This window comes from Oncorhynchus tshawytscha, unplaced genomic scaffold (genome assembly GCF_018296145.1).
Source record: "Oncorhynchus tshawytscha isolate Ot180627B unplaced genomic scaffold, Otsh_v2.0 Un_scaffold_3790_pilon_pilon, whole genome shotgun sequence".
NCBI lineage: Eukaryota > Metazoa > Chordata > Actinopteri > Salmoniformes > Salmonidae > Oncorhynchus > Oncorhynchus tshawytscha.
Window position 1 is genome coordinate 17,519 of NW_024609404.1, and position 144,179 is coordinate 161,697.

General features: G+C 45.6%; 2 protein-coding genes and 1 long non-coding RNA gene across 23 annotated transcripts; 1 reads left to right on the forward strand and 2 right to left on the reverse strand.

Moving 5' to 3' along the window:
• Positions 1–2,293: 2,293 nt before the first annotated feature.
• LOC121844742 (nucleoside diphosphate-linked moiety X motif 19-like) lies at positions 2,294–9,769 on the reverse strand. The gene is given in 4 exon segments (XM_042315186.1): positions 2,294–2,862; positions 7,818–8,011; positions 8,013–8,023; positions 8,853–9,769. Coding segments are annotated over 4 exon segments (1,218 nt in total). The 5' UTR covers positions 9,645–9,769; the 3' UTR covers positions 2,294–2,641.
• A 36,875-nt stretch (positions 9,770–46,644) lies between these two features.
• Positions 46,645–114,884, forward strand: slc7a9 (solute carrier family 7 member 9). Its single transcript, XM_042315185.1, has 14 exons — positions 46,645–46,751; positions 56,773–56,869; positions 67,943–68,083; positions 80,675–80,822; positions 90,600–90,842; positions 96,309–96,434; positions 101,304–101,403; positions 101,672–101,716; positions 105,896–106,019; positions 106,193–106,296; positions 106,459–106,555; positions 112,807–112,956; positions 113,267–113,441; positions 113,921–114,884. Exons 3-14 carry the CDS (start codon positions 67,949–67,951, stop codon positions 113,980–113,982), a joined length of 1,509 nt encoding a protein of 502 aa, XP_042171119.1. The 5' UTR covers positions 46,645–46,751; positions 56,773–56,869; positions 67,943–67,948; the 3' UTR covers positions 113,983–114,884.
• Positions 114,885–126,979: 12,095 nt separating this feature from the next.
• LOC121844743 lies at positions 126,980–131,668 on the reverse strand. 21 transcript variants are annotated; one of them, XR_006082139.1, is made up of 6 exons: positions 128,786–131,668; positions 128,445–128,736; positions 128,130–128,411; positions 128,019–128,081; positions 127,098–127,297; positions 126,980–127,047 (listed from the first exon to the last, which is right to left on the reverse strand). It is a non-coding gene; the product is annotated as an uncharacterized LOC121844743 (long non-coding RNA). The 21 variants fall into 21 exon arrangements; XR_006082142.1 differs by having other exon boundaries at positions 126,980–127,297; positions 128,786–129,220; positions 129,271–130,182; XR_006082151.1 differs by having other exon boundaries at positions 126,980–127,297; positions 128,786–129,109; positions 129,521–130,181.
• Between the last annotated feature and the right edge of the window lie 12,511 nt (positions 131,669–144,179).

Here is a 144,179-nt window from a genome sequence, read left to right on the forward strand (position 1 = left end):
AGGTGTCTGTTAAACAGCCCACTCTGACATCTAACCCACTCTGACATCCAACCCACTCTGATGCTGAGGTGTCTGTTAAACAGCCCACTCTGAAATCTAACCCACCCTGATGCTGAGGTGTCTGTATGTTAAACAGCCCAGTCTGATGCTTGAGATGTGTCTCTTGTTGTCATGACTTACCTGGACCACCTATTGAGATGTTTCTCTTGTTGTCATGACTTACCTGGAACACCTATTGAGAGGTGTCTCTTGTTGTCATGACTTACCTGGAACACCTATTGAGAGGTGTCTCTTGTTGTCATGACTTACCTGGAACACCTATTGAGAGGTGTCTCTTGTTGTCATGACTTACCTGGAACACCTATTGAGAGGTGTCTCTTGTTGTCATGACTTACCTGGAACACCTATTGAGATGTGTCTCTTGTTGTCATGACTTAGCTGGTGGTCGTGCAGCTTGTGTCTCCTGTTGTCATGACTTACCTGGTGGTCGTGCAGCTTGTGTCTCCTGTTGTCATGACTTACCTGGAACACCTATTGAGAGGTGTCTCTTGTTGTCATGACTTACCTGGAACACCTATTGAGATGTGTCTCTTGTTGTCATGACTTACCTGGAACACCTATTGAGAGGTGTCTCTTGTTGTCATGACTTACCTGGAACACCTATTGAGATGTGTCTCTTGTTGTCATGACTTACCTGGAACACCTATTGAGAGGTGTCTCTTGTTGTCATGACTTACCTGGAACACCTATTGAGATGTTTCATGTCATGACTTACCTGGAACACCTATTGAGATGTGTCTCTTGTTGTCATGACTTAGCTGGTGGTCGTGCAGCTTGTGTCTCCTGTTGTCATGACTTACCTGGTGGTCGTGCAGCTTGTGTCTCCTGTTGTCATGACTTACCTGGTGGTTGTGCAGCTTGTGTCTCCTGTTGTCATGACTTACCTGGTGGTCGTGCAGCTTGTGTCTCCTGTTGTCATGACTTACCTGGTGGTCGTGCAGCTTGTGTCTCTTGTTGTCATTACTTACCTGGAACACCTATTGAGATGTTTCTCTTGTTGTCATGACTTACCTGGAACACCTATTGAGATGTGCCTCTTGTTGTCATTACTTACCCGGAACACCTATTGAGATGTGTCTCTTGTTGTCATGACTTACCTGGAACACCTATTGAGATGTTTCTCTTGTTGTCATGACTTACCTGGAACACCTATTGAGATTTATCTCTTGTTGTCATTACTTACCCGGAACACCTATTGAGATGTGTCTCTTGTTGTCATGACTTACCTGGAACACCTATTGAGATGTGTCTCTTGTTGTCATGACTTACCTGGTGGTCGTGCAGCTTGTGTCTCCTGTTGTCATGACTTACCTGGTGGTCGTGCAGCTTGTGTCTCCTGTTGTCATGACTTACCTGGTGGTCGTGCAGCTTGTGTCTCCTGTTGTCATGACTTACCTGGTGGTCGTGCAGCTTGTGTCTCCTGTTGTCATGACTTACCTGGTGGTCGTGCAGCTTGTGTCTCCTGTTGTCATGACTTACCTGGTGGTCGTGCAGCTTGTGTCTCCTGTTGTCATGACTTACCTGGTGGTCGTGCAGCTTGTGTCTCCTGTTGTCATAACTTACCTGGTGGTCGTGCAGCTTGTGTCTCCTGTTGTCATGACTTACCTGGTGGTCGTGCAGCTTGTGTCTCTTGTTGTCATTACTTACCTGGAACACCTATTGAGATGTGTCTCTTGTTGTCATGACTTACCTGGAACACCTCCAGTGCTCCAGTGCTTCCCACAGTTGTCAAGTCGGCTGGATGTCCTTTGGGTGGTGGGCAATTCTTGATACACACAGGAAACTGTTGAGCATGAAAAACCCAGCAGCTTTGCAGTTCTTGACACACTCAAACCGGTGCGCCCGGCATACTACCCTGTTCAAAGGCATTAAATATTTTGTCTTGCCCATTAACCCTCTGAATGGCACACACACACACACACACACACACACACACACACACACACACACACACACACACACACACACACACACGTCTCAATTGTCAAGGCTTGAAAATCCTTCTTTAACCCGTCTCCTCCCCTTCCTCTACACTGATTAAAGTGGATTTAACAGGTGACATTAAATGACTCACCTGGACTCACCTGGTCAGTCTGGCATGGAAAGGGCAGGTGTTCTTAATGTTTTGTAGACTCAGTGGTTAATGGTGTGATAGTTCTAATGAATGTTTCATACAAAACACACTGATTAAATAAATCTGTACAATCATGGACAGAAATAATACATTGAGAGGTATTTGAAAACTAGATCCATTTCTAGAATTTAATACATTTTTTAGTTAACCTTTGTTTAACTAGGTAAGTCAGTTAAGAACAAATTCTTATTTACAATGACGGCCTAAACCGTCCAAAACCAGCAGCAAGACCTTAGCAGCAGGCCTGTACAGCACAAAACATGGGTCACATCACAAACTTTAGACCAGAGCCCTATGGCACCCTATTCCCTACATAGTGCACTACTTTAGACCAGAGCCCTATAGGACCCTATTCACTTTATAGTGCACTACTTTAGACCAGTAGTTTGTGTATCTCTGCTGAAAGGTAATTGGGAATAGGGTGCCATTTGAGTGTCAACCCGTCTCTCAGAGCTGACTGCTGGTGCCGGTTCTCAGGCTGGACCGTGTGAAGGGCAGCAGCTGGTTGTATTTGGGTGTGATGGTGATGACAGCAGCAGCGGTGTAGGGGTCCAAGGCTACGATACGGTGCAGTGCCGAACAGCCCTGATGAAGCTCATTAAGGCTCTGGTCTGTCTTCAGGGTCACATCCATCTGACATGACCCCTCCTCTGGGTACATCTCGTCACCTGGTAAGAGAAGGACACACACACACACACACACACACACACACACACACACACACACACACACACACACACACACACACACACACACACACACACACACACACACACACACACACACACACACACACACACGTTAAACAGTAAAACGATCATCTGCCAGTAACCATATCAAATCAGATTGACAGTTTTGACTTCAACATGAGAAGAAAAACCCCTAAATTCACCGGGAGAATAATATAACAAAAAAAAAACAATTAAGACCTAAAGATCTCCTTTTCTCTGAAGAAGTAGAGCCCACATCTCTCTCCATGAAGACCTAAAGATCTCCTTTTCTCTGAAGAAGTAGAGCCCACCTCTCTCTCCATGAAGACCTAAAGATCTCCTTTTCTCTGAAGAAGTAGAGCCCACATCTCTCTCCATGAAGACCTAAAGATCTCCCTTTCTCTGAAGAAGTAGAGCCCACATCTCTCTCCATGAAGACCTAAAGATCTCCTTTTCTCTGAAGAAGTAGAGCCCACATCTCTCTCCATGAAGACCTAAAGATCTCCCTTTCTCTGAAGAAGTAGAGCCCACATCTCTCTCCATGAAGACCTAAAGATCTCCTTTTCTCTGAAGAAGTAGAGCCCACCTCTCTCTCCATGAAGACCTAAAGATCTCCTTTTCTCTGAAGAAGTAGAGCCCACATCTCTCTCCATGAAGACCTAAAGATCTCCTTTTCTCTGAAGTAGAGCCCACATCTCTCTCCATGAAGACCTAAAGATCTCCTTTTCTCTGAAGAAGTAGAGCCCACATCTCTCTCCATGAAAACCTAAAGATCTCCTTTTCTCTGAAGAAGTAGAGCCCACATCTCTCTCCATGAAGACCTAAAGATCTCCTTTTCTCTGAAGAAGTAGAGCCCACATCTCTCTCCATGAAGACCTAAAGATCTCCTTTTCTCTGAAGAAGTAGAGCCCACATCTCTCTCCATGAAAACCTAAAGATCTCCTTTTCTCTGAAGTAGAGCCCACATCTCTCTCCATGAAGACATAAAGATCTCCTTTTCTCTGAAGAAGTAGAGCCCACATCTCTCTCCATGAAGACCTAAAGATCTCCTTTTCTCTGAAGAAGTAGAGCCCACATCTCTCTCCATGAAAACCTAAAGATCTCCTTTTCTCTGAAGAAGTAGAGCCCACATGCCCATGAAGATGACGTGGATAAAGGGCACTAGATGACGTGGATAAAGGGCACTAGATGACTGATAAAGGGCACTAGATGACTGATAAAGGACACTAGATGACTGATAAAGGACACTAGATGACTGATAAAGGGCACTAGATGACTGATAAAGGGCACTAGATGACTGATAAAGGGCACTAGATGACTGATAAAGAGCACTAGATGACGTTGATAAAGAGCACTAGATGACGTGGATAAAGGGCACTAGATGACGTGGATAAAGGGCACTAGATGACGTGGATAAAGGGCACTAGATGACGTGGATAAAGGGCACTAGATGACGTGGATAAAGGGCACTAGATGACGTGGATAAAGGGCACTAGATGACGTGGATAAAGGGCACTAGATAACTGATAAAGGGCACTAGATGACTGATAAAGGGCACTAGATGACGTGGATAAAGGGCACTAGATGACGTGGATAAAGGGCACTAGATGACTGATAAAGGACACTAGATGACTGATAAAGGACACTAGATGACTGATAAAGGGCACTAGATGACTGATAAATGGCACTAGATGACTGATAAAGAGCACTAGATGACGTGGATAAAGGGCACTAGATGACTGATAAAGGGCACTAGATGACGCGTGGATAAAGGGCACTAGATGACGTGGATAAAGGGCACTAGATGACGTGGATAAAGGGCACTAGATGACGTGGATAAAGGGCACTAGATGACGTGGATAAAGGGCACTAGATGACGTGGATAAAGGGCACTAGATAACTGATAAAGGGCACTAGATGACTGATAAAGGGCACTAGATGACGTGGATAAAGGGCACTAGATGACGTGGATAAAGGGCACTAGATGACTGATAAAGGACACTAGATGACTGATAAAGGGCACTAGATGACGTGGATAAAGGGCACTAGATGACGTGGATAAAGGGCACTAGATGACGTGGATAAAGGGCACTAGATGACATGGATAAAGGGCACTAGATGACTGATAAAGGGCACTAGATGACGTGGATAAAGGGCACTAGATGACTGATAAAGGGCACTAGATGACTGATAAAGGACACTTGATGACTGATAAAGGGCACTAGATGACTGATAAAGGGCACTAGATGACTGATAAAGGGCACTAGATGACGTGGATAAAGGGCACTAGATGACGTGGATAAAGGGCACTAGATGACTGATAAAGGGCACTAGATGACGTGGATAAAGGGCACTAGATGACGTGGATAAAGGGCACTAGATGACATGGATAAAGGGCACTAGATGACTGATAAAGGACACTAGATGACTGATAAAGGGCACTAGATGACGTGGATAAAGGGCACTAGATGACTGAAAGGACACTTGATGACTGATAAAGGGCACTAGATGACGTGGATAAAGGGCACTAGATGACTGATAAAGGACACTTGATGACTGATAAAGGGCACTAGATGACTGATAAAGGGCACTAGATGACGTGGATAAAGGGCACTAGATGACGTGGATAAAGGGCACTAGATGACTGATAAAGGACACTAGATGACTGATAAAGGGCACTAGATGACGTGGATAAAGGGCACTAGATGACGTGGATAAAGGGCACTAGATGACGTGGATAAAGGGCACTAGATGACATGGATAAAGGGCACTAGATGACTGATAAAGGGCACTAGATGCGTGGATAAAGGGCACTAGATGACGTGGATAAAGGGCACTAGATGACTGATAAAGGACACTTGATGACTGATAAAGGGCACTAGATGACTGATAAAGGGCACTAGATGACTGATAAAGGGCACTAGATGACGTGGATAAAGGGCACTAGATGACGTGGATAAAGGGCACTAGATGACGTGGATAAAGGGCACTAGATGACGTGGATAAAGGGCACTAGATGACGTGGATAAAGGGCACTAGATGACGTGGATAAAGGGCACTAGATAACTGATAAAGGGCACTAGATGACTGATAAAGGGCACTAGATGACGTGGATAAAGGGCACTAGATGACGTGGATAAAGGGCACTAGATGACGTGGATAAAGGGCACTAGATGACGTGGATAAAGGGCACTAGATGACGTGGATAAAGGGCACTAGATGACATGGATAAAGGGCACTAGATGACTGATAAAGGACACTAGATGACTGATAAAGGGCACTAGATGACGTGGATAAAGGGCACTAGATGACTGATAAAGGACACTTGATGACTGATAAAGGGCACTAGATGACGTGGATAAAGGGCACTAGATGACTGATAAAGGGCACTAGATGACTGATAAAGGGCACTAGATGACGTGGATAAAGGGCACTAGATGACATGGATAAAGGGCACTAGATGACTGATAAAGGGCACTAGATGACTGATAAAGGGCACTAGATGACTGATAAAGGGCACTAGATGACTGATAAAGGGCACTAGATGACTGATAAAGGGCACTAGATGACTGATAAAGGGCACTAGATGACGTGGATAAAGGGCACTAGATGACTGATAAAGGGCAGTAGATGACTGATAAAGGGCACTAGATGACTGATAAAGGACACTAGATGACTGATAAAGGACACTAGATGACTGATAAAGGACACTAGATGACTGATAAAGGACACTAGATGACTGATAAAGGACACTAGATGACTGATAAAGGGCACTAGATGACTGATAAAGGACACTAGATGACTGATAAAGTGCACTAGATGACTGATAAAGGGCACTAGATGACTGATAAAGGGCACTAGATGACTGATAAAGGACACTAGATGACTGATAAAGGACACTAGATGACTGATAAAGGACACTAGATGACTGATAAAGGGCACTAGATGACTGATAAAGGGCACGTTAGAAAGACAATCGTAATGAATTTGTTGCCAGCAGCACAGTTGCAGTCACCAACGCTCTGGATAACATGAAAACTGCCTGACCAGCTCTGCCAGGGCCAGTAGAATGGTCAGAGTGAGCTGTTCTCTCATTTGTGTCTGGGAGATGCTAGCAAGCCAAAGATAGCCAGTTAGCTTGGGGGCTTGACTGCTGTTAGGTCAGGACGCTTGGTTCAACCCTACTCCTCGGCCAGAGCGTCCAGTGTGCGCTCTGAACTCTCTGAGAGCGGAAGGCCCTGAATTCACGAATGGACAATCTGACAATGCTCTGAATTAAGTAAATGTTTACTCTAACCTGGGAGGAGTGATATGTAGTAATCAGACCCTTCATATAAATATAAACTCTAACCTGGGAGGAGTGATATGTAGTAACCAGGTCCTTCATATAAACTCTAACCTGGGAGGAGTGATATGTAGTAATCAGACCCTTCATGTAAATATAAACTCTAACCTGGGAGGAGTGATATGTAGTAACCAGACCCTTCATGTAAATATAAACTCTAACCTGGGAGGAGTGATATGTAGTAATCAGACCCTTCATATAAACTCTAACCTGGGAGGAGTGATATGTAGTAATCAGACCCTTCATGTAAATATAAACTCTAACCTGGGAGGAGTGATATGTAGTAACCAGACCCTTCATGTAAATATAAACTCTAACCTGGAGGAGTGATATGTAGTAATCAGACCCTTCATGTAAATATAAACTCTAACCTGGGAGGAGTGATATGTAGTAATCAGACCCTTCATGTAAATATAAACTCTAACCTGGGAGGAGTGATATGTAGTAATCAGACCCTTCATATAAACTCTAACCTGGAGGAGTGATATGTAGTAATCAGACCCTTCATGTAAACTCTAACCTGGGAGGAGTGATATGGAGTAATCAGGCCCTTCATATAAACTCTAACCTGGGAGGAGTGATATGTAGTAGCTGTCTGACACCATGCGGACAGGGAGCCACTGTTCACAGCCCTCTGAAGCTCTCTGTCTGGAGAAGCTGTGGAGGTTCTGAAGGGAGGGGAACCGGCACATACGGCTGAGATCATAGAACTGTGGAGGGGCAATCCACATCTCTCTGGCCTGGTAACTGTGGAGGATCTCTGGGGGTGGACCACTGAGAGAGGGGAGACGGGAGGGTGAGGGGAGAGAGGGAGAGGGAAGAGGGGAGAAGAGAGAGAGGGAGAGGGGAGGGGAGAGAGAGAGAGGGAGAGGGGAGGAGAGAGAGAGGGAGAGGGGGGGAGAGAGAGAGGGAGAGGGGAGGAGAGAGAGAGAGGGAAGGGGAGAGAGAGAGAGAGGGAAGGGGAGGAGAGGGGGGAGAGAGAGGGGAGGAGAGAGAAAGGGAAGGAGAGAGAGGGAGAATGGAGGAGAGAGAGGGGAGGAGAGAGAGAGGGAGGAGAGAGAGAGGGGAGGAGAGAGGGAGAGGGGGAGGAGAGAGAGAGGAGGAGAGAGAGAGGGAGAGGGGAGGAGAGAGAGAGGAGGAGAGAGAGAGGGAGAGGGGAGGAGAGAGAGAGGGAGAGGGGAGGAGAGAGAGAGGAGGAGAGAGAGAGGGAGAGGGGAGGAGAGAGAGAGGAGGAGAGAGAGAGGGAGAGGGGAGGAGAGAGAGAGGGAGAGGGAGGGAGAGAGAGAGGGAGAGAGAGAGGGAGAGGGGAGGAGAGAGAGAGGGAAGGAGAGAGAGAGGGAGAGGGGAGGAGAGAGAGAGGGGAGGAGAGAGAGGGAGAGGGGAGGAGAGAGGGAGAGGGAGAGGGGAGGGGAGAAGAGAGGGAGAGAGGAGGAGAGAGAGAGAAGGGAGGAGAGAGAGAGGGGTTTAGGTTGGACTAAGATCAAATGAACAGTTTACAACAATATTATGAACTGATAAAGACATCATGAATGAATAATGAGTCACTTAAACCTTTGAACACAACAATACAATACACTTCCACCCTACTAAGCAATGGTATCACCTTAAAGTGCACAATTTCCTTCTCGTCTTGTAGGGTGTGAGGTGGTGTTTCTTGCAAGCAGCACATGTAGAAGGCCGTGTCGTACCTCCTCTGTTTCCCGTACACACCAGTAGGGGTCAGCCAGTTACCCCATTCATGCAGAGCCCAGATGTTAGGTAGACACTCCAGCTCCCTACACATTCTGATGAAGTTAGAAGGCTTCTCGTTTACCAGTACTCTCCATTTAGCCAATTCACTCTTGTCACAGAGATCAGTTATTCTGGTTAATTCGGGTTGACTGTATCGGTTGTTCTCGATGCTGTTAAATAAAGTACTCTCTTCCTCTTTTGACACGACTAGAAGTACACCGGACTCCTCGAACGTTTCCCGCACTGCACAGATTCTAAATGCGACGTCACCTGGAACGAGAGAACCCAGTTTCTTCCTGTCAGTGGCGAAGATGGGAGGTCTCGTCTCCGGCGCCTGTTTCACAAATCCCAGTCCAAAATTCGGTGAGCGCCGAAAAGATTGAAAAAGATCAAACCATTCACTTGAGAAATCTGACGGATCCAGCAGACCGCCGGGAAAGACATAAGCATTCGGCATGAAACCACTCGTACCGCTTCGTTTCAACAACAACACTTCATAGTCGAAGACTGACCTGTCAGGCAAGTTGGAGTGCTCACTGATCACAGGTGCAGAGGTGCCTTTATCGACACACCTTGTCAAACTATCGACAGGGAGTTTATGTCTCGTACCAGCAGCTAGTATGACCGTCGCGGCCTCCTTCCAGTGTCTCAGAGCCGTATTCATCTTTAGCTCGTTTTATTCTCTCATTTCCAATAGTGTTATTCTGAAGCAAAGTCCACAACACCAACGTCAAATGTTATTGTGTTGATGTGTCGTCATACGAGCAGGAAGGTCAGGGGCGGAGAAGAAGAACCGTGTTTCCGGTGTCTTCTGTTACTACGCCGCCTACTGTTGTGGATGTCTGATCTTACCATAGCCTCTATCAATGCAGGTCATGATGCTGATTAAAGTGGGTGAAGGTTCGAGTTCAGGAAAGTGATTGATGTTTGTGGTGAGTATTTTTTTGGCAAAGAGATACTTTAAACTTTTCATAAGATGACAAATGAATTGATTTTTGGGATTAAATTACAATTGAAGGGTAAACTGTTTTATTCACAAACACAACAACTCCCTATCTACTTTTCAACTCTGAGAAGAGAAGAGGTTTTGAAACTGTTGAATTCAATAGTATAAAATCTACATTCAGTTTAGAGTGACACGAATACATCACACAGTAGGCAGTATAAGATGAACCGTGTCCCCAGGTTCAACTGGCAGCTGGTGGATGAGATAGAAGAAAACAAGGGACAAATATGTCTTTTAACTTGTCAAATACAATTTAAACCTTAGACATAGATTATATACAAGTGCTTGAACAGCGCAAACATGAGGGATTTTTAACAATGTCGAGGACAAATAAAAAGCAAAAAAATATGACATCATTTTGGTCTCTTAAATTCTCTCTAGTCATGTACAAGAACAGCATATTGCCAGCGTCTCCAATGGTGCCCCGTTCCCTAGGGCATAGGGTGTGATTTGAGATGCAGACCAATGGCTCCCCGTTCCCTAGGGCATAGGGTGTGATTTGAGATGCAGACCAATGGCTCCCCGTTCCCTAAGGCATAGGGTGTGATTTGAGATGCAGACCAATGGCTCCCCGTTCCCTAGGGCATAGGGTGTGATTTGAGATGCAGACCAATGGCTCCCCGTTCCCTAGGGCATAGGGTGTGATTTGAGATGCAGACCAATGGCTCCCCGTTCCCTAAGGCATAGGGTGTGATTTGAGATGCAGACCAATGGCGCCCGTTCCCTAGGGCATAGGGTGTGATTTGAGATGCAGACCAATGGCTCCCCGTTCCCTAAGGCATAGGGTGTGATTTGAGATGGTGCCCCGTTCCCTAGGGCATAGGGTGTGATTTGAGATGGCGCCCGTTCCCTAGGGCATAGGGTGTGATTTGAGATGGTGCCCCGTTCCCTAGGGCATAGGGTGTGATTTGAGATGGCGCCCGTTCCCTAGGGCATAGGGTGTGATTTGAGATGGTGCCCCGTTCCCTAGGGCATAGGGTGTGATTTGAGATGGCGCCCGTTCCCTAGGGCATAGGGTGTGATTTGAGATGCAGACCAATGGCTCCCCGTTCCCTAAGGCATAGGGTGTGATTTGAGATGGTGCCCCGTTCCCTAGGGCATAGGGTGTGATTTGAGATGGCGCCCCGTTCCCTAGGGCATAGGGTGTGATTTGAGATGGTGCCCCGTTCCCTAGGGCATAGGGTGTGATTTGAGATGGCGCCCCGTTCCCTAGGGCATAGGGTGTGATTTGAGATGCAGACCAATGGCGCCCGTTCCCTAGGGCATAGGGTGTGATTTGAGATGCAGGCCAATGGCGCCCCGTTCCCTAGGGCATAGGGGTGATTTGAGATGCAGGCCAATGGCGCCCCGTTCCCTAGGGCATAGGGTGTGATTTGAGATGGCGCCCGTTCCCTAGGGCATGGGGTGTGATTTGAGATGCAGACCAATGGCGCCCGTTCCCTAGGGCATAGGGTGTGATTTGAGATGCAGGCCAATGGCGCCCCGTTCCCTAGGGCATAGGGTGTGATTTGAGATGGCGCCCGTTCCCTAGGGCATAGGGTGTGATTTGAGATGCAGACCAATGGCGCCCGTTCCCTAGGGCATAGGGTGTGATTTGAGATGCAGACCAATGGCGCCCGTTCCCTAGGGCATAGGGTGTGATTTGAGATGCAGGCCAATGGCGCCCGTTCCCTAAGGCATAGGGTGTGATTTGAGATGGCGCCCCGTTCCCTAGGGCATAGGGTGTGATTTGAGATGGCACCCCGTTCCCTAGGGCATAGGGTGTGATTTGAGATGGCGCCCCGTTCCCTAGGGCACAGGGTGTGATTTGAGATGGTGCCCCGTTCCCTAGGGCATAGGGTGTGATTTGAGATGGGGCCCCGTTCCCTAGGGCATGGGGTGTGATTTGAGATGGAGCCCCGTTCCCTAGGGCATAGGGTGTGATTTGAGATGGCGCCCTGTTCCCTAGGGCATAGAGTGTGATTTGAGACACAGACAAATGGCGCCCCGTTCCCTAGGGTATAGGGTTGATTTGAGATGCATCCATTGACCTCCTATATCCAGTCAATTAGTTTGGGATCCAGACCATGTATACGGCTGCTGCCAACCTGGTAAGCAGAGCCTATATGTCTTCAATATACATTGGCAGTATCCTAAAAGCAAATATGTCCTCCTAAGCAGAGTTTAAACACAGAGGGGCATTATATAGACCATCTCCATTGGCGATAGTCTCAAGGGAGAGAAACAGACAGGATTCCAGCATTTCCACCATTATGACACAGTACCTTCATTATGAGACAGTACAGTACCTTCATTATGAGACAGGACAGTACCTTCATTATGAGACAGGACCTTCATTATGAGACAGGCCAGTACCTTCATTATGAGACAGGACAGTACCTTCGTTATGAGACAGGACAGTACCTTCGTTATGAGACAGGACAGTACCTTCATTATGAGACAGGACAGTACCTTCATTATGAGACAGGACCTTCATTATGAGACAGGACCTTCATTATGAGACAGGCCAGTACCTTCATTATGAGACAGGACAGTACCTTCATTATGAGACAGGACAGTACCTTCATCGTGAGACAGTACCTTCATTATGAGACAGGCCAGTACCTTCGTTATGAGACAGGCCAGTACCTTCATTATGAGACAGTACAGTACCTTCCTTATGAGACAGTACCTTCGTTATGAGACAGTACCTTCATTATGAGACAGGACAGTACCTTCATTATGACACAATGGGTGGGTGGGTGGGTGGGTGGGTGGGTGGGTGTGTCTGTCTGTCTGTCTGTCTGTCTGTCTGTCTGTCTGTCTCCCTCCCTCCCTCCCTCCCTCCCTCCTCACCCAGTGTAGCCTGTGTGTGTCTGCCTCACCCAGTGTAGCTAGCAACCCGCAGGCGGCCCAGACACACAGACAAGGTCCTACGGCTCCCGTTTCCAGCAGCACTGCCTTAGGGGAGATGAAGATGCCGGAGCCGATCATGGTTCCTACGATCAGACAGATCCCACTCAAAAGGCCCACCTGCAGAGAGAGACAGGATGTGGGTATGACAACTTCCTGTGAGGGTGATACAGGCGGTAGAACCAGCGATTAAACCTCTGTCTCCTGTTGGGAAGCTTTGTATATGTGAATGTTTTACCATTCAACCACGTGTATTAATGTGTACATTGTTTTTACATGAAAGGAAAAGGGGGATACCCACACAGTTGGGGAAAGGGAAAGGGGGATACCTAGTCAGTTGGGGAAGGGGGATACCTACTCAGTTGGGGAAGGGGGATACCTAGTCAGTTGGGGAAAGGGGATACCTACTCAGTTGGGGAAAGGGGGATACCTAGTCAGTTGGGGAAGGGGGGATACCTAGTCAGTTGGGGAAAGGGGGATACCTACTCAGTTGGGGAAAGGGGGATACCTAGTCAGTTGGGGAAGGGGGATACCTACTCAGTTGGGGAAGGGGGATACCTAGTCAGTTGGGGAAAGGGGGATACCTACTCAGTTGGGGAAGGGGGATACCTACTCAGTTGGGGAAAGGAAAAGGGGGATACCTACTCAGTTGGGGAAAGGGGGGTACCTACTCAGTTGGGGAAAGGGGATACCTACTCAGTTGGGGAAAGGGGATACCTACTCAGTTGGGGAAAGGGGATACCTACTCAGTTGGGGAAAGGGGGATACCTACTCAGTTGGGGAAGGGGGATACCTACTCAGTTGGGGAAAGGGGGATACCTAGTCAGTTGGGGAAAGGGGGATACCTAGTCAGTTGGGGAAAGGGGATACCTAGTCAGTTGGGGAAAGGGGGTACCTAGTCAGTTGGGGAAAGGGGGGTACCTACTCAGTTGGGGAAAGGGGGATACCTACTCAGTTGGGGAAAGGGGGTACCTACTCATTTGGGGAAAGGGGGATACCTACTCAGTTGGGGAAAGGGGGTACCTACTCAGTTGGGGAAAGGAAAAGGGGGATACCTACTCAGTTGGGGAAAGGGGTCCCTACTCAGTTGGGGAAAGGGGGTACCTACTCAGTTGGGGAAAGGGGGTACCTACTCAGTTGGGGAAAGGGGGTACCTACTCAGTTGGGGAAAGGGGGTACCTACTCATTTGGGGAAAGGGGATATCTACTCAGTTGGGGAAAGGGGGTACCTACTCAGTTGGGGAAAGGGAAAGGGGGACACCTACTCAGTTGGGGAAAGGGGGATACCTACTCAGTTGGGGAAAGGGGATACCTACTCAGTTGGGGAAAGGGGGATATCTAGTCAGTTGCGGAAAGGGAAAGGGGGACACCTACTCAGTTGGGGAAAGGGAAAGGGGGATACCTACTCAGTTGGGGAAAGGAAAGGGGGATACCTAGTCAGTTGGGGAAAGGGGGTACCTACTCAGTTGGGGAAAGGGGATACCTACTCAGTTGGGGAAAGGGGGTACCTACTCAGTTGGGGAAAGGGGATACCTAGTCAGTTGGGGAAAGGGAAAGGGGGACACCTACTCAGTTGGGGAAAGGGAAAGGGGGACACCTACTCAGTTGGGGAAAGGGGAATACCTACTCAGTTGGGGAAAGGGAGATACCTACTCAGTTGGGGAAAGGGAAAGGGGGACACCTACTCAGTTGGGGAAAGGGGGATACCTAGTCAGTTGGGGAAAGGGGGTACCTACTCAGTTGGGGAAAGGGAAAGGGGGATACCTAGTCAGTTGGGGAAAGGGAAAGGGGGATACCTACTCAGTTGGGGAAAGGGGATACCTAGTCAGTTGGGGAAAGGGGGATACCTACTCAGTTGGGGAAAGGGAAAGGGGGACACCTACTCAGTTGGGGAAAGGGGGATACCTACTCAGTTGGGGAAAGGGGGACACCTACTCAGTTGGGGAAAGGAAAGGGGATACCTACTCAGTTGGGGAAAGGGGAATACCTACTCAGTTGGGGAAAGGGGGATACCTACTCAGTTGGGGAAAGGGGGATACCTAGTCAGTTGGGGAAAGGGAAAGGGGGACACCTACTCAGTTGGGGAAAGGGGATACCTGCTCAGTTGGGGAAAGGGAAAGGGGACACCTACTCAGTTGGGGAAAGGGGATACCTACTCAGTTGGGGAAAGGGGGATACCTACTCAGTTGTACAACTGAACACCTTCAACTGAAATGTGTCTACCACATTCAACCCAACCCCTCTGAATCAGAGAGGTGCGGGGGGGCTGACTTAATCGACATCCACGTCAAAGGTAACTGCCTTGTTCAGGGGCACAGTGGGTTAACTGCCTTGTTCAGGGGAACAGTGGGTTAACTGCCTTGTTCAGGGGCACAGTGGGTTAACTGCCTTGTTCGGGGTAACAGTGGGTTAACTGCCTTGTTCAGGGGCACAGTGGGTTAACTGCCTTGTTCAGGGGAACAGTGAGTTAACTGCCTTGCTCAGGGGGCAGAACAACAGTTTTTTACCTTGTCAGCTCAGGGATTTGATCCAGCAACCTTTCATCTAATATCCCTGTCTACGTTAAGTTTATGTACGCTTGTCTGTTTATTTCCATTATTGTATTTTGTGTTATTGTTCAATATATTGTGAGGGATCAGCTGGATCAAGTGATCAACTCCTCTCCTTGAGGTGGGCCGCAGTACAGCCACTACTGATGAGCTCACCTGAGGTCAATTGCCTAATTGTTGCTGGTGCTCTCTTAAAACCTCTTAGTGCAGAAATCCCGTTACCAGGATCAAATTCGAAAAACATCCGGTGAAATCGGAGCGCGCCAAATTCAAAATACAAAATCGTAGTATTAAACATTCATGACAATACAAGTATCCCACATAATTTAAAATCTTAACTTCTTGTTAATCAGCTGCTTTGTCAGATTTCAAAAAGGCTTTACGGTGAAAGCAGACCATGCGATTATCTGAGGACAGCGCTACGCTTACAAAAGCATTACAAACATTTTCCAAACAAGCGATAACATAAATAATTTACCTTTGAAGATCTACCTCTGGTTGCAATCCCAAGCGTCCCAGCTACACATCAAATGGTTGTTTTGTTCGATAAAGTCCTTCTTTATAAAAAAAAAAGTCAGTTTAGTTGGCGCGCTTGAATCAGTAATCCACCTGTTTCCCTCGTTCAAAATGCATACAAAGGAATCCCAAAAGTTGTAAACTTCGTCCAAACAAGTCAAACAATGTTTCTAATCAATCCTCAGGTACCCTAATATGTAAATAAATTATCAAATTTAATAAGGGGAATAGTATGTTCATTACTACAGTCAAAATGGGAGCCACCTAGAAAACTAACAAATTCTAGCTAATTTTTCCAAAAACAAGCCTGAAACAAGCTTGAAACTCTTTCCAAAGACTGTTGACATCTACTGGAAGCCCTATGAAATCTGCGATGTGTTCCTTTGATTTTCCCATTAACAAGGATTAGAGCAGACACCTAAAAAAAAACAACTCTGGATGGATTCTGGGTTCTCGGTTTTCACCTGCCATCAGTTCTGTCATACTCACATACTGTCATACTTCCTGAGAGCCTCACGGTGTAAACTACAGAATGAAGCAGTAGTTCTATTGAGAGGTACTGACTCTGGGTTCCTGAGAGCCTCCCTGTGTAATCTACAGAATGAAGCAGTAGTTCTATTGAGAGGTACTGACTCTGGGTTCCTGAGAGCCTCCCTGTGTAAACTACAGAATGAAGCAGTAGTTCTATTGAGAGGTACTGACCAGTAAACAGCTTCCTAACATTCCTCAGTCAGTCAGATACTGTTGTCAGAGTCACTCAGTAACCCTGTACACTGTAACAGGACTATACATTGACAGCTACCATACAAAGGCCTTGTACACAAGCCAGGAGGATTGATGTTGGTCACTCAAGTAGGTTATGTACTTGTAGCAAGCGAGAACACGAATGGAACCAGAATGCAATGTCATACTTGGTCAGTTATCACACAAATGGATCCAGAATGCAATGTCATACTTGGTGAGTTATCACATGAGTGGAACCAGAATGCAATGTCATACTTGGTCAGTTTTCACATGAGTGGATCCAGAATGCAATGTCATACTTGGTCAGTTTTCACATGAGTGGAACCAGAATGCAATGTCATACTTGGTCAGTTTTCACATGAGTGGAACCAGAATGCAATGTCATACTTGGTCAGTAATTACATGAATAATGCTACAAGTTGCATGTATCTGTCTGTTTGAAACATCATTTGTAGTATTTTTATATTTGAAGAGCAACACAATGGTTCTCCTTCACGTCCAAAGATCAAACAGACGATTTGGATACATGTTTTTGGTAAAGGTCCCAGATTGATCTAGTCTGGTTTATTATTATCTGATGTGGTAAAGGTCCCAGATTGATCTAGTCTGGTTTATTATTATCTGATGTGGTAAAGGTCCCAGATTGATCTAGTCTGGTTTATTATTATCTGATGTGGTAAAGGTCCCAGATTGATCTAGTCTGGTTTATTATTATCTGATGTGGTAAAGGTCCCAGGTTGATCTAGTCTGGTTTATTATTATCTGAGGTGGTAAAGGTCCCAGATTGATCTAGTCTGGTTTATTATTATCTGATGTGGTAAAGGTCCCAGATTGATCTAGTCTGGTTTATTATTATCTGATGTGGTAAAAGTCCCAGATTGATCTAGTCTGGTTTATTATTATCTGATGTGGTAAAGGTCCCAGATTGATCTAGTCTGGTTTATTATTATCTGATGTGGTAAAGGTCCCTGATTGATCTAGTCTGGTTTATTATTATCTGATGTGGTAAAGGTCCCTGATTGATCTAGTCTGGTTTATTATTATCTGATGTGGTAAAAGTCCCAGATTGATCTAGTCTGGTTTATTATTATCTGATGTGGTAAAGGTCCCTGATTGATCTAGTCTGGTTTATTATTATCTGATGTGGTAAAGGTCCCTGATTGATCTAGTCTGGTTTATTATTATCTGATGTGGTAAAGGTCCCAGATTGATCTAGTCTGGTTTATTATTATCTGATGTCCCAGATTGATCTAGTCTGGTTTATTATTATCTGAGGTGGTAAAGGTCCCAGATTGATCTAGTCTGGTTTATTATTATCTGATTTGGTAAATGTCCCAGATTGATCTAGTCTGGTTTATTATCTGATGTGGTAAAGGTCCCAGGTTGATCTAGTCTGGTTTATTATTATCTGATGTGGTAAAGGTCCCAGATTGATCTAGTCTTGTTTATTATTATCTGATGTGGTAAAAGGTCCCAGATTGATCTAGTCTGGTTTATTATTATCTGATGTGGTAAAGGTCCCAGATTGATCTAGTCTGGTTTATTATTATCTGAGGTGGTAAAGGTCCCAGATTGATCTAGTCTGGTTTATTATTATCTGAGGTGGTAAAGGTCCCAGATTGATCTAGTCTGGTTTATTATTATCTGAGGTGGTAAAGGTCCCAGATTGATCTAGTCTGGTTTATTATTATCTGATGTGGTAAAGGTCCCAGATACATTGATTGTATTGTAATGTATGTCTATAGGGAGGATAGGTCCTGTGGAGATGTTCATATTGTAACATACAGTGGTTGTATTGTAATGTAGGTCTAAAGGGAAGATAGGTCCATTTGAGATGTTCATATTGTATGTTCATACAGTGGTTGTATTGTAATGTAGGTCTATAGGGAAGATGGGTCCTGTTGAGATTGAGTTTTTTTGTCCCTTATTTTTTGTCTTATCTTGTTTGATGAGATTAGTACAGATTCTCCCAGGGGACCCCATCTGGGGCATAACCCCACCTTTGGGAACCACTGCACTAACTAACTCTCTGCTTCCGCTCTCTTTGTCTCCTCTACTTCCTCCTGCATGCATTACAGTCAGCCTCACCATCACAGCCTCAGCCCACCATCACTGTTGTCAAGCCCTGACCTCAGCCTCACCACATCACTGTTGTCAAGCCCTGACCTCAGCCTCACCACATCACTGTTGTCAGTCCTGACCTTAGTTATCTTTGTCTCAACGAGGGTCCCCAGCCCGGGGCCTATGGTGAGGATCCGCAGTCCTGACGCCCTGACCTTAGTTGTCTTTGTTTCCTTTATTATTTGGTTAGGTCAGGGTGTGACGAGGGGTGGTTTGTTGTGTTTAACTAGTCTAGGGGTTTTATATGTCTATGAGTGTTTAACTAGTCTAGGTGTTTTGTATGTCTATGGTTGCCTAGATTGGTTCTCGATTAGAGGCAGCTGTTTATCGTTGTCTCTGATTGGGAACCATATTTAGGCAGCCATATTCCTTTGGTAAATCGTGGGTGATTGTCTATGTCTAGTTGCCTGTGTCTGCACATTTATATTATAGCGTCACGTTTGTTTAGTGGCCGTCTTCATTAATAAATAGCAACATGTATTCATATCTAGCTGCGCCTTGGTCTCCTCCATTCAACGAACGTGACAACTGTCTGTCTCAGTAGCTTTACTTTCTGTAAAGTCAGTGGTGTGAAGAACTTCAGTAATACTTCAAAGTTCTACTTAAGTAGTTTTGGGGGTATTTGTAATGTAACTTTATACTCCATACAGTTTCCCTGACACCCAAAAGTACTCGTTATGTTTTGAATGTACAGTATAGCAGGACAGTAAAATGGTCTAATTTACACACTTATCTAGAGAACATCCCAAATCAAATCAAATCAAATGTTATTTGTCACATACACATGGTTAGCAGATGTTAATGCGAGTGTAGCGAAATGCTTGTGCTTCTAGTTCCGACAATGCAGTAATAACAAACAAGTAATCTAACTAACAATTCCAAAAACTACTGTCTTATACACAGTGTAAGGGGATAAAGAATATGTACATAAGGATATATGAATGAGTGATGGTACAGAGCAGCATAGGCAAGATACAGTAGATGATATCGAGTACAGTATATACATATGAGATAAGTATGTAAACCAAGTGGCATAGTTAAAGTGGCTAGTGATACATGTATTACATAAGGATGCAGTCGATGATATAGAGTACAGTATCTACGTATGCATATGAGATGAATAATGTAGGGTAAGTAAACATTATATAAGGTAGCATTGTTTAAAGTGGCTAGTGATATATTTACATCATTTCCCATCAATTCCCATTATTAAAGTGGCTGGAGTAGAGTCAGTGTCATTGTCAGTGTGTTGGCAGCAGCCACTCAATGTTAGTGGTGGCTGTTTAACAGTCTGATGGCCTTGAGATAGAAGCTGTTTTTCAGTCTCTCGGTCCCAGCTTTGATGCACCTGTACTGACCTCGCCTTCTGGATGACAGCGGGGTGAACAGGCAGTGGCTCGGGTGGTTGATGTCCTTGATGATCTTTATGGCCTTCCTGTAGCATCGGGTGGTGTAGGTGTCCTGGAGGGCAGGTAGTTACCATATACCAGCTCAAAGGGTGAAAACCCCAGCTAGGCTTGGGGAACCTCTCTAATGGCAAACATCAGATAAGCAATCCCAGTTTTTCCCCACCCTTATCAATTACCTTCCTGAGCATTGACTTCAGGGTGAGGTTGAACCTCTCAACCAGCCCGTCCGTCTGTGGATGGTAAACCGATGACCCCAGCTGTTTCACCTGCCACATCTTACAAAGGTCCGCCATAAAGCGGGACATAAAGGGGTCCCCTGGTCAGTAAGGATCTCCTTTGGAATCCCTACCCTGGTGAACAGGAGCACAAATTTGGGGCACACAATTTGGGGGGGGTGGCCCTCAAACCTTATCCTGTCCTCTGGTTTGCTAACTCTCTTCCCTCCCAATGCTGGAACAGTCTTATCCTGTCCTCTGGTTCGCTAAATCTCTTCCCTCCCAATGCTGGAACAGTCTTATCCTGTCCTCTGGTTCGCTAAATCTCTTCCCTCCCAATGCTGGAACAGTCTTATCCTGTCCTCTGGTTCGCTAAATCTCTTCCCTCCCAATGCTGGAACAGTCTTATCCTGTCCTCTGGTTCGCTAAATCTCTTCCCTCCCAATGCTGGAACAGTCTTATCCTGTCCTCTGGTTCGCTAAATCTCTTCCCTCCCAATGCTGGAACAGTCTTATCCTGTCCTCTGGTTCGCTAAATCTCTTCCCTCCCAATGCTGGAACAGTCTTATCCTGTCCTCTGGTTCGCTAACTCTCTTCCCTCCCAATGCTGGAACAGTCTTATCCTGTCCTCTGGTTCGCTAACTCTCTTCCCTCCCAATGCTGGAACAGTCTTATCCTGTCCTCTGGTTCGCTAACTCTCTTCCCTCCCAATGCTGGAACAGTCTTATCCTGTCCTCTGGTTCGCTAACTCTCTTCCCTCCCAATGCTGGAACAGTCTTATCCTGTCCTCTGGGCTAACTCTCTTCCCTCCCAATGCTGGAACAGTCTTATCCTGTCCTCTGGTTCGCTAACTCTCTTCCCTCCCAATGCTGGAACAGTCTTATCCTGTCCTCTGGTTCGCTAAACTCTCTTCCCTCCCAATGCTGGAACAGTCTTATCCTGTCCTCTGGTTCGCTAAATCTCTTCCCTCCCAATGCTGGAACAGTCTTCGCTAACTCTCTTCCCTCCCAATGCTGGAACAGTCTTATCCTGTCCTCTGGTTCGCTAACTCTCTTCCCTCCCAATGCTGGAACAGTCTTATCCTGTCCTCTGGTTCGCTAAATCTCTTCCCTCCCAATGCTGGAACAGTCTTATCCTGTCCTCTGGTTCGCTAACTCTCTTCCCTCCCAATGCTGGAACAGTCTTATCCTGTCCTCTGGTTCGCTAAATCTCTTCCCTCCCAATGCTGGAACAGTCTTATCCTGTCCTCTGGTTCGCTAAATCTCTTCCCTCCCAATGCTGGAACAGTCTTATCCTGTCCTCTGGTTCGCTAAATCTCTTCCCTCCCAATGCTGGAACAGTCTTATCCTGTCCTCTGGTTAACTAACTCTCTTCCCTCCCAATGCTGGAACAGTCTCATCCTGTCCTCTGGTTCACTAAAGAGTCAGTTGACTTGACAGCACAAACAGATCTGTGACCAGGCTAATACTGGGTGATCTCTTTAACCTTGCCCATAGCATCTCAACCCACCTCCTGTGTAGAAATGATACCCACCTCCTGTGTAGAAATGATACCCACCTCCTGTGTAGAAATGATACTCACCTCCTGTGTAGAAATGATACCCACCTCCTGTGTAGAAATGATAATTCCTGTGTAGAAATGATACCCACCTCCTGTGTAGAAATGATACCTACCTCCTGTGTAGAAATGATACCCACCTCCTGTGTAGAAATGATACCCACCTCCTGTATAGAAATGATTCCAACCTCCTGTGTAGAAATGATTCCCACCTCCTGTGTAGAAATGATTCCAACCTCCTGTGTAGAAATGATACCCACCTCCTGTGTAGAAATGATTCCAACCTCCTGTGTAGAAATGATACCTACCTCCTGTATAGGAATGATACCCACCTTCTGTGTAGAAATGATACCCACCTCCTGTGTAGAAATGATACCCACCTCCTGTATAGAAATTATACCCACCTCCTGTATAGAAATGATTCCCACCTCCTGTGTAGAAATGATACCCACCTCCTGTGTAGAAATGATACCCACCTCCTGTGTAGAAATGATTCCAACCTCCTGTGTAGAAATGATACCCACCTCCTGTGTAGAAATGATTCCAACCTCCTGTGTAGAAATGATACCCACCTCCTGTGTAGAAATGATACCCACCTCCTGTGTAGAAATGATACCCACCTCCTGTGTAGAAATGATTCCAACCTCCTGTGTAGAAATGATTCCAACCTCCTGTGTAGAAATGATACCCACCTCCTGTGTAGAAATGATTGTAGTTGTGTTTGATGCAGGAACACAGGAGGTGGGTATCCTCTTCTGTTCTACTGTTCTGTTCTACTGTCCTCTTCTGTTCTACTGTTCTGTTCTACTGTCCTCTTCTGTTCTACTGGCCTCTTCTGTTCTACTGTTCTGTTCTACTGTCCTCTTCTGTTCTACTGTTCTGTTCTGTTCTGTTCTACTGGCCTCTTCTGTTCTACTGTTCTGTCCTCTTCTGTTCTACTGTTCTGTTCTACTGTCCTCTTCTGTTCTACTGGCCTCTTCTGTTCTGTCCTGTTCTGTTCTACTGTCCTCTTCTGTTCTACTGTTCTGTTCTACTGTCCTCTTCTGTTCTACTGGCCTCTTCTGTTCTACTGTTCTGTTCTACTGTTCTGTCCTCTGTCCTCTTCTACTGTTCTGTTCTACTGTCCTCTTCTGTTCTACTGGCCTCTTCTATTCTGTTCTACTGTTCTAATGTCCTCTTCTGTTCTGTTCTACTGTTCTACCGCCTCTCATAATAACACACCATTTCCAGACCCACTGACCAAACTTGAAGCCCCCAGTCATAAATTCCTCTCCTCTCTGACACAGCTGGCATCAACAAGACTCACCTGATAGCAGCAGAAATCATCAACTAGAGAGAGATCTACTACGATGCACAACACATTCCTCTGTGGGTCTCAACTACTCCTGACTGCCTCACTGAGACAAAGAACACATTATGGGAGGAGGAACTGAGACTCAACACTCTGTCTGATTGGAGGACACAGGGGCTGGAGAACAGGGAGGTAGGAGGAGGCAGGGACTGTGTTTCAGACATAAGGAAGTGGATGGCTGCAAACTTTCTACTTTTAAACTCGGACAAAACAGAGATGCTTGTTCTAGGTCCCAAGAAACAAAGAGATATTCTGTTGAATCTGACAATTAAACTTGATGGTTGTACAGTCGTCTCAAATAAAACTGTGAAGGACCTCAGCGTTACTCTGGACCCTGATCTCTCTTTTGACGAACATATCAAGACTGTTTCAAGGACAGTTTTTTTCCATCTACGTAACATTGCAAAAATCAGAAACTTTCTGTCCAAAAATGACGCAGAAAAATGAATCCATGCTTTTGTCACTTCTAGGTTAAACTACAGCAATGCTCTACTTTCCGGCTACCCGGATAAAGCACTAAATAAACTTCAGTTAGTACTAAATACGGCTGCTAGAATCCTGACTAGAACCAAAACATGTGATCATATTACTCCAGTGCTAGCCTCACTACACTGGCTTCCTGTTAAGGCAAGGGCTGATTTCAAGGTTTTACTGCTAACCTACAAAGCATTACATGGGATTGCTCCTACCTATCTTTCCGATTTGGTCCTGTCGTACATACCTACACATACGCTACGGTCACAATACACAGGCCTCCTAATTGTCCCTAGAATTTCTAGGCAAACAGCTGGAGGCAGGGCTTTCTCCTATAGAGCTCCATTTTTATGGAACGGTCTGCCTACCCATGTCAGAGACGCAAACTCGGTCTCAACCTTTAAATCTTTACTGATGACTCATCTCTTCAGTGGGTCATATGATTGAGTGTAGTCTGGCCCAGGAGTGGGAAGGTGAACGGAAAGGCTCTGGAGCAACGAACCGCCCTTGCTGTCTCTGCCTGGCCGGTTCCCCTCTTTCCACTGGGATTCTCTGCCTCTAACCCTATTACAGAGGCTGAGTCACTGGCTTACTGGGGCTCTTTCATGCCGTCCCTGGAGGGGGTGCGTCACCTGAGTGGGTTGAGTCACTGACGTGATCTTCCTGTCTGGGTTGCCCCCCTCCTGTCTGGGTTGCCCCCCCCGGGTTGTGCCGTGGCGGAGATCATTGTGGGCTATACTCGGCCTTGTCTCAGGATGGTAAGTTGGTGGTTGAGGGGCTGTGCTTTGGCAAAGTGGGTGGGGTTATATCCTTCGTGTTTGGTGTTTGAAACCCTGGGTGACTGTTCTTTCTTCATCAATAGTAGAGCCACTCCAGACAGACACTAGACCTCTGCTTTGCTCTGTAGTGAACAACTCCTAACTCCAGACAGACACTAGACCTCTGCTCTGTAGTGAACAACTCCTAACTCCAGACAGACACTAGACCTCTGCTCTGTAGTGAACAACTCCTAACTCCAGACAGACACTAGACCTCTGTTCTGCTCTGTAGTGAACGACTCCTAACTCCAGACAGACACTAGACCTCTGTTCTGCTCTGTAGTGAACAACTCCTAACTCCAGACAGACACTAGACCTCTGTTCTGCTCTGTAGTGAACAACTCCTAACTCCAGACAGACACTAGACCTCTGCTCTGCTCTGTAGTGAACGACTCCTAACTCCAGACAGACACTAGACCTCTGCTCTGCTCTGTAGTGAACGACTCCTAACTCCAGACAGACACTAGACCTCTGCTTCTGCTCTGTAGTGAACAACTCCTAACTCCAGACAGACACTAGACCTCTGCTCTGTAGTGAACGACTCCTAACAAGTCCAACTATTGAATTCTGAAAGATACTGTTCTTAATTATACAACTACCTTCGTAGTGGAGATGCTGAATGAAAAGGTTTTCCTTCATTACAGACACTAGTCCACTGCTACTAGTACACACACACACACACACACACACACACACACACACACACACACACACACACACACACATTCACACGCACATACACACAAACACACACACACACACACACACACACACACACACACACACACACACACACACACACACACACACACACACACACACACACACACACACACCTGATCTGATAGGGGAAGAGATGACACTAGGAACACAGCCAGTCACTGTCATGTGAAGTGCAGCACTGACACCTGCTGGTGAATCTGTATAACAGACTGATGGGTGAGGACACACATCCCAAATGGAGACTAATCTGTATAACAGACTGATGGGTGAGGACACACATCCCAAATGGAGACTAATCTGTATAACAGACTGATGGGTGAGGACACACATCCCAAATGGAGACTAATCTGTATAACAGACTGATGGGTGAGGACACTCATCCCAAATGGAGACTAATCTGTATAACAGACTGATGGGTGAGGACACTCATCCCAAATGGTAACTAATCTGTATAACAGACTGATGGGTGAGGACACACATCCCAAATGGAGACTAATCTGTATAACAGACTGATGGGTGAGGACACACATCCCAAATGGTAACTAATCTGTATAACAGACTGATGGGTGAGGACACACATCCCAAATGGTAACTAATCTGTATAACAGACTGATGGGTGAGGACACTCATCCCAAATGGAGACTAATCTGTATATCAGACTGATGGGTGAGGACACTCATCCCAAATGGAGACTAATCTGGATAACAGACTGATGGGTGAGGACACACATCCCAAATGGTAACTAATCTGTATAACAGACTGATGGGTGAGGACACTCATCCCAAATGGTAACTAATCTGGATAACAGACTGATGGGTGAGGACACACATCCCAAATGGTAACTAATCTGGATAACAGACTGATGGGTGAGGACACACATCCCAAATGGAGACTAATCTGTATAACAGACTGATGGGTGAGGACACACATCCCAAATGGTAACTAATCTGTATAACAGACTGATGGGTGAGGACACACATCCCAGACTGATGGGTGAGGACACACATCCCAAATGGCACCCATGAGTCTGTAGTTATATTGAGGGAAACACAGGAACCATGAGTCTGTAGTTATATTGAGGGGAAACACAGGAACCATGAGTCTGTAGTTATATTGAGGGGAAACACAGGAACCATGAGTCTGTAGTTATATTGAGGGAAACACAGGAACCATGAGTCTGTAGTTATATTGAGGGGAAACACAGGAACCATGAGTCTGTAGTTATATTGAGGGGAAACACAGGAACCATGAGTCTGTAGTTATATTGAGGGAAACACAGGAACCATGAGTCTGTAGTTATATTGAGGGGAAACACAGGAACCATGAGTCTGTAGTTATATTGAGGGGAAACACAGGAACCATGAGTCTGTAGTTATATTGAGGGGAAACACAGGAACCATGAGTCTGTAGTTATATTGAGGGGAAACACAGGAACCATGAGTCTGTAGTTATATTGAGGGGAAACACAGGAACCATGAGTCTGTAGTTATATTGAGGGAAACACAGGAACCATGAGTCTGTAGTTATATTGAGGGGAAACACAGGAACCATGAGTCTGTAGTTATATTGAGGGGAAACACAGGAACCATGAGTCTGTAGTTATATTGAGGGAAACTCAGTAACCATGAGTCTGTAGTTATATTGAGGGAAACACAGGAACCATGAGTCTGTAGTTATATTGAGGGAAACACAGGAACCATGAGTCTGTAGTTATATTGAGGGAAACACAGGAACCATGAGTCTGTAGTTATATTGAGGGATTCATATCAAGGAGCTATGTAGATATCAATAATAAGTTATATCCGTATCGCGGTAGACTACACCACTACTGCGTAACGGACGTTGGCGGTGGAAGAAGGTCAGGACCAATGTGCAGCGTGGTAAGGGTCCATCTTTTTAATAACGAAATAGAACACTGAACAAAAACAACAAAGTGAACGAACGAAACCGAAACTGTCCTGTCTGGTGACAAACACAAAGACAGAAAACAATCACCCACGAAGCACAGAACAGGCCACCTAAGTATGATTCTCAATCAGAGACAACTAACGACACCTGCCTCTGATTGAGAACCATACCAGGCCAAACGCAAAACACAACATAGAAAAACGAACATAGACAACCCACCCAACTCACCCCCTGACCAACCTAAAACAAAGACAAAACAAAAGAACTAAGGTCAGAACGTGACGTACCTCCAAGCGTTTATTCAAGTTGGATAATCTTTGGATGCCGACAGCAGTCGCACCGTTGGAAGAAATAACTTGGACTGTAGCCTACAAAACCCTGTTCCTGCTCCAAACACATTTGTTGTGTCATCAAAGTGGTCTCTGATTGGTGGTCATCATTTGGTGTGTCATCATAGTGGTCTCTGATTGGTGGTCATCATTTGGTGTGTCATCAAAGTGGTCTCTGATTGGTGGTCATCATTTGGTGTGTCATCATAGTGGTCTCTGATTGGTGGTCATCATTTGTTGTGTCATCACAGTGGTCTCTGATTGGTGGTCATCATTTGTTGTGTCATCATAGTGGTCTCTGATTGGTGGTCATCATTTGGTGTGTCATCAAAGTGGTCTCTGATTGGTGGTCATCATTTGGTGTGTCATCATAGTGGTCTCTGATTGGTGGTCATCATTTGGTGTGTCATCATAGTGGTCTCTGATTGGTGGTCATCATTTGGTGTGTCATCACAGTGGTCTCTGATTGGTGGTCATCATTTGGTGTGTCATCACAGTGGTCTCTGATTGGTGGTCATCATTTGGTGTGTCATCACAGTGGTCTCTGATTGGTGGTCATCATTTGGTGTGCCATCACAGTGGTCTCTGATTGGTGGTCATCATTTGGTGTGTCATCACAGTGGTCTCTGATTGGTGGTCATCATTTGTTGTGTCATCACAGTGGTCTCTGATTGGTGGTCATCATTTGGTGTGTCATCACAGTGGTCTCTGATTGGTGGTCATCATTTGGTGTGTCATCATAGTGGTCTCTGATTGGTGGTCATCATTTGTTGTGTCATCACAGTGGTCTCTGATTGGTGGTCATCATTTGTTGTGTCATCATAGTGGTCTCTGATTGGTGGTCATCATTTGTTGTGTCATCATAGTGGTCTCTGATTGGTGGTCATCATTTGGTGTGTCATCATAGTGATCTCTGATTGGTGGTCATCATTTGGTGTGTCATCACAGTGGTCTCTGATTGGTGGTCATCATTTGGTGTGTCATCACAGTGGTCTCTGATTGGTGGTCATCATTTGGTGTGTCATCACAGTGGTCTCTGATTGGTGGTCATCATTTGGTGTGTCATCATCGTGATCTCTGATTGGTGGTCATCATTTGGTGTGTCATCACAGTGGTCTCTGATTGGTGGTCATCATTTGTTGTGTCATCATAGTGGTCTCTGATTGGTGGTCATCATTTGGTGTGTCATCATAGTGGTCTCTGATTGGTGGTCATCATTTGGTGTGTCATCAAAGTGGTCTCTGATTGGTGGTCATCATTTGGTGTGTCATCACAGTGGTCTCTGATTGGTGGTGTTCATTTGGTGTGTCATCACAGTGGTCTCTGATTGGTGGTCATCATTTGGTGTGTCATCACAGTGGTCTCTGATTGGTGGTCATCATTTGGTGTGTCATCACAGTGGTCTCTGATTGGTGGTCATCATTTGGTGTGTCATCATAGTGGTCTCTGATTGGTGGTCATCATTTGTTGTGTCATCACAGTGGTCTCTGATTGGTGGTCATCATTTGTTGTGTCATCATAGTGGTCTCTGATTGGTGGTCATCATTTGTTGTGTCATCATAGTGGTCTCTGATTGGTGGTCATCATTTGGTGTGTCATCATAGTGATCTCTGATTGGTGGTCATCATTTGGTGTGTCATCATAGTGGTCTCTGATTGGTGGTCATCATTTGGTGTGTCATCAAAGTGGTCTCTGATTGGTGGTCATCATTTGGTGTGTCATCATAGTGGTCTCTGATTGGTGGTCATCATTTGTTGTGTCATCACAGTGGTCTCTGATTGGTGGTCATCATTTGTTGTGTCATCATAGTGGTCTCTGATTGGTGGTCATCATTTGTTGTGTCATCATAGTGGTCTCTGATTGGTGGTCATCATTTGGTGTGTCATCATAGTGATCTCTGATTGGTGGTCATCATTTGGTGTGTCATCACAGTGGTCTCTGATTGGTGGTCATCATTTGTTGTGTCATCATAGTGGTCTCTGATTGGTGGTCATCATTTGGTGTGTCATCATAGTGGTCTCTGATTGGTGGTCATCATTTGGTGTGTCATCAAAGTGGTCTCTGATTGGTGGTCATCATTTGGTGTGTCATCACAGTGGTCTCTGATTGGTGGTCATCATTTGGTGTGTCATCACAGTGGTCTCTGATTGGTGGTCATCATTTGGTGTGTCATCACAGTGGTCTCTGATTGGTGGTCATCATTTGGTGTGTCATCACAGTGGTCTCTGATTGGTGGTCATCATTTGTTGTGTCATCATAGTGGTCTCTGATTGGTGGTCATCATTTGGTGTGCCATCACAGTGGTCTCTGATTGGTGGTCATCATTTGGTGTGTCATCATAGTGGTCTCTGATAGGTGGTCATCATTTGTTGTGTCATCACAGTGGTCTCTGATTGGTGGTCATCATTTGGTGTGTCATCACAGTGGTCTCTGATTGGTGGTCATCATTTGGTGTGTCATCACAGTGGTCTCTGATTGGTGGTCATCATTTGGTGTGTCATCACAGTGGTCTCTGATTGGTGGTCATCATTTGGTGTGTCATCACAGTGGTCTCTGATTGGTGGTCATCATTTGGTGTGTCATCACAGTGGTCTCTGATTGGTGGTCATCATTTGTTGTGTCATCACAGTGGTCTCTGATTGGTGGTCATCATTTGGTGTGTCATCACAGTGGTCTCTGATTGGTGGTCATCATTTGTTGTGTCATCATAGTGGTCTCTGATTGGTGGTCATCATTTGTTGTGTCATCACAGTGGTCTCTGATTGGTGGTCATCATTTGTTGTGTCATCATAGTGGTCTCTGATTGGTGGTCATCATTTGTTGTGTCATCATAGTGGTCTCTGATTGGTGGTCATCATTTGGTGTGTCATCATAGTGGTCTCTGATTGGTGGTCATCATTTGGTGTGTCATCACAGTGGTCTCTGATTGGTGGTCATCATTTGGTGTGTCATCACAGTGGTCTCTGATTGGTGGTCATCATTTGGTGTGTCATCACAGTGGTCTCTGATTGGTGGTCATCATTTGGTGTGTCATCATGTGTCATTATAGTGATCTCTGATTGGTGGTCATCATTTGGTGTGTCATCACAGTGGTCTCTGATTGGTGGTCATCATTTGTTGTGTCATCATAGTGGTCTCTGATTGGTGGTCATCATTTGGTGTGTCATCATAGTGGTCTCTGATTGGTGGTCATCATTTGGTGTGTCATCAAAGTGGTCTCTGATTGGTGGTCATCATTTGGTGTGTCATCACAGTGGTCTCTGATTGGTGGTGTTCATTTGGTGTGTCATCACAGTGGTCTCTGATTGGTGGTCATCATTTGGTGTGTCATCACAGTGGTCTCTGATTGGTGGTCATCATTTGGTGTGTCATCACAGTGGTCTCTGATTGGTGGTCATCATTTGGTGTGTCATCATAGTGGTCTCTGATTGGTGGTCATCATTTGTTGTGTCATCACAGTGGTCTCTGATTGGTGGTCATCATTTGTTGTGTCATCATAGTGGTCTCTGATTGGTGGTCATCATTTGTTGTGTCATCATAGTGGTCTCTGATTGGTGGTCATCATTTGGTGTGTCATCATAGTGATCTCTGATTGGTGGTCATCATTTGGTGTGTCATCATAGTGGTCTCTGATTGGTGGTCATCATTTGGTGTGTCATCAAAGTGGTCTCTGATTGGTGGTCATCATTTGGTGTGTCATCATAGTGGTCTCTGATTGGTGGTCATCATTTGTTGTGTCATCACAGTGGTCTCTGATTGGTGGTCATCATTTGTTGTGTCATCATAGTGGTCTCTGATTGGTGGTCATCATTTGTTGTGTCATCATAGTGGTCTCTGATTGGTGGTCATCATTTGGTGTGTCATCATAGTGATCTCTGATTGGTGGTCATCATTTGGTGTGTCATCACAGTGGTCTCTGATTGGTGGTCATCATTTGTTGTGTCATCATAGTGGTCTCTGATTGGTGGTCATCATTTGGTGTGTCATCATAGTGGTCTCTGATTGGTGGTCATCATTTGGTCATCATTTGGTGTGTCATCAAAGTGGTCTCTGATTGGTGGTCATCATTTGGTGTGTCATCACAGTGGTCTCTGATTGGTGGTGTTCATTTGGTGTGTCATCACAGTGGTCTCTGATTGGTGGTCATCATTTGGTGTGTCATCACAGTGGTCTCTGATTGGTGGTCATCATTTGGTGTGTCATCACAGTGGTCTCTGATTGGTGGTCATCATTTGGTGTGTCATCATAGTGGTCTCTGATTGGTGGTCATCATTTGTTGTGTCATCACAGTGGTCTCTGATTGGTGGTCATCATTTGTTGTGTCATCATAGTGGTCTCTGATTGGTGGTCATCATTTGTTGTGTCATCATAGTGGTCTCTGATTGGTGGTCATCATTTGGTGTGTCATCATAGTGATCTCTGATTGGTGGTCATCATTTGGTGTGTCATCACAGTGGTCTCTGATTGGTGGTCATCATTTGGTGTGTCATCATAGTGGTCTCTGATTGGTGGTCATCATTTGTTGTGTCATCACAGTGGTCTCTGATTGGTGGTCATCATTTGTTGTGTCATCATAGTGGTCTCTGATTGGTGGTCATCATTTGTTGTGTCATCATAGTGGTCTCTGATTGGTGGTCATCATTTGGTGTGTCATCATAGTGATCTCTGATTGGTGGTCATCATTTGGTGTGTCATCACAGTGGTCTCTGATTGGTGGTCATCATTTGGTGTGTCATCACAGTGGTCTCTGATTGGTGGTCATCATTTGGTGTGTCATCACAGTGGTCTCTGATTGGTGGTCATCATTTGGTGTGTCATCACAGTGGTCTCTGATTGGTGGTCATCATTTGGTGTGTCATCATAGTGGTCTCTGATAGGTGGTCATCATTTGGTGTGCCATCACAGTGGTCTCTGACTTGTGTTCAGACTCGCTCAGGGTGGAACAAATTTAAACTTGCACCTTTTTTCAATGGTGATTTGAATGTCGCTGAGAAAACAGAGAAGTGTCAAAGATGAGTTTTTCACAAACATCTGAATTGAAAAGTAAGTACATGTAATCTGTTACTCCCCAACCTGTTTGTCAGAAGGGGGACATGTCAGAAGGGGGACATGTCAGAAGGGGAACATGTCAGAAGGGGGACATGTCAGAAGGGGGACATGTCAGAAGGGGGACATGTCAGAAGGGGGACTTGTCAGAAGGTGGACATGTCAGAAGGGGGACATGTCAGAAGGGGGACATGTCAGAAGGGGGACATGTCAGAAGGGGGACATGTCAGAAGGGGACATGTCAGAAGGGGGACATGTCAGAAGGGGGACATGTCAGAAGGGGGACATGTCAGAAGGGGACATGTCAGAAGGGGGGGGACATGTCAGAAAGGGGGACATGTCAGAAGGGGGACATGTCAGAAGGGAGACATGTCAGAAGGGGAACATGTCAGAAGGGGGACATGTCAGAAGGGGGACATGTCAGAAGGGGGACATGTCAGAAGGGGACATGTCAGAAGGGGGACATGTCAGAAGGGGGACATGTCAGAAGGGGACATGTCAGAAGGGGGACATGTCAGAAGGGGGACATGTCAGAAGGGGGACATGTCAGAAGGGGACATGTCAGAAGGGGGACATGTCAGAAGGGGGACATGTCAGAAGGGGGACATGTCAGAAGGGGGACATGTCAGAAGGGGGACATGTCAGAAGGGGGACATGTCAGAAGGGGGACATGTCAGAAGGGGGACATGTCAGAAGGGGACATGTCAGAAGGGGGACATGTCAGAAGGGGGACATGTCAGAAGGGGGACATGTCAGAAGGGGACATGTCAGAAGGGGGACATGTCAGAAGGGGGACATGTCAGAAGGGGGACATGTCAGAAGGGGGACATGTCAGAAGGGGACATGTCAGAAGGGGGACTTGTCAGAAGGGGGACATGTCAGAAGGGGACATGTCAGAAGGGGGACATGTCAGAAGGGGGACATGTCAGAAGGGGGACATGTAAGAAGGGGGACATGTCAGAAGGGGGACATGTCAGAAGGGGGACATGTCAGAAGGGGGACATGTCAGAAGGGGGACATGTCAGAAGGGGGACATGTAAGAAGGGGGACATGTCAGAAGGGGGACATGTCAGAAGGGGGACATGTCAGAAGGGGGACATGTCAGAAGGGGGACATGTCAGAAGGGGGACATGTCAGAAGGGGGACATGTCAGAAGGGGGACATGTCAGAAGGGGGACATGTCAGAAGGGGGACATGTCAGAAGGAGGACATGTCAGAAGGGGGACTTGTCAGAAGGGGGACATGTCAGAAGGGGGACATGTCAGAAGGGGGACATGTAAGAAGGGGGACTTGTCAGAAGGGGACATGTCAGAAGGGGGACATGTCAGAAGGGGGACATGTCAGAAGGGGGACATGTCAGAAGGGGGACATGTAAGAAGGGGGACATGTCAGAAGGGGGACATGTCAGAAGGGGGACATGTCAGAAGGGGGACATGTCAGAAGGGGGACATGTCAGAAGGAGGACATGTCAGAAGGGGGACTTGTCAGAAGGGGGACATGTCAGAAGGGGGACATGTCAGAAGGGGGACATGTAAGAAGGGGGACTTGTCAGAAGGGGAACATGTCAGAAGGGGACATGTCAGAAGGGGGACATGTCAGAAGGGGACATGTAAGAAGGGGGACTTGTCAGAAGGGGACATGTAAGAAGGGGGACTTGTCAGAAGGGGGACATGTAAGAAGGGGGACTTGTCAGAAGGGGGACATGTCAGAAGGGGGACATGTAAGAATGGGGACATGTCAGAAGGGGGACATGTAAGAAGGGGGACTTGTCAGAAGGGGGACATGTCAGAAGGGGGACATGTCAGAAGGGGGACATGTCAGAAGGGGGACATGTAAGAAGGGGGACTTGTCAGAAGGGGGACATGTAAGAAGGGGGACTTGTCAGAAGGAGACATGTAAGAAGGGGGACTTGTCAGAAGGGGGACATGTCAGAAGGGGGACATGTAAGGGGGACATGTCAGAAGGGGGACATGTAAGAAGGGGGACTTGTCAGAAGGGGGACATGTCAGAAGGGGGACATGTCAGAAGGGGGACATGTCAGAAGGGGGACATGTCAGAAGGGGGACATGTCAAATGGACCGTTTGAGTTAAGACAACTCAAAGGGCTGTGGTTCCTCTATGTGAAGTGTTTTTAGTCATCGTAGTGTAATCAATAGACAGATCGTGACGTTGGGTTTATTGAGTCCATAAACATTCACATCTGCCCTTCTAGCCAATCAGCAGATGGCCACTTTACTCCAATAAAGTCTCACCTTCCGCTGTGCTCATCTCATCTGTGCTACAGGAAGCCTGAGACCTCCTCTGTAAACCCTGCAGGTCATATAAACCTACCCGCCGTCCCAAAACACCCTATCTCCTTATTAATGTGCACTGATTTTGAGCAGGGCCCAGTTGTGCACTATATGGAATAGGGCTCTGGTCTAAAGTGGTGCACTATATAGGGAATAGGGCTCTGGTCTATAGTAGTACACTATATATGGAATAGGGCTCTGATCTAAAGTAGTGTTCTATATAGGGAATAGGGCTCTGGTCTATAGTAGTACCACTATATAGGGTATAGGTCTCTGGTCTAAAGTAGTACCACTATATAGGGAATAGGGCTCTGGTCTATAGTGGTGCACTATATAGGGAATAGGGCTCTGGTCTATAGTAGTGCCCTATATAGGGAATAAGGCTCTGGTCTAAAGTAGTGTACTATATAGGGAATAGGGCTCTGGTCTATAGTAGTACCACTATATAGGGTATAGGTCTCTGGTCTAAAGTAGTACCACTATATAGGGAATAGGGCTCTGGTCTATAGTAGTGCACTATATAGGGAATAGGGCTCTGGTCTATAGTAGTGCCCTATATAGGGAATAGGGCTCTGGTCTATAGTAGTACCACTATGTAGGGAATAGGGCTCTGGTCTATAGTAGTACCACTATGTAGGGAATAGGGCTCTGGTCTATAGTAGTACCACTATATAGGGAATAGGGCTCTGGTCTGTAGTAGTACCACTATATAGGGAATAGGGCTCTGGTCTATAGTAGTACCACTATATAGGGAATAGGGCTCTGGTCTATAGTAGTACCACTATATAGGGAATAGGGCTCTGGTCTATAGTAGTACCACTATATAGGTAATAGGGCTCTGGTCTATAGTAGTACCACTATATAGGGAATAGGGCTCTGGTCTATAGTAGTACACTATATAGGGAATAGGGCTCTGGTCTATAGTAGTACACTATATAGGGAATAAGGCTCTGGTCTATAGTAGTACCACTATATAGGGAAAAGGACTCTGGTCTATAGTAGTACCACTATATAGGAATAGGGCTCTGGTCTATAGTAGTACCACTATATAGGGAATAGGGCTCTGGTCTATAGTAGTACCACTATATAGGGAATAGGTCTCTGGTCTATAGTAGTACTATAGTAGTAACTAACTCCAGTAGTTTTATAGTGTAACTCCAGTAGTTTATATCCTAGTGTAACTCCAGTAGTTTTATAGTGTAACTCCAGTAGTTTATATCCTAGTGTAACTCCAGTAGTTTATATCCTAGTGTAACTCCAGTAGTTTATATCCTAGTGTAACTCCAGTAGTTTTATAGTGTAACTCCAGGAGTTTTATAGTGTAACTCCAGTAGTTTTATAGTGTAACTCCAGTAGTTTTATAGTGTAACTCCAGTAGTTTATATCCTAGTGTAACTCCAGTAGTTTATATCCTAGTGTAACTCCAGTAGTTTATATCCTAGTGTAACTCCAGTAGTTTTATAGTGTAACTCCAGGAGTTTTATAGTGTAACTCCAGTAGTTTTATAGTGTAACTCCAGTAGTTTTATAGTGTAACTCCAGTAGTTTATATCCTAGTGTAACTCCAGTAGTTTATATCCTAGTGTAACTCCAGTAGTTTTATAGTGTAACTCCAGTAGTTTATATCCTAGTGTAACTCCAGTAGTTTTATAGTGTAACTCCAGTAGTTTATATCCTAGTGTAACTCCAGTAGTTTATATCCTAGTGTAACTCCAGTAGTTTTATAGTGTAACTCCAGTAGTTTATATCCTAGTGTAACTCCAGTAGTTTATATCCTAGTGTAACTCCAGTAGTTTTAGTGTAACTCCAGTAGTTTTAGTGTAACTCCAGTAGTTTATATCCTAGTGTAACTCCAGTAGTTTATATTCTAGTGTAACTCCAGTAGTTTATATCCTAGTGTAACTCCAGTAGTTTATATCCTAGTGTAACTCCAGTAGTTTTAGTGTAGTAACTCCAGTAGTTTTATATTGTAACTCCAGTAGTTTTATAGTGTAACTCCAGTAGTTTTATAGTGTAACTCCAGTAGTTTATATCCTAGTGTAACTCCAGTAGTTTATATCCTAGTGTAACTCCAGTAGTTTTAGTGTAGTAACTCCAGTAGTTTTATATTGTAACTCCAGTAGTTTTATAGTGTAACTCCAGTAGTTTATATCCTAGTGTAGCTCCAGCAGTTTATATTATAGTGTAACTCCAGTAGTTTATATCCTAGTGTAACTCCAGTAGTTTTATAGTGTAACTCCAGTAGTTTATATTCTAGTGTAACTCCAGTAGTTTATATCCTAGTGTAACTCCAGTAGTTTATATCCTAGTGTAACTCCAGTAGTTTATATCCTAGTGTAACTCCAGTAGTTTATATTCTAGTGTAACTCCTGTAGTTTATATCCTAGTGTAACTACAGTAGTTTTATAGTGTAACTCCAGTAGTTTATATTCTAGTGTAACTCCAGTAGTTTATATTATAGTGTAACTCCAGCAGTTTATATCCAAGTGTAATTCCAGTAGTTTTATAGTGTAACTCCAGTAGTTTATATTCTAGTGTAACTCCAGTAGTTTATATCCTAGTGTAACTCCAGTAGTTTATATTCTAGTGTAAGTCCAGTAGTTTATATCCTAGTGTAACTACAGTAGTTTATATCCTAGTGTAACTCCAGTAGTTTTACAGTGTAACTCCAGTAGTTTTAGTGTAACTCCAGTAGTTTATATCCTAGTGTAACTCCAGTAGTTTATATCCTAGTGTAACTCCAGTAGTTTTACAGTGTAACTCCAGTAGTTTATATCCTAGTGTAACTCCAGTAGTTTTATAGTGTAACTCCAGTAGTTTATATCCTAGTGTAACTCCAGTAGTTTTATAGTGTAACTCCAGTAGTTTATATCCTAGTGTAACTCCAGTAGTTTTATAGTGTAACTCCAGTAGTTTATATTCTAGTGTAACTCCAGTAGTTTATAGTGTAACTCCAGTAGTTTATATCCTAGTGTAACTCCAGTAGTTTTAGTGTAACTCCAGTAGTTGTATAGTGTAAGTCTAGTAGTTTTAGTGTAACTCCAGTAGTTTTATAGTGTAACTCCAGTAGTTTTAGTGTAACTCCAGTAGTTTTATAGTGTAACTCCAGTAGTTTATAGTGTAACTCCAGTAGTCTTAGTGTAACTCCAGTAGTTTATATCCTAGTGTAACTCCAGTAGTTTATATCCTAGTGTAACTCCAGTAGTTTTATAGTGTAACTCCAGTAGTTTTTAGTGTAACTCCAGTATTTTATAGTGTAACTCCAGTAGTTTTATAGTGTAACTCCAGTAGTTTTATAGTGTAACTCCAGTAGTTTTAGTGTAACTCCAGTAGTTTAGTGTAACTCCAGTAGTTTATATCCTAGTGTAACTCCTGTAGTTTATATCCTAGTGTAACTCCAGTAGTTTATATCCTAGTGTAACTCCAGTAGTTTTATGGTGTAACTCCAGTAGTTTTAGTGTAACTCCAGTAGTTTTATAGTGTAACTCCAGTAGTTTTATAGTGTAACTCCAGTAGTTTTATAGTGTAACTCCAGTAGTTTTAGTGTAACTCCAGTAGTTTTAATGTAACTCCAGTAGTTTTATAGTGTAACTCCAGTAGTTTATATCCTAGTGTAGCTCCAGCAGTTTATATTATAGTGTAACTCCAGTAGTTTATATTCTAGTGTAACTCCAGTAGTTTTATAGTGTAACTCCAGTAGTTTTATAGTGTAACTCCAGTAGTTTTATAGTGTAACTCCAGTAGTTTTAGTGTAACTCCAGTAGTTTTAATGTAACTCCAGTAGTTTTATAGTGTAACTCCAGTAGTTTATATCATAGTGTAACTACAGTAGTTTTATAGTGTAACTCCAGTAATTTATATTCTAGTGTAACTCCAGTAGTTTATATTATAGTGTAACTCCAGCAGTTTATATCCAAGTGTAACTCCAGTAGTTTATATCCTAGTGTAACTCCAGTAGTTTATATTCTAGTGTAACTCCAGTAGTTTATATCCTAGTGTAACTACAGTAGTTTATATCCTAGTGTAACTCCAGTAGTTTTACAGTGTAACTCCAGTAGTTTTAGTGTAACTCCAGTAGTTTATATCCTAGTGTAACTCCAGTAGTTTATATCCTAGTGTAACTCCAGTAGTTTTACAGTGTAACTCCAGTAGTTTATATCCTAGTGTAACTCCAGTAGTTTTATAGTGTAACTCCAGTAGTTTATATTCTAGTGTAACTCCAGTAGTTTATAGTGTAACTCCAGTAGTTTATATCCTAGTGTAACTCCAGGAGTTTTATAGTGTAACTCCAGTAGTTTATATCCTAGTGTAACTCCAGTAGTTTTAGTGTAACTCCAGTAGTTGTATAGTGTAACTCTAGTAGTTTTAGTGTAACTCCAGTAGTTTTATAGTGTAACTCCAGTAGTTTTAGTGTAACTCCAGTAGTTTTATAGTGTAACTCCAGTAGTTTTAGTGTAACTCCAGTAGTCTTAGTGTAACTCCAGTAGTTTATATCCTAGTGTAACTCCAGTAGTTTATATCCTAGTGTAACTCCAGTAGTTTTATAGTGTAACTCCAGTAGTTTTAGTGTAACTCCAGTAGTTTTATAGTGTAACTCCAGTAGTTTTATAGTGTAACTCCAGTAGTTTTATAGTGTAACTCCAGTAGTTTTAGTGTAACTCCAGTAGTCTTAGTGTAACTCCAGTAGTTTATATCCTAGTGTAACTCCTGTAGTTTATATCCTAGTGTAACTCCAGTAGTTTATATCCTAGTGTAACTCCAGTAGTTTTATAGTGTAACTCCAGTAGTTTTAGTGTAACTCCAGTAGTTTTATAGTGTAACTCCAGTAGTTTTATAGTGTAACTCCAGTAGTTTTATAGTGTAACTCCAGTAGTTTTAGTGTAACTCCAGTAGTTTTAATGTAACTCCAGTAGTTTTATAGTGTAACTCCAGTAGTTTTATAGTGTAACTCCAGTAGGTTTAGTGTAACTCTAGTAGTTTTATAATGTAACTCCAGTAGTTTTATAGTGTAACTCCAGTAGTTTATATCCTGGTGTAACTCCAGTAGTTTTATAGTGTAACTCCAGTAGTTTATATCCTAGTGTAATTCCAGTAGTTTATATCCTAGTGTAATTCCAGTAGTTTATATCCTAGTGTAACTCCAGTAGTTTGTAGTGTAACTGCAGTAGTTTATATCCTAGTGTAACTCCAGTAGTTTATATCCTAGAGTAAATCTAGTTGTATTTAAGACAAAATGTAAATGTACTGTTTCTTTGAGAACATGTCTCCTGTGTTTTCTAATCCATTACACAGTAACAGTAATTAATCTTTAGCTGGCCTCCCTCTCTCTTCCTCATCCCTATCGGCACCTTATGCCCTATATAGTACACTACTCCTGACCAGGGTTTTGTAGTGCACTTTGTGGGGAATAGTGAGCCATTTGGGACGCAGAGCCAAGACAAACCCTGTAGAACAATCTCTAGCTCTTGTCTATCCTGTAACGACAACAATTTGCCAGTGTATTATTAGTGGAGGAACTCTAACGCTCTGGACCACAGCTATACATTACTATGAGTTATTAGTGGAGGAACTCTAACGCTCTGGACCAGAGCTATACATTACTATGAGTTATTAGTGGAGGAACTCTAACGCTCTGTACCAGAGCTATACATTACTATGAGTTATTAGTGGAGGAACTCTAACGCTCTGGACCAGAGCTATACATTACTATGAGTTATTAGTGGAGGAACTCTAACGCTCTGGACCAGAGCTATACATTACTATGAGTTATTAGTGGAGGAACTCTAACGCTCTGGACCAGAGCTATACATTACTATGAGTTATTAGTGGAGGAACTCTAACGCTCTGGACCAGAGCTATACATTACTATGAGTTATTAGTGGAGGACCTGTAACGCTCTGGACCAGAGCTATACATTACTATGAGTTATTAGTGGAGGAACTCTAACGCTCTGGACCAGAGCTATACATTACTATGAGTTATTAGTGGAGGAACTCTAACGCTCTGGACCAGAGCTATACATTACTATGAGTTATTAGTGGAGGCAATACCCACAATGACTGTAATGCTCTGGACCAGAGCTATACATTACTATGAGTTATTAGTGGAGGAACTCTAACGCTCTGGACCAGAGCTATACATTACTATGAGTTATTAGTGGAGGAACTCTAACGCTCTGGACCAGAGCTATACATTACTATGAGTTATTAGTGGAGGAATTCTAACGCTCTGGACCAGAGCTATACATTAATATGAGTTATTAGTGGAGGAACTCTAACGCTCTGGACCAGAGCTATACATCACTATGAGTTATTAGTGGAGGAACTCTAACGCTCTGGACCAGAGCTATACATCACTATGAGTTATTAGTGGAGGAACTCTAACGCTCTGGACCAGAGCTATACATTACTATGGGTGGTTGGACCGAGTTGGAAAGGTGGACAGCGTGACAGTTGGCGTCTTGTTGGAATAATCTGAGATAATCTGAGATTAATACAGTTATCCCAAATTGTGGGTGAGTATTAAAACCATTTCCAACTCGTTTGAAATGTTTTTCTTTAACCGTCATTGTGAAAGAATGTGAATTTTAGCGACAACAAATAAATAGCTTCTGGGTTGTGCATTCGTATTGAGGACCCTTGACTTGTTCACAGTTTGCTACGTTACACTAAGCTTACAGCTTTGTACTAAAGTGGATTACATTGTTTTTTTCTCTTGTCAATCTTCACACAATACCCCACAATGACAGAGCAAATACCCCACAATGACAGAGCAAATACCCCACAATGACAGAGCACATACCCCACAATGACAGAGCACATACCCCACAATGACAAAGCAAATACCCCACAATGACAAAGCACATACCCCACAATGACAGAGCACATACCCCACAATGACAGAGCACATACCCCACAATGACAGAGCACATACCCCACAATGACAAAGCAAATACCCCACAATGACAGAGCAAATACCCCACAATGACAGAGCACATACCCCACAATGACAGAGCAAATACCCCACAATGACAGAGCACATACCCCACAATGACAAAGCAAATACCCCACAATGACAAAGCAAATACCCCACAATGACAGAGCAAATACCCCACAATGACAGAGCAAATACCCCACAATGACAAAGCAAATACCCCACAATGACAGAGCAAATACCCCACAATGACAGAGCACAAACAGTTTTTTAAATTTTATAAAATGTACGGGTATAAAATATAATGGAAATATCACATTCATGTAAGTGTTCAGACCCTTTACTCAGTACTTTGTTGAAGCACCTTTGGCAGCGATTACAGCATTGAGTCTTCTTGGGTATGATGCTACAAGCTTGGCACACCTGTATTTGGGGTGTTTCTCCAATTCTTCTCTGCAGATCCTCTCAAGCTCTGTCAGGTTGGATGGGGAGTTTTGCTGCACAGGTTCAAGTCCGGGCTCTGGCTGGGCCACTCAAGGACATTCAGAGACTTGTCCCGAAGCCACTCCTGCATTATCTTGGCTGTGTGCTTAGGGTTGTTGTCCTGTTGGAAGGTGAACCTTCTCCCCAGTCTGAGGTCCAGACCGCTCTGGAGCAGGTTTTCATCAAGGATCTCTCTGTACTTTGCTCCGTTCATCTTTCCCTCGATCCTGACTCGTCTCTCCTTCCCTTCCACTGAAAAACATCCCCACAGCATGATGCCGCCACCACCATGCTTCACTGTAGGGATGGTGCCAGGTTTCCTCCAGACGTGACACTTGGCATTCAGGCCAAAGAGTTCAATCTTGGTTTCATCTGACCAGAGAATCTTATTTCTCATGGTCTGAGAGTCCTTTAGGTGCCTTCTGGAAAACTCCAAGCAGGCTGTCATGTGCTTTTTACTGAGGAGTGGCTTCCATCTGGCAACTCTACCATAAAGGCCTGATTGGTGGAGTGCTGCAGAGATGGGTTGTCCTTCTGGAAGGTTCTCCCATCTCCACAGAGGAAGTCTGTAGCTCATACAGCGTGACCATCGGGATCTTGGTCACCTCCCTGACCAAGGCCCTTCTCCCCCGATTGCTCAGTTTGGCTTGGCGGACAGCTCTAGGAAGAGTCTTGGTGATTCCAAACTTTTTCCATGTAAGAATGATTGAGACCACTGTGTTCTTGGTGAACTTTTTTGCTGCAGAACATTTTTTCGTACTCTTCCCCAGATCTGTACCTCAACGCAATCCTGTCTCTGAGCTCTAGAGACCATTCCTTCAACCTCATGGCTTGGTTTTTGCTCTGACATGCACTGTCAACTGTGGGACCTTATATAGACCAGTGTGTTTCTTTCCAAATCATGTCACAAAAATGTACCACAGGTGGACTCCAAAGTTGCTATGCTATTCATTTCAATGCCTTTATCAGGATAAGAGTCTACATGCTATTCATTTCAATGCCTTTATCAGGATAAGAGTCTATATGCTATTCATTTCAATGCCTTTATCAGGATAAGAGTCTATATGCTATTCATTTCAATGCCTTTATCAGGATAAGAGTCTATATGCTATTCATTTCAATGCCTTTATCAGTATAAGAGTCTATATGCTATTCATTTCAATGCCTTTATCAGGATAAGAGTCTACATGCTATTCATTTCAATGCCTTTATCAGGATAAGAGTCTACATGCTATTCATTTCAATGCCTTTATCAGGATAAATCTATATTCTACTAATTTCAATGCCTTATTCAGAATCAGTATTTTTTTTAGTTCTCTTGAGTCCTGTTAGCTAAACAGTCATGTGGTCATAATATATGTTCCTAACAGAACCATGTCCTAAATGGCATCCTATCCCCTATATAGTGCACTAGTTTTGATCCAGGACCCTTAGGGCTCTGGTCAACCATAGGGCACTTATGTAGGGAATAGGGTTTCCTGTCACAGTGTATTAAGTGTAAGTACTTGCTCTACAACGTTGTATTGCCAGGCTTGTTTTTTATGGCACTATGAGTACTGGAGAGTGTAGAGACAGTATGTAATGGGCAAGTCAAGGTTATGACATTCACTTTATGGTTAGTGACATTGTGTTTTATGTCCTGTGAAATTCTTATTGCCGTCTATCAAGTTGATGTGTCCTGTCCCATCTGGTACCACACCTATCACCTCTTCTACCTGACACAGTTCTACCTGTCACCTCTTCTACCTGACACAGTTCTACCTATCACCTCTTCTACCTGACACAGTTCTACCTATCACCTCTTCTACCTGACACAGTTCTACCTATCACCTCTTCTACCTGACACAGTTCTACCTATCACCTCTTCTACCTGACACAGTTCTACCTATCACCTCTTCTACATGACACAGTTCTACCTATCATCACCTCTTCTACCTGACACAGTTCACAGTTCTACCTATCACCTCTTCTACCTGACACAGTTCTACCTATCACCTCTTCTACCTGACACAGTTCTACCTATCACCTCTTCTACCATGACACAGTTCTACCTATCACCTCTTCTACCTGACACAGTTCTACCTTCACCTCTTCTACATGACACAGTTCTACCTATCACCTCTTCTACCTGACACAGTTCTACCTATCACCTCTTCTACCTGACACAGTTCTACCTATCACCTCTTCTACCTCTTCTACCTGACACAGTTCTACCTATCACCTCTTCTACCTGACACAGTTCTACCTATCACCTCTTCTACCTGACACAGTTCTACCTATCACCTCTTCTACCTGACACAGTTCTACCTATCACCTCTTCTACCTGACACAGTTCTACCTATCACCTCTTCTACCTGACACAGTTCTACCTATCACCTCTTCTACCTGACACAGTTCTACCTATCACCTCACCTCTTCTACCTGACACAGTTCTACCTATCACCTCTTCTACCTGACACAGTTCTACCTATCACCTCTTCTACCTGACACAGTTCTACCTATCACCTCTTCTACCTGACACAGTTCTACCTGCACTATAGACCCCACCTATCACCTCTTCTACCTGACACAGTTCTACCTATCACCTCTTCACCTGACCAGTTCCTATCACCTTCAGTTTCCTGACACAGTTCTACCTATCACCTCTTCTACCTGCACAGTTCTACCTAGACTTCTACCTATCACCTCTTCTACCTGACACAGTTCTACCTATCACCTCTTCTACCTGACACAGTTCTACCTATCACCTCTTCTACCTGACACAGTTCTACCTGCACTATAGACCCCACCTATCACCTCTTCTACCTGACACAGTTCTACCTATCACCCCTTCTTCCTGACACAGTTCTACCTGACACACTAGACCCCACCTATCACCTCTTCTACCTGACACAGTTCTACCTATCACCTCTTCTACCTGACACAGTTCTACCTATCACCCCTTCTACCTGACACAGTTCTACCTATCACCTCTTCTACCTGACACAGTTCTACCTATCACCTCTTCTACCTGACACAGTTATACCTGCACTATAGACCAGTTCCACCTATCACCCCTTCTACCTGACACAGTTCTACCTATCACCTCTTCTACCTGACACAGTTCTACCTGACACAGTTCTACCTCACCACCTCTTCTACCTGACACTGTTCTACCTATCACCTCTTCTACCTGACACAGTTCTACCTGCACTATAGACCCCACCTATCACCCCTTCTACCTGACACAGTTCTACCTATCACCCTACCTGACACAGTTCTACCTATCACCCTTCTTCTACCTGACACAGTTCTACCTATCACCTCTTCTACCTGACACAGTTCTACCTATCACCTCTTCTACCTGACACAGTTATACCTGCACTATAGACCCCACCTATCACCTCTTCTACCTGACACAGTTCTACCTATCACCTATCTTCTACCTGACACAGTTATACCTATCACCTCTTCTACCTGACACAGTTCTACCTATCACCTCTTCTACCTGACACAGTTCTACCTGCACCACACCATGGACTCTACCTATGTGTCCTAGATGTCACCCTATTTACTATATACATAGTAGGGTGCTGACTGGCTGACTGGGGCTGTGTCCTAGATGGCACCTATTATCTATATAGTAGGGTGCTGACTGGGGCTGTGTCCTAGATTGCGCCCTATTCCCTATATAGTCGGGTGCTTGTCAAAAGTAGTGCACTATATAAGCATTAGGTGCCATTTGGGAAGTAGCCTAGATAGGTGCACTCTCCTGGCCAGAAATGACCCTACCTCCTGTTCTGTTCTCCTAACCAGGGATGACTTTACCTCCCCCTACCTCCCTGTTCTCCAGCCCCTACCTCCCCCTACCTCCCTGTTCTCCAACCCCTGCCTCCTCCTACCTCCCTGTTCTCCAGCCCCTAACTCCATGTTCTCCAGTCCCTGCCCCCCCGTACCTCCCTGTTCTCCAACCCCTGCCTCCTCCTACCTCCCTGTTCTCCAGCCCCTAACTTCATGTTCTCCAGTCCCTGCCTCCCCCGTATCTCCCTATTCACCAGCCCCTGCCTCCCCCACCTCCCTGTCCTCCAGCCCCTGCCTCCCCCACCTCCCTGTTCTCCAGCCCCACCTCCCTGTTCTTCAGCCCCTGCCTCCCCCCACCTCCCTGTTCTCTGGCCCCTGCCTCCCCCCACCTCCCGGTTCTCCAGCCCCACCTCCCTGTTCTTCAGCCCCTGCCTGTACCTCCCTATTCTCCAGCCCCTGCCTCCTGCTTCCTCCCTGATCTCCAGCCCCTGTGTCCTCCAATCAGACGGAGTGTTGAGTTCCTCCTCCCATAATGTGTTCTTTGTCTCAGGGAGACAGTCAGGAGTAGTTGAGACCCACAGAGGAATGTGTTGTGCATCGTAGTAGATCTATCTCCTGCTGCTATCAGGTGAGTCTGCGGTGTTGACGCCAGCTGTGTCAGAGAGGAGAGGAATTTATGTCTGGGGGTTTCAAGTTTAGTCAGTGGGTCTGGAAATGGTGTGTTATTATGAGAGACGGTAGAACAGAACAGAAGAGGACATTAGAACAGTAGAACAGAACAGTAGAACAGTAGAACAGAACAGTAGAGGACAGTAGAACAGTAGAACAGAACAGTAGAGGACAGTAGAACAGTACAGGACAGTAGAACAGTACAGAACAGTAGAGAACAGTAGAACAGTAGAGAACAGTAGAACAGTAGAGAACAGAACAGGCCAGTAGTACAGAACAGAATAGAACAGGACAGGTGTGTGTGCTGATAGGAAATAGAGTGTCATGTAGTGAATTAGATAGGGAATAGTGAATTAGATAGGGAATAGAGTGCCATGTAGTGAATTAGATAGGGAATAGTGAATTAGATAGGGAATAGAGTGTCATGTAGTGAATTAGATAGGGAATAGTGAATTAGATAGGGAATAGAGTGCCATGTAGTGCATTAGATAGGGAATAGGGTGCCATGTAGTGCATTAGATAGGGAATAGTGAATTAGAGATAGGGAATAGAGTGCCATGTAGTGAATTAGATAGGGAATAGTGAATTAGATAGGGAATAGTGAATTAGATAGGGAATAGAGTGCCATGTAGTGAATTAGATAGGGAATAGTGAATTAGATAGGGAATAGTGAATTAGATAGGGAATAGAGTGCCATGTAGTGAATTAGATAGGGAATAGTGAATTAGATAGGGAATAGTGAATTAGATAGGGAATAGAGTGCCATGAAGTGAATTAGATAGGGAATAGATTGCCATGTAGTGAATTAGATAGGGAATAGAGTGGAATTAGATAGCCATGTAGTGCCATGTAGTGAATTAGATAGGGAATAGTGAATTAGATAGGGAATAGGGTGCCATGTAGTGAATTAGATAGGGAATAGAGTGCCATGAAGTGAATTAGATAGGGAATAGATTGCCATGTAGTGAATTAGATAGGGAATAGGGTGCCATGTAGTGCATTAGATAGGGAATAGTGAATTAGATAGGGAATAGAGTGCCATGTAGTGAATTAGATAGGGAATAGTGAATTAGATAGGGAATAGTGAATTAGATAGGGAATAGGGTGTCATGTAGTACATTATATAGGGAATAGAGTGCCATGTAGTGCATTATATAGGGAATAGGGTGTCATGTAGTGCATTATATAGGGAATAGGGTGTCATGTAGTGCACTAGAAAGGGAATAGGGTGTCATGTAGTGCACTATATAGGGAATAGGGTGTCATGTAGTGCACTAGAAAGGGAATAGGGTGCCATGTAGTGCACTATATAGGGAATAGGGTGTCATGTAGTGCACTAGAAAGGGAATAGGGTGTCATGTAGTGCACTAGATAGGGAATAGGGTGTCATGTAGTGCACTAGAAAGGGAATAGGGTGTCATGTAGTGCATTAGATAGGGAATAGGGTGTATTGTAGTGCACTATATAGGGAATAGGGTGCCATTTGGGAGACAGACCTGTGGTGGCCTGACTGTGGTATGTCTGTCTGTCCGTCCTTATGCATCTTTATTTCTGTCTGTCTGTCTGTCTGTCCGTCCATATGCATCTTTATTTCTGTCTGTCTGTCTGTCTGTCTGTCTGTCTGTCTGTCTGTCTGTCTGTCTGTCTGTCTGTCTGTCTGTCTGTCTGTCTGTCTGTCTGTCTGTCTGTCTGTCTGTCTGTCTGTCTGTCTGTCTGTCTGTCTGTCTGTCATTCTGTCTGTCTGTCTGTCTGTCTGTCTGTCTGTCTGTCTGTCTGTCTGTCTGTCTGTCTGTCTGTCTGTCTGTCTGTCTGTCTGTCTGTCTGTCTGTCAATTGTTTTTGCTGCCTAACTCATGCTATCCTAATGTATCATGATAAACATCCCCTTCGTTGACATCACTGTAAAATCACATTGTAATGAGATGCACTTTAGACTAGCACAGTGATGTTATTTTCTGACACTTTATGTAGTTAGCCACTGTATAAGAAGTGCAAGTAAGTAATAGTAATTCATGTTCTGAGACAGGTTAGTTTTACCCTACTGATGATGTGTTGTTGCAATAGTAATCCGTCCGTCGGTCCGTCCGTCCGTCCGTCCGTCCGTCTGTCTGTCTGCCTGAAGTAGAGGATGTAACAGATCAAGCATTAACAGAACCAGGTCATATAAAGTTGTAAACCAATGACAGTTGTTCACAGTATTCACTCTGCTTCACCACATTAAACCTTAACGCTCGTAGCTGTCAGGCTGGCTGACCATCAGGAGAGCTGTTACAGTGTGTGTGTTGTGTGCGGTGTTGTCAAGCACTTGTTGCCTTACATCCTGGAATTAAAATGGATTTCTTGGGGGTTTGTATCATTTGATTTACACAACATGCCAACCACCACTTTGAAGATGCAAAATAGTTTTTATTGTGAAACGAACAAGAAATAAGACAAAAAAAACAGAAAACTTGAACGTGCGAAACTATTCACCCCCTCCAAGTCAATACTTTGTAGAGCCACCTTTTGCAGCAATTACAGCTACAAGTCTCTTGGGGTATGTCTCTATAAGCTTGGCACATCTAGCCACTGGGATTTTTGCCCATTCTTCAAGGCAAAACTGCTCCAGCTCCTTCAAGTTGGATGGGTTCTGCTGGTGTACAGCAATCTTAAGTCGTATCACAGATTCTCAATTGGATTGAGGTCTGGGCTTTGACTAGGCCATTCCAAGACATGTACAGTTCCCCCTTAAACCACTCGAGTGTTGCTTTAGCAGTATGCTTAAGGTCATTGTCCTGCTGGATGGTGAATCTCATTCCTTCAATTCTGACCAGTTTCCCAGTCCCTGCTGATGAAAACATCCCCACAGCATGATGCTGCCACCACCATGCTAATCTGTGGGGATGGCGTTCTCAGGGTGATGGGAGGTGTTGGGTTTGCACCAGACATAACGTTTTCCTTGATGTCCAAAAAGCTACACTTGACCAGAGTACATTCTTCCATATGTTTGGGGAGTCTCCCACATATCTTTTGGCGAACACCAAAAGTGTTTGCTTATTTTTGTCTTAAGCAATGGCTTTTTTTCTGGCCACTCTTCCGTAAAGCCAGGTCTGTGCCCAAACAGTTTGAGCTTCTACTTTTAAAAATCCACCTTCCCAGAAATAAGTCTCTCAATGTTGCCACTTGAGACGCCCCTCTGCCCCCAGCTGTGCCCATATGTGGATTAATTGTCCCCCATTTATCTTCAGAGTTTGTACTGTTAGGTGACCTAAACTGGGATATGTTTAACACCCCAGCAGTCCTACAATCTAAGATAGATTCCCTCAATCTCACACAAATTATAAAGGAACCTACCAGGTACAACCCTAAATCCGTAAACACGGGCTTCCTCATAGATATCATCCTGACCAACCTGCCCTCTAAATACACCTCTGCTGTCTTCAACCAGCGATCACAGCCTCATTGCCTGTGTCCGTAATGGGTCCGTGGACAAACGAGCACCCCTCATCACTGTCAAATTCTCCTTAAAACACTTCAGTGAGCAGGCCTTTCTAATCAACCTGGCTCAGGTATCCTGGAAGGATATTGACCTCATTCCATCAGTAGAGGATGCCTGGTTATTCTTTAAAACTGCCTTGCTCACCATCTTAAAAACACATGCCCCATTCAAAAAATGTAGGACTAAGAACAGATATAGCCCTTTGTTCACTCCAGACTTGACTACCCTTGACCAGCACAAAAACATCCTGTGGCGTACTGCATTAGCATCGAATAGCCCCCGAGATATGCAACTTTTCAGGGAAGTCAGGAACCAATAGAAACAGGCAGTACGGAAAGGAAAAGCTAGCTTTTTCAAACAGAAATTTGCATCCTGCAGCACAAACTCCAAAAAGTTATGGGACACTGTAAAGTCCATGGAGAATAAGAGCACCTCCTCCCATCTGCCCGCTGCACTGAGGCTAGGAAACACTGTCACCACCGATAAATCTATGATAATCGAGAATTTCAATAAGCATTTCTCTACGGTTGGCCATGCTTTCCACCTGGCTACCCCTACCTCGGTCAACAGCTCTGTACCCCCACAGCAACTTGCCCAAGCCTCCCCATTTCTCCTTCAGCCAAATCCAGCTGATGTTCTGAAAGAGCTGCAAAATCTGGAACCCTACAAATCAGCCGGGCTAGACAATCTGGACCCTCTCTTTCTAAAATGATCCACCGCAATTGTTGCAACCCCTATTACTAGCCTGTTCAACCTCTGTTTCGTATTGTCTAACATCCCTAAAGATTGGAATGCTGCCGCGGTCATCCCCCTCTTCAAAGGGGGAGACACTCTTGACCCAAGCTGATACAGACCTATATCCATCCTACCCTGCCTTTCTAAGGTCTTCGAAAGCCAAGTTAACAAACAGATCACCGACCATTTCGAATCCCACCGTACCTTCTCTGCTATGCAATCTGTTTTCTGAGCTGGTCATGGGTGCACCTCAGCCACACTCAAGGTCCTAAATGATTTCATAACCGCCATTGATAAAAGACAATACAGTGCCGCCATCTTCATCGACCTGCCAAGGCATTCAATGTGGTAACAAACCTCCAGACGAGCTTCAATGCCATACAACACTCCTTCCGTGGCCTCCAACTGCTCTTAAATGCATGTAAAACTAAATGCATGCTCTTCAACCGATCGCTGCCCACACCCACCTACCCGTCTAGCATCACTACTCTGGACTTAGAATGTGTGGACAACTACAAAAACCTAGGTGTCTTGTTAGACTGTATACTCTCCTTCTAGACTCACATTAAGCATCTCCAATCCAAAATTAATTATAGAATCGGCTTCCTATTTCGCAACAAACTATCCTTCACTCATGCTGCTAAACATACCCTCTTAAAACTGACCATCCTACCACTTCTTGACTTCGGCGATGTCATTTACAAATTAGCCTCCAACACTCAACAAATCGGATGTAGTCTATCACCGTGCCATCTGTTATGTCACCAAATCCCCATATACTACCCACCACTGAGACCTGCATGCTCTCATTGACTGGCCCTCGATTCATATTTGTCGCCAAACCCACTGGTTCCTGGTCATTTACAGTCGTGGCCAAAAGTATTGACAATGACACAAATATAAATTTTCACAAAGTCTGCTGCCTCAGTTTGTATGATGGCAATTTGCATATGCTCCAGAATGTTATGAAGAGTGATCAGATGAATTGCAATTAATGGCAAAGTCCCTCTTTGCCATGCAAGTGAACTGAATCGCCCCAAAAACATTTTGACTGCATTTCAGCCCTGCCACAAAAGGACCAGCTGACATCATGTCAGTGATTCTCTCGTTAACACAGGTGTGAGTGTTGAAGAGGACAAGGCTGGAGATCACTCTGTCATGCTGATTGAGTTCAAATAACAGACTGGAAGCTTCAAAAGGAGGGTGGTGCTGGGAATCATTGTACTTCCTCTGTCAACCATGGTTATCTGCAAGGAAACACGTGCCGTCATCATTGAATTGCACAAAAAGGGCTTCACAGGCAAGGATATTGCTGCCAGTAAGATTGCACCTAAATCAACCATTTATTGGATCATCAAGAACTTCAAGGAGAGCAGTTCAATTGTTGTGAAGAAGGCTTCAGGGCTCCAAAGAAAGTCCAGCAAGCGCCAGGACCGTCTCCTAAAGTTGATTCAGCTGCAGGATTGTGACAACACCAGTACAGAGCTTGCTCAGGAATGGCAGCAGGCAGGTGTGAGTGCATCTGCACGCACAGTGAGGTGAAGACTTTTGGAGGATGGCCTGGTGTCAGGAAGGGCAGCAAAGAAGCCACTTCTCTCCAGGAAAAACATCAGGGACAGACTGATATTCTGCAAAAAGTACAGGGATTGGACTGTTGAGGACTGGGGTAAAGTCATTTTCTCTGATGAATCTCCTTTCCGACTGTTTGGGGCATCTGGAAAAAGCTTGTCAGAAGAAAACAAGGTGAGCGCTACCATCAGTCCTGTGTCATGCCAACGGTAAAGCATCCTGAGAACATTCATGTGTGGGGTTGCTTCTCAGCCAAGGGAGTGGGCTCTCTCACAATTTTGCCTAAGAACACAGCCATGAATAAAGAATGGTACCAAAACGTCCTCCGAGAGCAACATCTCCCAACCATCCAGGATCAGTTTGGTGACTAACCATGCCTTTTCCAGCATGATGGCACCTTGCCATAAGGCAAAAGTGATAACTAAGTGGCTCGGGGAACAAAACATTGATATTTTGGGTCCATGGCCAGGAAACTCCCCAGACCTTAATCCCATTGAGAACTTGTGGTCAATCCTCAAGAGGCGGGTGGACAAACAAAAACAAACAAATTCTGACAAACTCTAAGCATTGATTATGCAAGAATGGGCTGCCATCAGTGAACCAAAGGTTAATTGACAGCATGCCAGGACGGATTGCAGAGTTCTTGAAAAACAAGGGTCAACACTGCAGATATTGACTCTTTGCATCAACTTCATGTAATTGTCAATAAAAGCCCTTGACACTTATGAAATGCTTGTAATGCTTGTCATCCCCAAAGCAAAATCCTAATTTGTCCTTTCCTTCCAGTTCTCTGCTGCCAATGACTTGCAAAAATCACTGGAGTCTTATATCTCCCTCACTAACTTCATGCATCAGCTGTCAGAGCAGCTTACCAATCACTGCATCTGTACCACAGCCCATCTGTAAATTGCCCACCCAACCACCTCATCCCCATATTGTTAGTTATTTATTTTTGCTCCTTTGCACCCCAGTATCTCTACTTGTACATTAATCTTCTGCACATCTATCACTCCAGTGTTTAATTGCTCAATTGTAATTATTTCGCCACTATGGCCTATTTATTGCCTTTACCTCCCTAATCTTATTTCATTTGCACACACTGTACATAGATTTTTCTATTGTGTTATTGACTACTTTTGTTAATTGCACGTGTAACTCTGTGTTGTTAATATCACACTGCTTTGCTTTATCTTGGTCAGGTCGCAGTTGTAAATGAGAACTTGTTCTCAACTGGCTGTCACACCCTGACCTTAGATACCTCTGTTTTTCTATATATTTTGGTTAGGTCAGGGTGTGACTAGGGTGGGTACTCTGGGGCGGCAGGGTAGCCTAGTGGTTAGCGTGTTGGACTAGTAACCGAAAGGTTGCAAGTTCAATTCCCCAAGCTTACAAGTACAAATCTGTCGTTCTGCCCCTGAACAGGTAGTTAACCCACTGTTTCTAGGCCGTCATTGAAAATAAGAATTTGTTCTCAACTTGCCTAGTTGAATAAAGGTAAAATAATAACTCTAGTTTTTGTATGTTTAGGGGTTTTTGTATGTCTATTTAGGCCGAATATGGTTCCCAATCATAGACAGCTGTTTATCGTTATCTCTGATTGGGCATCATATTTAGGTAGCCATTTCGTTTGTTATTTTTGTTGGTTTGTTCGGTGTTCATTCATTAAAAGAGAATGTGCCTTGGTCTAATCATTACGACGAATGTGACACTGGCCTACCTGGTTTAAATAAAGGTGAAATAAAATAATACATTTATAAAAGCCCATCTCTGTGGAGTGTACAGCTTAAAGTGGTCCTATGGATACTCCAATCTTCGCTGTGGAGCTTTGCAGCTCCTTCAGGGTTATCTTTGCTCTCTTTATTTCCCCTCTGATTAATGCCCTCCTTGCCTGGTCTGTGAGTTTTGGTGGACGGCCCTCTCTTGGCAGGTTTGATGTGGTGCAATATTCTTTCAATTTTTTAATAATGGATTTAATGGTGCTCTGTAGGATGTTCAAAGTTTAGGATATTTTTTTACAACCCAACCCTGATCTGTACTTCTCTACAACTTTGCCCCCGACCTGTTTGGAGAGCTCCTTCCTACAGCATATGATCTGGAGGACTCACTAAACAGAGAACATCCCTGGTCATCCCTACTGCCTCTGATCTGGAGGAGTCACTAAACGGAGAACATCCCTGGTCATCCCTACTGCCTCTGATCTGGAGGACTCACTAAACAGAGAACATCCCTGGTCATCCCTACTGCCTCTGATCTGGAGGACTCACTAAACAGAGAACATCCCTGGTCATCCCTACTGCCTCTGATCTGGAGGACTCACTAAACAGAGAACATCCCTGGTCATCCCTACTGCCTCTAATCTGGAGGACTCACTAAACAGAGAACATCCCTGGTCATCCCTACTGCCTCTGATCTGGAGGACTCACTAAACAGAGAACATCCCTGGTCATCCCTACTGCCTCTGATCTGGAGGACTCACTAAACAGAGAACATCCCTGGTCATCCCTACTGCCTCTGATCTGGAGGACTCACTAAACAGAGAACATCCCTGGTCATACCCCTGATCTGACTCACTAAACAGAGAACATCCCTGGTCATCTGGATCTGGAGGACTCACTAAACAGAGAACATCCCTGGTCATCCCTACTGCCTCTGATCTGGAGGACTCACTAAACAGAGAACATCCCTGGTCATCCCTACTGCCTCTGATCTGGAGGACTCACTAAACAGAGAACATCCCTGGTCATCCCTACTGCCTCTGATCTGGAGGACTCACTAAACAGAGAACATCCCTGGTCATCCCTACTGCCTCTAATCTGGAGGACTCACTAAACAGAGAACATCCCTGGTCATCCCTACTGCCTCTGATCTGGAGGACTCACTAAACAGAGAACATCCCTGGTCATCCCCACTGCCTCTGATCTGGAGGACTCACTAAACAGAGAACATCCCTGGTCATCCCTGGTCCCTACTGCCTCTGATCTGGAGGACTCACTAAACAGAGAACATCCCTGGTCATCCCTACTGCCTCTGATCTGGAGGACTCACTAAACAGAGAACATCCCTGGTCATGCCCTGATCTGGAGGACTCACTAAACAGAGAACATCCCTGGTCTCTAATCTGATCTGGACTCACTAAACAGAGAACATCCCTGGTCATCCCCACTGCCTCTGATCTGGAGGACTCACTAAACAGAGAACATCCCTGGTCATCCCTACTGCCTCTGATCTGGAGGACTCACTAAACAGAGAACATCCCTGGTCATCCCTACTGCCTCTGATCTGGAGGACTCACTAAACAGAGAACATCCCTGGTCATCCCTACTGCCTCTGATCTGGAGGACTCACTAAACAGAGAACATCCCTGGTCATCCCTACTGCCTCTGATCTGGAGGACTCACTAAACAGAGAACATCCCTGGTCATCCCTACTGCCTCTGATCTGGAGGACTCACTAAACAGAGAACATCCCTGGTCATCCCTACTGCCTCTGATCTGGAGGACTCACTAAACAGAGAACATCCCTGGTCATCCCTACTGCCTCTGATCTGGAGGACTCACTAAACAGAGAACATCCCTGATCTGGAGGACTCACTAAACAGAGAACATCCCTGGTCACTGCCTCTGATCTGGAGGACTCACTAAACAGAGAACATCCCTGGTCATCCCTACTGCCTCTGATCTGGAGGACTCACTAAACAGAGAACATCCCTGGTCATCCCTACTGCCTCTGATCTGGAGGACTCACTAAACAGAGAACATCCCTACTGCCTCTGATCTGGAGGACTCACTAAACAGAGAACATCCCTACTGCCTCTGATCTGGAGGACTCACTAAACACAAATGCTTTGTTTTTAAATTATGTTGGAGTGTTTGAGTGTGACCATGTCTATCTGTAAATTAAAAAAACACATCTGCTTTGCTTAATAAAATTAATATATTTATTTTCTCAACTTCATTTACTTTTGATACTTCAGTACATCCAAAACCAAAGACTTTTAGACCTTTACTCAAGTAGTATTTTAGTGGGTGACTTTCACTTTTACTTGTCATTTTGTCACTTGAGTCATTTTCTATGAAGGTATCTTTACTTTTACGAACGTATGACAATTGAGTACTTTTTCCACCACTGTGTGTGTGTGTGTGTGTGTGTGTGTGTGTGTGTGTGTGTAAGCATTTCCAATATGTGCATCTTCGTTTCAGCTTCCAGAGAGATATCTGAAGACGTCCCTGGTTTCCTGCATCAAACACAACGACAAGCATTTCTACACAGGAGGTTGGAATCATTTCTACACAGGAGGTGGGTATCATTTCTACACAGGAGGTGGGTATCATTTCTACACAGGAGGTGGGTATCATTTCTACACAGGAGGTGGGTATCATTTCTACACAGGAGGTGGGTATCATTCCTATACAGGAGGTGGGTATCATTTCTACACAGGAGGTGGGTATCATTTCTACACAGGAGGTGGAATCATTTCTACACAGGAGGTGGGAATCATTTCTACACAGGAGGTGGGTATCATTTCTACACAGGAGGTGGGTATCATTTCTACACAGGAGGTGGGTATCATTTCTACACAGGAGGTGGGTATCATTTCTACACAGGAGGTGGGTATAATTTCTATACAGGAGGTGGGTATCTAAGATCCTATCTAAGATTCTAGAGAGCATCCAATATTAGCCTGGTCACAGATCTGTTATGTAAAGAGAAAACCCATATAGAGGACAGACTGACCAGGCTAACACCATTTAGAGGACAGACTGACCAGTCTAACACCATATAGAGGACAGACTGACCAGGCTAACACCATATAGAGGACAGACTGACCAGGCTAACACCATATAGAGGACAGACTGACCAGGCTAACACCATATAGAGGACAGACTGACCAGGCTAACACCTAGAGGACAGACAAACAGACACCAGGCTATAGAGGACAGACAAACAGACTGACCAGGCTAACACCATATAGAGGACAGACAAACAGACTGACCAGTCTAACACCATAGAGAGGACAGACAAACAGACTGACCAGGCTAACACCATATAGAGGACAGACTGACACCAGACAAACAGACTGACCAACACCATATAGACAAACAGACTGACCAGGCTAACACCATATAGAACAGACTGACCAGGCTAACACCATATAGAGGACAGACTGACCAGGCTAATCACCATATAGAGGACAGAGAGACTGACCAGACTGACCAGGCTCATATAGAGGACAGACACCCTAACATATAAAGAGACAGACTGACCAGGCTAACACCAGAACAGACTGACCAGGCTAACACCACCATAAAGAGGACAGACTGACCAGGCTATCACCATATAGAGACAGACTGACCAGGACAAACAGACTGACCAGGCTAACACCATATAGAGGACAGACTGACCAGGCTAACACCATAAAGAGGACAGACTGACCAGGCTATCACCATATAGAGGACAGACTGACCAGGCTATCACCATAAAGAGGACAGACTGACCAGGCTAACACCATATAGAGGACAGACTGACCAGGCTAACACCATATAGAGGGCAGACAAACAGACTGACCAGGCTAATACCACCCGGGGTGGCAGTGTAGCCTAGTGGTTAGAGCATTGCACTAGTAACCGAAAGGTTGCAAGTTCAAATCCCCGAACTGACAAGGTACAAAATCTGTCGTTCTGCCCTTGAACAGGCAGTTAAACCACTGTACCTTGGCCGTCATTGAAAATAAGAATTTGTTCTTAACTGACTTGCCTAGTAAAATAAAGGTAAAAAAAAAATAGAGGACAGACTATCCAGTGCACTATATAGGGAATTGGGTGCCATTTTGGACGCCCCTGGTACCTCACTATATTAAAATATATATTGACCGTATATTGTGGCAAAGAAGGGGGTCGAGTGATAAATGGCAGATATGTGAGAGCAGAACTAATAAACGGGCTCTGCCCGATCACTAAAATGGCCATCCTGATCAGAACTACAGATCACAAAATGGCCGACCGTTAAACACTCAAATTCCCAGAAGCAAGCGGAACGATCGGAAGGTGGGGCCGACCCACAGATAAGGGGTCAAGAAAAACCAGGAAGAGAGAAAGGAAGGGGCTGGGGGATCTGTTAACTATAGAGAAAGAGGAAGTGACAATATATATCGGCTGGATTTACTGTGCATGACCTGAACTGTCTGGACCTGTTGGCGTTTGGACCTGGACCTACTGAGAACCCGATTTGTGTACCAAATCCTGCTTTCCTTGACCACACCTGTGGCCTGGGAGGACCAGGATGGAGAAACCAACATACAGCTCTGTCCTGTTCGAAATAACTTTCATTATGGGGTGATTTTGGTGAGAGTCTCCCACTTCATTTGTGACAAACTCTCCTAACCTTGAAGAGGTTTGTTACACGTGGTGGAGAATGCGGGCACAGTGTGGCCTGAAGTGGATAAAGGGACTAACCATACTGCTGGTTAGGTAGAGGAAAATATATATTTTTTAAAGTATTCTGTTAGCACTCCAAAGAGGAGTCAGGTTTTATTTGTTGTGGCTTTGTTTGTTTTGTACAGTTTGCTTAGGGAAAATGAGTATGGAGGCCATACAGGCACTGTTACAAGCAGCGGCAGCCCAATAAGTGGCATCTAGAGCTCAACAAATAGCTCATCAGGATGCAATGCGAATGCATCAGGACACATTACAGGTCCAGCACTGCACCAACCAGCTGCTCAGAGAGGAGCAAGAGAGAAACACCCAGGAGTTAAGAGAAGGCCCAAAGGGGGGCTCAGTTTCGAGCTGCAAATACCCAGAGGCGGGAAGGAGGAAAATGACCAAGAAGGAATATGTGGAAGCATCAGCACCTTCAAAAGGACGGCAGAGCGCGAGAGAGAAGTGACCAAAAGAAGAATGGGCAGGACTTCTTGCACCATACCTGGTAGGGGACGCTCAAAAAGAGTATTTCAATCTTGAGTTGAAAGTCAGGATACCCCAAAGCCTTAGTGAGCATACAAACGGAGGACGAGCTGCTGGATTATGAGATCAGTGTGGTCCAGAAGATGCCGTATGATATAATACTGGGTAGATACTTTCCTAACTTTGCGAGGTTAGGCCAAAATAACAGCATATTTGAGAAGCCCAACACTCCTGACCAAGCAGGAAGTATAGTGGGCTCGCTACCCAAATCCGCAAGAGAGCACCAATGCATTCTGGTCATCCTAAATTATGCCACTCGCTACCCAGAAGCCATTCCCCTTCGGACGATGGCTTCCAAAAATATCGCTATGGAATTAGTGCTCTTGTTCACCAGTTTAGGGATTCCAAAGAAGATCCTTACTGACCAGGGGACCCCCTTTATCCAGCCTTATGGCAGACCTTTGTAAGATGTGGCAGGTGAAACAGCTGAGGACATCAGTTTACCATCCGCAGACGGATGGGCTGGTTGAGAGATTCAACCGCACCCTGAAGTCAATGCTAAGGAAGGTAATTGATAAGAGTGGGAAAAACTGGGATTAACTTAACTGATGTTTGCCATTAAAGAGGTTCCCCAAGCCTCGCTGTTGGTTTTCACCCTATGAGCTTGTACAGTGGGGCAAAAAAACTATTTAGTCAGCCACCAATTGTGCAAGTTCTCCCACTTAAAAAGATGAGAGATGTAATTTTCATCATAGGTACACTTCAACTATGACAGACAAAATGAGGGAAAAAAATCCAGAAAATCACATTGTAGGATTTTTTATTTATTTATTTGCAATTTATGTTGGAAAATAAGTATTTGGTCACCTACAAACAAGCAAGATTCTGGCTCTCACAGACCTGTAACTTCTTTAAGAGGCTCCTCTGTCCTCCACTCGTTACCTGTATTAATGGCACCTGTTTGAACGTGTTATCAGTATAAAAGACACCTGTCCACAACCTCAAACAGTCCCACTCCAAACTCCACTATGGCCAAGACCAAAGAGCTGTCAAAGGACACCAGAAACAAAATTGTAGACCTGCACCAGGCTGGGAAGACTGAATCTGCAATAGGTAAGCAGCTTGGTTTGAAGAAATCAACTGTGGGAGAATTTATTAGGAAATGGAAGACATACAAGACCACTGATAATCTCCCTCAATCTGGGGCTCCACGCAAGATCTCACCCCGTGGGGTCAAAATGATCACAAGAACAGTGAGCAAAAATCCCAAACCAACACGGGGGGGGGGCCTAGTGAATGACTTGCAGAGAGCTGGGACCAAAGTAACAAAGCCTACCATCAGTAACACACTACGCCGCCAGGGACTCAAATCCTGCAGTGCCAGACGTGTCCCCCTGCTTATTAAGCCAGTACATGTCCAGGCCCGTCTGAAGTTTGCTAGAGAGCATTTGGATGATCCAGAAGAAGATTGGGAGAATGTCATATGGTCAGATGAAACAAAAATAGAACGTTTTGGTAAAAACTCAACTCGTCGTGTTTGGAGGACAAAGATTGCTGGGGGTGGAAACATCATGCTTTGGGGCTGTTTTTCTGATCCGTGTAAAGGAAAGAATGAATGGGGCCATGTATCATGAGATTTTGAGTGAAAACCTCCTTCCATCAGCAAGGGCAGTGAAGATGAAACGTGGCTGGGTCTTTCAGCATGACAATGATCCCAAACACACCGCCCGGGCAACAAAGGAGTGGCTTCGTAAGAAGCATTTCAAGGTCCCGGAGTGGCCTAGCCAGTCTCCAGATCTCAACCCCATAGAAAATCTTTGGAGGGAGTTGAAAGTCCATGTTGCCCAGCAACAGCCCCAAACATCACTGCTCTAGAGGAGATCTGCATGGAGGAATGGGCCAAAATACCAGCAACAGTGTGTGAAAACCTTGTGAAGATTTACAGAAAATGTTTGACCTCTGTCATTGCCAACAAAGGGTATATAACAAAGTATGTAGATAAACTTTTGTCATTGACCAAATACTTATTTTCCACCATAATTTGCAAATAAATTCATTAAAAATCCTACAATGTGATTTTCTGGATTTTTTTTCTCATTTTGTCTGTCATAGTTGAAGTGTACCTATGATGACAATTACAGGCCCCTCTCATCTTTTTAAGTGGGAGAACTTGCACAATTGGTGGCTGACTAAATACTTTTTTGCCCCACTGTACTTCTGTTATAGAGCACATCACAGCAATGCAAGACAGGATAGTCATGCCCATCGTCAGAGAGCACATGAGGCAAGCACAAGAGCACCACCGGCACACTTATAACCGGCAGGCTACCCTGAGGGAATTAGTGCTGGTCCCCACGGTAGAGCGTAAACTACTAGCTATATGGAAAGGACCGTAATGAAGTGCTGGAGAGAACAGAAGTTAACCTGTTGAAAAAGTTTCCAAAACTGTCAAAATATTGTCTGTGAGTATATCAGAACTGTTATTGCAGGCGAAAACCTGAGGAAAATCCAACAAGGAAGTGCCTAAAAGAAACGAATCTCCCTGTTCCATTGCATTCCTTCCATAATTTAAAGGGATATCAACCATATTCCTTTCCATATGGCTTTCACATGGTGTGAACAGTCTTTAGACATAGTTTCAGGCTTTTATTCTGAAAAATGAGCGAGATGGATCACATCGCGTCAGTGGATGGCTGGGTGCCAGCAGAGTTTTGTATGCGCAACAGCTTGGAGCAGACATTTTCTCTCTCTCTCCTATTGAAAAAGCTACGGTCCGGTTGAAATATTATCGATTATTTATTGTAAAAACAACCTGAGGATTTATTATAAAAACGCTTGACATGTTTCTACGAACTTTACAGATACTATTTGGAATTTTCATCTGTCCGTCATGACCTGCACGAGCCTGTGGATTTCTGAACAAAATGCGCCAACCAAATGGAGGTTTTTGGATATAAAAAGAATCTTTATCAAACAAAATGAACATTTATTGTGTAACTGGGAGTCTCGTGAGTGCAAACATCCGAAGATCATCAAAGGTAAGCAATTCATTTTATAGTTTTTCTGACTTTCGTGACCAATCTACTTTGCTGCCAGCTGTTTGTAATGCTGCCAGCTTTTTGTAATGTTTTGTTTGTAATGTTTTGTCTGCTGAGAGAGATGTCCTAACATAACGCTTTGATAGCTTTTGCTGTAAAGCTTTTTTGAAATTTGACACACCAGGTGGATTAACAACAAACTAAGCTGAGTTTTGCTATATTGCACTTGTGATTTCATCAAAATTAAATATTTTCAGTAATTTAATTTGAATTTGGCGCTCTGCAATTCAGCGGATGTTGACGAAAATGATCCTGCTAACGGGATGGGTGCGCCAAGAAGTTTATTATCGGATCCGACAGCCAAGTTGTCGGCCCCCGGAACAAATCTATCAAATTAACCAGTTAAAAGCATGGCGAGAGAGAGAAACACATTGTCACGTACCCCATACCCACTCAGGAGGCAGCCGAAGTGCATGTTTCACCTCTCTGTCCCCAGCACAAGTACAGGAAGTAAAGACCCTGGTTCATAAAAACAAAGATGTGTTTTCATGGATACCAGGCCGAACTGAGGTTACGGCTCATGATATTGTTTCCCTACCAGGGAGAGAATTAAGCACGAGGCCGTATCGGGTACCCAAGGCTCGTCGAGCTGCGATTAGAGCAGAGAAAAATGTTGACAGATGGAGTGGTAGAAGAGTCACATAGGGTCTAGCCCAATTGTGATGGTCTCCAAGCATGATGGGTCTTGGCGGTTTTGAAATTGTTTTCAGAAGGTAAATTACATCTCCAAGTGTGATGCCTAGCCAATGCCCCGAGTAGATGGACTGCTGGAGAAAACTGGTAACGCTCTGTACATTACGACCCTGGACCTAGCCAAAGGTTACTGGAAAATTCCTTTGACCCCCAGAGCCGAAGAAAAGACAGCCTTTGCAACCCCTGACGGTTTGTTTCAATACACCGTCAAGCCATTTGGATTACGCAGGGGCCCACCTTTCAACGGCTCATGGACCAAGTCCTGAAACCCGCACAGAGCTTACGCTGCAACCTATTCAGATGATGTGGGGATCTACAGCCCAGATTGGGAATCTCACTTACCCCAGGTACAGGCAGCGCTAGACGCCCTTAGAAAGGCAGAGCTCACAGCAAACCCTGCCAAATGTTACGTGGGGTTAGAGGAAACCGAGTATCTGGGATACACCGTGGGAAGATCAAATCCCAACTGAAGATGGTGGAGGCAATTAGAGGGCCGAGACCAGAAAACAAGAAGCAGGATCGAGCCTTCCTAGGGTTGACCGGTTACTACCGGAAGTTCGTCCCAAGTTGTGCCACAGTGGCCGCCCTACTCACTGACATGACTAGAGCCAGAGGACCAAAACATGGTCAAATGGGATGAAAGGGCCACCAAAGGATTTAGGACATTACAGGAGGCTCTCTGCTGTAATCCAGTGCTGGTGATACCAGACTTTGAGAGAGAGAGAGTTGTTCAGACGGATGCCTCAGAGGTCGGCTTGGGAGCTGTGCTCTACCAAGAGGTAGAAGGGGTGGAACACCCCATCCTGTTTTTAAGCAGGAAGCTGGAACCACGGGAGACCAACTACTCAGTCGTTGAGAAAGAGGCTCTGGCAGTAAAGTGGCCTCTAGAAAGCGTGAAATACTACCTGCTAGGGCGCCACTTCACCCTCATCAGTGACCAAGCCCCACTCACCTGGATGCATAGAGCAAAAGAGAAGAACGCTCGAGTGGTTTTTTGAGTCTCCAACCATTTCACTTTCACCAACTGACTTGTTGGAAAGGTGGCTCCTGTGATGGTGCCACGTTTAATGTCACTGAGCTTTTCAGTTCTGGCCATTCTACTGCCAATGTTTGTCTATAGAGATAGGGAATAGGGAGCTATTTGGCTATGGTCAAAGGTGGTGCCCTATATAGGGTGCCATTTGGCTCTGGTCAACAGTAATGCCCTATATAGAGAATAGGGAGCCATTTGGGATCCAGCCTGTGAGCTGTTTACCAGAGCATACCTCATCAGAACCGGACTTATGTGATTTGAGTGTTATGTGGTTTAATAGGAATGTGCATCTTTCCCTCTCAATTTTATACACAAATCAATGTGATTCGGTTAGATTCGATACGATGAACAACATTTTTGTTTGCATGTACACACATTTTCCATTTAACATGAATATCTGCTGATGGGAGCTCAAGAGCTGGGCCTCTCTGAGCTGGGCCTCTCTGAGCTGGGCCTCTCTGAGCTGGGCCTCTCTGAGCTGGGCCTCTCTGAGCTGGGCCTCTCTGAGCTCTCTGAGCTGGGCCTCTCTGAGCTGGGAGCTGGGCCTCTCTGAGCTGGGCCTCTCTGAGCTGGGCTGCTGGGCCTCTCTGAGCTGGGCCTCTCTGAGCTGGGCCTCTGAGCTGGGCCTCTCTGAGCTGGGCCTCTCTGAGCTGGGCCTCTGAGCTGGGCCTCTCTGGGAGCTGGGCCTCTCTGAGCTGGGCCTCTCTGAGCTGGGCCTCTCTGAGCTGGGCCTCTCTGAGCTGGGCCTCTCTGAGCTGGGCCTCTCTGAGCTGGGCCCTCTGAACTGGGCCTCTGAGCTGGCTGGGAGCTGGACCTCTGAGCTGGGCCTCTCTGAGCTGGGCCTCTCTGAGCTGGGCCTCTCTGAGCTGGGCCTCTCTGAGATCACTTCTCTAACTGAGTGGTCCGTGTGTGGTGGGGGGGGGATCACCATTAGCTTTTGGTAACGATGGACAACCAAGTTTTCATCGGTTGTCACTCAACTAATAAAGACAAAAATGTGACATTGGGAAAGCAATTTAATTAACAAGCATCTGAATGTTGAAGGTGCCAGCCGTAGCCTATTAGAATAGGGATAGGTCTACCCGCTGCCTCTCATTGGCTAGAACAGCTGTCTCCCACACTGTTCACACAGCTGTTATCGGACAGTCATATGCAGGTACATAACAGTTTGATTGGCTACTGAAGGACAGGCCACATCGGTTCAGTCACAACAGATAACAGGTATTTTAGGAATAAAACCATACGAGTCAAAGGGATTCGTAGCTTTGGAATCGTTGTTTCTGAACAACGATTAATTTGGATCGGTTTGGACTCCCGCTGACAGATGAACTGGTATCTGAAACATTTGATCCAGGAACAATCTTTATCTGTAAATCTTTACATCCCATTTGATTTATCATTAATCTGTTGAGAGACAGACGGACATACAGACAGACAAAAGGACTAGTGACTCATTGACGCCATCTCAGTACTGTATTTACTGTGGCAGAATAGCACCCTATTCCCTACGTAGTGCACTACTGTTGACCTGGTTCCATAGGGCCCTGGTCCAAAATAGTGCACTGTGTAGTGAATAGGGTTCTATTTAGTACACAGTCTGTGTGTTTACTGCCCCTGGCGCCAGCCCGCCTGTTGCTAACGCACAGCCACATAATCAATATACTAAAACACTGCAACAGGATGACTTAATGAGTCTGAACAGTGTTGGTACACACGGTCACTGTCAAATGGCTTCATATTCCATATATAGTCCACTACTTTGACCAGGGCCTATAGGGAATAGGGTGTATTTTAGGATACAGACCCTCAGTCTTTAGACCAGGGCCTATAGGGAATAGGGTGCTTGCTGGGATACAGACCCTCAGTCTTTAGACCAGGGCCTATAGGGAATAGGGTGTCTTTTGGGATACAGACCCTCAGTCTTTAGACCAGGGCCTATAGGGAATAGGGTGCTTGCTGGGATACAGACCCTCAGTTGTGGCTACAGTTACCAGGACAGGTAGTAGGGTGACATCAGACAGTCAGATAGAGAGACAGACAGATAGATAGTAGGGTGACATCCTGATCCTCTCAACCAGCTTCATGAGGTAGTCACCAGGAATGCATTTCAATTAACAGGTGTGCCTTGTTAAAAGTTAATTTGTGGAATTTCTTTCCTTATTAATGTGTTGGAGCCAATCTGTTGTGTTGTGACAAGGTAGGGGTGGTATACAGAAGTTAGCCCTATTTGCTAAAAGACCAAGTCCATATTATGACAAGAACAGCTCAAATAAGCAAAGAGAAACAACAGTCCATCATTACTTTAAGACACGAAGGTCAGTCAATACGGAACATTTCAATAACTCTTTATGTTTCTTCAAGTGCAGTCGCGAAAATCATCAAGCGCTATGATGAAACTGGCTCTCATGAGTACCACCACAGGAAAGGATGACCCGGAGATACCTCTGCTGCAGAGGATAAGTTCATTCGAGTTCAGAGGAGACTGGGTGAATCAGGCCTTCGTGGTTGAATTGCTACAAAGAAACCACTTCTAAAGGACACCAATAAAAAGAAGAGACTTGCTTTGGCCAAGAAACACGATCAATGGAAATTAGACTGGTGGAAATTTGTCCTTTGGTCTGATGAGTCCAAATTTGAAATGTTTGGTTCCCACCGCCATGTCTTTCTGAGACGCAGAGTAGGTGAACGGATGATCTCCTCATGTGTGGTTCCCACCGTGAAGCATGGAGGAGGTGGTGTGATGGTGTGGCGGTGCTTTGCTGGTGACGCTGTCAGTGATTTATTTAGAATTCAAGGCACACCTAACCAGCATGGCTACCACAGCATTCTGCAGTGAAATGCCATCCCATCTGTTTTGCGCTTAGTGGTGTTTTTCAACAGGACAATCACCCAACACACCTCCAGGCTGTGTAAGGGCTATTTGACCAAGAAGGAGAGTGATGGATTGCTGCATCAGATGACCTGACCTCCACAATCACCTGACCTCAACCCAATTGAGATGGTTTGGGATGAGTTGGACCGCAGAGTGAAGGAAAAGCAGCCAACAAGTGCTCAGCATATGTGGGATCTCATTCAAGACGGTCTGAAAAGCTTTTTTTTTTTTTTTTTTTTTTTTTTTCTGGCCAAGAGAGTAGCTATAAAGGCAAAGGGTGGCTATTTTGAAGAATATATATAAAATATATTTGGACTTGTTTAACACTTTGTTTAACACTTTTCTGGTCACTTTTCTGGTTACCACATGATTCCATACGTGTTATTTCATAGTTTTGATGTCTTCACTATTGTTCTAAATTGTAGAAAATAGTAAAAATAAAAACTGCCTTGAATAAGTTGTTGGTGTGTCCAAACTTTTGACTGGTACTGTACATCACAGTACATAAAGAGAGACCTAAGCAACACAGCATGGTAACAACACAGCATGGCAGCAACACGACATGGTACAAACATTGGGCACAGACTACAGCACAAAGGGCAAGAAGGTAGACACAACAATACATCATGCGAAGCAGCCATTAACTGTCAGTATGTGTCCATGATTGAGTCTTTGAATGACGGTGAATTGATGAGACCAGGAAGAGAACTGACTCTGTCATCTTTACATTGTCCTCTTACGTGTTTGTGTGTGTGCATGTTTGTGTGTGAGCAGGGTGACATGGACGAGGGCAGTGTGAGGAAGAGGAAGGACATGTTTAATGGAGGACCCGCCCCCGACCCAACCTCCAATATGTCTGCCTCCCACTACAAGCCTGCTGAGGAAGACGTGAAGGCTACCGTGCTACAGAAAGAGGTGAGTAATGTAGAGGATAGTATGTGTGTTAGTCGGTCTCTCTCTCCGTGTGTGTGTGTGTGTGTGTGTGTGTGATGCCAGACAAAAGACCATTTTAAAACCGCCCCACTGCTCATGCCGTGTCTCCAGACATCCCCCAAACAAACAAAAAGTGACTCTCGGAGGGAGATGCACAACTGCTAAATAGTCTCCTTTTAGAAGTGTCAGTCAGTCAGGTGGCTGCCGGCAGAGACTTCTAGTGCAGCAACGTTGAAGGGCTCTGGCTGGTATTACTGAGCCAGCTAGAAGGATGAAGGATGAAGCTAACGTTAAACGGAGTCTACCTCAGCAGGAGCAAAAACACATACGTTACTCAAAAGTTCTCATAATAACTTTAGTGGATGGAAAAAGTTCCCAATTGTCATACAAAGTAAAGATACCTTCATAGAAAATGACTCAAGTAAAATACTACTTAAATAAAACTATTTAGTTTTAAATGTACCTAAGTATCAAAAGTAAATGTAATTTCTAAAATATACTTAAGTAGATGGACAGGACATACTGATACCTACTGATACCTACTGATACCTACTGATACATACTGATACCTACTGATACATACTGATACCTACTGATACCTACTGATACCTACTGATACCTACTGATACCTACTGATACCTACTGATACCTACTGATACCTACTGATACCTACTGATACATACTGATACCTACTGATACCAACTGATACCAACTGATACCTACTGATACCTACTGATACCTACTGATACCTACTGATACCTACTGATACCTACTGATACATACTGATACATACTGATACCTACTGATACCAACTGATACCTACTGATACATACTGATACATACTGATACCTACTGATAACCTACTGATACATACTGATACCAACTGATACCTACTGATACCAACTGATACCTACTGATACATACTGATACCTACTGATACATACTGATACCTACTGATACATACTGATACCTACTGATACCTACTGATACCTACTGATACATACTGATATACTGATACTGATACCTACTGATACATACTGATACCTACTGATACATACTACTGATACATACTGATACCTACTGATACATACTACTGATACCTACTGATACACCTACTGATACCTACTGATACCTACTGATACATACTGATACCTACTGATACCTACTGATACCTACTGATACCTACTGATACCTACTGATACCAACTGATACCAACTGATACCTACTGATACATACTGATACCTACTGATACCTACTGATACCAACTGATACCTACTGATACCTACTGATACCTACTGATACCTACTGATACCTACTGATACCTACTGATACCAACTGGAGCCAGAAGAAGTTTAGGATCAAAAGTCAAAGTATGATTCTTTTCAAATGATTTCTATGAAGCAAACTAGATAGCATCATTATTATAAATATACGGACAGCCACTCCAACACTCAGACATCATTTACAAACTAAATGTGTTTAGTGACTCTGCCAGATCAGAGGCAGTAGGGATGACCAGGGATGTTCTCTGTTTAGTGAGTCTGCCAGATCAGAGGCAGTAGGGATGACCAGGGATGTTCTCTGTTTAGTGAGTCCTCCAGATCAGAGGCAGTAGGGATGACCAGGGATGTTCTCTGTTTAGTGAGTCCTCCAGATCAGAGGCAGTAGGGACGACCAGGGATGTTCTCTGTTTAGTGAGTCCTCCAGATCAGAGGCAGTAGGGACGACCAGGGATGTTCTCTGTTTAGTGAGTCCTCCAGATCAGAGGCTGTAGGGATGACCAGGGATGTTCTCTGTTTAGTGAGTCCTCCAGATCAGAGGCTGTAGGGATGACCAGGGATGTTCTCTGTTCAGTGAGTCCTCCAGATCACAGGCAGTAGGGACGACCAGGGATGTTCTCTGTTTAGTGAGTCCTCCAGATCAGAGGCAGTAGGGATGATCAGGGATGTTCTCTGTTTAGTGAGTCCTCCAGATCAGAGGCAGTAGGGATGACCAGGGATGTTAACTTGATAAGTGTGTGAATTGGACCGTTTTCCTGAAATGCTAAGCATTCAAAATGTAACGAGTGCTTTAAGGTGGGAAAATGTATGGAGTAAAAAGTACATTATTTTCTTTAGGAATGTAGTGAAGTAAAAGTTGTCAAAAATTACAGATACTGTAAGGCTCTGGGTGTAGCTGGTGCAGAGGAGTCAGGTGCAGGACAGCAGAGATGAGTAACACAAAGAACTTTACTCAAAATTTCCAAATACATGAAGTAACAACAAGCCCACAAACATCGGACCGAACTTACGATGAAACAATCACGCACAAAAACCATGGGGAAAACAGAGGGTTAAGTAATGAACATGTAAATGGGGAATGGAAACCAGGTGTGGAAAACAAAGACAAAACAAATGAAAAATGAAAAGTGGATCGGCGATGGTTAGAAGGCCGGTGACGTCGACCGCCTAACGCCGCCCGAACAAGAAGAGGGACCGACTTCGGCGGAAGTCGTGACAGATAAAAAATTTAAAAAGTATAAAAAATACTTAAGTATTTAAGTACTACTTAAGTTCTTTCCACCACTGACTTTACAAAAAGTAGGCTACTGAGACAGACAGTGATGTGGTGCTCAGTGGTTAGGCTTAGACAGACAGTGATGTAGGAGAAAGCAGAGGAGACCGAGAGGTTAGTAGAGTGGTTCCCAAACTTGAAGTCGGGGCCCCTGGGAGAATCTGCACTAATCTCATCAAACAAGATAAGAAAAAAACACAAGATATTTTTCAACATGAACATCTCAACAGGACCCATCTTCCCTATAGACCTACATTACAATACAATCACTGTATGTTACAATATGAACATCTCCACAGGACCTATCCTCCCTTTAGACCTACAATACAATACAACCACTGTATGTTACAATATGAACATCTCAATAGGACCTATCCTCCCTATAGACCTACATTACAATACAACCACTGTATGTTACAATATGAACTACAACCACTATGTTACAATATGAACATCTCCACAGGACCTATCCTCCCTATAGACCTACATTACAATACAACCACTATGTTACAATATGAACATCTCAACAGGACCTATCCTCCCTACATACCTACATTACAATACAACCACTGTATGTTACAATATGAACATCTCCACAGGACTTATCCTCCCTATAGACCTACATTAAAATACAACCACTGAATCTGGGACCTTTACCACATCAGATAATAATAAACCAGCTAACAGGCTGTGTGTTTGTAGATGGACTGAGGTAGGTAGATTGTACAGCTAACAGGCTGTGTGTTTGTAGATGGACTGAGGTGAATGAACCTACAGCAGCCAAAGTGATAATGGCCGGGGTCATTTTTGCTTGTTTGCTGTTCTCCAAATAGCATTTTAGAGATTTTAAATTGTATTGAAATGCAGTAAATGAGCTTCAACATTGTAATTTATGTTTATGTGATCACCCTAATGTGTGTGTCTGACAGAGAGGGAGCCTGAGTAGAGTTTCGCAGCATAGGATCTCCAATGGCTCTCACGGTCATTAATGTAATCTGCCAGCCAGCCAGCCAGCCCAGAGCAGACAGCTTTAACTACAGTGTCAGCCGGTACCAACCTCTACCCCCCCGTTTTAACCCTGCTGTAGTCCGTTCCACACTCACTGAACTCACTGATCCCAGTGTGTCCCAAGTGGAACCCTAATCCCTGTGTAGAAAACAGGGTGCCATTTCACACGCAGACTCTGTCTCATTTGGCTCTCTCTGTCAAAATGATTCCTCTCAGAACAGCAATCTGGGACCTTTTACCACATCAGATAATAAATCAGACTAGATCAATCTGGGACCTTTACCACATCAGATAATAATAAACCAGACTAGATCAATCAGGGACCTTTACCACATCAGATAATAATAAACCAGACTAGATCAATCTGGGACCTTCACCACATCAGATAATAATAAACCAGACTAGATCAATCTGGGACCTTTACCACATCAGATAATAATAAACCAGACTAGATCAATCTGGGACCTTTACCACATCAGATAATAATAAACCAGACTAGATCAATCTGGGACCTTTACCACATCAGATAATAATAAACCAGACTAGATCAATCTGGGACCTTTACCACATCAGATAATAATAAACCAGACTATATCAATCTGGGACATCAGATAATAATAAACCAGACTAGATCAATCTGGGACCTTTACCACATCAGATAATAATAAACCAGACTAGATCAATCTGGGACCTTTACCACATCAGATAATAACAAACCAGACTAGATCAATCTGGGACCTTTACCACATCAGACAATAATAAACCAGACTAGATCAATCTGGGACCTTTACCACATCAGATAATAATAAACCAGACTAGATCAATCTGGGACATCAGATTTACTAGATCAACATCAGATAATAATAAACCAGACTAGATCAACCTGGGACATCAGATAATAATAAACCAGACTAGATCAACCTGGGACATCAGATAATAATAAACCAGACTAGCTCAATCTGGGACCTTTACCACATCAGACAATAATAAACCAGACTAGATCAATCTGGGACCTTTACCACATCAGATAATAATAAACCAGACTAGATCAATCTGGGACCTTTACCACATCAGATAATAATAAACTAGACTAGATCAACCTGGGACATCAGATAATAATAAACCAGACTAGATCAACCTGGGACATCAGATAATAATAAACCAGACTAGCTCAATCTGGGACCTTTACCACATCAGATAATAATAAACCAGACTAGATCAACCTGGGACATCAGATAATAATAAACCAGACTAGATCAATCTGGGACCTTTACCACACCAGATAATAATAAACCAGACTAGATCAATCTGGGACATCAGATAATAATAAACCAGACTAGATCAATCTGGGACCTTTACCACATCAGATAATAAATAAACCAGACTGGATAATAATAAACCAGACAATCTGGGACATCAGATAATAATAAACCAGACTAGATCAATCTGGGACCAGATAATTACCACATCAGATAATAATAAACCAGACTAGATCAATCTGGGACCTTTACCACATCAGATAATAATAAACCAGACTGGATCAATCTGGGACATCAGATACTAATAAACCAGACTAGATCAATCTGGGACCTTTACCACATCAGATAATAATAAACCAGACTAGATCAATCTGGGACCTTTACCACATCAGATAATAATAAACCAGACTGGATCAATCTGGGACATCAGATAATAATAAACCAGACTAGATCAACCTGGGACCTTTACCACATCAGATAATAATAAACCAGACTAGATCAATCTGGGACATCAGATAATAATTTATCTGGGACCTTTACCACATCAGATAATAATAAACCAGACTAGATCAATCTGGGACCTTTACCACATCAGATAATAATAAACCAGACTAGATCAATCTGGGACCTTTACCACATCAGATAATAATAAACCAGACTAGATCAATCTGGGACCTTATCACATAATAATAAACCAGACTAGATCAATCTGGGACCTGTACCACATCAGATAATAAACCAGACTAGATCAATCTGGGACCTGTACCATCATCAGATAATAAACCAGACTAGATCAATCTGGGACCCTTTACCACATCAGATAATAATAAACCAGACTAGATCAATCTGGGACCTTTACCACATCAGATAATAATAAACCAGACTAGATCAATCTGGGTTACCACATCAGATAATATCAGATAATATATAAACCAGACTAGATCAATCTGGGACCTTTACCACATCAGATAATAATAAACCAGACTAGATCAATCTCAGATAATAAAACCAGACTAGATCCTTTACATCAGATAATAATAAACATCATCTGGGATAATAATAAACCAGACTAGATCAATCTGGGACCTTTACCACATCAGATAATAATAAACCAGACTAGATCAATCTGGGACCTTTACCACATTTACCACATCAGATAATAATAAACCAGACTAGATCAATCTGGGACCTTTACCACATCAGATAATAATAAACCAGACTAGATCAATCTGGGACCTTTACCACATCAGATAATCAATGGGAAACCAGACTAGATCAATCTGGGACCTTTACCACATCAGATAATAATAAACCAGACTAGATCAATCTGGGACCTTTACCACATCAGATAATAATATACCAGACTAGATCAATCTGGGACCTTTACCACATCAGATAATAATAAACCAGACTAGATCAATCTGGGACCTTTACCACATCAGATAATAATAAACCAGACTAGATCAATCTGGGACCTTTACCACATCAGATAATAATAAACCAGACTATATCAATCTGGGACATCAGATAATAATAAACCAGACTAGATCAATCTGGGACCTTTACCACATCAGATAATAATAAACCAGACTATATCAATCTGGGACATCAGATAATAATAAACCAGACTAGATCAATCTGGGACCTTTACCACATCAGATAATAATAAACCAGACTAGATCAATCTGGGACCTTTACCACATCAGATAATAACAAACCAGACTAGATCAATCTGGGACCTTTACCACATCAGACAATAATAAACCAGACTAGATCAATCTGGGACCTTTACCACATCAGATAATAATAAACCAGACTAGATCAATCTGGGACCTTTACCACATCAGATAATAATAAACCAGACTAGATCAACCTGGGACATCAGATAATAATAAACCAGACTAGATCAACCTGGGACATCAGATAATAATAAACCAGACTAGCTCAATCTGGGACCTTTACCACATCAGATAATAATAACCAGAAACCAGACTAGATCAACCTGGGACATCAGATAATAATAAACCAGACCAGATCAATCTGGGACCTTTACCACATCAGATAATAATAAACCAGACTGGATCAATCTGGGACATCAGATAATAATAAACCAGACTAGATCAATCTGGGACCTTTACCCATCAGATAATAATAAACCAGACTAATCAATCTGGGACATCAGATAATAATAAACCAGACTGGATCAATCTACCACATCAGATAATAATAAACCAGACTAGATCAATCTGGGACCTTTACCACATCAGATAATAATAAACCAGACTAGATCAATCTGGGACCAGATTTACCACATCAGATAATAATAAACCAGACTGGATCAATCTGGGACATCAGATAATAATAAACCAGACTAGATCAATCTGGGACCTTTACCACATCAGATAATAATAAACCAGACTAGATCAATCTGGGACATCAGATAATAATAAACCAGACTAGATCAATCTGGGACCTTTACCACATCAGATAATAATAAACCAGACTAGATCAATCTGGGACCTTTACCACATCAGATAATAATAAACCAGACTAGATCAATCTGGGACCAGATTTACCACATCAGATAATAATAAACCAGACTAGATCAATCTGGGACCTTTACCACATCAGATAATAATAAACCAGACTAGATCAATCTGGGACCTTACCACATCAGATAATAATAAACCAGACTAGATCAATCTGGGACCTTTACCACATCAGATAATAATAAACCAGACTAGATCAATCTGGGACCTTTACCACATCAGATAATAATAAACCAGACTAGATCAATCTGGGACCTTTACCACATCAGATAATAATAAACCAGACTAGATCAATCTGGGACCTTTACCACATCAGATAATAATAAACCAGACTAGATCAATCTGGGACCTTTACCACATCAGATAATAATAAACCAGACTAGATCAATCTGGGACCTTTACCACATCAGATAATAATAAACCAGACTAGATCAATCTGGGACCTTTACCACATCAGATAATAATAAACCAGACTAGATCAATCTGGGACCTTTACCACATCAGACAATAATAAACCAGACTAGATCAATCTGGGACCTTTACCACATCAGATAATAATAAACCAGACTAGATCAATCTGGGACCTTTACCACATCAGATAATAATAAACCAGACTAGATCAACCTGGGACATCAGATAATAATAAACCAGACTAGATCAACCTGGGACATCAGATAATAATAAACCAGACTAGCTCAATCTGGGACCTTTACCACATCAGACAATAATAAACCAGACTAGATCAATCTGGGACCTTTACCACATCAGATAATAATAAACCAGACTAGATCAATCTGGGACCTTTACCACATCAGATAATAATAAACCAGACTAGATCAACCTGGGACATCAGATAATAATAAACCAGACTAGATCAACCTGGGACATCAGATAATAATAAACCAGACTAGCTCAATCTGGGACCTTTACCACATCAGATAATAATAAACCAGACTAGATCAACCTGGGACATCAGATAATAATAAACCAGACCAGATCAATCTGGGACCTTTACCACATCAGATAATAATAAACCAGACTGGATCAATCTGGGACATCAGATACTAATAAACCAGACTAGATCAATCTGGGACCTTTACCACATCAGATAATAATAAACCAGACTGGATCAATCTGGGACATCAGATAATAATAAACCAGACTAGATCAATCTGGGACCTTTACCACATCAGATAATAATAAACCAGACTAGATCAATCTGGGACCTTCACCACATCAGATAATAATAAACCAGACTGGATCAATCTGGGACATCAGATAATAATAAACCAGACTAGATCAATCTGGGACCTTTACCACATCAGATAATAATAAACCAGACTAGATCAATCTGGGACCTTTTACCACATCAGATAATAATAAACCAGACTAGATCAATCTGGGACCTTTACCACATCAGATAATAATAAACCAGACTAGATCAATCTGGGACCTTTACCACATCAGATAATAATAAACCAGACTAGATCAATCTGGGACCTTTACCACATCAGATAATAATAAACCAGACTAGATCAATCTGGGACCTTTACCACATCAGATAATAATAAACCAGACTAGATCAATCTGGGACCTTTACCACATCAGATAATAATAAACCAGACTAGATCAATCTGGGACCTTTACCACATCAGATAATAATAAACCAGACTAGATCAATCTGGGACCTTTACCACATCAGATAATAATAAACCAGACTAGATCAATCTGGGACCTTTACCACATCAGATAATAATAAACCAGACTAGATCAATCTGGGACCTTTACCACATCAGATAATAATAAACCAGACTATATCAATCTGGGACATCAGATAATAATAAACTAGACTAGATCAATCTGGGACCTTTACCACATCAGATAATAATAAACCAGACTAGATCAATCTGGGACCTTTACCACATCAGATAATAATAAACCAGACTAGATCAATCTGGGACCTTTACCACATCAGATAATAACAAACCAGACTAGATCAATCTGGGACCTTTACCACATCAGACAATAATAAACCAGACTAGATCAATCTGGGACCTTTACCACATCAGATAATAATAAACCAGACTAGATCAATCTGGGACCTTTACCACATCAGATAATAATAAACCAGACTAGATCAACCTGGGACATCAGATAATAATAAACCAGACTAGATCAACCTGGGACATCAGAGCTCAATCTGGGACCTTTACCACATCAGACAATAAAACCAGACTAGATCAATCTGGGACCTTTACCACATCAGATAATAATAAACCAGACTAGATCAATCTGGGACCTTTACCACATCAGATAATAATAAACTAGACTAGATCAACCTGGGACATCAGATAATAATAAACCAGACTAGATCAACCTGGGACATCAGATAATAATAAACCAGACTAGCTCAATCTGGGACCTTTACCACATCAGATAATAATAAACCAGATTAGATCAACCTGGGACATCAGATAATAATAAACCAGACTAGATCAATCTGGGACCTTTACCACATCAGATAATAATAAACCAGACTGGATCAATCTGGGACATCAGATACTAATAAACCAGACTAGATCAATCTGGGACCTTTACCACATCAGATAATAATAAACCAGACTGGATCAATCTGGGACATCAGATAATAATAAACCAGACTAGATCAATCTGGGACCTTTACCACATCAGATAATAATAAACCAGACTAGATCAATCTGGGACCTTTACCACATCAGATAATAATAAACCAGACTGGATCAATCTGGGACATCAGATAATAATAAACCAGACTAGATCAATCTGGGACCTTTACCACATCAGATAATAATAAACCAGACTGGATCAATCTGGGACATCAGATAATAATAAACCAGACTAGATCAACCTGGGACCTTTACCACATCAGATAATAATAAACCAGACTAGATCAATCTGGGACCTTTACCACATCAGATAATAATAAACCAGACTAGATCAATCTGGGACCTTTACCACATCAGATAATAATAAACCAGACTAGATCAATCTGGGACCTTTACCACATCAGATAATAATAAACCAGACTAGATCAATCTGGGACCTTTACCACATCAGATACTAATAAACCAGACTAGATCAATCTGGGACATCAGATAATAATAAACCAGACTAGATCAATCTGGGACCTGTACCACATCAGATAATAAACCAGACTAGATCAATCTGGGACCTGTACCACATCAGATAATAAACCAGACTAGATCAATCTGGGACCTTTTACCACATCAGATAATAAACCAGACTAGATCAATCTGGGACCTGTTCCACATCAGATAATAATAAACCAGACTAGATCAATCTGGGACCTTTACCACATCAGATAATAATAAACCAGACTAGATCAATCTGGGACCTTTACCACATCAGATAATAATAAACTAGACTAGATCAACCTGGGACATCAGATAATAATAAACCAGACTAGATCAATCTGGGACCTTTACCACATCAGATAATAATAAACCAGACTAGATCAATCTGGGACCTTTACCACATCAGATAATAATAAACCAGACTAGATCAATCTGGGACCTTTACCACATCAGATAATAATAAACCAGACTAGATCAATCTTGGACCTTTACCACATCAGATAATAATAAACCAGACTAGATCAATCTGGGACCTTTACCACATCAGATAATAATAAACCAGACTAGATCAATCTGGGACCTTTACCACATCAGATAATAATAAACCAGACTAGATCAATCTGGGACCTTTTACCACATCAGATAATAATAAACCAGACTAGATCAATCTGGGACCTTTACCACATCAGATAATAATAAACCAGACTAGATCAATCTGGGACCTTTACCACATCAGATAATAATAAACCAGACTAGATCAACCTGGGACCTTTACCACATCAGATAATAATAAACCAGACTAGATCAATCTGGGACCTTTACCACATCAGATAATAATAAACCAGACTAGATCAATCTGGGACCTTTACCAAAAACATGTATCCCAATTGTCTGTTTGATAAATCTTTGGGACGTGAAATAGAAACCATTTTTTTGATCGCAAATATAACTATACCACAAATGAAGTATGACATTGCATTCTGGTTCCACTCATGTGATAACTCACCAAGTATGACATTGCATTCTGGATCCATTTGTGTGATAACTGACCAAGTATGACATTGCATTCTGGTTCCATTCGTGTTCTCGCTTGCTACAAGTACATAACCTACTTGAGTGACCAACATCAATCCTCCTGGCTTGTGTACAAGGCCTTTGTATGGTAGCTGTCAATGTATAGTCCTGTTACAGTGTACAGGGTTACTGAGTGACTCTGACAACAGTATCTGACTGACTGAGGAATGTTAGGAAGCTGTTTACTGGTCAGTACCTCTCAATAGAACTACTGCTTCATTTCATTCTGTCAGTTTACTGCTTCATTCAGGGAGGCTCTCAGGAACCCAGAGTCAGTACCTCTCAATAGAACTACTGCTTCATTCTGTAGTTTACACAGGGAGGCTCTCAGGAACCCAGAGTCAGTACCTCTCAATAGTTTATTGAGGAATTTTCCAGTGATATGGGGCGGCAGGGTAGCCTAGTGGTTAGGGCGTTGAACTAGTAACTGGAAGGTTGCAAGTTCAAATCCCCGAGCTGACAAGGTACAAATATGTCGTTCTGCCCCTGAACAGGCAGTTAACCCACTGTTCCTAGGCCGTCATTGAAAATAAGAATTTGTTCTTAACTGACTTGCCTAGTTAAATAAAGGTCAAATAAATAAAAAATGAAACACATTTTCCCTTTTTTTTCGCTTTGTGCGGGTCATTCTGACTCTATAGATTCTGTAAAAAATACGTCCCCTGTGACCTTTGGGGATCTGTGCTTGTCTTACAAACCCCCCTCTAGCTCCTTCCCCGTTAACACACAGACAAATGGTTGGTATCTACAGACTCAGAAGAAACACACCATGTTTAAAAGGGGTTCAGAAGTCCTAAATTACGCCGGCGTGACAGTGAGACTCATTGAGTTAACTACTCACTAACTCACACTACACTGTGTTTATAAACACTATCATGAGCCTGTCAGTCATTGATTGAGTGGTGACACAGGACATATTTTATTCCATAAAAATAATATATATATATATCACCGTCACAGGAAGTTGTCATAACCACTTCCTGTCTCTCTCTGCAGGTGGGCCTTTTGAGTGGGATCTGTCTGATCGTAGGAACCATGATCGGCTCCGGCATCTTCATCTCCCCTAAGGCAGTGCTGCTGGAAACGGGAGCCGTAGGACCTTGTCTGTGTGTCTGGGCCGCCTGCGGGGTGCTAGCTACACTGGGTGAGGACACACACACACAGGCTACACTGGGTGAGGACACACACACACAGGCTACACTGGGTGAGGACACACACACACAGGCTACACTGGGTGAGGACACACACACACAGGCTACACTGGGTGAGCAGACACACACACACAGGCTACACTGGGTGAGGAGACAGACACACACAGGCTACACTGGGTGAGGAGACACACACACACACAGGCTACACTGGGTGAGGACACACACACACAGGCTACAGTGGGTGAGGAGACACACACACAGGCTACACTGGGTGAGGAGACAGACACACAGGCTACACTGGGTGAGGAGACAGACACACACAGGCTACAGTGGGTGAGGACACATACATTACCTGATCTGACCTGGGTAATCTCTAACCAGACACTAAATGACACCATAAACTGAGATAGGTTTTCTTGACTAACCCTGTCCTAGGTAATATCTAACCAGTCACTAGTGGTCGGAAAGAATGATAGGAATCTCCTAAATCAGGAATGACCAAAGTGAGAAGGGCCCCATGTGAGAAGGGCTCCATGTGACAAGGGCCCCGTGTGAGGAGGGCTCCGTGTGAGAAGGGCCCCGTGTGAGGAGGGCCCCGTGTGTGAAGGGCCCCGTGTAAGAAGGGCCCCGTGTGAGAAGGGCCCTGTGTGAGAAGGGCTCCGTGTGAGAAGGGCCCCGTGTGAGAAGGGCCCCGTGTGAGAAGGGCCCCGTGTGAGAAGGGCCCCGTGTGAGAAGGGCCCTGTGTGAGGAGGGCCCTGTGTGAGAAGGGCCCCGTGTGAGGAGGGCCCCGTGTGAGAAGGGCCCCGTGTGAGGAGGGCCCCCTGTGAGAAGGGCCCCGTGTAAGAAGGGCCCCGTGTGAGAAGGGCTCCGTGTGAGAAGGGCCCGGTGTGAGAAGGGCTCCGTGTGAGAAGGGCCCTGTGTGAGAAGGGCCCCGTGTGAGAAGGGCCCCGTGTGAGGAGGGCCCCGTGTGAGGAGGGCCCCGTGTGAGGAGGGCCCCGTGTGAGGAGGGCCCCGTGTGAGGAGGGCCCCGTGTGAGGAAGGGCCCCGTGTGAGAAGGGCCCGTGTGAGGAGGGCTCTGTGTGAGAAGGGCCCCGTGTGAGAAGGGCCCCGTGTGAGAAGGGCCCCGTGTGAGAAGGGCCCGTGTGAGGAGGGCTCTGTGTGAGAAGGGCCCCGTGTGAGAAGGGCCCCGTGTGAGAAGGGCCCCGTGTGAGGAGGGCCCCGTGTGAGGAGGGCTCCGTGTGAGAAGGGCTCCGTGTGAGAAGGGCCCCGTGTGAGGAGGGCCCCGTGTGAGGAGGGCCCCGTGTGAGAAGGGCCCCGTGTGAGAAGGGCCCCGTGTGAGAAGGGCTCCGTGTGAGAAGGGCTCCGTGTGAGAAGGGCTCCGTGTGAGAAGGGCCCCGTGTGAGAAGAACTGGAACTGCATCCCTATGGCACCCTAACCCTATGGGTCGTGGTCCCCCATAGGGTCCTGATCTAAAGTAGTGCACTATATATAGGGAATAGGGTGCCATAGGGCTCTGGTCTAAAGTAGTGCACTATATAGGGAATAGGGTGCCATAGGGCTCTGGCCTAAAGTAGTGCCCTATATAGGGAATAGGGTGCCATAGGGCTCTGGTCTAAAGTAGTGCACTATATAGGGTGCCATAGGGCTCTGGTCTAATGTAGTGTACTATATAGGGAATAGGGTGCCATAGGGCTCTGGCCTAAAGTAGTGCCCTATATAGGGTGCCATAGGGCTCTGGTCTAAAGTAGTGCACTATATAGGGTGCCATAGGGCTCTGGTCTAAAGTAGTGCACTATATAGGGTGCTATAGGGCTCTGGTCTAAAGTAGTGCACTATATAGGGTGCCATAGGGCTCTGGTCTAAAGTAGTGCACTATATAGGGTGCCATAGGGCTCTGGTCTAAAGTAGTGCACTATATAGGGTGCTATAGGGCTCTGGTCTAAAGTAGTGCACTATATAGGGAATAGGGTGCTATAGGGCTCTGGTCTAAAGTAGTGCACTATATAGGGAATAGGGTGCCATAGGGCTCTGGTCTAAAGTAGTGCACTATATAGGGTGCTATAGGGCTCTGGTCTAAAGTAGTGCACTATATAGGGAATAGGGTGCTATAGGGCTCTGGTCTAAAGTAGTGCACTATATAGGGAATAGGGTGCTATAGGGCTCTGGTCTAAAGTAGTGCACTATATAGGGAATAGGGTGCCATAGGGCTCTGGTCTAAAGTAGTGCACTATATAGGGTGCTATAGGGTGCTATAGGGTGCTGGCTCTGGTCTAAAGTAGCACTATATAGGGAATAGGGTGCTATAGGGCTCTGGTCTAAAGTAGTGCACTATATAGGGAATAGGGTGCTATAGGGCTCTGGTCTAAAGTAGTGCACTATATAGGGAATAGGGTGCCATAGGGCTCTGGTCTAAAGTAGTGCACTATATAGGGAATAGGGTGCCATAGGGCTCTGGTCTAAAGTAGTGCACTATATAGGGTGCTATAGGGCTCTGGTCTAAAGTAGTGCACTATATAGGGAATAGGGTGCTATAGGGCTCTGGTCTAAAGTAGTGCACTATATAGGGAATAGGGTTCCCTTTGGGAGGCATACTGACTGTGAGAAGGACTGTGTCAGTGTGTTCAATCCCCCCAAACCAGTAAACAGAAACATGGACATAGTGCCACTAACATGAACCCTGCTGAGTTATTAATTATTCATTCATTTGTTAGGAACAAATATACACAGGCAGTCAGAAAAGCTAAGGCAAGCTTTTCAAACAGAAATTTGTATCCTGTAGTACCAACTCAAAAATGTTCTGGGACACTGTAAAGTCCATGGAGAATAAGAGCACCTCCTCCCAGCTGCCCCACTGCTCTGAGGCTAGGAAACACTGTCACCACTGATAAATCCACTATAATTGAGAATTTCAAAACTCATTTTTCTACGGCTGGCCATGCTTTCCACATGGCTACCCCTACCCCAGTCAACTGCCCGGCACCCTCCACAGCACCCCGCCAAAGCCCCCACCATTTATCCTTTACCCAAATCCAGATAGCTGATGTTCTGAAAGAGCTGCAAAATCTGGACCCCTACAAATCAGCCGGGCTAGACAATCTGGACCCCCTCTTTCTAAAATGATCTGCCGAATTTGTTGCAACCCCTTTTACTAGCCTGTTCAACCTCTCCTATTACTAGCCTGTTCAACCTCTCCTATTACTAGCCTGTTCAACCTCTCCTATTACTAGCCTGTTCAACCTCTCCTATTACTAGCCTGTTCAACCTCTCCCATTACTAGCCTGTTCAACCTCTCCCATTACTAGCCTCACAACCTCTCACATTACTAGCCTGTTCAACCTCTCCTATTACTAGCCTGTTCAACCTCTCCCATTACTAGCCTGTTCAACCTCTCCTATTACTAGCCTGTTCAACCTCTCCTATTACTAGCCTGTTCAACCTCTCCTATTACTAGCCTGTTCAACCTCTCCTATTACTAGCCTGTTCAACCTCTCCTATTACTAGCCTGTTCAACCTCTCCTATTACTAGCCTGTTCAACCTCTCCCATTACTAGCCTGTTCAACCTCTCCCATTACTAGCCTGTTCAACCTCTCCTATTACTAGCCTGTTCAACCTCTCCTATTACTAGCCTGTTCAACCTCCCAAAGATTGGAAAGCTGCCGCGGTCATCCCCCTCTTCAAAGGGGGTGACACTCTCTAGACCCAAACTGCTACAGACTTATATCTATCCTACCTTGTCTTTCTAAGGTTTTCGAAAGCCAAGTCAACAAACAGATCACTGACCATTTCGAATCCCACCATACCTTCTCCGCTATGCAATCTGGTTTCAGAGTTGGTCATGGGTGCACCTCAGCCACACGCTCAAGGTTCTAAACGACATCATAAACGCCATCGATAAGAGACATTACTGTGCAGCCGTATTCATCGACCTGGCCAAGGCTTTCGACTCTGTCAATCACCACATTCTTATTGGCAGACTCGACAGCCTCGGTTTCTCAAATGATTCAAATCAAATTTATTTATATAGCCCTTCGTACATCAGCTGATATCTCAAAGTGCTGTACAGAAACCCAGCCTAAAACCCCAAACAGCAAGCAATGCAGGTGTAGAAGCACGGTGGCTAGGAAAAACTCCCTAGAAAGGCCACAACCTAGGAAGAAACCTAGAGAGGAACCAGGCTATGTGGGGTGGCCAGTCCTCTTCTGGCTGTGCCGGGTGGAGATTATAACAGAACATGGCCAAGATGTTCAAATGTTCATAAATGACCAGCATGGTCTTATAATAATAAGGCAGAACAGTTGAAACTGGAGCAGCAGCACGTTCAGATGGACTGGGGACAGCAAGGAGTCATCATGTCAGGTAGTCCTGGGGCATGGTCCTAGGGCTCAGGTCCTCCGAGAGAGAGAAAGAAAGAGAGAAGGAGAGAATTAGAGAACGCACACTTAGATTCACACAGGACACCGAATAGGACAGGAGAAGTACTCCAGATATAACAAACTGACCCTAGCCCCCCGACACATAAACTACTGCAGCATAAATACTGGAGGCTGAGACAGGAGGGGTCAGGAGACACTGTGGCCCCATCCGAGGACACCCCGGACAGGGCCAAACAGGAAGTATATAACCCCACCCACTTTGCCAAAGCACAGCCCCCACACCACTAGAGGGATGTCTTCAACCACCAACTTACCATCCTGAGACAAGGCTGAGTATAGCCCACAAAGATCTCTGCCATGGCACAACCCAAGGGGGGGCGCCAACCCAGACCGGATGACCACATCAGTGAATCAACCCACTCAGGTGACGCACCCCTTCCAGGGACGGCATGAGAGAGCCCCAGTAAAGCCAGTGACTCAGCCCCTGTAATAGGGTTAGAGGCAGAGAATCCCAGTGGAAAGAGGGGAACCGGCCAGGCAGAGACAGCAAGGGCGGTTCGTTGCTCCAGAGCCCTTCCGTTCACCTTCCCACTCCTGGTCCAGACTACACTCAATCATATGACCCACTGAAGAGATGAGTCTTCAGTAAAGACTTAAAGGTTGAGACCGAGTTTGCGTCTCTGACATGGGTAGGCAGACCGTTCCATAAAAATGGAGCTCTATAGGAGAAAGCCCTGCCTCCAGCTGTTTGCTTAGAAATTCTAGGGACAATTAGGAGGCCTGCGTCTTGTGACCGTAGTGTACGTGTAGGTATGTACGGCAGGACCAAATCGGAAAGATAGGTAGGAGCAAGCCCATGTAATGCTTTGTAGGTTAGCAGTAAAACCTTGAAATCAGCCCTTGCTTTGACAGGAAGCCAGTGTAGAGAGGCTAGCACTGGAATAATATGATCACATTTTTTGGTTCTAGTCAGGATTCTAGCAGCCGTATTTAGCACCAACTGAAGTTTATTTAGTGCTTTATCCGGGTAGCCGGAGAGTAGAGCATTGCAGTAGTCTAACCTAGAAGTGACAAAAGCATGGATTAATTTTTCTGGGCTTCACCATGTTTCATTGAAATGTACAGCTGTGTGTCATCCGCATAGCAGTGAAAGTTAACATTATGTTTTCGAATAACATCCCCAAGAGGCAAAATATATAGTGAAAACAATAGTGGTCCCAAAACGGAACCCTGAGGAACACCGAAATTTACAGTTGATTTGTCAGAGGACAAACCATTCACAGAGACAAACTGATATCTTTCCGACAGATAAGATCTAAACCAGGCCAGAACTTGTCCGTGTAGACCAATTTGGGTTTCCAATCTCTCCAAAAGAATGTGGTGATCGATGGTATCAAAAGCAGCACTAAGGTCTAGGAGCACGAGGACAGATGCAGAGCCTCGGTCCGATGCCATTAAAATGTCATTTACCACCTTCACAAGTGCCGTCTCAGTGCTATGATGGGGTCTAAAACCAGACTGAAGCATTTCGTATCCATTGTTTGTCTTCAGGAAGGCAGTAAGTTGCTGCGCAACAGCCTTTTCAAAAAATTTTGAGAGGAATGGAAGATTCGATATAGGCCGATAGTTTTTTATATTTTCTGGGTCAAGGTTTGGCTTTTTCAAGAGAGGCTTTATTACTGCCACTTTTAGTGAGTTTGGTACACATCCGGTGGATAGAGAGCAGTTTATTATGTTTAACATAGGAGGGCCAAGCACAGGAAGCAGCTCTTTCAGTAGTTTAGTTGGAATAGGGTCCAGTATGCAGCTTGAAGGTTTAGAGGCCATGATTATTTTCATCATTGTGTCAAGAGATATAGTACTAAAACACTTGAGCGTCTCTCTTGATCCTAGGTGCTGGGAGAGTTGTGCAGACTCAGGACAACTGAGCTTTGAAGGAATACGCAGGTTTAAAGAGGAGTCCGTAATTTGCTTTCTAATAATCATAATCTTTTCCTCAAAGAAGTTCATGAATTTATCACTGCTAAAGTGAAAGTCATCCTCTCTTGGGGAATGCTGCTTTTTAGTTAGCTTTGCGACAGTATCAAAAAGGAATTTCGGATTGTTCTTATTTTCCTCAATTAAGTTAGAAAAATAGCATGATCGAGCAGCAGTAAGGGCTCTACGGTACTGCACGGTACTGTCTTTCCAAGCTAGTCGGAAGACTTCCAGTTTGGTGTGGCGCCATTTCCGTTCCAATTTTCTGGAAGCTTGCTTCAGAGCTCAGGTATTTTCTGTGTACCAGTGAGCTAGTTTCTTATGAGAAATGTTTTTAGTTTTTAGGGGTGCAACTGCATCTAGGGTATTGCGTAAGGTTAAATTGAGTTCCTCAGTTAGGTGGTTAACTGATTTTTGTCCTCTGGTGTCCTTGGGTAGGCAGAGGGAGTCTGGAAGGGCATCAAGGAATCTTTGTGTTGTCTGTGAATTTATAGCACGACTTTTGATGTTCCTTGGTTGGGGTCTGAGCAGATTATTTGTTGCAATTGCAAACGTAATAAAATGTTGGTCCGATAGTCCAGGATTATGAGGAAAAACATTAAGATCCACAACATTTATTCCATGGGACAAAACTAGGTCCAGCGTATGACTGTGACAGTGAGTGGGTCCAGAGACATGTTGGACAAAACCCACTGAGTCGATGATGGCTCCGAAAGCCTTTTGGAGTGGGTCTGTGGACTTTTCCATGTGAATATTAAAGTCACCAAAGATTAGAATATTATCTGCTATGACTACAAGGTCCGATAGGAATTCAGGGAACTCAGTGAGGAACGCTGTATATGGCCCAGGAGGCCTGTAAACAGTAGCTATAAAAAGTGATTGAGTAGGCTGCATAGATTTCATGACTAGAAGCTCAAAAGATGAAAACGTCATTTTTTTTTTGTAAATTGAAATTTGCTATCGTAAATGTTAGCAACACCTCCGCCTTTGCGGGATGCACGAGGGATATGGTCACTAGTGTAGCCAGGAGGTGAGGCCTCATTTAACACAGTAAATTCATCAGGCTTAAGCCATGTTTCAGTCAGGCCAATCACATCAAGATTATGATCAGTGATTAGTTAATTGACTATAATTGCCTTTGAAGTAAGGGATCTAACATAAAGTAGCGCTATTTTGAGATGAGAGGTATCATGATCTCTTTCAATAATGACAGGAATGGAGGTGGTCTTTATCATAGTGAGATTGCTAAGGCGAACACCGCCATGTTTAGTTTTGCCCAACCTAGGTCGAGGCACAGACACGGTCTCAATGGTGATAGCTGAGCTGACTACACTGACTGTGCTAGTGGCAGACTCCACTATGCTGGCAGGCTGGCTAACAGCCTGCTGGCCTGGCCTGCACCCTATTTCATTGTGGAGCTAGAGGAGTTAGAGCCCTGTCTATGTTGGTAGATAAGATGAGAGCACCCCTCCAGCTAGGATGGAGTCCGTCACTCCTCAGCAGGTCAGGCTTGGTCCTGTTTGTGGATGAGTCCCAGAAAGAGGGCCAATTATCTACAAATTCTATCTTTTGGGAGGGGCAGAAAACAGTTTTCAACCAGCGATTGAGTTGTGAGACTCTGCTGTAGAGCTCATCACTCCCCCTAACTGGGAGGGGGCCAGAGACAATTACATCGTTGGTGCCGACATGGATAACATTATGTCTATACGCTCTACACTCGCCAGTTTTAGCTTTAGCCAGCACCATCTTCAGATTAGCCTTAACGTCGGTAGCCCTGCCCCCTGGTAAACAGTGTATGATCGCTGGATGATTCGTTTTAAGTCTAATACTGCGGGTAATGGAGTCACCAATGACTAGAGTTTTCAATTTGTCAGAGCTAATGGTGGGAAGCTTCGGCGTCTCAGACCCCGTAACGGGAGGAGTAGAGACCAGAGAAGACTCGGCCTCTGACTCCGACTCGCTGCTTAATGGGGAAAACCGGTTGAAAGTTTCTGTCGGCTAAATGAGCGACACCGGTTGAGCGTTCCTACAGCATTTCCCTCCAGAAACCGTGAGAAAGTTGTCCGGCTGCGGGGACTGTGCCAGGGGATTTATACTACTATCTGTACTTACTGGTGGCACAGACGCTGTTTCATCCTTTCCTACACTGAAATTACCCTTGCCTAACGATTGCGTCTGAAAGGGTAGAGCTGCCGCTTTCAAGGAGTGGGACTCTAACCCGGAAGCTTATAAGAAATCCTGCAGGGCCTGCAAACCATGACAGACTACAAAGGGAAGCACAGCCGAGAGCTGCCCAGTGACACAAGCCTACCGGACGAGCTAAACTACTTCTATGCTCGCTTCGAGGTAAATAACACTGAAACATGCATGCGAGCACCAGCTATACTGGAAGACTGTGTGATCACGCTCTTCGCAGCTGATGTGAGTAAGACCTTTAGAAAGGTCAACATTCACTCCTGAACATCTAGTCAAATGGCTACCCAGACTATCCACATTGATCCCCCTCCCCTCTCCACACCATTTAAAAAAAAACTGCACTGTCGGTTAGGGGCTCGTAAGTAAAGATTTTACTGCGCATGTGACTAATAACATTTGATTTGATTGATCAATTAAGACCTAGACAACCAGGTGAGTTCCTAACTAGTCAATTAAGACCTAGATAACCAGGTGAGTTCCTAACTAGTCAATTAAGACCTAGATAACCAGGTGAGTTCCTAACATGTGAAATAAGACCTAGACAACCAGATGAGTTCCTAACTAGTCAATTAAGACCTAGATAACCAGGTGAGTTCCTAACTAGTCAATTAAGACCTAGATAACCAGGTGAGTTCCTAACATGTGAAATAAGACCTAGATAACCAGGTGAGTTCCTAACTAGTCAATTAAGACCTAGATAACCAGGTGAGTTCCTAACTAGTCAATTAAGACCTAGATAACCAGGTGAGTTCCTAACTAGTCAATTAAGACCTAGATAACCAGGTGAGTTCCTAACATGTGAAATAAGACCTAGACAACCAGATGAGTTCCTAACTAGTCAATTAAGACCTAGATAACCAGGTGAGTTCCTAACTAGTCAATTAAGAACTAGATAACCAGGTGAGTTCCTAACTAGTCAATTAAGACCTAGACAACCAGGTGAGTTCCTAACTAGTCAATTAAGACCTAGATAACCAGGTGAGTTCCTAACTAGTCAATTAAGACCTAGACAACCAGGTGAGTTCCTAACTAGTCAATTAAGACCTAGATAACCAGGTGAGTTCCTAACTAGTCAATTAAGACCTAGATAACCAGGTGAGTTCCTAACTAGTCAATTAAGACCTAGACAACCATGTGAAAGGAAATCCCCTGAAGGAAATCCCCTGAAGCAGGACTAGTGTCAGCTAACTGCCTGTCTCTGAGCCTGCCTGTCTGCCTGCAGGGGCGCTGTGCTACGCGGAGCTGGGCACCATGATCACTAAGTCTGGAGGCGAATACCCATACCTGATGGAGGCCTTTGGGTCAGTGATGGCCTACCTCTACTCATGGAGCACCATCATGGTCCTAAAGCCCTCCTCCTTCGCCATCATCGCCCTGAGCTTCGCAGAGTATGCCTCCACGCCGTTCTACCCAGGATGCACTCCTCCCATTGTGGTCACCAAGTGCCTGGCTGCAGCGTGCATATGTGAGTGTAAATAGTTCTATAATTATGAAAAATCCCAATAGAAAACAATTGGCATGCACTTCCTGAATGGACTTAATTAAAACCATGGCTCTATCTCAATTTTCTTTCCAATCATATTGGAGGAGAAGATCCAAGGTCCCTCCCCTCTGACCTTCTTCTCCAATGCCTTTTGAGAAGAGAGGATGCCTGGGATCGAGTAAAGATTCATTTTAAAACTTGGCCCCCCACCGTCCTCTTCCTGCCTTGTGTTCTCCTCCTCCTCTTCCCCTTTTCTCCTCCTCCTCCTCCTTCTCTTCCTCCCGCCTCCCGCTCCTCTAGTATCCTAGATACCATCAACTGTTGTTGTTCACTTGAGCTAGGCTCTTAACCCCTAGACTGCTCACCAGGCTCTTAACCCCTAGACTGCTCACCAGGCTCTTAACCCCTAGACTGCTCACCAGGCTCTTAACCCCTAGACTGCTCACCAGGCTCTTAACCCCTAGACTGCTCACCAGGCTCTTAACCCCTAGACTGCTCACCAGGCTCTTAACCCCTAGACTGCTCACCAGGCTCTTAACCCCTAGACTGCTCACCAGGCTCTTAACCCCTAGACTGCTCACCAGGCTCTTAACCCCTAGACACCAGGCTCTTAACCCCACTGCTCACCAGGCTCTTAACCCCTAGACTGCTCACCAGGCTCTTAACCCCTAGACTGCTCACCAGGCTCTTAACCCCTAGACTGCTCACCAGGCTCTTAACCCCTAGACTGCTCACCAGGCTCTTAACCCCTAGACTGCTCACCAGGCTCTTAACCCCTAGACTGCTCACCAGGCTCTTAACCCCTAGACTGCTCAAGGCTCTTAACCCCTAGACTGCTCACCAGGCTCTTAACCCCTAGACTGCTCACCAGGCTCTTAACCCCTAGACTGCTCACCCCAGGCTCTAACCCCTAGACTGCTCACCAGGCTCTTAACCCCTAGACTGCTCACCAGGCTCTTAACCCCTAGACTGCTCACCAGGCTCTTAACCCCTAGACTGCTCACCAGGCTCTTAACCCCTAGACTGCTCACCAGGCTCTTAACCCCTAGACTGCTCACCAGGCTCTTAACCCCTAGACTGCTCACCAGGCTCTTAACCCTAGACTGCTCACCAGGCTCTTAACCCCTAGACTGCTCACCAGGCTCTTAACCCCTAGACTGCTCACCAGGCTCTTAACCCCTAGACTGCTCACCAGGCTCTTAACCCCTAGACTGCTCACCAGGCTCTTAACCCCTAGACTGCTAACCCCTAGACTGCTCACCAGGCTCTTAACCCCTAGACTGCTCACCAGGCTCTTAACCCCTAGACTGAGGCTCTGACTGCTCACCAGGCTCTTAACCCCTAGACTGCTCACCAGGCTCTTAACCCCTAGACTGCTCACCAGGCTCTTAACCCCCTCACCAGGCTCTTAACCCCAGACTGCTCACCAGGCTTAACCCCTAGACTGCTCACCAGGCTCTTAACCCCTAGACTGCTCACCAGGCTCTTAACCCCTAGACTGCTCACCAGGCTCTTAACCCCTAGACTGCTCACCAGGCTCTTAACCCCTAGACTGCTCACCAGGCTCTTAACCCCTAGACTGCCAGGCTCTTAACCCCTAGACTGCTCACCAGGCTCTTAACCCCTAGACTGCTCACCAGGCTCTTAACCCCTAGACTGCTCACCAGGCTCTTAACCCCTAGACTGCTCACCAGGCTCTTAACCCCTAGACTGCTCACCAGGCTCTTAACCCCTAGACTGCTCACCAGGCTCTTAACCCCTAGACTGCTCACCAGGCTCTTAACCCCTAGACTGCTCACCAGGCCTTAACCCCTAGACTGCTCACCAGGCTCTTAACCCCTAGACTGCTCACCAGGCTCTTAACCCCTAGACTGCTCACCAGGCTCTTAACCCCTAGACTGCTCACCAGGCTCTTAACCCCTAGACTGCTCACCAGGCTCTTAACCCCTAGACTGCTCACCAGGCTCTTAACCCCTAGACTGCTCACCAGGCTCTTAACCCCTAGACTGCTCACCAGGCTCTTAGACTGCTCACCAGGCTCTTAACCCCTAGACTGCTCACCAGGCTCTTAACCCCTAGACTGCTCACCAGGCTCTTAACCCCTAGACTGCTCACCAGGCTCTTAACCCCTAGACTGCTCACCAGGCTCTTAACCCCTAGACTGCTCACCAGGCTCTTAACCCCTAGACTGCTCACCAGGCTCTTAACCCCTAGACTCACCAGGCTCTTAACCCCAGACTGCTCACCAGGCTCTTAACCCCTAGACTGCTCACCAGGCTCTTAACCCCTAGACTGCTCACCCCAGGCAGGCTCTTAACCAGGCCTTAACCCCTAGACTGCTCACCAGGCTCTTAACCCCTAGACTGCTCACCAGGCTCTTAACCCCTAGACTGCTCACCAGGCTCTTAACCCCTAGACTGCTCACCAGGCTCTTAACCCCTAGACTGCTCACCAGGCTCTTAACCCCTAGACTGCTCACCAGACCCCTAGACTGCTCACCAGGCTCTTAACCCCTAGACTGCTCACCAGGCTCTTAACCCCTAGACTGCTCACCAGGCTCTTAACCCCTAGACTGCTCACCAGGCTCTTAACCCCTAGACTGCTCACCAGGCTCTTAACCCCTAGACTGCTCACCAGGCTCTTAACCCCTAGACAGGCTCTTAACCCCTAGACTGCTCACCAGGCTCTTAACCCCTAGACTGCTCACCAGGCTCTTAACCCCTAGACTGCTCACCAGGCTCTTAACCCCTAGACTGCTCACCAGGCTCTTAACCCCTAGACTGCTCACCAGGCTCTTAACCCCTAGACTGCTCACCAGGCTCTTAACCCCTAGACTGCTCACCAGGCTCTTAACCCCTAGACTGCTCACCAGGCTCTTAACCCCTAGACTGCTCACCAGGCTCTTAACCCCTAGACTGCTCACCAGGCTCTTAACCCCTAGACTGCTCACCAGGCTCTTAACCCCTAGACTGCTCACCAGGCTCTTAACCCCTAGACTGCTCACCAGGCTCTTAACCCCTAGACTGCTCACCAGGCTCTGCTAACCCCTAGACTGCTCTTAACCCCAGGCTCTTAACCCCTAGACTGCTCACCAGGCTCTTAACCCCTAGACTGCTCACCAGGCTCTTAACCCCTAGACTGCTCACCAGGCTCTTAACCCCTAGACTGCTCACCAGGCTCTTAACCCCTAGACTGCTCACCAGGCTCTTAACCCCTAGACTGCTCACCAGGCTCTTAACCCCTAGAACCAGGCTCTTAACCCCTAGACTGCTCACCAGGCTCTAGACTGCTCACCAGGCTCTTAACCCCTAGACTGCTCACCAGGCTCTAACCCCTAGACTGCTCACCAGGCTCTTAACCCCTAGACTGCTCACCAGGCTCTTAACCCCTAGACTGCTCACCAGGCTCTTAACCCCTAGACTGCTCACCAGGCTCTTAACCCCTAGACTGCTCACCAGGCTCTTAACCCCTAGACTGCTCACCAGGCTCTTAACCCCTAGACTGCTCACCAGGCTCTTAACCCCTAGACTGCTCACCAGGCTCTTAAGGCTCCCCTAGACTGCTCACCAGGCTCTTAACCCCTAGACTGCTCACCAGGCTCTTAACCCCTAGACTGCTCACCAGGCTCTTAACCCCTAGACTGCTCACCAGGCTCTTAACCCCTAGACTGCTCACCAGGCTCTTAACCCCTAGACTGCTCACCAGGCTCTTAACCCCTAGACTGCTCACCAGGCTCTTAACCCCTAGACTGCTCACCAGGCTCTTAACCCCTAGACTGCTCACCAGGCTCTTAACCCCCCTAGACCCCTAGACTGCTCACCAGGCTCTTAACCCCTAGACTGCTCACCAGGCTCTTAACCCCTAGACTGCTCACCAGGCTCTTAACCCCTAGACTGCTCACCAGGCTCTTAACCCCTAGACTGCTCACCAGGCTCGCTTAACCCCTAGACTGCTCACCAGGCTCTTAACCCCTAGACTGCTCACCAGGCTCTTAACCCCTAGACTGCTCACCAGGCTCTTAACCCCTAGACTGCTCACCAGGCTCTTTAACCCCTAGACTGCTCACCAGGCTCTTAACCCCTAGACTGCTCACCAGGCTCTTAACCCCTAGACTGACTCACCAGGCTCTTAACCCCTAGACTGCTCACCAGGCTCTTAACCCCTAGACTGCCAGGCTCTTAACCCCTAGACTGCTCACCAGGCTCTTAACCCCTAGACTGCTCACCAGGCTCTTAACCCCTAGACTGCTCACCAGGCTCTTAACCCCTAGACTGCTCACCAGGCTCTTAACCCCTAGACTGCTCACCAGGCTCACCAGGCTCTTAACCCCTAGACTGCTCACCAGGCTCTTAACCCCTAGACTGCTCACCAGGCTCTTAACCCCTAGACTGCTCACCAGGCTCTTAACCCCTAGACTGCTCACCAGGCTCTTAACCCCTAGACTGCTCACCAGGCTCTTAACCCCTAGACTGCTCACCAGGCTCTTAACCCCTAGACTGCTCACCAGGCTCTTAACCCCTAGACTGCTCACCAGGCTCTTAACCCCTAGACTGCTCACCAGGCTCTTAACCCCTAGACTGCTCACCAGGCTCTTAACCCCCTGCTCACCAGCTCTTAACCCCTAGACTGCTCACCAGGCTCTTAACCCCTAGACTGCTCACCAGGCTCTTAACCCCTAGACTGCTCACCAGGCTCTTAACCCCTAGACTGCTCTTAACCCCTAGACTGCTCACCAGGCTCTTAACCCCTAGACTGCTCACCAGGCTCTTAACCCCTAGACTGCTCACCAGGCTCTTAACCCCTAGACTGCTCACCAGGCTCTTAACCCCTAGACTGCTCACCAGGCTCCAGACTCTTAACCCCTAGACTGCTCACCAGGCTCTTAACCCCTAGACTGCTCACCAGGCTCTTAACCCCTAGACTGCTCACCAGGCTCTTAACCCCCCTAGACCCCTAGACTGCTCACCAGGCTCTTAACCCCTAGACTGCTCACCAGGCTCTTAACCCCTAGACTGCTCACCAGGCTCTTAACCCCTAGACTGCTCACCAGGCTCTTAACCCCTAGACTGCTCACCAGGCTCTTAACCCCTAGACTGCTCACCAGGCTCTTAACCCCTAGACTGCTCACCAGGCTCTTAACCCCTAGACTGCTCACCAGGCTCTTAACCCCTAGACTGCTCACCAGGCTCTTAACCCCTAGACTGCTCACCAGGCTCATAAACCCTAAACTGCTCACTAGGCTTTCAACCCCTAAACTGATCCCAAGGCACTACACTAGCAGTACACTAGTTCTGTACTGCCCATTGTTCCAGCCTCGTGTGTGTGTGTGTGTGTGTGTGTGTGTGTGTGTGTGTCGGAGGGGTTGGCTACAGCAGAAGACCAACTTCTGTCTCGAGTGGATTAATAAAATATTCCTCCTCTTCTTCCTTCCTCTTCCTCCCCCTCCAGTTATGATCGTGTTGGTGAACTGTCTCAGTGTGAAGCTAGCCAGCTATGTCCAGAACTTCTTCACTGCAGCCAAGCTTCTCATCATCCTGGTCATCATAGTGGCGGGCATCGTCCTCTTGGCACAAGGTTGGTACTTTACACATTCTGTCTGCTTCCCTTATGGCACCCTATTTCCTATATAGTGCACTACTTTAGACCAGGCCCTGTTCCCTATATAGTACACTACTTTAGACCAGAGCCCTATTCCCTATATAGTACACTACTTTAGACCAGAGCCCTATTCCCTATATAGTACACTACTTTAGACCAGAGTGCTATTCCCTATATAGTGGTACTACTTTAGACCAGAGCCCTATTCCCTATATAGTGCACTACTGTTGACCAGAGCCCTATTCCCTATATAGTGGTACTACTTTAGACCAGAGCCCTATGGCACCCTATTCCCTATATATAGTGCACTACTTTAGACCAGAGCGCTATTCCCTATATAGTGGTACTACTATAGACCAGAGCCCTATTCCCTATATAGTGGTACTACTATAGACCAGAGCCCTATTCCCTATATAGTGGTACTACTATAGACCAGAGCCCTATTCCCTATATAGTACACTACAATAGACCAGAGACCTATTCCCTATATAGTGGTACTACTTTAGACCAGAGCCCTATTCCCTATATAGTGGTACTACTATAGACCAGAGCCCTATTCCCTATATAGTGCACTACTGTTGACCAGAGCCCTATTCCCTATATAGTGCACTACTTTAGACCAGAGCCCTATTCCCTATATAGTACACTACTTTAGACCAGAGCCCTATTCCCTATATAGTGCACTACTGTTGACCAGAGCCCTATTCCCTATATAGTGCACTACTTTAGACCAGAGACCTATGTCATCCTATTCCCTATATAGTGCACTACTTTAGACCAGAGACCTATGTCATCCTATTCCCTGTATAGTACACTACTTTAGACCAGAGACCTATGTCATCCTATTCCCTATATAGTGCACTACTTTAGACCAGAGACCAATGTCATCCTATTCCCTGTATAGTACACTACTTTAGACCAGAGACCTATGTCATCCTATTCCCTGTATAGTGCACTACTTTAGACCAGAGACCTATGTCATCCTATTCCCTGTATAGTGCACTACTTTAGACCAGAGACCTATGTCATCCTATTCCCTGTATACTACTTTAGACCAGAGACCTATGTCATCCTACTACTTTAGACCAGAGACCTATGTCATCCTATTCCCTGTATAGTGCACTACTTTAGACCAGAGACCTATGTCATCCTATTCCCTGTATAGTGCACTACTTTAGACCAGAGACCTATGTCATCCTATTCCCTATATAGTGCACTACTTTAGACCAGAGACCTATGTCATCCTATTCCCTATATAGTGCACTACTTTAGACCAGAGACCTATGTCATCCTATTCCCTGTATAGTGCACTACTTTAGACCAGAGACCTATGTCATCCTATTCCCTGTATAGTGCACTACTTTAGACCAGAGACCTATGTCATCCTATTCCCTATATAGTGCACTACTTTAGACCAGAGACCTATGTCATCCTATTCCTGTATAGTGCACTACTTTAGACCAGAGACCTATGTCATCCTATTCCCTGTATAGTGCACTACTTTAGACCAGAGACCTATGTCATCCTATTCCCTGTATAGTGCACTACTTTAGACCAGAGACCTATGTCATCCTATTCCCTGTATAGTGCACTACTTTAGACCAGAGACCTATGTCATCCTATTCCCTGTATAGTGCACTACTTTAGACCAGAGACCTATGTCATCCTATTCCCTGTATAGTGCACTACTTTAGACCAGAGACCTATGTCATCCTATTCCCTGTATAGTGCACTACTTTAGACCAGAGACCTATGTCATCCTATTCCCTATATAGTGCACTACTTTAGACCAGAGACCTATGTCATCCTATTCCCTGTATAGTGCACTACTTTAGACCAGAGACCTATGTCATCCTATTCCCTGTATAGTGCACTACTTTAGACCAGAGACCTATGTCATCCTATTCCCTGTATAGTGCACTACTTTAGACCAGAGACCTATGTCATCCTATTCCCTGTATAGTGCACTACTTTAGACCAGAGACCTATGTCATCCTATTCCCTGTATAGTGCACTACTTTAGACCAGAGACCTATGTCATCCTATTCCCTGTATAGTGCACTACTTTAGACCAGAGACCTATGTCATCCTATTCCCTGTATAGTGCACTACTTTAGACCAGAGACCTATGTCATCCTATTCCCTATATAGTGCACTACTTTAGACCAGAGACCTATGTCATCCTATTCCCTATATAGTGCACTACTTTAGACCAGAGACCTATGTCATCCTATTCCCTGTATAGTGCACTACTTTAGACCAGAGACCTATGTCATCCTATTCCCTGTATAGTGCACTACTTTAGACCAGAGACCTATGTCATCCTATTCCCTATATAGTGCACTACTTTAGACCAGAGACCTATGTCATCCTATTCCCTGTATAGTGCACTACTTTAGACCAGAGACCTATGTCATCCTATTCCCTATATAGTGCACTACTTTAGACCAGAGACCTATGTCATCCTATTCCCTGTATAGTGCACTACTTTAGACCAGAGACCTATGTCATCCTATTCCCTGTATAGTGCACTACTTTAGACCAGAGACCTATGTCATCCTATTCCCTGTATAGTGCACTACTTTAGACCAGAGACCTATGTCATCCTATTCCCTGTATAGTGCACTACTTTAGACCAGAGACCTATGTCATCCTATTCCCTGTATAGTGCACTACTTTAGACCAGAGACCTATGTCATCCTATTCCCTGTATAGTGCACTACTTTAGACCAGAGACCTATGTCATCCTATTCCCTGTATAGTGCACTACTTTAGACCAGAGACCTATGTCATCCTATTCCCTGTATAGTGCACTACTTTAGACCAGAGACCTATGTCATCCTATTCCCTATAGTGCACTACTTTAGACCAGAGACCTATGTCATCCTATTCCCTGTATAGTGCACTACTTTAGACCAGAGACCTATGTCATCCTATTCCCTGTATAGTGCACTACTTTAGACCAGAGACCTATGTCATCCTATTCCCTGTATAGTGCACTACTTTAGACCAGAGACCTATGTCATCCTATTCCCTGTATAGTGCACTACTTTAGACCAGAGACCTATGTCATCCTATTCCCTGTATAGTGCACTACTTTAGACCAGAGACCTATGTCATCCTATTCCCTGTATAGTGCACTACTTTAGACCAGAGACCTATGTCATCCTATTCCCTATATAGTGCACTACTTTAGACCAGAGACCTATGTCATCCTATTCCCTGTATAGTGCACTACTTTAGACCAGAGACCTATGTCATCCTATTCCCTGTATAGTGCACTACTTTAGACCAGAGACCTATGTCATCCTATTCCCTGTATAGTGCACTACTTTAGACCAGAGACCTATGTCATCCTATTCCCTGTATAGTGCACTACTTTAGACCAGAGACCTATGTCATCCTATTCCCTGTATAGTGCACTACTTTAGACCAGAGACCTATGTCATCCTATTCCCTGTATAGTGCACTACTTTAGACCAGAGACCTATGTCATCCTATTCCCTGTATAGTGCACTACTTTAGACCAGAGACCTATGTCATCCTATTCCCTGTATAGTGCACTACTTTAGACCAGAGCCCTATGTCATCCTATTCCCTGTATAGTACACTACTTTAGACCAGAGACCTATGTCATCCTATTCCCTGTATAGTGCACTACTTTAGACCAGAGCCCTATGGGACCCTATTCCCTGTATAGTACACTACTTTAGACCAGAGCCCTATGGGACCCTATTCCCTGTATAGTACACTACTTTAGACCAGAGACCTATGGGACCCTATTCCCTGTATAGTACACTACTTTAGACCAGAGACCTATGTCATCCTATTCCCTGTATAGTGCACTACTTTAGACCAGAGACCTATGTCATCCTATTCCCTGTATAGTGCACTACTTTAGACCAGAGACCTATGTCATCCTATTCCCTATATAGTGCACTACTTTAGACCAGAGACCTATGTCATCCTATTCCCTATATAGTGCACTACTTTAGACCAGAGACCTATGTCATCCTATTCCCTATATAGTGCACTACTTTAGACCAGAGACCTATGTCACCCTATTCCCTATATAGTGCACTACTTTACACCAGAGACCTATGTCATCCTATTCCCTATATAGTGCACTACTTTAGACCAGAGACCTATGTCATCCTATTCCCTATATAGTGCACTACTTTAGACCAGAGACCTATGTCACCCTATTCCCTGTATAGTGCACTACTTTAGACCAGAGACCTATGTCATCCTATTCCCTATATAGTGCACTACTTTAGACCAGAGACCTATGTCACCCTATTCCCTATATAGTGCACTACTTTAGACCAGAGACCTATGTCACCCTATTCCCTATATAGTGCACTACTTTAGACCAGAGACCTATGTCACCCTATTCCCTATATAGTACAGTCATGGCCAAAAGTTTTGAGAATTAAACAAATATTACTTTTCCCAAAGTTTGCTGCTTCAGTGTCTTTAGATAATATTGTCAGACGTTACTATGGAAAACTGAATAATAATTACAAGCATTTCATAAGTGTCAAAGGATTTTATTGACAATTACATGAAGTATTTGCAGGGTTGACCCTTCTTTTTCAAGACCTCTGCAATCTGCCCTTGCATGCTGTCAATTAACTTCTGGGCCACATCCTGACTGATGGCAGCCCATTCTTGCCTAATCAATGTTTGGAGTTTGTCAGAATTTGTGGGTTTTGGTTTGTCCACCCGCCTCTTAAAGATTGACCACAATTGGGATTATGGGTTACTTTTGGGTACACCCTATGGGCCCTGGTCAGAAGTATGAATATTAAAATGTAAAATGTATACTGTCACGTTTGTGTCCAGGAAACACTGAGAATCTGTCCAACCCATTTGAAGGAGCCTCAACCTCCTTTGGATCCATTGGACTGGCGTTTTACAACGGGCTCTGGGCCTACGATGGGTGGTAAGACTACACCTGCATCCCAAATGGCACCCTACTTCCTATATAGGTCAATACTTTTGACCAGGGCCCGTAGTGCTCTAGTCAGGGCCCGTACCGCTCTACCCTAAAGTAGTCCACTAAGTAGGGGATCGGGTACAATTGGGGATGCATCCTATGTCTCTGTTCTTATCACTTCCTCAATAAAACAGTTTTATGGTTTTGAGATTTCTGTTTTGAATGTCAACCCAACCTGTTTATACGTGGTCTATAAACACGTGTTGTCTCTCAGGAATCAGCTGAACTTTATAACAGAGGAGCTGGAAAACCCATACAGGTGAGTGTACATACAGCTGACATTTAGGGTGCGTCCACGATGGGCCCTGGTCAACAGTAGTGCACTATGTAAGGAACAGGGTGCCATTTGGGATGCAGCCTTACTTAGACTGGATTTCCACTGTCATTCATCAGACTCCAAAGTGACTACCAGTGCAGTGAGTGCATCATATACTGCTCACTAGTAGCAGTGCGTGGGGAATATCACTGAGGAAGCCACGCGTGGGTAATATCACTGAGGAAGCCAAGTGTGGGTAATATCACGGGGGAAGCCAGCGTGGGTAATATCACTGGGGAAGCCAAGTGTGGGTAATATCACTGGGGAAGCCAAGAGTGGGTAATATCACTGGGGAAGCCAAGAGTGGGTAATATCACTGGGGAAGCCAAGAGTGGGTAATATCACTGGGGAAGCCAAGAGTGGGTAATATCATGGGGGAAGCCAAGAGTGGGTAATATCATGGGGGAAGCCAAGCGTGGGTAATATCACTGGGGAAGCCAAGCGTGGGTAATATCACTGGGGAAGCCAAGCGTGGTAATATCACTGGGGAAGCCAAGCGTGGGTAATATCACTGGGGAAGCCAAGCGTGGGTAATATCACTGGGGAAGCCAAGAGTGGGTAATATCACTGGGGAAGCCAAGAGTGGGTAATATCACTGGGGAAGCCAAGAGTGGGTAATATCACTGTGGGTAATATCATGGGGAAGCCAAGAGTGGGTAATATCATGGGGAAGCCAAGCGTGGGTAATATCACTGGGGAAGCCAAGCGTGGGTAATCATCACTGGGAATCACTGGGGAAGCGTGGGTAATATCACTGGGGAAGCCAGGCGTGGGTAAGGTGTGGGTAATATCACTGGGGAAGCCAGGCGTGGGTAATATCACTGGGGAAGCCAGGCGTGGGTAATGGCACTGGGGAAGCCAAGCGTGGGTAATATCACTGGGGAAGCCAGGCGTGGGTAATATCACTGGGGAAGCCAGGTGTGGGTAATATCACTGGGGAAGCCAGGCGTGGGTAATGGCACTGAGGAAGCCAAGACAGTTTAAAAGCCATTAAACAAATTAGTCCAATCAACATAGCTAAATATCATGTGGCTGTCCATAGTACTTGTGTGTGTGTTCAAGTAGAAAAAACTTGTTGACTCACCCTATTTGTAGACTAGTTGAACACCATCCTCCTCTCTTTCATGTTCGCAACAAGGTCTATGACTCTTTTAGAGAGAAGTACACGCTTTTAGTTTGTAGACTAGGCTACCTGGCTAAAAAACGTACTAGACTAGCTTCCTCGCTGGGCAACAATGAACCAGCTATGTTATTTAGCTAGTTAACGTGAGCCTACTATATCTAGGCTACATGGCGAAAACACTTACTAAGTTATTTAGCTAGTTAACGTGAGCCTACTATATCTAGGCTACATATTGAACATCGTCTCAGGCCAGTGGCACAACCTGTGAATTTATGGCTTGATCAGAACCTCTGTTATCATCTTTGGCCTGTACAAAGAATTAAGTAAAAACCACAAGTCCAAATCTCCATGTCCATCTATCCATGGTTTAGGAAAGGACTGATTTAGCTAGCTAGCTGCTGCAGGACATCAACACAAGCAGACCAGAAACGAACAAGTTTTTCTGACAATGATGACGTTTTGCCTAGGATGCGATTTGATTGGTGTGAAGCCAAATCCAAAGTGGCCTCCCTTGTGTGGTGGTTTTGCTGCACCAGGACTATCCACAGCTGAGCTCATCTCAATGCTGATTGGTTAATTATTTTATTTTAAAAAATATCCAAAGAAGTCAAATGCTCGCTGGCATCAAGCAATCAAATGCTTCTGCGGTAACATGTCATACTCATTTTGGCCAGACAGCATCAGATACATCTGCTACACATACTGAGACAGAGGGGCGCTGTTTCCCTCGCTCTTATGATTTCTCTGATGAGATAGATTCAGCCACTTGAGGTTCTGAGCATGTTTGATTCAGCCACTTAAGAATTGATTCAGCCACTTCAATTGATTCAGCCACAGATAAATTGTTTTAATGATTGTATTTGTTTTATTGGTCTGATTTTCGGGGAAGTCTGGGTTCCCTTGGCATTCACACGCCACCTCCTTTCCTGTTAGGGAGACAACAAGAGTTTAATCAACTCCCTGTCTCTCTCTCTGTATCTGTGTGCTACATAATCCACTAACACTTGTGTCTGTGTAACATGTGTTCGTTGTAGTCTCTCTATCTCACACTAACACTCTCTCTATATATATATATATATCTCTCTCTCTCTATCTCACACTAACACTCTCTCTATATATATATATATATATCTCTCTATCTCACACTAACACTCTCTCTCTATATATATATATATATATATCTCTCTCTCTATCTCACACTAACACTCTCTCTATATATATATATATATATATATATCTCTCTCTCTCTATCTCACACTAACACTCTCTCTCTCTATATATATATATATATATATCTCTCTCTCTATCTCACACTAACACTCTCTCTCTCTCTATATATATATATCTCTCTCTCTATCTCACATCTCTCTCTCTCTACACTCTCTATATATCTATATATATATACATCTCTCTATCTCATAACACTATATATCTCTCTATCTATATATAACACTATCTAACACTCTCTCTATCTATAATACTCTCTCTCTATCTATAATATCTCTCTATCTCACACTAACACTCTCTCTCTATATATATATATATCTCTCTCTATCTCACACTAACATCTCTCTCTCTCACACTATATATATATATATCTCTCTATCTCACACTAACTATCTCTCTATCTCACACTACTCTCTCTCTATATATATATATATCTCTCTTCTCTCTATCTCACACTAACATATATATATATATATCTCTCTCTCTATCTCACACTAACACTCTCTCTATATATATATATATATATCTCTCTCTCTATCTCACTAACACTCTCTCTCTATCTCACAATCTCTCTATCTCACACTAACACTCTCTATCTCACATAACACTCTCTCTATATATATATATATCTCTCTCTATCTCACACTATATATATATCTCTCTCTCTATCTCACATAACACTGATATCTCTCTCTATCTCACACTAACACTCTCTCTATATATATATATATATCTCTCTCTCTATCTCACACTAACACTCTCTCTCTATATATATATATCTCACACTAACACTCTCTCTCTATATATATATATATATCTCTCTCTCTCTATCTCACACTAACACTCTCTCTCTATATATATATATATATCTCTCTCTCTCTCTCACACTAACACTCTCTCTCTATATATATATATATATATCTCTAACACTCTCTCTATATATATATATATATCTCTCTATCTCACACTAACACTCTCTCTCTCTATCTCTATATATATATATCTCTCTCTCTCTATCTCACACTAACACTCTCTCTCTCTATATATATATCTCTCTCTCTATCTCACACTAACACTCTCTCTCTCTATATATATATATATCTCTCTCTCTATCTCACACTAACACTCTCTCTATATATATATATATATATATCTCTCTCTCTATATATATCTCTCTCTATCTCACACTAACTTCACTCTCTCTATATATATATATATATCTCTCTCTCTCTATCTCACACTAACACTAACTCTCTCTATATATATATATATCTCTCTCTCTCTATCTCACACTAACACTCTCTCTCTATATATATATATATCTCTCTCTCTCTCTCTCTCTATATATATATATATATATATATATCTCTCTCTCTCTATCTCACACTAACACTCTCTCTCTATATATATATATCTCTCTATCTCTCTCTCTCTATATATATATATCTCTCTCTCTCTATCTCACAATACTCTCTCTCTATATATATATATATCTCTCTATCTCACACTATCTCACAATAACACTCTCTCTATATATATATATATATATCTCTCTCTCTATCTCACAATAACACTCTATCTCTCTCTATATATATATCTCTCTCTCTCTATATATATATATATATCTCTCTCTCTCTATATATATATATATATATATATATATCTCTCTCTCTATATATATATATATCTATCTATCTATCTATCTATCTATCTATCTATATATCTATATATATATATCTCTATCTCTCTCTCTATATCTCTCTCTCTAACAGAAACCTTCCCCTGGCCATTATCATTGGTATTCCCTTGGTGTCTGTGTGCTATGTGCTGGTCAACATTGCCTACTTCAGCGCCATGACCGCTACGGAACTACTACAGTCTCCCGCTGTCGCTGTGGTAAGAGGGTCGTCATGGAGATAGAGAGGAGCATAGACAGAGGAAGCCATTGGTGTGGCTCATCATATCTCCCTTAGCAAGAACAAGAAGCATTCTTTCAACAACAAACAATTACATTTTATTTATTGTTCCCCCCCGCCGTCTCCTCGGAGGGACTTGTTTGTGCCCCTTAGACTTTTGGTGACAGAGTGCTGTACCCCCTGTCGTGGGTAGTCCCTGTGTTTGTCGTCTTCTCCACCTTCGGAGCGGCCAATGGGAGCTGCTTCACAGCCGGCAGGTAAAGGGACAACTTCAGGAAGACATTGTTTTTGCTAATCAAATTTAATCAAAACAAATGTATTTTATAAAACCCTTTTTATATCAGCAGTTGTCACAAAGTGTTAAAACATATTGCCAATATTATGTTGAACTAACATGTTTGTGCTCTGTCCCACCTCAGGTTGACCTATGTGGCAGGAAGAGAGGGTCACATGGTAAAGATCTTGTCCTATATCAGTCTGAAGCGTTACACTCCTTCCCCCGCCCTCATCTTCAATGTAAGTCTGAGATACAGTTCAAAAGTATTCATCACACTTGGTGGTTTTTTCCCTATTTTGTTGCATTACAACCTGTAATTTAAATATATTTTTATTTGGATTTCATGTAATGGACAAAACACAAAATAGTACAAATTGGTGAACCTCTTATTTTGAAACCTTTCAAAAATACTTTACGGAAAAAGCATAATCTGAGAACGGCGCTCAGAACCCAAAACAACCAGAGGAATATCCGCCATTTTGGAGTCAACAAAGTCAGAAATAACACCATAAATATTCACTTACCTTTGATGATCTTCATCAGAAGGCACTCCCAGGAATCCCAGTTCGACAATAAATGACTGATTTGTTCCATAAAGTCCATAATTTATGGTCCAAATAACCACTTGTTGTTAGCGTGTTCAGCCCAGTAATCCATCTTCACTTCATCCAGACAAAAACTAGAACAATTCTGTTACAGTCCTTTAGAAATATGTCAAACTATGTATGGAATCATCCTGTTTGCAATAAGGCACTAAAGTAAAACTGAAAAAATGTGGCTAAGAACTTAACTTTTTGTCCTGAATACAAAGCGTTATGTTTGGGGCAAATTGAACACGTCACATGACCGAGCACCAGTCTTCATATTTTCCAGCATGGTGGTGACCTGGTTCAGTCTGCTTTCCAACAAACACTGGGAGACAAATTCACCTTTCAGCAGGTCAATAACCAAAAACACAAGGCCAAATATACACTGGAGATGCTTAAAACTTCTTCGGGATTGTTTACCCTTTCAGGGGACGGGTGAGCTAACGTAGGCTAATGTGATTAGCATGAGGTTGTAAGTAACAAGAACATTTGCCAGGACAAATTTTGAACAGAAATGCAAAGGTTCATTTGATCAGTCTGACTTTGCACACACACTGGTGCCATCTAGTGGCCAAAATCTAAATTGCAGCTGGGCTGGAATAATACATTATGGCTTTTCTCTTGCATTTCCAAGATGATGGTACATCTCCTACATTCCTTTCACATTTACATAAACTTCAAAGTGTTTCCTTTCAAATGGTACCAAGAATATGCATATCCTTGCTTCAAGGCCTGAGTTACAGGCAGTTAGATTTGGGAATGTGATTTTAGGCAAACATTGACAAAAAGGGGCGGACCCTTAAGATGTTGTCAACAAGAAGACTTTGAATGTTCCTGAGTGGCCAAGTTACAGTTTGGACTTACATCGTGTTGAGAATCTCTGCACATCAGTTGGTAGAGCATGGTGCTTGCAGTGCAAAGAGAGTAGGTTTAATTCCCAGGAAGAAACATACATAAAATGTCTGCATGAATGACTGTAAGTCGCTTTGGATAAAAGTGTCTGATAAATTATATTATATAATATAGCAATGATCAACAACCAACTTGACAGAGCTTGCAGAATTATAAAAAGAATAATGTGCCTATAACCTGATCCATCACTTTATACATTACTGGCCCCAGTGACCTAACCTATAACCTGACCCATCACTTTATACATTACTGCCCCCCAGTGGCCTAACCTATAACCTCACCCATCACTTTATACATTATGCCCCCTAGTGGCCTAACCTATAACCTGACCCATCACTTTATACATTACTGCCCCCCAGTGGCCTAACCTATAACCTGACCCATCACTTTATACATTACTGCCCCCCAGTGGCCTAACCTATAACCTGACTCATCACTTTATACATTACTGCCCCCAGTGGCCTAACCTATAACCTCACCCATCACTTTATACATTATGCCCCCTAGTGGCCTAACCTATAACCTGACCCATCACTTTATACATTACTGCCCCCAGTGGCCTAACCTATAACCTGACTCATCACTTTATACATTACTGCCCCCAGTGGCCTAACCTATAACCTCACCCATCACTTTATACATTATGCCCCCTAGTGGCCTAACCTATAACCTGACCCATCACTTTATACATTACTGCCCCCAGTGGCCTAACCTATAACCTGACCCATCACTTTATGCATTACTGCCCCCAGTGGTCTAACATATAACCTGACCCATCACTTTATACATTACTGCCCCCAGTGGCCTAACCTATAACCTGACCCATCACTTTATACATTACTGCCCCCAGTGGTCTAACATATAACCTGACTCATCACTTTATACATTACTGCCCCCAGTGGCCTAACCTATAACCTGACCCATCACTTTATACATTACTGCCCCCAGTGGCCTAACCTATAACCTGACCCATCACTTTATACATTACTGCCCCCCAGTGGCCTAACCTATAACCTGACCCATCACTTTATACATTACTGCCCCCCAGTGGACTAATCTATAACCTGACCCATCTCTTTATACATTACTGGCCCCCCAGTGGTCTAACCTACAGTGCCTTGCGAAAGTATTCGGCCCTCTTGAACTTTGCGACCTTTTGCCACATTTCAGGCTTCAAACATAAAGATATAAAACTGTATTTTTTTGTGAAGAATCAACAACAAGTGGGACACAATCATGAAGTGGAACGACATTTATTGGATATTTCAAACTTTTTTAACAAATCAAAAACTGAAAAATTGGGCGTGCAAAATTATTCAGCCCCCTTAAGTTAATACTTTGTAGCGCCACCTTTTGCTGCGATTACAGCTGTAAGTCGCTTGGGGTATGTCTCTATCAGTTTTGCACATCGAGAGACTGAAATTTTTTTCCCATTCCTCCTTGCAAAACAGCTCGAGCTCAGTGAGGTTGGATGGAGAGCATTTGTGAACAGCAGTTTTCAGTTCTTTCCACAGATTCTCGATTGGATTCAGGTCTGGACTTTGACTTGGCCATTCTAACACCTGGATATGTTTATTTTTGAACCATTCCATTGTAGATTTTGCTTTATGTTTTGGATCATTGTCTTGTTGGAAGACAAATCTCCATCCCAGTCTCAGGTCTTTTGCAGACTCCATCAGGTTTTCTTCCAGAATGGTCCTGTATTTGGCTCCAACCATCTTCCCATCAATTTGAACCATCTTCCCTGTCCCTGCTGAAGAAAAGCAGGCCCAAACCATGATGCTGCCACCACCATGTTTGACAGTGGGGATGGTGTGTTCAGGGTGATGAGCTGTGTTGCTTTTACGCCAAACATAACGTTTTGCATTGTTGCCAAAAAGTTCAATTTTGGTTTCATCTGACCAGAGCCCCTTCTTCCACATGTTTGGTGTGTCTCCCAGGTGGCTTGTGGCAAACTTTAAACAACACTTTTTATGGATATCTTTAAGAAATGGCTTTCTTCTTGCCACTCTTCCATAAAGGCCAGATTTGTGCAATATACGACTGATTGTTGTCCTATGGACAGAGTCTCCCACCTCAGCTGTAGATCTCTGCAGTTCATCCAGAGTGATCATGGGCCTCTTGGCTGCATCTCTGATCAGTCTTCTCCTTGTATGAGCTGAAAGTTCAGAGGGACGGCCAGGTCTTGGTAGATTTGCAGTGGTCAGATACTCCTTCCATTTCAATATTATTGCTTGCACAGTGCTCCTTGGGATGTTTAAAGCTTGGGAAATCTTTTTGTATCCAAATCCAGCTTTAAACTTCTTCACAACAGTATCTCGGACCTGTCTGGTGTGTTCCTTGTTCTTCATGATGCTCTCTGCGCTTTTAACGGACCTCTGAGACTATCACAGTGCAGGTGCATTTATACGGAGACTTGATTACACACAGGTGGATTGTATTTATCATCATTAGTCATTTAGGTCAACATTGGATCATTCAGAGATCCTCACTGAACTTCTGGAGAGAGTTTGCTGCACTGAAAGTAAAGGGGCTGAATAATTTTGCACGCCCAATTTTTCAGTTTTTGATTTGTTATAAAAGTTTGAAATATCCAATAAATGTCGTTCCACTTCATGATTGTGCCCCACTTGTTGTTGATTCTTCACAAAAAAATACAGTTCTATATCTTTATGTTTGAAGCCTGAAATGTGGAAAAGGTCGCAAAGTTCAAGGGGGCCGAATACTTTCGCAAGGCACTGTATAACCTGACCCATCACTTTATACATTACTGGCCCCCCCAGTGGCCTAACCTATAGCCTGACCCATCACTTTATACATTACTGGCCCCCCAGTTTTCTAACCTATAACCTGACCCATCACTTTATACATTACTGCCCCTGTGGCCTAACCTATAACCTGACCCATCACTTTATACATTACTGGCCCCCCAGTGGCCTAACCTATAGCCTGACCCATCACTTTATACATTACTGGCCCCCAGTTGTCTAACCTATAACCTGACCCATCACTTTATACATTACTGCCCCTGTGGCCTAACCTATAACCTGACCCATCACTTTATACATTACTGGCCCCCAGTGGTCTAACCTATAACCTGACCCATCACTTTATACATTACTGCCCCCAGGGGACTAACCTATAACCTGACCCATCACTTTATACATTACTGCCCCCAGTGGCCTAACCTATAACCTGACCCATCACTTTATACATTATTGCCCTCCAGTGGACTAACCTATAACCTGACCCATCTCTTTATACATTACTGCCCCCCAGTGGACTAACCTATAACCTGACCCATCTCTTTATACATTACTGCCCCCAGTGGACTAACCTATAACCTGACCCATCACTTTATACATTACTGCCCCCTGTGGCCTAACCTATAACCTGACCCATCACTTTATACATTACTGCCCCCAGTGGCCTAACCTATAACCTGACCCATCACTTTATACATTACTGCCCCCAGTGGCCTAACCTATAACCTGACCCATCACTTTATACATTACTGGCCCCCAGGGACTAACCTATAACCTGACCCATCACTTTATACATTACTGCCCCCAGTGGCCTAACCTATAACCTGACCCATCACTTTATACATTACTGCCCCCAGTGGCCTAACCTATAACCTGACCCATCACTTTATACATTACTGCCCCCAGTGGCCTAACCTATAACCTGACCCATCACTTTATACATTACTGCCCCCAGTGGCCTAACCTATAACCTGACCCATCACTTTATACATTACTGGCCCCCAGTGGCCTAACCTATAACCTGACCCATCACTTTATACATTACTGGCCCCCCAGTGGTCTAACCTATAACCTGACCCATCACTTTATACATTACTGCCCCCCAGTGGACTAACCTATAACCTGACCCATCACTTTATACATTATTGCCCTCCAGTGGCCTAACCTATAACCATTTCCTGGGCTCCTGAAAGGACTGATCTTGAAATATAAACATCTCTTGGAATGCTCATATTCTGAGCTAGCCATTTAAAAAGTATGGTCCACAGATCTAAATGAATCTGAACAACCTTTTACCTGGAACCGAAAATGCAAAAATATGACCTTGACATCCTCTAATCCGAAATATCAATTTATACATCTTACATTTGTTCACAGGAAACATTTTAAGATGAAATTGGCCCAAAAACTGTTCACTGTTCACTGAAACATGTATGAAACATACTAAAATTCCCACAGAAGAATGTTCTCTGAACTATTTGAGAACATTCCCAATGTCAAACCAGTTGGAGAACGTTCCTAGAACATTACCAATGTCAAACCAGTTGGAGAACGTTCCTAGAACATTACCAATGTCAAACCAGTTGGAGAACGTTCCTAGAACATTACCAATGTCAAACCAGTTGGAGAACGTTCCTAGAACATTACCAATGTCAAACCAGTTGGAGAACGTTCCTAGAACATTACCAATGTCAAACCAGTTGGAGAACGTTCCTAGAACATCACCGAAATGAAATGAAATGTAACTGTTTGTACTTTTAGGAAAAGTAATGAAATACCAATAAATAAAGTTTTTTTTTCTCAAGGAGAACGTTCCTTAAATGTGCTGCTTCAGTTTACCTTGTTGTTGTTGTTGTTGTTGTTGTGGTTGTAGGGTATTCTGGCCGTATTCTACATTATCCCAGCAGACATCAACACCCTGATCAACTACTTCAGTTTACTCGTTGTTTTTGGTTGTAGGGTATTCTGGCCGTACTCTACATTATCCCAGCAGATATCAACACCCTGATCAACTACTTCAGTTTACTCTGTTGTTGTTGTGGTTGTAGGGTATTCTGGCCGTATTCTACATTATCCCAGCAGACATCAACACCCTGATCAACTACTTCAGTTTACTCTGTTGTTGTTGTGGTTGTAGGGTATTCTGGCCGTATTCTACATTATCCCAGCAGACATCAACACCCTGATCAACTACTTCAGTTTACTCTGTTGTTGTTGTGGTTGTAGGGTATTCTGGCCGTATTCTACATTATCCCAGCAGACATCAACACCCTGATCAACTACTTCAGTTTCGCCCAGTGGGCTTTCTACGGCCTCACAGCTCTCGCTCTCATCGTCATGCGATTCACCAGGAAGGAACTCAAGAGGCCCGTCAAGGTAAGACTAGATTCACATGTCATACATCCAAGTCCTGTTCATCTCTTGGCTATTGGAAGAACATAGTTACAACTATCATGTTGAGCTCGTGGACGGTCAGTCCTTACATCCATAGCTCTGCCTATACATTTTAGAGTGGTTCCATTTCTCCAGTCACATCCCTCAGCTGGTTACCACAACAAATGGGGTGGTAACCGCTTTGATGTTTTTCTGAATCCCAGATTCACTTAAACCTGTTTTTAGAGCAATACTGTCCCAGATCCCTCCTGTGAGACTGACAGGTGGTTATGTCCTGGTTGTCCCCCAACAGTGTCCCATTCCCATAGCAGTGCTGGTGGTGATAGTGTCCTGCTACCTGGTCCTAGCACCGATCATAGACAAGCCAGAGCTGGAGTATCTGTACTGTACCATCTTCATCCTCAGCGGTCTGCTGCTCTACTTCCCCTTCGTTCACCGCAGGTTCAGCTGGACACGCAGGGTCATGAGTGAGTAACTACCCACTGCTCAGAGTTGTTGACACTCGAGTGTTGAGAGAGAGCCTTTATCCCAAAATGGCCGCCTATTCCCTTTGTAGTGCACTAGAAGACAACACTGGCTTGTGTCCCAAAATGGCCCCTTATTCCCTGTGTAGTGCACTACCCTATGGGCCCTGGTGAAAGGTAGTGCACTATAATATAGGGGATAGGGTGCCATTTGGGAAGCGGACACTATTATCTTCTGCAACTTGGGTCTTTATGCATCAAAATGCTTTATTCCTCAGTGAGCGGTAGTGGAGTTCTTCCCCTTTAGAGAATTCCAGTCATTGTGGAGCCAAACTCAGAAGGCAACAGAGCCTATAGATCATGCTGTGATTGGGCTGATGTCATCTTTATTAACCTTTTATTAAAGTTGATTTATTTATTATTCACCTTTTAATTAGCCTGATTGGTCCAATCTGACCTTTAACCTCTCACCTCCCCTGCAGGGCCAATCACCATGCACCTCCAGCTGCTGATGGAGGTCGTTCCTCCTGAGAAAAACGAATAGAGGAAGATAATAAACAGCCTGAACTGACTGATGTGGACAAATGTCTTTCAGTGCATCCCAAATGGTACCCTTTTCCTTATGTGGTGCACTACCCCATAGGCCCTAGTCAAAAGTAGTGCACTACTTAGGGAATAGGGTGCCAATTGAGACACAGCTTTAGAAATGAAGCTACTGTACTGTCTCATAATGAATGTTCTGTACTGTCTCATAATGAATGTTCTGTACTGTGTCATAATGAATGTTCTGTACTGTGTCATAATGAATGTTCTGTACTGTGTCATAATGAATGTTCTGTACTGTGTCATAATGAATGTTCTGTACTGTGTCATAATGAATGTTCTGTACTGTGTCATAATGAATGTTCTGTACTGTCTCATAATGAATGTTCTGTACTGTGTCATAATGAATGTTCTGTACTGTGTCATAATGAATGTTCTGTACTGTGTCATAATGAACTAATTGACTAGATGTAGGAGGTCAATGGCTGCATCTCAACTCACACCCTATGGTCTCTTTGGTCTGTGTCTCAATCACACCCTATGCCCTAGGTAACGGGGCGCCATCTCAAATCACACCCTATGCCCAGGGGAACGGGGCGCCATTGGTCTGTATCTCAAATCACACCCTATGCCCTAGGGAACGGGGCGCCATTGGTTTGCATCTCAAATCACACCCTATGCCCTAGGGAACGAGGCGCCATCTGAAATCACACCCTATGCCCTAGGGAACGGGCGCCATCTGAAATCACACCCTATGCCCTAGGGAACGGGGCGCCATCTCAAATCACACCCTATGCCCTAGGGAACGGGGCGCCATCTCAAATCACACCCTATGCCCTAGGGAACGGGGCGCCATTGGTCTGCATCTCAAATCACACCCTATGCCCTAGGGAACGGGGGGCATCTCAAATCACAACAGGGGGGGCGCCATTGGTCTGCATCTCAAATCACACCCTATGCCCTGGGGAACGGGGCGCCATTGGTCTGCTTCTCAAATCACACCCTATGCCCTGGGGAACGGGGCGCCATTGGTCTGCTTCTCAAATCACACCCTATGCCCGAGGGAACGGGGCGCCATCTCAAATCACACCCTATGCCCTAGGGAACGGGGAGCCATTGGTCTGTGTCTCAAATCACACCCTATGTCCTAGGGAACGGGCGCCATCTCAAATCACACCCTATGCCCTAGGGAACGGGCGCCATCTCAAATCACACCCTATGTCCTAGGGAACGGGGCGCCATCTGAAATCACACCCTATGCCCTAGGGAACGGGCGCCATCTCATATCACACCCTATGCCCTAGGGAAGGAGGTGCCATCTGAAATCACACCCTATGCCCTAGGGAACGGGCGCCATCTCAAATCACACCCTATGCCCTAGGGAACGGGGCACCATCTCAAATCACACCCTATGCCCTAGGGAACGGGGCACCATCTCAAATCACACCCTATGCCCTAGGGAACGGGGCACCATCTCAAATCACACCCTATGCCCTGGGGAACGGGGCGCCATTGGAGATGCTGACAATATGCTGTTCTTGTACATGACTAGAGAGAATTTAAGAGACCAAAATTATCTCATATTTTTTTGCTTTTTATTTGTCCTCGACATTGTTAAAAATCCCTCATGTTTGCGCTGTTCAAGCACTTGTATATAATCTATGTCTAAGGTTTAAATTGTATTTGACAAGTTAAAAGACATATTTGTCCCTTGTTGTCTTCTATCTCATCCACCAGCTGCCAGTTGAACCTGGGGACACGGTTCATCTTATACTGCCTACTGTGTGATGTATTCGTGTCACTCTAAACTGAATGTAGATTTTATACTTCTGAATTCAACGTTTCAAAACCTCTTCTCTTCTCAGAGTTGAAAAGTAGATAGGGAGTTGTTGTGTTTGTGAATAAAACAGTTTACCCTTCAATTGACCTTCTCTTCTACTGCAACACCATCATTAAATTCTATCGAAAAAGTAAAACCATCCGAACTTCCCAACTTTCTATACTCCAAAATGTAAACGTACCATGTACTTCGCAAAATGTATATCGTATGTCAGTCGATTCATTAGAAATTTAAAATCCTGATTGCACAAAACTTTATCGTATTTCTCCGTTATTGCTTAGAATTCATCAGGTTTAGGTAACTTTCTCTTCTATGATATAATTATTTAAATACGACTCCCGTCTCAATATATTATTCCATCATTTTGGGCAACACAACGTATTACATCGAAATTGCCTCGCCATTATTTTGAATGAATTATTCTCTCAATTCAACCTAAACAACCTATTAAAACTTTCAGTTCATATCTTATACAAACACTAGCGACTGTATTTTTCCAGGCAAAACATACAAATAGTTGAATTACAATCTAAAATCAATTTTAGTCTATCGGTGTCCGAACCTCAGTCTCCCGCGTTGTAGCCAAAAACTTTACCGCTGAACCACCAACGCTGAAATACTGGACTTTCCCCGCCAATAACGATGTTATTATAATTGTCTGTAGTCGCCAACTCCAGCACCGAGAATTCCCAGAAAATAGTCCTAATTTAAATCCTTCCTGACCATTTTAGCGGTATCAGCTTCTATTCAGCTTCTATTCAGGGTTCATCGTCGTCTTTGTCTGAGTCAGACTTTGGCGCCATCTTCCTTTCCCTTTTTACTCATCTTTCCCTGGAGTTTCAATCGCGGCGCTGATGTCCTTTTTTTGTTTTACAATATCCACATGGAGCCTCGCATTCCCTAGCGAAATGTCAGTTTTTATTACAATTGTAACATTTTAGCCCCCTCTTTCTCTCTTCCTTTCTGTTTCTACCTACCGTTGCTCTATCACTGCCATTAAGAACTCATCTTTCTCTTGACTGACCCTATAATCTTCTAAAATGGATTCCTGTCCTTCTTCCCCCGCCCGTGGGTTCAGTAAGGCAATTAGGGGATATTGATTGACCTCTTCTCCTTTCTCAGCCTTTACTCTTTTTCTTGCTTCCGAAGCCCTGGCTGCCGTCGTCTCACCACCACGACCCCATCATCGGGAGGCAGCGGAGCCTAGTGGTTAGAGCGTTGGACTAGTAACCGGAAGGTTGCAAGTTCAAATCCCCGAGCTGACAAGGTACAAAATCTGTCGTTCTGCCCCTGAACAGGCAGTTAAACCCACTGTTCCGTGGCCGTCATTGAAAATAAGAATTTGTTCTTTATCTGACTTGCCTGGGTAAATAAAGGTTAAAATAAATAAAAAAATTCTCTCCACGCCTGATCTACCAGGGTTAGGTTTATGAGAGACCTCCAGAGGAGCTTTGGGAGTTATCACTCTCTGTTGTTAGCCCCTCTGCCTGTTGTTTATCTGCCTTGTCTCCACTAATTCTATTTATTTTTTATTTCACCTTTATTTAACCAGGTAGGCTAGTTGAGAACAAGTTCTCATTTGCAACTGCGACCTGGCCAAAATAAAGCATAGCAGTGTGAACAGACAACACAGAGTTACACATGGAGTTATACATGGAGTAAACAATTAACAAGTCAATTAACAAGTCAATAACACAGTAGAAAAAAAGGGGAGTCTATATACATTGTGTGCAAAAGGCATGAGGAGGTAGGCGAATAATTACAATTTTGCAGATTAACACTGGAGTGATAAATGATCAGATGGTCATGTACAGGTAGAGATATTGGTGTGCAAAAGAGCAGAAAAGTAAATAAATAAAAACAGTATGGTGATGAGGTAGGTAAAAATGGGTGGGCTATTTACCGATAGACTATGTACAGCTGCAGCGATCAGTTAGCTGCTCAGATAGCAGATGTTTGAAGTTGGTGAGGGAGATAAAAGTCTCCAACTTCAGCGATTTTTGCAATTCGTTCCAGTCACAGGCAGCAGAGAACTGGAACGAAAGGCGGCCAAATGAGGTGTTGGCTTTAGGGATGATCAGTGAGATACACCTGCTGGAGCGCGTGCTACGGATGGGTGTTGCCATCGTGACCAGTGAACTGAGAAGGCGGAGCTTTACCTAGCATGGACTTGTAGATGACCTGGAGCCAGTGGGTCTGGCGACGAATATGTAGCGAGGGTCAGCCGACTAGAGCATACAAGTCGCAGTGGTGGGTGGTATAAGGTACTTTAGTGACAAAACGGATGGCACTGTGATAAACTGCATCCAGTTTGCTGAGTAGAGTGTTGGAAGCAATTTTGTAGATGACATCGCCGAAGTCGAGGATCGGTAGGATAGTCAGTTTTACTAGGGTAAGTTTGGCGGCGTGAGTGAAGGAGGCTTTGTTGCGGAATAGAAAGCCGACTCTTGATTTGATTTTCGATTGGAGATGTTTGATATGAGTCTGGAAGGAGAGTTTACAGTCTAGCCAGACACCTAGGTACTTATAGATGTCCACATATTCAAGGTCGGAACCATCTAGGGTGGTGATGCTGGTCAGGCGTGCGGGTGCAGGCAGCGAACGGTTGAAAAGCATGCATTTGGTTTTACTAGCGTTTAAGAGCATTTGGAGGCCACGGAAGGAGTGTTGCATGGCATTGAAGCTCGTTTGGAGGTTAGATAGCACAGTGTCCAAGGACGGGCCGGAAGTATATAGAATGGTGTCGTCTGCATAGAGGTGGATCAGAGAATCGTCCGCAGCAAGAGCAACATCATTGATATATACAGGCACCCCCATAGAGACTGCCAGAGGACCGGACAGCATGCCCTCCGATTTGACACACTGAACTCTGTCTGCAAAGTAGTTGGTGAACCAGGCAAGGCAGTCATCCGAAAAACCGAGGCTACTGAGTCTGCTGATAAGAATATGGTGATTGACAGAGTTGAAAGCCTTGGCAAGGTTGATGAAGACAGTACTGTCTTTTATCGATGGCGGTTATGATATCGTTTAGTACCTTGAGCGTGGCTGAGGTGCACCCGTAACCGGCTCGGAAACCAGTTTGCACAGCGGAGAAGGTACAGTAGGATTCGAGATGGTCAGTGACCTGTTTGTTGACTTGGCTTTCGAAGACCTTAGATAGGCAGGGCAGGATGGATATAGGTCTGTAACAGTTTGGGTCCAGGGTGTCTCCCCCTTTGAAGAGGGGCATGACTGCGGCAGCTTTCCAATCCTTGGGGATCTCAGACGATATGAAAGAGAGGTTGAACAGGCTGGTAATAGGGGTTGCGACAATGGCGGCGGATAGTTTCAGAAATAGAGGGTCCAGATTGTCAAGCCCAGCTGATTTGTACGGGTCCAGGTTTTGCAGCTCTTTCAGAACATCTGCTATCTGGATTTGGGTAAAGGAGAACCTGGAGAGGCTTGGGCGAGTAGCTGCGGGGGCGGGGTGGAGCTGTTGGCCGAGGTTGGAGTAGCCAGTTTGGGAGAAATTAGGTACATATATGGAAGATAATAAATATTGTACACTTATAGGGTACATTTCCCATTCTGGTAAAATACATTATCTATTGTATAGGACAGGAAGCCAGAGTAAGGCATGAGAGTATGGGACAGCTGGAAACACTAAAAATGCAGACACATAGACGCCTAGAATAGCTGGACATACAAAGCTCAGAGGGATATACAAAGGAGGGGGTCAGCCAAATGACCAACTGATGGATTATAGACATCAATCACATGACAGGGGAGACACATAAGTTTGTTGATCTTAGACAACCATATGAAGAGGAGGCGACACATGGGCGCCAGGACAGCTGGACACACTAAAACTAGAGGAGACACACAGTCTATTGATCCGAATCCGACAAAGGAATAGATGGAGCTAGCTACAGGATCAAAGCCTATAGCATAGAGGAATGTATATTATCTTTAGATCAAAGCAAGGGTCTTGTCACCATTAGGATCTAATGGAAAGCAGATGGGGGCGTTATTGGGCTGAACAAGCAGGATGCACAGAGTAGGATTCATGTATTGTGTGTGTATAAAGTCAGAGCGAGTGCTCTGAAAAAGTGTGTGTTCCGCGGACCACTCCGGCTGGCGATATCTTGTTATTAAAAGCCTATTGAATTTCACAGAGTTCTTGAGTGCATCATATTTGAACCAATTTTCCACGACACCAGGCGGAAGGCATGGCCAGCCGTTGAGAAATGCTTGTTGAAGTTTTCGATAATCGTATTATCATAATCATGGATTTATCGGTGGTGACCGTGTTACCTAGCCTCAGTGCAGTGGGCAGCTGGGAGGAGGTGCTCTTGTTCTCCATGGACTTCACAGTGTCCCAGAACTTTTTGGAGTTGGAGCTACAGGATGCAAATTTCTGCCTGAAGAATCTGGCCTTAGCTTTCCTGACTGACTGCGTGTATTGGTTCCTGACTTCCCTGAACAGTTGCATATCGCGGGGACTATTTGATGCTATTGCAGTCCGCCACAGGATGTTTTTGTGCTGGTTGAGGGCAGTCAGGTTTGGAGTGAACCAAGGGCTATATTTGTTCTTAGTTCTGCATTTTTTGAATGGAGCATGCTTATCTAAAATGGTGAGGAAGTTACTTTTAAAGAATGACCAGGCATCCTCAACTGACGGGATGAGGTCAATGTCCTTCCAGGATACCCGGGCCAGGTCGATTAGAAAGGCCTGCTCACAGAAGTGTTTTAGGGATCGTTTGACAGTGATGAGGGGTGGTCGTTTGACTGCGGCTCCATAGCGGATACAGGCAATGAGGCAGTGATTGCTGAGATCCTGGTTGAAGACAGCGGAGGTGTATTTGGAGGGCCAGTTGGTCAGGATGACGTCTATGAGGGTGCCCTTGTTTACAGATTTAGGGTTGTACCTGGTGGGTTCCTTGATGATTTGTGTGAGATTGAGGGCATCTAGCTTAGATTGTAGGACTGCCGGGGTGTTAAGCATATCCCAGTTTAGGCCACCTAACAGAACAAACTCTGAAGATGGGGGGCGATCAATTCACAAATGGTGTCCAGGGCACAGCTGGGAGCTGAGGGGGGTCGGTAGCAGGCGGCAACAGTGAGAGACTTATTTCTGGAGAGAGTAATTTTCAAAATTAGTAGTTCGAACTGTTTGGGTATGGACCTGGAAAGTATGACATTACTTTGCAGGCTATCTCTGCAGTAGACTGCAACTCCTCTCCCTTTGGCAGTTCTATCTTGACGGAAAATGTTATAGTTGTAGTTATAGTTATAGTTATAACTATATAGTTATAGTTGTTTGTTCTATCATTGATTCCAGTTTACTTTATTTAAACGTCCATCAAATTCGTACTTCCTCCTCCATGTCTGGCTAAAATAGGTTCCTCTTATCATCTTCCTGCATATATTTCTCATCTCCCGTTAACTCGTACTTCCTCCTCCATGTCTGGCTAAAATAGGTTCCTCTTATCATCTTCCTGCATATATTTCTCATTAATTCGTACTTACTCCTCCATGTCTGGCTAAAATATCTTCCTGCATATATTTCTCATCTCCTGTTAATTTCGGGACCTCCTCTGAGGATCTACTACCCATGTTTAATAAATCCTTGCCGGTCCAATTAGCTATGTTCCTACTTACTATCTATGTGTATGTATTTCTATGTTCTATGCATGTGTTGTTTACCCTTACCTAGTTCTCTCCTTTGTTTTTTCCTTTTGGAAACGTTGTCTATAGCGTTGACTCTCGACTTCGCTATATTAGGCTACCCTCTCTCCTGGAACCTCTTGTCTATAGATTTGGCTTTTATCCCATTCCTCTAGATTTTGGCTTAGCTCTCCTCCTCATTTGGACTGCCTGTCCCGTCTTAATAACCCCTCTGGCTTCAAGGCGCCTGGATCTATTAAGCTAGTTTATTTATGGTAGTGCACTTAACCCCAGGTTGTTGCGAACCTGCCAGTGTATATACAAAACCCAGTGTATGTCGGTCATACACAACCCATTGGATCTGTTTGGAATAGATCTATTAAGCTAGTTTATTTATGGTGTGCACTTACCCCAGGTTATCTCGAACCTGCCAGGGTTATAAATAACCCAGTGTTGTAACGGTTCTCTTGTGGTGAAGGAGAGTCGGACCAAAATGCAGCATGTAGATTTCGATCCATGTTTAATAAACAAACGTAAAACACAAATCAATTATAAACACTACAAAACAAAGAACGTAATGAACGTAACGAAAACCGAAACAGCCTATACTTGTGTAAACTAACACAGAGACAGGAACAAGGACACTAAAGACAATCACCCACAAAACCCAACACAAAACAGGCTACCTAAATATGGTTCCCAATCAGAGACAATGACTAACACCTGCCTCTGATTGAGAACCATATCAGGCCAAACATAGAAATAGACAAACCAGACACACAACATAGAATTCCCACCCAGCTCACGTCCTGACCAACACTAAAACAAGGAAAACACATACGAACAATGGTCAGACCATGACAGAACCCCCCCCCCCCAAGGTGCGGACTCCGAACGCACAACCTAAACCTATAGGGGAGGGTCTGGGTGGGCATCTGTCCGCGGTGGCGGCTCTGGCGCTGGACGTGGACCCCACTCCATAATTGTCTTAGTCCACCTCCTTAGCGTCCCTTGAGTGGCGACCCTCGCCGCTAACCTTGGCCTAGGAAACCTAACAACGGGCCCCACTGGACTGAGGGGCAGCTCCGGATTGAGGTAGCTCAGGACTGAGGGGTAGCTCGGGACTGAGGGGAAGCTCGGGACTGAGGGGAAGCTCGGGACTGAGGGGAAGCTCGGGACTGAGGGGAAGCTCGGGACTGAGAGGAAGCTCGGGAGTGAGAGGAAGCTCGGGAGTGAGAGGAAGCTCGGGAGTGAGAGGAAGCTCAGGAGTGAGAGGAAGCTCAGGCAGGTTGATGGATCTACCAGATCCTGGCTGGCTGGTGGTTTCGGCAGATCCTGGCTGACTGGCAGATCCTGGCTGACTGGCGGATCCTGGCTGACTGGCGGATCCTGGCCGACTGGCGGATCCTGGCCGACTGGCGGATCCTGGCCGACTGGCAGTTCTGGCAGATCCCGGCTGACTGGCGGATCTGGAAGAGTCTGGCTGACTGGCAGATCTGGAAGAGTCTGGCTGACTGGCAGATCTGGAAGAGTCTGGCTGACTGGCAGATCTGGAAGAGTCTGGCTGACTGGCAGATCTGGAAGAGTCTGGCTGATTGGCAGATCTGGAAGAGTCTGGCTGACTGGCCATGCAGACTGGCGGATCTGGCTGCTCCATGCTGACTGGCGGCTCTGGCTGCTCCATATAGGCTGACAGCTCTGGCGGCTGCTTACAGACTGGCAGCTCCGTGCAGACTGGCAGCTCCTTACAGACTGGCAGCTCCATGCAGACTGGCAGCTCCGTGCAGACTGGCAGCTCCGTTCAGACTGGCAGCTCCGTGCAGACTGGCAGCTCCTTGCAGACTGGCAGCTCCTTGCAGACTGGCAGCTCCTTGCAGACTGGCAGCTCCTTGCAGACTGACATCTCTGGCTGCTTCATGCAGACTGACAGCTCCATGCAAACTGGCAGCTCTGGCTGCTCCATGCAGACTGGCATCTCTGGCTGCTTCATGCAGACTGACAGCTCTGGCTGCTCCATGCAGGCTGGCAGCTCTGGCTGCGCTGAACAGGCAGGAGACTCCAGCAGCGCTGTAGAGGAGGAAGGCTCTGGCAGCGCTGAACAGGCGGGAGACTCCGGCTGCGCTGGAGATGAGGAAAGCTCTGACAGCGCTAGATAGGCAGGAGACTCCGGCAGCGCTGGAGAGGCGAGACGCACTGTAGGCCTGATGCGTGGTGCTGGCACTGGTGGTACTGGACCGAGAACACGCACAGGAAGCCTGGTGCGGGGAGCTGCCACCGGAGGGCTGGGGTGTGGAGGTGGTACAGGATAGACCGGACCGTGCAGGCGCACTGGAGTTCTTGAGCACCGAGCCTGCCCAACCTTACCCGGTTGAATGGCATTCGAAGGACCAATTGTTAGAGGAATTAAATTCCTATATTTTATTACCCAATTCAATTAATACACTCAGCCCATTTCTAAAGATTTGTAAGATACAGGTCTTTGTTAGGAAGAAATTATCTTCACACATTTCACAACGAGCCCAAACTGCTACATTTACCCTGACTCTGCTTGCCCTGAAAGCAAGAGAAGCAACACAATGTTCCTAGTTAATATTGCCAGCTAGTATGAATTTATTTTAACTAAATATGCAGGTTTAAAAAAATGTACTTGTGTATTGATTTTAAGAAAGGCATTGATGTTTATGGTTAGGTTCATTGGTGCAACGACTGTGCTTTTGTTAAATCACCCCCCATTTGGAGAAGTAGGCTGTGATTCGATGATAAATTAACAGGCACCGCATGGATTATATACAACGCATGACGAGCTAGTTAAACTAGTAATATCATCAACCATGTGTGGTTAACTAGTGATTATGTTAAGATTGACTATTTTTTATAAGATAAGTTTAATGCTAGCTAGCAACTCACCTTGGCTCCTTGCTGCACTCGCGTAACAGGTAGTCAGCCTGCCACGCAGTCTCCTCGTGGAGTAACAGGTAGTCAGCCTGCCACGCAGTCTCCTCGTGGAGTAACAGGTAGTCAGCCTGCCACGCAGTCTCCTCGTGGAGTAACAGGTAGTCAGCCTGCCACGCAGTCTCCTCGTGGAGTAACAGGTAGTCAGCCTGCCACGCAGTCTCCTCGTGGAGTAACAGGTAGTCAGCCTGCCACGCAGTCTCCTCGTGGTTTGCAATGTAATCGGCCATAATGCCGATTGTATTGAAAACTTGAGATCGGCCCCAATTAATCGCCCGACCTCTAATCTGGACTGTCTCAAATGGCACTCTATTCACTATGGGTCCAGGTCGTAGTTAACTACCTAGGGTACCCTATTTATTATGGGTCCTGTTCGTAGTTAACTACCTAGGGTACCCTATTCACTATGGGTCCTGGTCGTAGTTAACTACCTAGGGTACCCTATTCACTATGGGTCCTGGTCGTAGTTAACTACCTAGGGTACCCTATTCACTATGGGTCCTGGTCGTAGTTAACTACCTAGGGTACCCTATTCACTATGGGTCCTGGTCGTAGTTAACTACCTAGGGATCCCTAATTCACTATGGGTCCTGGTCGTAGTTAACTACCTAGGGATCCCTAATTCACTATGGGTCCTGGTCGTAGTTAACTACCTAGGGTACCCTATTCACTATGAGTCCTGGTCGTAGTTAACTACCTAGGGTACCCTATTCACTATGGGTCCTGGTCGTAGTTAACTACCTAGGGTACCCTAATTCACTATGAGTCCTGGTCGTAGTTAACTACCTAGGGTACCCTATTCACTATGAGTCCTGGTCGTAGTTAACTACCTAGGGACTAGGGGGTCATTTGGGACACAGCCCTGGTAATTGTGAGTCTGGTCGTAGTTAACTACCTAGGGACTAGGGGGTCATTTGGGACACAGCCCTGGTAATTGTGAGTCTGGTCGTAGTTAACTACCTAGGGACTAGGGGGTCATTTGGGACACAGCCCTGGTAATTGTGAGTCTGGTCGTAGTTAACTACCTAGGGACTAGGGGGTCATTTGGGACACAGCCCTGGTAATTGTGAGTCCTGGTCGTAGTTAACTACCTAGGGTACCCTATTCACTATGAGTCCTGGTCGTAGTTAACTACCTAGGGACGAGGGGGTCATTTGGGACACAGCCCTGGTAGTTGTGAGTCTGGTCGTAGTTAACTACCCAGGGACTAGGGGGTCATTTGGGACACAGCCCTGGTAGTTGTGAGTCTGGTCGTAGTTAACTACCCAGGGACTAGGGGGTCATTTGGGACACAGCCCTGGTAGTTGTGAGTCTGGTCGTAGTTAACTACCTAGGGACTAGGGGGTCATTTGGGACACAGCCCTGGTAATTGTGAGTCTGGTCGTAGTTAACTACCTAGGGACTAGGGGGTCATTTGGGACACACGCCTGGTAATTGTGAGTCTGGTCGTAGTTAACTACCTAGGGACTAGGGGGTCATTTGGGACACAGCCCTGGTAATTGTGAGTCTGGTCGTAGTTAACTACCCCAGGGACTAGGGGGTCATTTGGGACACAGCCCTGGTAGTTGTGAGTCTGGTCGTAGTTAACTACCTAGGGACGAGGGGGTCATTTGGGACACAGCCCTGGTAATTGTGAGTCTGGTCGTCAGTTAACTACCTAGGGACTAGGGGTCATTTGGGAAACAGCCCTGGTAATTGTGAGTCCTGGTCAATAGTTAACTACCTAGGGACTAGGGGGTCATTTGGGACACAGCCCTGGTAATTGTGAGTCCTGGTCGTAGTTAACTACCTAGGGACTAGATGGGGGTCATTTGGGACACAGCCCTGGTAATTGTGAGTCCTGGTCGTAGTTAACTACCTAGGGACTAGGGGGTCATTTGGGACACAGCCCTGGTAGTTGTGAGTCTGGTCGTAGTTAACTACCTAGGGTACCCTATTCACTATGAGTCCTGGTCGTAGTTAACTACCTAGGGACTAGGGGGTCATTTGGGACACAGCCCTGGTAATTGTGAGTCTGGTCGTAGTTAACTACCTAGGGACTAGGGGGTCATTTGGGACACAGCCCTGGTAATTGTGGTTAAATGGATGAACAAGAGGACAGTGGTGAACAGAAGACATGTATTTGTAAAGAGCTAGATGGTGACATACAATCATCACTGTAACACAAATGGTTAGCTAGATGGTGACATACAATCATCACTGTAACACAAATGGTTAGCTAGATGGTGACATACAATCATCACTGTAACACAAATGGTTAGCTAGATGGTGACATACAATCATCACTGTAACACAAATGGTTAGCTAGATGGTGACATACAATCATCACTGTAACACAAATGAAGCTGATTGTTATTTCAATAGAATGTTTTTAAAGATAAATTGGCTAATAGACGCACAGTAAAACAGTTTGATTGAGACACATAGTCAGTCATACGTATCAAATCTAATCAATAACACAAAGATCAATACAACATTCAAAATAGAGCTTTTGTAAATAAACTACTTAGTTTTTAACTGTGTAAATCAAGTTAATTAATGCCTTGGTAAATGTCTGAACAGTCTGACCAAAACAGACCTGGTCTTCTAGCCTGGTGTCAGGGTGGTTCTAGTCTGACCAATACAGACCTGGTCTTCTAGCCTGGTGTCAGGGTGGTTCTAGTCTGACCAAAACAGACCTGGTCTTCTAGCCTGGTGTCAGGGTGGTTCTAGTCTGACCAAAACAGACCTGGTCTTCTAGCCTGGTGTCAGGGTGGTTCTAGTCTGACCAAAACAGACCTGGTCTTCTAGCCTGGTGTCAGGGTGGTTCTAGTCTGACCAAAACAGACCTGGTCTTCTAGCCTGGTGTCAGGGTGGTTCTAGTCTGACCAAAACAGACCTGGTCTAGTCTGACCAAAACAGCCTGGTGTCAGGGTGGTTCTAGTCTGACCAAAACAGACCTGGTCTTCTAGCCTGGTGTCAGGGTGGTTCTAGTCTGACCAAAACAGACCTGGTCTTCTAGCCTGGTGTCAGGGTGGTTCTAGTCTGACCAATACAGACCTGGTCTTCTAGCCTGGTGTCAGGGTGGTTCTAGTCTGACCAATACAGACCTGGTCTTCTAGCCTGGTGTCAGGGTGGTTCTACTCTGACCAATACAGACCTGGTCTTCTAGCCTGGTGTCAGGGTGGTTCTAGTCTGACCAAAACAGACCTGGTCTTCTAGCCTGGTGTCAGGGTGGTTCTAGTCTGACCAATACAGACCTGGTCTTCTAGCCTGGTGTCAGGGTGGTTCTAGTCTGACCAATACAGACCTGGTCTTCTAGCCTGGTGTCAGGGTGGTTCTAGTCTGACCAATACAGACCTGGTCTTCTAGCCTGGTGTCAGGGTGGTTCTAGTCTGACCAATACAGACCTGGTCTTCTAGCCTGGTGTCAGGGTGGTTCTAGTCTGACCAATACAGACCCAGGGTGGTCTTCTAGCCTGGTGTCAGGGTGGTTCTAGTCTGACCAATACAGACCTGGTCTTCTAGCCTGGTGTCAGGGTGGTTCTAGTCTGACCAATACAGACCTGGTCTTCTAGCCTGGTGTCAGGGTGGTTCTAGACCAATCTGACCAATACAGACCTGGTCTTCTAGCCTGGTGTCAGGGTGGTTCTAGTCTGACCAATACAGACCTGGTCTTCTAGCCTCAGGGTGGCCTGGTGTCAGGGTGGTTCTAGTCTGACCAAAACAGACCTGGTATCAGGGTGGTTCTAGTCTGACCAAAACAGACCTGGTGTCAGGGTGGTTCTAGTCTGACCAATACAGACCTGGTCTTCTAGCCTGGTGTCAGGGTGGTTCTAGTCTGACCAATACAGACCTGGTCTCCTAGCCTGGTGTCAGGGTGGTTCTAGTCTGACCAATACAGACCTGGTCTTCTAGCCTGGTGTCAGGGTGGTTCTAGTCTGACCAAAACAGACCTGGTCTTCTAGCCTGGTGTCAGGGTGGTTCTAGTCTGACCAATACAGACCTGGTCTTCTAGCCTGGTGTCAGACCTGGTCTGACCAATACCTAGCCTGGTGTCAGGGTGGTTCTAGTCTGACCAATACAGACCTGGTCTCCTAGCCTGGTGTCAGGGTGGTTCTAGTCTGACCAATACAGACCTGGTCTTCTAGCCTGGTGTCAGGGTGGTTCTACTCTGACCAATACAGACCTGGTCTTCTAGCCTGGTGTCAGGGTGGTTCTAGTCTGACCAAAACAGACCTGGTCATCTAGCCCGGTGTCAGGGTGGTTCTAGCCTGACCAAAACAGACCTGGTCTTCTAGCCTTGTGTCAGGGTGGTTCTAGTCTGACCAATACAGACCTGGTCTCTAGCCTGGTGTCAGGGTGGTTCTAGCCTGACCAATACAGACCTGGTGTCAGGGTGGTTCTAGTCTGACCAATACAGACCTGGTGTCAGGGTGGTTCTAGTCTGACCAATACAGACCTGGTCTCCTAGCCTGGTGTCAGGGTGGTTCTAGTCTGACCAATACAGACCTGGTCTTCTAGCCTGGTGTCAGGGTGGTTCTAGTCTGACCAATACAGACCTGGTCTTCTAGCCTGGTGTCAGGGTGGTTCTAGTCTGACCAAAACAGACCTGGTCATCTAGCCTGGTGTCAGGGTGGTTCTAGCCTGACCAAAACAGACCTGGTCTTCTAGCCTGGTGTCAGGGTGGGTCTAGTCTGACCAAAACAGACCTGGTGTCAGGGTGGTTCTACTCTGACCAATACAGACCTGGTATCAGGGTGGTTCTAGTCTGACCAATACAGACCTGGTGTCAGGGTGGTTCTAGTCTGACCAATACAGACCTGGTCTCCTAGCCTGGTGTCAGGGTGGTTCTAGTCTGACCAAAACAGACCTGGTCTTCTAGCCTGGTGTCAGGGTGGTTCTAGTCTGACCAAAACAGACCTGGTCTTCTAGCCTGGTGTCAGGGTGGTTCTAGTCTGACCAGTACAGACCTGGTCTTCTAGCCTGGTGTCAGGGTGGTTCTAGTCTGACCAATACAGACCTGGTCTTCTAGCCTGGTGTCAGGGTGGTTCTAGTCTGACCAATAAAGACCTGGTCTTCTAGCCTGGTGTCAGGGTGGTTCTAGTCTGACCATTACAGACCTGGTCTTCTAGCCTGGTGTCAGGGTGGTTCTACTCTCCTGCCAACTCTTTATGGAATTGTCATGTCATGTTTGGCTTGACAATGAACAATGGAGTTAGCAAGAGCAGAAACAGATCTGGGACCAGGCTACTAAAACAGGCTACTAAAACAGATCTGGGACCAGGCTACTAAAACAGATCTGGGACCAGGCTACTAAAACAGATCTGGGACCAGGCTACTAAAACAGATCAGGGACCAGGCTACTAAAACAGGCTACTAAAACAGATCAGGGACCAGGCTACTAAAACAGATCTGGGACCAGGCTACTAAAACAGATCTGGGACCAGGCTACTAAAACAGATCTGGGACCAGGCTACTAAAACAGATCTGGGACCAGGCTACTAAAACAGATCTGGTACCAGGCTACTAAAACAGATCTGGGACCAGGCTACTAAAACAGATCTGGGACCAGGCTACTAAAACAGATCAGGGACCAGGCTACTAAAACAGGCTACTAAAACAGATCAGGGACCAGGCTACTAAAACAGATCTGGGACCAGGCTACTAAAACAGATCTGGGACCAGGCTACTAAAACAGATCTGGGACCAGGCTACTAAAACAGATCTGGGACCAGGCTACTAAAACAGATCTGGGACCAGGCTACTAAAACAGATCTGGTACCAGGCTACTTAAACAGATCTGGGACCAGGCTACTAAAACAGATCTGGGACCAGGCTACTAAAACAGATCTGGGACCAGGCTACTAAAACAGATCTGGTACCAGGCTACTAAAACAGATCTGGGACCAGGCTACTAAAACAGATCTGGGACCAGGCTACTAAAACAGATCTGGGACCAGGCTACTAAAACAGATCAGGGACCAGGCTACTAAAACAGGCTACTAAAACAGATCTGGGACCAGGCTACTAAAACAGATCTGGGACCAGGCTACTAAAACAGATCAGGGACCAGGCTACTAAAACAGGCTACTAAAACAGATCTGGGACCAGGCTACTAAAACAGATCTGGGACCAGGCTACTAAAACAGATCTGGGACCAGGCTACTAAAACAGATCTGGGACCAGGCTACTAAAACAGATCTGGGACCAGGCTACTAAAACAGATCTGGGACCAGGCTACTAAAACAGGCTACTAAAACAGATCTGGGACCAGGCTACTTGTCTTCTGTAAGACCAATACAAAAAGGACACTAAGAATAGAAGTCCATGCCGTTCTTCTCGCTCTCATCTGAGGAGGGGTTCTGGTGCTGGTCCGAGTCAGACTCGAACATAGGGCTGTGGTGGAGGCCGGGCCGGCCGCCGCTCTGGGGAGAGGAGATGCAGGGAGGAGGGCCAGAGCTGTCAGGGTGCGGACGGGGGTAGAACACCTCATCCTGGGGGTGGGAGAGCCAGCTGGGGGAGGGTCCATCGCTCAGACCCCTGCCATGGTGCACTCTGGCTGGGCTGAGGGAGGGGAGAGATGGGCTGGAGTCCTGGAGGGTCTCCCTAATTCTTTGGTTCTCTCTGGTCGCTGCCTCCCACACCACCTCCAACTCACCTTCCACCTCTCTGGAGGAGAGAGAGAGAATTAATTGAATTGAGAGCGAGAGGAGAGGAAGAGGAAAGAGAGAGTGTGAGAATGAACATTTTATCTATCGTGTAATTGACAGTTGAGAGACAGATGCGAACAGTCACACCAATGTGATCACACAAAATAATGTTCCCATTGGTCAAAAATCATTATCACAGAATTACAGACAAAACCTGCATATTCAAACCTTCGATTCAGACACTAAGACGATTCAGACACTAAGGCGATTCAGACACTAAGACGATTCAGGCACTAAGACGATTCAGGCACTAAGACGATTCAGGCACTAAGACGATTCAGGCACTAAGACGATTCAGACACTAAGACGATTCAGACACTAAGGCGATTCAGACACTAAGGCGATTCAGACACTAAGGCGATTCAGAAACTAAGGGCAAAATATCACAGGATCTCAATACTGAGATCCTCTGAGATCCTGGCAATACTGATGAGTGAGTCAATACACCCTAAAGTATATTATATTAGTGGACCCAGTAACCAGGCCTTGTGTCTCAGCACCCAGGAACCAGACCTTATGTCACAGCATCACAGGGAGAGACAGGGAGAAGAGAGAGGAAAGGAGAGCAGAGAAATGGAGAGAAGGGAAGAGGGAGAGGAGGGATAGCGTGGAGAAGAGGAAAGGGAGAGAGAAGGAGTGGGGAGAGAGGGAGAGGAAGAGAGAAGGAGAGGAGAGAGAGGGAGAGAAGAAGGGAGAGGAGAGGAGAAAGAGGGAGAAGAGAAGGGAGAGGAGAAAGAGGGAGAGGAGAAGGGAGAGGAGAAAGAGAGAGGAGAAGGGAGAGGAGAAAGAGGGAGAGGAGAAGGGAGAGGAGAAAGAGGGAGAGGAGGGATAGCGTGGAGAAGAGGAAAGGGAGAGAGAAGGAGTGGGGAGAGAGAGGGAGAGGAGAAGGGAGAGAGAAGGAGAGGAGGGTGGAGCGTGGAGAAGAGGAAAGGGAGAGAGAAGGAGTGGGGAGAGAGGGAGAGGAGAAGGGAGAGGAGAGGAGAAGGGAGAGGAGGGATAGCGTGGAGAAGAGGAAAGGGAGAGAGAAGGAGTGGGGAGAGAGGGAGGGAAGAAGGGAGAGGAGAGAAGAAGGGAGAGGAGAAAGAGGGAGAGGAGAAAGAGGGAGAGGAGGGATAGCGTGGAGAAGAGGAAAGGGAGAGAGAAGGAGTGGGGAGAGAGGGAGAGAAGAAGGGAGAGGAGAGGAGAAGGGAGAGGAGAAAGAGGGAGAGGAGAAGCAGGGAGGAGAGAGAGGGAGAGGAGAGAAGAAGGAGGAGAGGAGAAGGGAGAGGAGAAAGAGGGAGAGGAGAAGGAGGGAGGAGAGAGAGGGAGAGGAGAGAAGAAGGGAGAGGAGAGGAGAAGGGAGAGGAGAAAGAGGGGAGGAGAGAGGGAGGAGGGAGGAGAGAGAAGGGAGAGGAGAGGGGAGAGGAGAGGAGAAGGGAGAGGAGAAAGAGGGAGAGAAGGGAGAGGAGAGAAGAAGGGAGAGGTGAGAGGGAGAGAAGAAAGGAGAGGGAGAGAGAAGGGAGAGGAGAGAGAAGGGAGAGGAGAGAGAGGGAGAGAAGGGAAGAGGGAGAGGTGGGATAGCATGGATAAGAGGAAAGGGGAGAGAGGGAGAGGAGAGAGGGAAAGAGAAGGAGAGGAGAGATGGGGGAGAGAAGAAGGGAGAGGAGAGAGGGGGAGAGAAGAAGGAGAGGAGAGAAGAAGGGAGAGGAGAAAGAGAGAGAGGAGAAAGAGGGAGAGGAGAAGGGAGAGGAGAAAGAGGGAGAGGAGAAGGAGGGAGGAGAGAGAGGGAGAGGAGAGGAGAAGGGAGAGGAGAAGGAGGGTGGAGAGAGAGGGAGAGGAGAGAGGGAGAGGAGAGAAGAAGGGAGAGGAGAAGGAGGGAGGAGAGAGAGGGAGATAAGGAGGGAGAGGAGAGAAGAAGGGAGAAGAGAGAAGGGAGAGGAGAGAAGAAGGGAGAGGAGAGAAGAAGGGAGAGGAGATGAGAAGGGAGAGGAGAAGGGAGAGGAGAGAGAGGGAGAGGAGAAGGGAGAGGAGAGAAGAAGGGAGAGGAGAGGAGAAGGGAGAGGAGAGAATTAGAGAAGGGAGAGGAGAGAGAGGGAGAGGAGAGAGAGGGAGAGGAGAAGAAGGGAGAGGAGAAGAAGGGAGAGGAGAGAGAGGGAGAGAAGGGAGAGGAGAGAAGAAGGGAGAGGAGAGAAGAAGGGAGAGGAGAGAAGAAGGGAGAGGAGAGGAGATGGGAGAGGAGAGAAGAAGGGAGAGGGAGAGAGAGGAGAAGGGAGAGGAGAGAGAGGGAGAGGAGAAGGGAGAGGAGAGAAGAAGGGAGAGGAGAAGGGAGAGGAGAGAGAGGGAGAGGAGAAGAAGGGAGAGGAGAAGGGAGAGGAGAGAGAGGGAGAGGAGAAGAAGGGAGAGGAGAAGGGAGAGGAGAGAAGAAGGGAGAGGAGAGAAGAAGGGAGAGGAGAAAGGAGATGAGAGGAGAAGGGAGAGGAGAGAGAGGGAGAGGAGAAGGGAGAGAAGAGAGAGGGAGAGGAGAAGGGAGAGGAGAAGGGAGAGAAGAGAGAGGGAGAGGAGAAGGGAGAGGAGAGGAGAAGGGAGAGGAGAAAGAAGGAGAGAAGGGAGAGGAGAGAAGAAGGGAGAGGAGAGAAGAATGGAGAGGAGAAGGAGAGGAGAGAGAGGGAGAGGAGAAAGGGAGGAGAGGAGAAGGGAGAGGAGAGAGAGGGAGAGGAGAAGGGAGAGAAGAGAGAGGAGAGGAGAAGGAGAAAGAGAGAGGGAGAGGAGAAGGGAGAGAAGAGAGATGGAGAGGAGAAGGGAGAGGAGAGGAGAAGGGAGAGGAGAGAAGAAGGGAGAGAATAAGGGAGAGGAGAAGGGAGAGGAGAGGAGAAGGGAGAAGAGAGAAGAAGGGAGAGGAGAAAGAAGGAGAGAGAGAGAGAGGGAGAGGAGAAGGGAGAGGAGAAAGAAGGAGAGAAGGAGAGGAGAAGGAAGAGAAGAAGGGAGAGAAGAGAATAAGGGAGAAGAAGGGAGAGGAGAAGGGAGAGGAGAAGGGAGAGAAGAGAGAGGGAGAGGAGAAGGGAGAGAAGAGAGAGGAGAAAGAGGGAGAGGAGAAGGAGGGAGGAGAGAGAGGGAGAGGAGAAGGGAGAGGAGAAGGAGGGAGGAGAGAGAGGGAGAGGAGAAGGGAGAGGAGAGAAGAAGGGAGAGGAGAAGGGAGAGGAGAGGGAGAGAGAGGAGAAGGAGGGAGAGGAGAGAAGAAGGGAGAAGAGAGGAGAAGGGAGAGGAGAGAAGAAGGGAGAGGAGAGGAGAAGGGAGAGGAGAGGAGGAGAAGGAGAGGAGAAGGGAGAGGAGAGGAGAAGGGAGAGGAGAAGGGAGAGGAGAAGGGAGAGGAGAGAAGAAGGGAGAGGAGAAAGGAGAGGAGAGGAGAAGGGAGAGAGAGAGAGAGAGGAGAAGGGAGAGGGAGAGGAGAAGGGAGAGGAGAAAGAAGAGAGAAGGGAGAGGAGAGAAGAGAGGGAGAGGAGAAAGGAGAGGAGAAGAGAGAGAAGAGAGAGGAGGGAGAGAGAAGAGAGAGGGAGAGGAGAAGGAGAGAGAGAAGAAGGGAGAGGAGAAGGGAGAGGAGAGGGAGAGGAGAAGGGAGAGGAGAGGAGAGGAGAATAGAGAAGAAGGGGAGAGGAGAAGGAGAGAAGAGAGAGGGAGAGGAGAAGGGAGAGGAGAAGGAGAGGAGAAAGAAGAGAGAAGGGAGAGGAGAAGGAGAGAGAAGGAGAGAAGAGGAGAGGAGAGAGGGAGAGGAGAGGAGAGAAGAGAGAGGAGAGGAGAAGGGAGAGGAGAGAGAAGGGAGAGGATAAGGGAGAGAGAGAAGAAGGGAGAGGAGAAGGGAGAGGAGAGAAGAAGGGAGAGGAGAGGGAGAGGGAGAGAAGAAGGGAGAGAGAGAGAGGGAGAGGAGAAGGAGAGGAGAAGGGAGAGAGAAGGAGAGAGGAGAGGGAGGAGAGAGAAGGAGAAGGAGAGGAGAGGAGAGGAGAGGAGAAGGAGAGGAGAGGAGATGGAGAGAGAGAGAATGGGAGAGAGAGAAGAAGGGAGAGGAGAGAAGAAGGGAGAGAGAGGAGAGGAGAGAGAAGGGAGAGGAGAGAGGGAGAGGAGAGAGGAGAGAAGAAGGGAGAGGAGAGGAGAAGGGAGAGGAGAAGAGAGAGGGAGGAGAAGGGAGAAGAGAAGGAGAGGAGAGAAGAGATGGGAGAGAGAGAAGAAGGGAGAGGAGAGAAGAAGGGAGAGGAGAGGAGAAGGAGAGAGAAGGGAGAGGAGAGGGAGAGAGAGAAGAAGGAGGGAGAGAAGAAGGGAGAGGAGAGGAGGAGGAGAAGAGAAGGGAGAGGAGAGAGAAGGGAGAGGAGAGGAGAAGGGAGAGGAGAGGAGAAGGGGAGAGGAGAGGGGGAGAGGAGAGGAGAGGGAGAGGGAGAGAAGGGAGAGGAGAGAGGGAGAGGAGAGAAGAAGGGAGAGGAGAGGAGAAGGGAGAGGAGAAGAGAGGGAGAGGAGAAGGGAGAGGAGAAGGGAGAGAAGAGAGAGGGAGAGGAGAAGGGAGAGGAGAAGGAGAGAAGAGAGAGGGAGAGGAGAAGGAGAGAGAGAGAGAGAGGGAGAGGAGAAGGGAGAGGAGAGGAGAAGGGAGAGGAGAAGAAGGAGAGAAGGGAGAGGAGAGAGAAGGGAGAGGAGAGAAGAAGGGAGAGGAGAGAAGAAGGGAGAGGAGAAAGGAGAGGAGAAGAGAGAGAGAAGGAGAGAAGGAGAGGGAGAGGAGAAGGAGAGAGAGAGAGAGGGAGAGGAGAAGGGAGAGGAGAGAAGAAGGGAGAGAGAGGGAGAGGAGAAGGGAGAGGAGAAGGGAGAGGAGAGAGGAGAGAGAGAGGAGAAGGAGAGGAGAAAAGAGAGGAGAGAAGAGAAGGGAGAGGAGAAGGGAGAGAGAAGAGAGGAGAAAGAGGAGAGAGAAGGGAGAGGAGAAGGAGAGAAGAGGAGAGAAGAAGAGAGGAGAGAGAGAAGGAGAAGGGAGAGAAGAGAGGGAGAGGAGAAGGGAGAGGAGAGAAGAGGGAGAGGAGAGAGGAGAAGGGAGAGGAGAAGGGAGAGGAGAAGAGAGGGAGAGGAGAAGAGAGAGAGAAGGGAGAGAGAGAGAGGGGAGAGGAGAAGGAGAGAGAGAGGGAGGGAGAGGAGGAGGGGGAGAGGAGAGGGAGAGGAGAAGGGAGAGGAGAGAGAGAGAAGAGAAGGAGAGAGAAGGGAGAGGAGAGGAGAAGAGGAGAGGGAGAGGAAGGGAGAGGAGAGGGGAGAGGGAGAAGGAGAGGAGAAGAGAGGAGAGAGAGAGGAGGGAGAAGAGAGAGGGAGAGGAGAGAGGAGAAGGGAGAGGAGAAGGAGAGGAGAGAGAGGGAGAGGAGAAGGGAGAGGAGAGAGGGAGAGGAGAGAGGAGAGGGAGAGGAGAGAGAGGAGAGAGGGAGAGGAGAGGAGAGAGGAGAGAAGAAGAGAGAGAGAGAAGAAGGGAGAGGAGAAGGAGAGGAGAAGGGAGAAGAAGGGAGAGGAGAAGGGGAGAGGAGAAGGGAGAGAGAAAGAGGAGAAGAGAGAGAAGAAGGGAGAAGAAGGGAGAGGAGAAGGGAGAGGAGAGGGAGAGGAGAGAGAAGAGGAGAAGGGAGAGGAGAAGGAGAAAAGAAGGGAGAGGAGAAGGGAGAGGAGAAGGAAGGAGAAGGAGAGGAGAGAGAGAAGGGAGAGGAGAAGAGAGAGAGAGAGAGAGAAGGGAGAGAGAGAAGGGAGAGGAGAGAGAGAGAGAGAGAGAGGGAGAGGAGAAGGGAGAGGAGAAGAGAGAGAGGAGGAGAGGAGAAGGAGAGAGAAGAAGGGAGAGAAGAAGGGAGAGGAGAAAGGAGAGAAGAAGGGAGAGAGAAGAGAGGGAGAGGAGAAGGAGAGGAGAGAGGGAGAGGAGAAGGAGAGGAGAAGGGAGAGGAGAAGGGAGAGGAGAAGGGAGAGGAGAAGGAGAGGAGAAGGGAGAGGAGAAGGGAGAGGAGAGGAGAGGGAGAGGAGAAGGGAGAGGAGAAGGGAGAGGAGGGAGAGGAGGAGAGGGAGAGGAGAAGGAGGGAGAGAGAGAGAGGGAGAGGAGAGGAGAAGGGAGAGGAGAAGGAGGGAGGAGAGAGAGGAGGGAGGGAGAGAGGGAGAGGGAGAGGAGAAGGGAGAGGAGAAGGAGAGGAGAAGGGGGAGGAGAAGGAGAGAAGAAGGGAGAGGAGAGGGAGGGAGAGAGGGAAGAGAGGAGAGAAGAAGAGAGAGAGAGAGGAGAGGAGAAGGGAGAGGAGAGGAGAGGAGAAGGAGGAGAAGAGAGGAGAGAGGAGGAGAAGGAGAGAAGAAGGGAGAGGAGAAGGGGAGGAGAGAGAGGAGAAGAGGGAGAGGAGAGGGAGAGGAGAAGGGAGAGAGAGAGAGGGAGAGGAGAAGGAGAGGAGAAGGGAGAGGAGAGAAGAAGGGAGAGAAGAGAGGGAGGGGAGAAGGAGAGGAGAAGGGAGAGGAGAGAGAGGAGAGAAGAAGGGAGAGGAGAGAGAGGAGAAGAGAGAGAGAGAGGGAGAGGAGAAGGGAGAGGAGAAGGGAGAGAAGAGAGAGGGAGAGGAGAAGGGAGAGGAGAAGGGAGAGAAGAGAGAGGGAGAGGAGAAGGGAGAGGAGAGAAGAAGGGAGAGAAGAAGGGAGAGGAGAGAAGAAGGGAGAGAATAAGGGAGGAGAGAAGAAGGGAGAGAATAAGGGGAGAGGAGAAGGGAGAGGAGAAGGAGAGAACAGAGAATAAGGGATAGAGAAGAGAGAGGGAGAGGAGAAGGGAGAGAAGAGAGAGGGAGAGGAGAAGGGAGAGGAGAGAAGAAGGGAGAGAATAAGGGAGAGGAGAAGGAGAGGAGAAGGAGAGAACAGAGAATAAGGGATAGAGAAGAGAGAGGGAGAGGAGAAGGGAGAGAAGAGAGAGGGAGAGGAGAAGGGAGAGAAGAGAGAGGGAGAAGGGAGAGGAGAGAGAGGGAGAGGAGAAGGGAGCGGAGAGAATACGGGAGAGGAGAAGGGAGAGGAGAAGGGAGAGAACAGAGAATAAGGGATAGAGAAGTGAAGCTCTTGGAGCAGAGAAGGTAATTGCTGCTGTGGGTTGTTATAGGAAGCATCCCAAATGGCATCCTTTTACATGTGGACCTTGGTCAATAGTAGTGCACTACATAGGGAATAGGGTGCATTTCCCCTTGGTCAATAGTAGTGCACTACATAGGGGATAGTGTGCATTTCCCCTTGGTCAATAGTAGTGCACTACATAGGGGATAGGGTGCATTTCCCCTTGGTCAATAGTAGTGCACTACATAGGGAATAGGGCGCATTTCCCCTTGGTCAATAGTAGTGCACTACATAGGGAATAGGGTACATTTCCCCTTGGTCAATAGTAGTGCACTACATAGGGAATAGGGCGCATTTCCCCTTGGTCAATAGTAGTGCACTACATAGGGAATAGGGTACATTTCCCCTTGGTCAATAGTAGTGCACTACATAGGGAATAGGCGCATTTCCCCTTGGTCAATAGTAGTGCACTACATAGGGAATAGGGCGCTTTTCCCCTTCATCTGACAAAAACCAATGAAGGACCTGTCACAAATAGTGTGTTCTTGTTGCACAACCAGGAGCCTCTCCATTTCACCAGCTGCCACTGAACCAGGATGTGTCTCCTTCCCTCCCTGATCCCCTCCCTCCTTCTTTCCCTTTCCTCTCCCTCCATCCTCCCCCTTCCTCCTCTCCCCTTCCTTCCTTCCTTCCTTCCTTCCTTCCTTCCTTCCTTCTTCTCCTTCTTCTCCTTCTTCTTCTTCTTCCCTCCTCTCCCTCGTCCTTTCCTCCTCTCCCTCATCCTGGGGTGAAACTCCAGGCTTTTTGAGAGTGGACTGAGCTGCTGAATACGAGGCTGAAACACCCCTATCCCCTTACTGCTGTTGGTGTAACCCATGGAGATTGGTACCCTTTCACTGGAGGAGGAATAGGTAGGCATATTGATCCAGTCTGGCTGTGAGGGAGGAATAGGAAGGCCTATTGATCCAGTCTGGCTGTGAGGGAGGAATAGGTAGGCATATTGATCCAGTCTGGCTGTGAGGGAGGAATAGGAATGCCTATTGATCCAGTCTGGCTGTGAGGGAGGAATAGGAAGGCATATTGATCCAGTCTGGCTGTGAGGGGGGAATAGGAAGGCATATTGATCCAGTCTGGCTGTGAGGGAGGAATAGGAATGCCTATTGATCCAGTCTGGCTGTGAGGGGGGAATAGGAATGCCTATTGATACAGTCTGGCTGTGAGGGAGGAATAGGAAGGCATATTGATCCAGTCTGGCTGTGAGGGAGGAATAGGAATGCCTATTGATCCAGTCTGGCTGTGAGGGGGGAATAGGAAGGCATATTGATACAGTCTGGCTGTGAGGGAGGAATAGGAAGGCCTATTGATCCAGTCTGGCTGTGAGGGGGAATAGGAAGGCATATTGATACAGTCTGGCTGTGAGGGAGGAATAGGAATGCCTATTGATACAGTCTGGCTGTGAGGGGGGAATAGGAATGCCTATTGATCCAGTCTGGCTGTGAGGGAGGAATAGGAATGCCTATTGATACAGTCTGGCTGTGAGGGAGGAATAGGAAGGCCTATTGATACAGTCTGGCTGTGAGGGAGGAATAGGAAGGCCTATTGTTAAGACAGCAGCATGACGTCCATCACATTAGCTAATTACCTGTGTTCTGTCCTGTGGTCTGGTGATGTGACCTGGTCTCTGTAGCCTCACACACACACACACTCGTGCTGTCGTCAGTAGTTAACTACCTGTGGTCCTGTGACATGACCTGGTATCTGTAGCCTCACACACACACAGTCACACATTCGTGCTGTCGTCAGTAGTTAACTTCCTGTGACATGACCTAGTAGCCACACACACACACACACACACACACACACACACACACACACACACACACACACACACACACACACACACACACACACACACACAGGCTAGTGCTGTCGTCAGTAGTTAACTACCTGTGGTCCTGTGACATGACCTGGTCTCTGTCTCTGTCACACACTTAAGAGTGACTCATCGTTCCTAATCACCCGCGGCAACACAGAACGTCACTGAGAAAGAGCCTTTATAGTCATCTACATCAGCTCAGGGGAGAGAGGAGGGGACAGGGGATGAGAGAGGGGGCGAGGGATGGGAGAGGGGGACAGGGGATGAGAGAGGGGGCGAGGGATGGGAGAGGGGGACAGGGGATGGAAAGGGGGACAGAGATGGGAGAGGGGGGGGAGGGATGGGAGAGGGGGAAGAGGGACAGGGATGGGAGAGGGGGACAGGGGAATGGGAAAGGGGACAGGGAGTGGAAACAGGGACAGGGGAGTGGAAACAGGGACAGGGGAGTGGAAACAGGGACAGGGGAGTGGAAACAGGGACAGGGGAGTGGAAAGAGGGACAGGGGATGGGAGAGGGGGTAGGGGAGTGGAAAGAGGGACAGGGGAGTGGAAAGAGGGACAGGGGATGGGAGAGGGGGTAGGGGATTGGAAAGAGGGACAGGGGATGGGAGGGGAGTGGAAATAGGGACAGGGGAGTGGAAAGAGGGACAGGGAGAGAGAGGGACAGGGGAGAGGAGGGGACAGGGGGAGAGGAGGGGACAGGGGGAGAGAGGAGGGGACAGGGGAGTGGAAAGAGGGGACAGGGGAGAGAAAGAGGGACAGGGGAGAGAGGGAAGAGGAAAGAGGGAGAGGGGAGTGGAAAGAGGGACAGGGAGAAAGGGGACAGGGGAGTGGAAAGAGGGACAGGGGAGTGGAAGAGGGGACAGGGGGAGAGGAGGGGACAGGGGGGGAGGAGGGACAGGGGAGTGGAAAGAGGGACAGGGGAGTGGAGAGAGGGACAGGGGGAGAGGAGAGGGACAGGGGGAGAGAAAGAGGGACAGGGGGGATGACATGGGAATCCAGGAGGGGACAATCACTGGAAATGGGGGACATGAATGTACCAATCACTGGGACTGGGGTATGAATTAGGGGACAGTCACTGTCTACCTAGGAAGGGCTTAATGTGATGTACTACTGGGGCTGAATGAATCCATCCTGACCAATCACTGGCTACCTGGGGCTGAATGAATCCACCCTGACCAATCACTGGCTACCTGGGGCTGAATGAATCCATCCTGACCAATCACTGGTCTACCTAGGAAGAGCTTAATGTAATGTACTACTGGGGCTGAATGAATTATGTACCAATCACTGTCTACCTAGGAAGAGCTTAATGTGATGTACTACTGGGGCTGAATGAATCCATCCTGACCAATCACTGGCTACCTGGGGCTGAATGAATCCACCCTGACCAATCACTGGCTACCTGGGGCTGAATGAATCCATCCTGACCAATCACTGTCTACCTAGGAAGAGCTTAATGTGATGTACTACTGGGGCTGAATGAATCCACCCTGACCAATCACTGTCTACCTAGGAAGAGCTTAATGTGATGTACTACTGGGGCTGAACGGACCAATCACTGTATTTGATATTCATAATCTGCATGTTAGAAGGAACTCTTTCCAGTTGCCATGGGAATCAGTGAGCTGCTGTGTGCTTCCTGGTGAACGGTACAGAACTAGACAGTGTTCAGGGATGTCTGTTCAGTGTGTGTGTGTGTGTGTGTGTGTGTGTGTGTGTGTGTGTGTGTGTGTGTGGTGTGTGTGTGTGTGTGTCCTGTGTTTCCTGGTAAACAGTCCAGAACTAGGCAGAGTTCAGATAGATCCACACAGAACAGGGGAATGTCTGTTTGGGTACAGCACCACTGTCTGGTTGGGGTTGGTACAGCACCACTGTCTGGTTGAGGTTGGGACAGCACCACTGTCTGGTTGGGGTTGGTACAGCACCACTGTCTGGTTGGGGTTGGGACAGCACCACTGTCTGGTTGGGGTTGGTACAGCACCACTGTCTGGTTGGGGTTGGTACAGCACCACTGTCTGTACAGCACCACTGTCTGGTTGGGGTTGGTACAGCACCACTGTCTGGTTGGGGTTGGGACAGCACCACTGGCTGGTTGGAGTTGGTACAGCACCACTGTCTGGGTGTTGGTACAGCACCACTGTCTGTGTTGGGTACAGCACCACTGTCTGGTTGGGTTTGATACAGCATCACTGTCTGGTTGGGGTTGGTACAGCACCACTGTCTGGTTGGGGTTGGTATAGAACAGGGGAATGTCTTTGTGTTGGGTACAGCACCACTGTCTGGTTGGGGTTGATACCGCACCACTGTCTGGTTGGAGTTGGTACAGCACCACTGTCTGGTTGGGGTTGATGCCGCACCACTGTCTGGTTGGAGTTGGTACAGCACCACTGTCTGGTTGGAGTTGGTACAGCACCACTGTCTGGTTGGGGTTGGTACAGCACCACTGTCTGGTTGGGGTTGGTACAGCACCACTGTCTGGTTGGGGTTGGTACAGCACCACTGTCTGGTTGGAGTTGGTACAGCACCACTGTCTGGTTGGAGTTGGTACAGCACCACTGTCTGGTTGGAGTTGGTACAGCACCACTGGCTGGGGTTGATACAGCACCACTGGCTGGTACAGCACCACTGGCTGGTTGGGGTTGTACAGCACCACTGTCTGGTTGGGGTTGGTATGAATGTCTTTGTGTTGGGTACAGCACCTGTCTGGTTGGGTTGGTACAGCACCACTGTCTGGTTGGAGTTGGTACAGCACCACTGTCTGGTTGGAGTTGGTACAGCACCACTGTCTGGTTGGAGTTGGTACAGCACCACTGTCTGGTTGGGGTTGGTACAGCACCACTGTCTGGTTGGAGTTGGTACAGCACCACTGTCTGGTTGGTGGGACAGCACCACTGTCTGGTTGAGTTGGTACAGCACCACTGGCTGGTTGGGGTACAGCACCATACAGCACCACTGGCTGGTTGGGGTTGATACAGCACCACTGGCTGGTTGGGGTTGATACAGCACCACTGGCTGGTTGGGGTTGATACAGCACCACTGGCTGGTTGGGGTTGATACAGCACCACTGGCTGGTTGGGGTTGATATAGAACAGGGGAATAATTGCAGAGATGAACTATCAGGTTAGAGACAGGAACTCATGACAACACTACTGAGATGTTATCATGGAGACAGACAGACAGACAGACATGTGGGAAATGGTTGGTGGGGCTCAAAACAATAATCATGTCAAATAAGTCGTTGTTTTGTGATATCATTAAGAACGGTGTAACCAAATAATGGTAATTCTACAAATGTATACGTCCTAGTTATCAGATCTAAATGTTGGGGAACTTATATGATTAAATATGAAAGTATTTGTGAGAAGATGAAATGTGATTTTAGCCTTCTAAATTATAATTATTTTTCATGTAAAGTTTTACCCAGTCAGTAACCACGCCCACGTGAGCACAGACATTATGCCAAAAGGAGGAAACGCCTCTTTTCCCCCCAGATTGTTTAAGCACCCTAGTCTAGTAAACTCGACCGAGTACCACCACGTGTGTACCTTTGAAGGATTCAGTCTAACGGGGACGAGAGGGGAAGAGCATTTCCCTTCCACCACCGTGTGGTCTGACGTTTTTCCATTCTAAACGGACACTTCCAGAACAAAGGACATGGTGGACAACCAGAGACTTTCTGTCGAACTATTCGTCACAGACGGATCGGGCGATTTCAACAGAGAGAGACGACAAAGACATTCAAGCGTAAATGTGTACATTGCATTGCAAGTCCAAATGAGCTGTTGTTATGGTGATAACTATCCATATTTACGATGAGCATATTATTCAACTGTAAGTATGATAGTTTAATTTCTTTGTCGCTCTTTCTTTTCCCACCCCTTTTCATTGTGTAACAAGCCGTCATATCGGGTTAGTCCACTAGGGACTTTTCATTGTGTAACAAGACCTCATATCGGGTTAGTCCACTAGGGACCTTTCATTATGTAACAAGACCTCATATCGGGTTAGTCCACTAGGGACCTTTCATTATGTAACAAGACCTCATATCGGGTTAGTCCACTAGGGACTTTTCATTGTGTAACAAGCCCTCATTTCGGATTAGTCCACTAGGGACCTTTCATATTTTGTTATTTAGTAAATACACAAATTGGCT

Bases quoted from the DNA above. Each gene is read 5' to 3' on its own strand.
- slc7a9 (XM_042315185.1), top strand. From the start codon at position 67,949: ATGGACGAGGGCAGTGTGAGGAAGAGGAAGGACATGTTTAATGGAGGA. The intron at 68,084-80,674 runs GTGAGTAATGTA...CTCTCTCTGCAG, and splicing joins CTACCGTGCTACAGAAAGAG to GTGGGCCTTTTGAGTGGGAT. The intron at 96,435-101,303 runs GTTGGTACTTTA...GTTTGTGTCCAG, and splicing joins CATCGTCCTCTTGGCACAAG to GAAACACTGAGAATCTGTCC.